This window comes from Pseudophryne corroboree, chromosome 10, assembly GCF_028390025.1.
Source record: "Pseudophryne corroboree isolate aPseCor3 chromosome 10, aPseCor3.hap2, whole genome shotgun sequence".
Taxonomy (NCBI): Eukaryota; Metazoa; Chordata; class Amphibia; order Anura; family Myobatrachidae; genus Pseudophryne; species Pseudophryne corroboree.
Window position 1 is genome coordinate 134,352,204 of NC_086453.1, and position 144,179 is coordinate 134,496,382.

Consider the following 144,179-nt stretch of genomic DNA (forward strand, 5'->3'; position numbering starts at 1 on the left):
CCATCCACACCGTATAACCTGGAATATACTCAACCAGTTTACAGTATGAAACAAAACAGTATCAGCAAACGACTGATCTTAACTGTAACATAACCCTTATGTAAGCAAAAACTATATACAAGTCATGCCGAAAAATGTCCACACTGGGATGGGCGCCCAGCATCCTCTACGGACTAGGAGAAAAAGATTTAGTGGTAGGTTTAAAATCTTATTTTCTCTTACGTCCTAGAGGATGCTAGGGACTCCGTAAGGACCATGGGTATTATACCAAAGCTCCCAAACGGGCGGGAGAGTGCGGATGACTCTGCAGCACCGATTGAGCAAACATGAGGTCCACATCAGCCAGGGTATCAAACTTGTAGAATTTTGCAAAGGTGTTTGAACCCGACCAAGTAGCTGCTCGGCAAAGCTGTAAAGCCGAGATGCCTCGGGCAGCCGCCCAAGAAGAGCCCACCTTCCTAGTGGAATGGGCCCTTACTGAATTTGGTAACGGCAATCCAGCCGTAGAATGAGCCTGCTGAATCGTGTTACAGATCCAGCGAGCAATAGTCAGCTTAGAAGCAGGAGCGCCAACCTTGTTGGCTGCATACAGGACAAACAGTGCTTCTGTTTTCCTAATCCGAGCCGTCCTGGCTACGTAAATTTTTTAAGGCCCTGACTACATCAAGGGACTTGGAATCCTCCAAGTCTCCCGCAGCCACAGGCACCACAATAGGCTGGTTCATATGAAACGATGACACCACCTTAGGCAAAAATTGAGGACGAGTCCTCAACTCAGCTCTATCCACATGGAAGATGAGATAGGGGCTCTTATGAGACAAGGCCGCTAATTCGGACACCCGCCTTGCAGATGCCAAGGCCAACAACATGACCACCTTCCAAGTGAGAAATTTGAATTCAACTGTTTGAAGAGGCTCAAACCAGTGAGATTTTAGGAACTGTAACACCACGTTAAGGTCCCAGGGTGCCACTGGGGGCACAAAAGGAGGCTGGATGTGCAGCACTCCCTTTACAAAAGTCTGGACTTCTGGGAGAGAAGCCAATTCCTTCTGGAAGAATATAGAGAAGGCCGAAATCTGTACCTTAATGGAGCCTAACTTTAGGCCCATATCCACTCCCGTCTATAGAAAGTGGAGAAAACGGCCCAAGTGGAAATCTTCCGTAGGAGCATTCTTGGCTTCACACCAAGATACAAACTTCCTCCAGATACGGTGATAATGTTTCGCCGTCACCTTCTTCCTAGCCTTTATCAGAGTAGGGATGACTTCCTCAGGAATACCTTTCCCAGCTAGGATTCGGTGTTCAACCGCCATGCCGTCAAACGTAACCGCGGTAAGTCTTGGAACATGCAGGGCCCCTGCTGCAACAGGTCCTCCCTGAGAGGAAGAGGCTATGGATCTTCTGTGAGCATCTCCTGAAGATCTGAATCCAGGCCCTTCGAGGCCAATCTGGAACAATGAGTATTGTCTGCACTCTTTTTCGTCTTATGATTCTCAATATTTTTGAGATGAAAGGAAGAGGAGGGAACACAGACCGACTGAAACACCCATGGTGTCACCAGGGCATCCACCGCTACTGCCTGAGGGTCCCTTGACCTGGCACAATACCTCCGAAGTTTCTTGTTGAGACGTGACGCCATCATGTCTATTTGAGGAAGTCCCCAAAGACTTGTTATTTCTGCAAAAACTTCTTGATGAAGTCCCCACTCTCCTGGATGGAGATAGTGTATGCTGAGGAAGTCTGCTTCCCAGTTGTCCACTCCCGGAATGAATACCGCTGACAGAGCGCTTACGTGATTTTCCGCCCAGTGCAGAATCCTGGTGGCTTCCGCCATTGCCACTCTGCTCCTTGTCCTGCCTTGGCGGTTTACATGAGCCACGGCTGTGACGTTGTCTGATTGAATCAGAACCGGTAGATCGCGAAAAAGATTCTCCGCTTGTCGTAGGCCGTTGTATATGGCCCTTAATTCCAGTATGTTGATATGTAGGCAAGCCTCTTGGCTTGACCACGGTCCCTGAAAATTACTTCCTTGTGTGACTGCTCCCCATCCTCGGAGGCTCGCGTCCGTGGTCACCAGAACCTAGTCTTGAATGCCGAACCTGCGACCCTCTGGAAGGTGAGCACTCTGCAGCCACCACAGGAGAGACACCCTGGCCCTGGGGGACAGGGTTATTTTCTGATGTATTTGAAGATGGGACCCGGACCACTTGCCCAAAAGGTCCCACTGAAAAGTCCTCGCATGAAACCTGCCGAAGGGGATGGCCTCGTAGGTCGCCACCATTTTCCCCAGTACTCAAGTGCATTGATGGACTGACACTCTTTTCGGTTTTAACAGGTCTCTAACCATGTTCTGGAGTTCCTGGGCTTTTTCCATCGGGAGAAAAACCCTCTTTTGTTCTGTGCCCAGAATCATGCCTAGGAAAGATAGCCGAGTCGTTCGAACCAACTGTGACTTTGGTAGATTTAGAATCCAGCCATGCTGCTGCAGCACTCAGAGAGAGCGACACGCTTTTCTGCAACTGTTCCTTTGATCTCGCTTTTATCAGGAGATCGTCCAATAATTGTGACTCCTTGCCTGCGCAGGAGCACCATCATTTCCGCCATTACCTTGGTGAAAACCCTCGGGGCCGTGGAAAGCCCAAACGGCAACGTCTGAAACTGGTAATGACAGTCCTGTACAGAGAATCTCAGGTATGCCTGATGAGGAGGATATATGGGGACGTGAAGGTATGCATCCTTTATGTCTAGAAACACCATAAAATCCCCCCCTTCCAGGCTGGAGATAACTGCCCTGAGCGATTCCATCTTGAACTTGAACCTTTTTAAGTACAAGTTCAGGGATTTTAGATTTGGAATGGGTCTGACCGAGCCATCCGGTTTCGGGACCACAAACAGGGTTGAATAGTACTCTTTTCCCTGTTGTATTAGGGGAACCTTGATAATCACTTGCTGTTGACACAGCTTTTGAATTGCAGCTAAAACTATTTTCTTCTCTGGGGTTGAAGCTGGTAAAGCCGATTTGGAGAACCGGCGAGGAGGCACGTCTTCGAATTCTAGCTAGTAGCCTTGGGATACAATTTCCATCGCCCAAGGATCCACGTCCGACTGAACCCAGACGTGGCTGAAGAGTCGAAGACGTGCCCCACCAGTGCGGACTCGCTCAGTGGAGCCCCAGCGTCATGCGGTGGATTTAGTAGAAGCCGGGGAGGACTTCTGCTCCTGGGAACTGGCCGTAGCCGGCATTCTTTTCCCTCTACCCTTACCTCTGGCGAGGAAGGAAGAACCCCAACCTCTTCTGGACTTATGCGACCGAGAGGACTGCATCTGATATTGTGGTGTTTTCTTTTGCTGTGGGGGAACATAAGGCAAAAAGGTAGATGTACCCGCGGTAGCTGTGGAAACCAGGTCCGCGAGACCTTCCCCAAATAAAACCTCACCCTTGTAAGGCAAAACTTCCATATGCCTCTTTGAGTCGGCATCACCCGTCCATTGGCGGGTCCACAGTGCTCACCTAGCAGAAATCGCCATGGCGTTGGCCCTCGAACCTAGCAGCCCAACGTCTCCGAGCGTCTCTCATATATAAGACTGCGTCCTTAATGTGACCTAGGGTCATTAAAATGGTATCCCTATCTAGGGTATCAATGTCAGCTGACAAGGTATCTGTCCAAGCTGCTACTGCGCTGCAAACCCAAGCCGATGCTATTGCCGGTCTGAGCAAAGCGCCCGTATGTGTATAAATTGATTTTAGAGTCATTTCCTGTCTGCGATCAGCAGGATCCTTGAGGGCTGCCGTGTCTGGAGACTGTAGCGCCACCTTCTTGGATAAGCGCGTTAAAGTCTTGTCCACCCTGGGCGAGGATTCCCAACGTACCCTGTCCTGTGCAGGGAAAGGATACACCATAAGAATTCTTTGGGGAATCTGTAGTTTTTTTGTCTGGGGTTTCCCAAGCCTTTTCACATAACGCGTTAAGCTCATGAGATGGGGGAAACGTTACCTCAGGTTTATTTTCCTTAAACATATGTACCCTGGTGTCAGGGACAGAGGGGTCATCTGTGATATGCAAAACATCTTTTTTTGCAATAATCATATAATGAATACTTTTGGCCACCCTTGGGTGTAACCTTGCTTCATCGTAGTCGACACTGGAGTCAGAATCCGTGTCAGTATCCGTGTCTGCTATTTGGGATAGGGGATGTTTTTGAGACCCTGAAGGGCCCTGTGACACCGTCAAAGCCATTGATTGACTCCCTGTAGTATCCCTGGACTCTGCTTTGTCTAATCTCTTATGTATCAAAGTCACATTTGCATTTAACACATTCCACATGTCCAACCAATCAGGTGTCGGCATTGCCGACGGAGACACCACAATCATCTGCTCCACCTCCTCCTTAGATGAGCCTTCCGCTTCAGACATGCCGACACACGCGTACAGACACCCACACACACAGGGATATGTTTATATGGAGACCGTTCCCCAATAAGGCCCTTTGGAGAGACAGATTGAGAGTATGCCAGCACACACCCAGCGCCAACTGACACTGGAAATCAATTCCCAGATAAACAGCGCATATATATATATATATTATATACGCACACACTCACTGCGCCAGGCTTCGGTGGCTCAGCGGCAGCTTCGGTCCCGCTCAATTTTTTTTTTTTTTTTTTAACACTGGCGGGGGATTGTATAATCTACTGCCTCTGCAGCCTATATAACTCTAATAGCCAGTCCTAGAGGTTTATTGCTGCCCAGGGCGCCCCCCGTGCGCCCTGCACCCTTCAGTGCCCGCTGTGTGTGGGAGCAATGGCGCGCAGCGTTACCTCAGAGAAGATCTGAAGTCTTCTGCCGCCTTTGATGTCTTCTTTCTTCTTATACTCACCCGGCTTCTATCTTCCGGCTCTGTGAGAGGACGGCGGCGCGGCTCCGGGACGAACGGCGAGGGTGAGACCTGCGTTCCGACCCTCTGGAGCTAATGGTGTCCAGTAGCCTAAGAAGCAGAGCCTATCATTTAAGTAGGTCTGCTTCTCTCTCCTCAGTCCCACGATGCAGGGAGCCTGTTGCCAGCAGTGCTCCCTGAAAATAAAAAAAATTACAAAATTCTTTTTTCAGAGAAACTCAGGAGAGCTCCCCTGCAATGCACCCAGTCTCCTCTGGGCACAGGATCCAACTGAGGTCTGGAGGAGGGGCATAGAGGGAGGGGCCAGTGCACACCCATCTAAAGTTCTTTATAGTGCCCATGTCTCCTGCGGAGCCCGTCTATAACCCATGGTCCTTACGGAGACCCCAGCATCCTCTACGACGTAAGAGAAAATTGAAAAGAACTTTGAAGAGAGTTCAAGAGGGCGTGAAACCGCTGAGAGGTAAACAGGTGGGGTCCGTGCAGTCCTCTCGGAGGATTCAACCCGGCGGGCTGACACGCCAGCCGCCCCGGGTCGTCGGACACCCCTTGCCCGCTCCGTCCCCCCTGGCGCATTTCCTCCGCAGCAGTGCGGCGCAACCGGCTCCGGGCTGGCTGGGAAGGCCCAGGGGGGGGGGCCTTCCCAGCCAGGCCCCTCCCGGCAAGAGCAGTCGCCTGGGTCCGAGGGAGACGACCGCCGCCGCGCCCTCCCACCGGGGCGGACTGTCCTCAGTGCGTCCCCGACCGCGACGCCAGAGCGGGAGGGCCCACGACCACGGGTCAGCGGCGATGTCGGTGGCCCACCCGACCAGTCTTGAAACAAGACCAAGGAGTCTAACGCGCGCGCGAGTTGGAGGGCTCGCAGCGAAAACCCGCGGCACAATATAGGTGAGGGCCGGGGCGCCCCGGCTGAGGTGGGATCTTGCCGCCGCCGACCGCGCCGGCGGGCAAACCACCAGCACGTCTCGCCCGCTCTGTCGGGGAGGTGGAGCATGAGCGCGCGCAATAGGACCCGAAAGATGATGAACTATGCCTGGGCAGGGCGAAGCCAGAGGAAACTCTGGTGGAGGTCCGCAGCGGTCCTGACGTGCAAATCGGTCATCCGACCTGGGTATAGGGGCGAAAGACTAAACGAACCATCTAGGAGCTGGTTCCCTCCAAAGTTTCCCTCAGGATAGCTGGCGCTATCTTGTAAAATGATCTAGTAAAAGATAATTATCTAAATATAATAATTAGAAATTATCTAGTAAAAGATTCTTGTTAGCGCTACTATCTTTCTGTTGTTTTTTGGATCATATTTTTAATGGCACCTAGCCAGGAAGGCTCTGAACTCTCTCCACCAGCCCCCTCACTAAGTTGTGAAGATAGGCTGCATTGTTCACATGATACAGAATCAGATGATAAGGGAGAGAATCTGGTGTGGCATACACCGCAGTTTGTGTTCACCCATGTTCACAGTAAATCAGTTACATACACATACAACAGTAATACTTAGCAAGACTGCCCCTACAGTAGGTGAGAGAGGAGATAGAGACCAGCACACCCCTGCTACACAGCCCCAGTGAGGCGGTCAGCTTATTATATCACAGTGAAACAACTATGATTTCTGTCCTGTATAGGACACAGATTGTGTACAATAGCAGCTCTCCCCCTTTGCTATACCCTGTACCAGTTTTCCAGAGTGTCTTGTGTGTCAGGAGGAGCTGTGCGAGTCTGCTGCAGTAAGCAAAGGAAGGTGCCAAAAAGCCGCTGGTCCCACGCTGAGGAAGCTCCACCCCCACCCCCCCCCCCTCCCAATGGCGCCAGAGCTATTTTTTTATTAATTACCAATTATTTATGTAGCGCACACATATTCCGCAGTGCTTTAGAGTATATTTGGCAATTCACAACAGTCCCCGCCCCAGTGGAGCTCACAATCTATATCCCCTACCACATGTGCACACACATACATTAACGCTAGGGTTAATTTACTTGGGAACCAATTAACCTACAAGTATATATTTTTTGGATTGTGGGAGGAAAACGGAGTACCTGGAGGAAACCCACGCAAGCACAGGGGCCATAGTGAGGATCAAACCCATAATCCGCTAACCATTACACCATCCGTACAGCCCTTTTTATACTGGCAATGTCTCCTAAAGTGTTTAAAAACATCACACTAGTGCTAGTTTAAGCCACCACTAGCCAGTTCATACAGGGGGTGGCTATAGTGGGTCCCCCCCAGGAGGGTCCCGCGTTCTGCTGCACCATGAACCGGGGGACCTCTCTAGCTGGGCCCAGTTTGTACTCACCTCCGTCATCACCTTCAGGCATCTGTTAGTGGCGTGCTGCAATTGCGACAGCTAAGGCGCAGTACCCTGCGGAACAAACAACCTCTCAGGAAGGTGGTCCTGCAGCGGGGAAACAGCTCTGACACCTTGCAAGGCCGGTGACTCCTCCCCCCCCCCCCCCCTAACTTCCACGGTGCAGGTATGCTGCTGCCCAAACAGCATACCGAAAATAACAGACTTAAAATAAACTGAGGAAAACTCTCTGGAGCTGCAGAGATGTGTATCCTCTCCTGAGGGCACTTTTTTGCCTGTGGGAGGGGGCATAGAGAGGAGTCAGCACACAGAGTGAAGAAATTTAAAGTGCACTGGCTCCTTTGGACACAGTCTATACCCATCATACTAAATCTCCCTAATATCCCTTATGGATGCTAGAGAAATAAGATTTACTTTAGCAGATAAATTAGATATGAGAGAGTGGGGAAGATTTTTTTTTTTTAGTTCCACTCTGTGCAGATGGGACAGGAGACCAAGACACTGTCACTCCACCAAGGGACAATTCTGTACTATCTCTGAGCTGGTGGGCCTTTAGGTGCGAGATCCTATAAATGCACGGGCATCACTTTGCTTTGCCCTGTTGCACAACAGTGCATTTCTATGTACATTTTTTAGTATAGTTTCAAAAATATAACCTGGACTAAAACACAGTCCAAATGTTCCCCCAAGTTCATTAATAATGTAAGGTATAAAGACGACTAGATGGAACAGTGGGGTCTATTCAGAGATGGGTACATTGCATATCGCCGCTATGTCTTTGGGCGCAGCAGTGATGAGGAAATATGCTAATGCAAAAGGAGGAGGAGTCTGAGAAAAAAAAAAAAAAAAACACAACACCTGTCGAGTGCTGCTACCTAAGATGCAGCATAGCATAATCTGCGGGACACAGATACTGAGACTGGTCCTTGCAGCTCTGTATCCAAGGCCAGGAAGTCTGAATTCAAAAGATGTCCTTGTTTCCTGGGAGTGCCAAGCTCAGGGTGTGTGTCACGCTCTCGTTTTCTTAAAAAAAAAAAAACACATCTGGTTTGCGCACATCTCCAAATTAGGGCCATTCTTTTGAAAGGAAAAGTTTTCAGTTTATGGAGGAGCAGTTCTAAAGCAGGAGGAGTTTAGATGTAGTGACTTTTCTACAAAATTTTCCACTTCCCCATACACCTTGGATCACTTCTAGTTTGTGATGGAATCTCCCAAGGGCACAGGCGTTCACATTGAGGTGAACTAGGAAGAAGGTTTTGCTGTACACTTTGGAGGCTACACCTGCCGAGAGCCACCCACTACTGCATGTACAAGGATATATTGATCTCAAAGCCTGCAACATGGTTTCACTGGTCAGGTTTAAACACCAGAAAACCCCATTACAGTACATGCAGTAGTTACCCATTGAGCAACATTTATGCAGGCACTAGGGCGCAGCCAAGTGCTTTCCTTATATTGTATATGAAATGCAGTCTGGACAAGTTTTTCCAATGAATACCTTTAACGCTATTGTGTGCAAATGTTTTCAATTGAATCCTGTGAATTACTGTGAGTGCAGATTCCTGTTAAACTTCAGTATATTGCAAATCCTTGTTATATTATACTAGATAATTCCCTCGCTGTTGTAAATTAGAGAGTAAAAGTCACTTAGTTCTGTGATTATCTAAAACTGTTCTTTTAAATGGGTTAAGGAAATCAGCGATCACTTCTAATATTGGAGCAATATTTATTACAGTACACTGTACCATTTCCTCATTTTCCATTCCTCTACCAGATATTCTCCTAAAAAAAAGCCTGCTAATATATTTTATTTCACAGACTTTAAAAGTCATCAGGTCCTAATCTTAGATTAGCAATATCTGCCTCCTGGTGTAAAATCAGGAGAAGAGGTGGAATATTGTTGTACTTTGAAACTCACAGCAATACCTCATACTTGTGGTTCTGGTTGGCATTACCTTCTCCAATGTTAAAATTTACCTGGCTAACAAGATACAAATAATGTTGTCAGAAATTAGATTAATACTTCAGTAACTAATATTGCCTTAAAAGGTTGCAATTTTTTTTTTTTTTTTTAATCACTCAAAAAAACCACTTATATAGTTATTCAGGCAGGTCTAAACCTTTGACTCTACAAGCAAAGATTCTGCTAATATCACTCCTTTTCCTCCAATGTACTGTAGTAAAATTATATTTATAACATCTTTAAATGAAAAAGCAAAAAAAAAAACCCACAACACTGGTTATGGGAGTCCAATTATGCTATTTTTTTGCCTTGTTACTTAGGGCCGGATTTGATTAGCCACAGTAATTGTCACGCAAGGAAAAGTGCTAGTAGCCTCAGACTTGTATGTCTGTAGCTATTCAATTATAAACGCTTATCCTCACTTAAGTAGCTAAAGCACAAACCCACAGGGCGGTATTCAATTGTTTTGCACGCCCAATGTCTCGTCTAAAGTGACGGGAGGTTGTGGGGCACAATTCAGTAAAACTTAGGGTCAGGGTTTAGCCACGTAATGCAGCTAAACCCAAAGTGCTAGACGCGATTGGGCGCCCAAATGGCACTTTTCACAAACGGGGCACTTATTGCGCATTTCAGCTCGCCACCCCAGGGGGTATGAGCTGAAATTCAGACGACTGCAGCCATCGCCCCCCCCCCAAACTGAGCTACAATTGAATAACTCTGTTTGGTCACCATTTAGAAGCTGACGGCGTGGTAACATTTGAAGTACGCCTATAGATTCCAGGATAAGTGCCCAGAGCTATGGGTATGCGTTCACGCACCCACGTTTAGGATTCAAATTGAGACCCACGTTGAGTGCAGCCTGTGGGCTGCAATTGAATGGCTCCGGCTACTGCATAAGCCTGAGGCTAACTGAATCCAGCCCCTAGTACTAAAAAAACAAAAACAGCAGGCTTAAGGCTTTGTTCTATATTGGTGACAAAACATAAAAATAAAAAATAAATGTTTAACTACTTTAATCCTGCTGGTACATACTACACAAGTTGTTTCACCACGCTTCTGTATATTCTGAACATTTTGTACAAAAAAAAAAAAAAGATTTGTTACACAATACAGAAACTTTTGCCACTACATAAACAGAACATTACAGTGGAGGTGAAAAAAAAAAAAAAAAAAAAGGAAAGGAAATACCTTCAAAGATTTCCGACATAGCACCATAAATATTAACAGAAGAAGGCAGAAAGAATTATGTTCACGTATGGAAGTGCCTATTAAAATCAAAATAATCAATGAAGAAACAGCGGTTTTATCATGAACAAATAGAAAACTTAAAATAGGGGTTGATGTTAGATGAAATTGCACCTGCTTTGAAGACTAAGGCAAACTGGTGTGTAAATCATCCTTGAGAGCAGACGCCAGTAAAAATAAAGAGGGATTGGGGGGCAGTAGCACCTACACAGAAAAGGCTCTGACAAAGCAAAGCTTCTAATCCCCCTGTTTTCTCAAGGTTATGGAATCATTAATATATGTAGTCAGGGAATGATTAGGAGTACGGATTCTTCAGTTGGATTCATCACTTGATGTGGATGCAATGTCTAGATTAATGGATCCATTGGTGACAACAAGACGCAGTCTTTTGGATGGCGTGAAAGGATTGAAAGTCATGTTTGTCTTCTTATCATCGGTCAACAATTCGGACCCCTGTTTGATAAAGATGCTGTCAGGAGTTCCATCTGTGACTTTTGTGCAGGACATATGTGCCCCAGTAACAAGGCTTCCTCGTTTTAGGCGGTTGTTTAAACCAAGTTCTACATATGGCTTGAGGGACAATTTAGGATCTAACTGCATTTCATCGCCGAGGAGCTTCTGTGGAGTAGAGATACAGTTTTGAGGTCTGGGGCTTGCACCTTCCGTTTTGGCTTTCATATGCCTGCTTAAGTCGAGGTTTGTCACCTGTGAGTTTTTAGGAGAGCATCTCTTTCGAACCACTTCGTCTGTACCTTTAAAATGTAGGCGTCTGGATTTTAAGGAGAATGCTTTGTTTGCACAAGACATGGTCATGGTTTCAGAATTCCCATTTTCACTGGTTTGTTCAGTTGGTGCACTGACGGAACTAGTTTTAGCTTTTAATTGATCACATGGGAAGTCAGCAGATGGTTTACAACTGGCTTGACATGTCTTTATGGCCAGAGCCTGGGAAGAGCTTTGTGTGCTTGAGTTTTCAGGTACTGAATCACGCAATTTGCTCAAACTTACAGTGATGTAACGATTTAACCCATGCTGTTTGAATGACATTGGGTCTGGTTTTAATCTGAAAAAGTTTGTATCATTCAGGTTCACAGTGTTTTCAGATACAGCTACAGCTGGCGGAACGTTCTCCACATCTTGATTTTGTGACACCATATCTGAATGTAATCGGTTAGAGTCTAAAAGGGACACTAGAAAATCGGACTGTGGCTCAGACGTAGAGGATTCAGTGCCATCAATGCTTTGCCTGTCTGTTTCTAATTCAGACTCCGAAACAAGAATGGATACAAAACTTTCACACTGTGCACCCACGTTTTTCTCATGCAATGGGACATTTGGTTCTGGTTCAGAGGTAATGACATTGGTACGATCTGCAATAGCACTGTTCGATCTGGGCGAATCACTGTGTGCAGCTAAATGATCCTCATCCACACTATTTTCATTAAAAAGTGCACAATTCAGAGAACAATCTTTGGCTTCTTTTTCCAAAGCAACAGTTTTACCTTGTTGAGATGTTAGAGATGAATTGTGTTCTGTGCAAGAGGGAGTAGCAGTGCCTGTATACAATCTTAGCTTGTCAGGACTCACAATTTGCCGTCTAAGTCTCACTGTAGGTTCTTTGCCCAATTTGCAACACTGGCCTCCCCCTGGTGATCCTGGGACAGAGGAGCCATGCCTACATTTTTGTAAGTTATGCAGGACAATACGCACATCTTTTAGAATGGTCCCATGAGGAAGGGCAAATTTTACAGACATTTGTGACTTGGTGATTTTAGGCGGTCGCACTCCATTAAAACTATAGCGGAAATATGGAGAGGGCGGTGGTGACCTGAGACTTGGCGGAAAAGTGCTATGTTTGCAGCGTCCAGGGCTCTTTTTGGGAGATATTCTTGAATCTTCTAAAAGAAAAAAAAAAAAAAAGATACAAAATAATATGTATATGTAGACACACAAATAAATATTAGGAGGTAGCTTCTCTCAAGTGACAATTATTTTACAAACATTTAATACAAAGTTAAAATAAACAATGGAGACATACAGTACCAACAGAAGTAATGTTAATCATTCATGATCCTGTCATATCAAAATACAGATTGAAGAAGTTATTTTGAGACGGTAAATGCCTCTGTTGGGTAGCAGAAAGTACAACAAAAGGTACATATGGGTTTCTCAGGGCGAGAAATCACAAGTAGTTATAAAATGTTCCCATGGTTCATTGCCCTCCAAGCCGTTCACCGTGAAGGTTCATGTAATTTAAGGGTCCTCAGAATAGGAACACTGGGGCAGATGCAGTGATCGCGCTGATCCAAACAAAAAAAACAAAAAAAGTGGGTCCCAGGGACCCCTCACTTTCAAAAATTGGGGTCCTACCGTTCTTGTTCTGGGTCCCATCGGAATGAAGGTTCTTATTAATCTTAATCTTGTTTGGACACTACAAAAGTGTTGCAAGGTGGGGGGATGGGGTGACAATGCTGCTGGGCAGTGTAGCATGCAGGACACATTGCACCAGAGCTGTAAGTAGACATTTTGGTGCCCTAGGCATAAACTGAATTGGTGTTCCACCTGCTAGATCGCAAAGCATAGGCAGTGCGCGCCGAAGACGCGCTGCAAAATTTAAGGGGCGTGGCTTCATGGGGAAGGGGCGTGACCACATAATCGTGCCAATTCACATTACACCACACAGTAGTGCTGCTTATACACATTGCACCAGGTAGAACCTCCTATGCACACTGCGCCAGGTAGAGCACGTTATACATATTGCACCAGGTAGAGCACATTATACACATTGCACCAGGTAGAACCTCCTATGCACACTGCGCCAGGTAGAGCACGTTATACATATTGCACCAGGTAGAGCACATTATACATATTGCACCAGGTACAGCACGTTATACACTTTGCTCCAGGTACAGCACGTTATACACTTTGCTCCAGGTACAGCTCGCTATACACTTTGCTCCAGGTAGAGGACATTATACACATTGCGCCAGGTAGAACACGTTATACACATTGCACCAGGTAGAGCACTTTATACACATTGCGCCAGTTAGAGCGCATTTTTATACACAATGCACCCGGTAGAGCACGTTATATACATTGCACCAGGTAGAGCACGTTATATACATTGCACCAGGTAGAGCACATATAAACATTGCACCAGGTAAAGCAAATATAAACATTGCGCCAGGCAGAGCACATTATACACATTGCGCCGGGTAGAGCACATTACACACATTGCGCCAGGCAGAGCACGTTATACACAATGCGCCAGGTGGCCACTTAGGCACATTGTAGCCACCATCTCGGACCCCCAGTTGTCGTCCCCAGACACCGTGATCACGGGTGTCAGTGGAGGGGGTGTCAGATGGGTGTGTGTATAATGGGCACTGTGAACACGTTGTGGGGAGTGCGTATGATTGGCACTGTGTGAGTGTGTATAATGGGCACTGTGTGGTTGGTGGGGTGCATGTGATGGCACTGTGTGGCTATGGAGGGTGTGGATATATGGGGGTGGGGTAACTATGCTGGCCAATGTGTGCATTTGTGTTGGTGTATGCTGGGCACTGCCCTCACCACCAGTGTTTGAATCGTTAGCTGTTGCCATCCCAATTGCCCATATGTTTATTACTAACATGAATCCTCCATGCCAGGGGCTGCTTGAAATTCTTCTCTTTAGCTCCTCACTGCTGTGGGCTGGATGTAGTAACCTCTTCTGCAGCATTAACAGGCTCTCTCTGCGGCCACCCATCTCCTCCCCATCCCAGCGCTGCTATTCGCTTCTACCCCTCACCGCCGCAGCCACTCAGGACTCAGCGTTGCGGATGCTGAGCCTTGGAATTCACTGGCGCATATCCCCGCATCCCGAGTGGCCGTGGCGGTGAGGGGGGAGAAGTGAATAGCAGCGCCGGGATGGGGAGGAGACAGGTGGCTGCAGAGAGAGCCTGTTAACGCTGCAGTTCGGTCCGCCTTCTGAGTACGGGTGCCGCAGCTGCATACAGGAGTGAAAGGCACCAACAGCTCCTCCTCCCCGTCTACTAGTCCTCCCGGAAGCCCGGCTATTGGAGGGGTTTGAGAGGGAGACCTCAGTGTATACATGTGATTGGCCGCTGGACCTAAAAGGCACCACAGGATTGGCTGCTGGACCCACAGACATCAAAGAAGCCATAAGATTGGCAGTGGGACCCGGCGGAGAGATCAAAGGAGCTACAGGACTGCCTACAACGGAGCGCATCCCCAGGGACGCACTCATTTTGTAAAAGCGAGTCCCCGATCATCCTTATGGGGTAAAATACGCGCTATAGTGCGTTTTTGCGATCACTGAGATGTATTAAGCCTGGAGAAGTGATAAAGCAGTGATAAGTGCGAGGTGATAACGCACCAGCCACTCAGCTCCAATATGTACATTGACAGTTAGGAGCCAATTGGCTGGTGCGTTATCACCTTCCACTTATCACTGCTTTATCACTTCTCCGGGATTAGTACAGCTGCCCCACTGTGAGGAACACTGTCTAAACCCGCTGGATGACCCATGAATGCAACTTGTTCCATTTTTGGTCAATGCAGTGGCTCCATCATTATACACAAACGTTGCTCATAGTGATCAATAGAGTGCATCTGGTGAGTGCAGTTTAGCGTTGCTGATGACATGTGGTTACATAGCTGCCCATGAGTACAGGCCCTAAGGGCTGCACAGAGTCGTATTTGGCAAAATAAACACAAGGTACCGAGCGTGTCATTCAAGCCTAAAAATAAAAAATTCCTCTACGGATCACTCACCCGTACAATAGATAGATACTGACATTGGGCATGATTAAGCGCTGAAAGAAAACCAGATAGTGGGTGGACTGCACGTACTGCCGTTTGGGGCGATGGGGAGGTGACACCAGGCAGCGTTCCTAATAACGAGGATGTATCTTCCCCATTTTCTGGGAGTGCAGAGGCCGGGGTCTGCATCCAAAGACACAGCTCTTGTGTGTACTGTGCCCATCTCTGAATCAGGCCCATATCATGTGGCTTCTGTGCTGTATATAGCATCTCCAAATGATGTATTATAGTTACTTGTACCCATTACAGATTCACAGCATACATACCCATTTTAAGAGCTGAAATGTTATAAAAACAAATTCAGCATATCAGAGGACAGGGAGTTACTGACTACAGAAGCCTGTTCTACATTAGGCATGGGGAAGTGCTCTTTGCTGTAAGGGCCTTCTTATTACATGAGCTGCTGCTCCCTAATTCAATAACAGAATGCAAACATGGACTAGACACATACGCTACCTGTAGTCATAATTAGTAGAGAACTTTTAGATAAAGGGAAGAGTTCCTATTGCCATTGAGGTCAGGGAAGGACTGACCTCTGCCACATCAGGAATTTTACTTTCTTGTACTCCAGACAGGATTTATAAAATCCTGAGCTGTATGGGGACCAGGCCTTTTCATTTTGGAGGCATTTTGCGCCTGTAGTGATTATTGCAGCAATGTAAACATGCTCACACCTGTGGCTTTATTCAAAGTGTACGTACATCTGTGCACAAATATTAATTGCATGGCAAGTCTTTCTATACATCATCTTCCCTGCTCAGTCTGCACACGTACCGATTGCTATTTGCCGTTTCCGCATGCAGCGGTTGATTTGAATTCAGCCTTGGTTCTCTTCTACCGGGACGCCAGGTCAGCATACCCCTGCAGCATCCGCACTCGCCCGCCAGGACAGTGACATCTGCACCGTGATAGTGCCGGCGGCGGACGCTGAGAAGATTCCCCGGTTTCTCCTGTGCTGCGAGACTGAACCTTCCCGCAGGTCGGGTAATTATTATCAGCAGCATTACCTCTGCACTGGGACGCCAGTAGCATAGAGGACGGGAGCATTAACCAATTTCTAAAGGCTGAAGTAACTATTGCAATCCGTTCAATTGATTCTATTAGACCATATAGGTCTCTGTGGCAATTCACAAGCTACAGTGTTTCAAGTTCTTTTACAAAGTGGCAAAGTAATCTGAATACATATGAATGTGTCTGAGCTTCCATCTATAGATGGGTTTTAATTGTGTATGTTAATAAATTTGTTTATTTTTAATTATATCAGCAAGTTCCACGTGTGTTGATTTTGATTCAAGCAGACACCTGTGTATTTATTTAATTTTTGACATTTTTATCTTTTTATCTTATTACTAATTATACACCAAGCGCAAATACACATTTTGTATATATTTAAGTCTTTCTATACAGACTCTTAAGTCTTCATACACCCAAACACAGGGATGTAGAGAGAATACAACCAAGATATTTATATTATATTAGATTTAACTTTGATTTGACTTGGCCAATCCTAGCAGCTCACACATTACGTATTACACTAAATGCGAGTATTAAATCCCCCTGTAACAGGTGCTTAATAACAATGAAGCAGATGGTCTATAGAAGACAGTTTGACCACAGCATAAGTGTTATAAGCATTCCATGATTTGAGAAACATCTTGCATTCAACAGGTAAAATGTAAACAAGGGATCTTTAAAGAAAAAGCAACTGTATGCTTCCAGTAATGATTTAATAATTACTGTACACTACCCTGCGAGAAAACAACAACTCTGTATTAAAAACAATTGCTAGATCAACACCCCCCCCCCCCCCCCCCCAAAGAAAAAAAAAAAAAAAACAACCTAAGAACAAAACACAAGCAACATCTTCGTAACCTTACTTGAAAGACGCTTCTTTTTCCGGGTAGCACCGTGATGGGTTTGTTTGTGGCTTTGATCCCTCAGCCTTTGCAGACGACCATCTGTCTCTCTGAGCTGGTATTTTTCTAATGAGGTAGATTCTCTCTTGTGTAGCCTGAAAGCTCCCTCCCCTTTTCTAGACAAAGGAGATCAGTAATCATCTTACAAGCAGTAATGTAGACACAAAAAGTCATACATTAAAAGTAAAACTGGTTTTCAGAAATATACCATACTGTAAGTATCATCATAACGCTAGTGCAGGAAATATACATATATTTTACTTGTTTATTTATCTTTTATTATAATAAACAATGCAGAGAAGATAGCTGGAACATTGTTTACTCCAGTGCATAATTGTACTAGATGGATTCCCTCATGGCAAGGTAGCTCTTGGTGGACTCCTAAAGGTCTGACGTATGGCCTTTCCTTGCAATGATGACATCCTCCGACTAGAGTGCTGGCATCTGTTTTAATAATAAAAACACATTAAATTTAGATCGTGAAGGGATGACCCCTGTTGAGGCCGTCTACTTTCAAGCCACCAGAGAGACTGATGCACCTTGAAAGACAGTCGGATCAACTGGCATATCAAGTGATGGTTAAAAGTATAAAAAAGGTATTTAAAAAGGACTCAAAAAGGACAAAACCATCTTGCTGAAGAAAACCCTCATGCAAAGAACAGACATTTGTACGTGAGCCAATCAAGACTTACTAGTCTCTCTAAGGAAGAGTGATAGTTCATGATCCACGCAGGGCATTCTATGGTGTGAGTTGCCTCATGCACATGAGCCTGTAGGGTAGGATCCCATCATCATTAACAGATTATCTGGGTAAAGTATGGTCACTGACCCTAAACCCTAAAAGAGCAGCCATAACAGTAATCATCTTTAGGAATACCCTGTCAAAAGACAAAGCAGGAAATGGAAAATGGTGGGTTTGAACGGCAAATTTGAAAAGCCATAGGTTTCTTACCAGATCAGTACATGCAATAATAGGATTTTAATTGCCTACCGGTAAATCATTTTCTCGTAGTCTGTAGAGGATACTGGGGTCCACATTAGTACCATGGGGTATAGACTGGTTCACTAGGAGCCTTGGGCACTTTAAGAAATTAATAGTGTGCTCTGGATCCTCCCTCTATGCTCCTCCTACCAGACTGTCTAGAAACTGTGCCCGAGGAGATGGACATACCTTGAAAGGATTTAAAGGATAGTGCTGAGATTCAAACCATCACACATAAACAAGAGGAAAGTCATGCTAACCCAACTTGAACAGGAACACCACCTGCTAAACCAATAAACAATACTTTACCAAGTAACGGTGCAGGATATACAAAGCACTGGGGCCCCAGTATCCTCTACGGACTACAAGAAAAGGATTTACCGGTAGGTAATTAAAATCCTATTTTCGCTTACGTCCTAGAGGATTCTGGGGTCCACATTAGTACCATGGGGATGTACCAAAGCTCCCAAACCGGGTGGGAGAGTGCAAAGGTTCCTGCAAAACTGATTGACCAAATTGAAGGTCCTCAGCGGCCAAAGTATCAAATTTGTAAAACTCAGCAAACGTGTTCGAACCCGACCAAGTAGCTGCTCAGCAGAGCTGTAAAGCAGAGACACCCCGGGCAGCCGCCCAGGAAGAACCCACTGACCTAGCAGAGTGGGCCTGTACAGATCTTGGTGCCATCAAACTTGCAGTGGAATAAGCATGCTGGATAGTAAGCCTAATCCAGCAAGAAAGAGACTGCTTTGAAGCAGGACACCCAATTTATTGGGATCATAGAGAACAAACAGTGAGTCCGACTTTCTGTGATGTGCTGTCCGCTTCACATAAATCTTCAAACCCATTACAACATCCAGGGACTTTGAGGTAGAAGAGGTGTCGGTAACTGCCGGAACCACAATAGGTTGGTTGATATGAAACGCAGACACCACCTTTGGAAGAAATTGCTGGCGAATTCTGGGTTCAGCTCTATCCTCATGAAAAGTCAAATAGGGGCTCTTGTGAGAGACAATGCCCCCAGTTCCAACAGCTGCCTGGCTGAAGCCAGGGCCAACAGTGTGACAGTCTTCCACGTAAAACTTTACGTCCACCTTCTGTAAGGGCTCAAACCAATCCGAATAGAGGAACTGCAACACCACGTTGAGATCCCAAGGTGCCGTGGGAGGCACAAAAGCAGGTTTGATGTGCAGAACACCCTTCAAGAACGTCTGAACCTCAGGGAGGGAAGCCAATTGCTTCTGGAAAAAAATGGATAAGGCCGAAATCTGGACTTCATTTATGGTGTCCAGGCGCAGGCCCACATCCACACCAGACAGCAGAAAAAGCAGAGAACATCCCAGTTGAAATTCCACCGCAGGAAATTTCCTGTTCTCACACGAAGAGACGTATTTTTTCCAAATACAGTAGTAATGCTTAGATGTTGCCCCTTTTCTGGCTTGGATCAAAGTCGGAATAACTTTATTCAGGATTCCTTTCTGGGCTAGAATAGGACGCTCAACTTCCATGCCATCAAACGAAGCCGTGGTAAGTCTTAACAGACGAACGGCCCCTGTTGTAGGAGATCCTCTCGAAGAGGCAGAGGCCACGGATCCTCCAGGATCATGTCCAGCAGATCCGTGTACCAAGCCCTTCTTGGCCAGTCTGGAGCAATGAGAATTGCTTGAACCTTTTTCCTATTTCTTTTGAGAATTTTCGGGATCAACGGAAGTGGTGGAAACACGTACACCAACTGGTAGACTCATGCTCTGCGTCACATTGTCCGACTGAACCTGAATAACTCGATCTTGAAGAATAGCTCGATCTTGAAGAAGATGTGATGCCTGTAGAAGGGCGTTGTATAATGCCCTTAATTCCAGAATGTTGATTGGAAGAATGGTTTCCAGACTACCATTTTCCTTGAAACTGTTCCCCTTGGGTGACTGCTCCCCGGAGGCTTGCATCTGAGGTTAGCAGAATCCAATTTTGAATCCCGAACCTTCGGCCCTCGGTCAGGGAGATATCTGAAGCCACCACAGAAGAGAAATCCTGGCTTTTGGTGACAGACGTATCCTCTGGTGCATGTGGAGATGCTATCCGGACCATTTGTCCAACAGATCCAGCTGGAAGGGCCTTGTGTGAAACCTTCCGTATTGTAGCACCTTGTAGGCGGCTACCATCTTCCCCAGAAGGCGAATGCTTGAGATGCACCGAGATACGGGATGGTTTCAAGACATCCCGCACCATCAACTGGATTACCAATGCCTTTTCCAATGGAAGGAATACCTTGTGTACCTCCGTATCAACCCCAGGAACGGAAGCCTCAGTGTTGGTTCCAGGTGAGATTTTGGTAGGTTCAGAAACCACCCGTGATGCAGGAGTAGTCGAGCTGAACGGGCAATTTTGTCCTACAACCTCTCCCTGGATGGTGCCTTGATCAGCAGGTCGTCCAGGTACGGAATTAAATGTTCACTCCCTGTTTGCGGGGGAGAAACATCATCTCTACCATTACCTTGGTGAACACCCTCGGGGCTGTGGAGAGGCCAAATGGCAGGGCCTGGAACTGGTAGTGAAAATCCTGTAATGCAAACCTTAGATACGCCTGATGAGGCGGCCAGATTGGATATCAAGGATGTGTACCTTTATATTCCAGAGACACCAGGAATTTCCCTTCCTCCAGACCAGAGATCACCGCTCTCAGGGACTCCATCTTGAATTTGAACACCCGTAAGTACGGGTTCAACGACTTGAGGTTTAAAATGGGTCTTACCGAACCATCCGGCTTCAGTACCACAAACAGGTTGGAATAATAACCCTTGTTCTGTAGAGGAGGTGGAACTGGAACAATGACCAGAGTCTGTACCAGTTTTTGAATTGCCTCCTGTAAAATCATACCTGCCTCTTGAGTAGCTGGTAAGCCCGATCTGAAGAATCTGTGAGGTGGGAGTTCTTGAAACTCCGTCTGTAACCCTGGGCGATAAGCTCTTTGACCCAGGGGTCCTGGCATGATGTCGCCCATACATGACTAAAATCCTTTAATCGAGCCCCCACCTGCCTGTCTTCCAGGCAGTGTGGTCCACAGTCATGCAGAAGGATTGGAGGGAACAGAACCCGAGTGCTGTTCCTGTGAACCTGCAGTTGCTGGTTTCCTGGGTTTACCTCTATTACCTTTGAAGGTTGTAGAAGAACTTTTGTTCCTATTTTTAAAATGCTGCTGTCCGAAAGGACTGCAGTCGGAGCAGAGTAGGTCTTCCGACACTGCCATGGCCGTGGTGCGTGCATTTAGCAAGTCTCTCTCTTTTATGGCCTCTACCATAAAATTTGCAGTGTCCTGTATATACTGTAGGAGTAAAACAATTTCCCCTCTGGGTAAGGAATCTAATCCCTCAATTAGGTTCCCTGACCATTTTGCAATGGCTCTTGTGATCCACGCACAAGCTATAATTAGGTCTCTTGGCTACTCCCGCAGCGGTGTACAGAGATTTGAGTGTAGTCTCAATCTTGCGGTCAGCCGAGTCTTTTAAGGAGGCTACCCCCGGGACAGGCAAGACTATCTTGTGTGACAACCGAGATACCGATGCATCAACAATCCGTGGGATTTCCTTGTGACAGGGCTGCACCGATCTTGTATAGTGGGCCTTCAGAGACCTAGGTACCGGTAAGGCTGCAGACACATAGGCCTGTTGGATAGTGAGCCTAATCCAACGAGCAATGGACTGCTTTGAAGCAGGGCAACCCTTCTTCTGCGCATCATAGAGCACGAACAAGGAATCAGTCTTTCTGACCCGAGCCGTGCACTTGACATAGATCCTCAAGGCACGCACAGCATCCAATGCCACCAGAGGACCAGAACCAGACGGAATTACAATAGGTTGATTCAGGTAAAACTCTGGCTTCGTTAAAGATCAAATATGGACTTTTACACAACAAGGCCCCCAATTCTGCAACACGTCGAGCAGAAGCCAGGGCCAGTAACATCACAGTCTTCCACGTGAGGTATTTGTCTTCTACCGTCATCAGAGGTTCAAACCAGGAGGACTGTAGAAATTCCAACACCACATTCAGATCCCAGGGTGCCATAGGCGGCACAAAAAAGGAGGTTGTATGTGGAGTACCCCTTGCAAGATGGTCTGAACTTCTTGCAACGCTGACAATTTCTTCTGAAAGAAAACTGAAAGTGCTGAAATCTGGACCTTAATGGAACCCAGACGTAAGCCCTTATCCACACCAGCCTGGAGGAAACGTCCCAAGTGGAACTCCACAGGCGGATACTTGCATTCCTCGCACCAAGAGACATAGCTCCTCCAGATATGATAGTGTTTTGACGTCACAGGTTTCCTGGCCTGAGCCATTGTAGCAATAACTTTTTTGGAAAGGCCTTTATGAGCTAGGATGTTCTGTTCAACCTCCATGCTGTAAAACGAAGTCGCCGTAAGTCCGGGTAGACAAACGCTCCTTGTTGAAGAAGAGGATCGCTTCTGTAGAGGCCAAGGATCTTTGACGGACATGTCCAGTAGACCCGCATACCACGCCCTCCGATGCCAATCTGGGGCAATCAGAATTGCCTGTACTCCCCGATTTCTGATTCGCTGGAGCACCCTTGGAAGCAACGGAACCGGAGGAAACAGCTAGACCATCAGGTAAGGTCAAGGCGACGTCAGTGCATCTACTGCCCTTGCCTGAGGGTCCCTGGTTCGTGAGCAATACCAGGGAAGTTTCTTGTTGAGACGAGAATCCATCATGTCTATTTGTGGGCAACCCCACCGGTTGATGATCTGCTGGACCACCAGATGGTGGAGTCCCACTACCCTGGGTGGAGATAGTGACGACTCAGGAAGTACTCCTCCCAGTTGTCCACACCGGAATGAAGATTGTTGACATGGCTCTTGTATTTCTTTCCGCCCAGAGGAGTACAAATTTGAGGGAAGAAGAAACAGAAAGAATCTGTAATGTTGACGCACTAACTAAAGATAAATTTTTTAAAAAGATAACCTTTATTAGATATTCATTAAAAATGAGAATAATTATGATTGATCCAGACTGCAGTGAAAAGTAGAAGTTAAAAATTGACAAAAACTAACATATATGTGAAATAGAGAAAATAAACAGATGTGAACAAAGATTTAAAAAGCGTGTCCACGTGTGTTTTTTCTTCTATAAGGAATCACCTCAAGATTAATATAGAAGCCTAAATGTTGCCAATAATAAATATGTATTTAGTAATATTTCCAATGGCTCGATCTTGTACCTCACTGAATCTTATATATACCTTTTCTCTCAATAATAATAATTACCTCGTGGGAATAATCCCTATACAAAGGTTGAGAGTATAGGTAAATATAGAACTATTGTTTAAATACTAGATTTTTTTCTAAATCACTCCATAATCCCTATATTCATATTCCTAAATCATATCTTGCCACCACACAAATCTCCATGTGTCAGGAGTATTTCAGAGTTATTTTTAGGATGGGGATGTTGATCCTGAAACAGATATGATATCGAGTCTAGGTTAGCGGATATGTAGAATCGCTTCAAGGAATGTAGCAATTCCAATAATAGTAATTCGCAATCTACATTTAACAGCTTGCAGTTATACTAGTATTTATTTAATCCATATTTGGTATAACTGAAAGTGCAGGAAATCCTACTTTCATTAGGGGTATAGCGACCCCAGTTTTCCCAAAAAGCAGGCTGCCACTAGGCACAGCTTAAACCTTATTTATATAACTCAAATCTGTTTCACTGTACAGTGACTTGACATTTAGCAATGCATCATATTCCTTACTCACACCGCTAAAGGAGATAATCCTTATTTATTTTACAGTGTGGTTTAACTGCCATATAGGGATAATAAGATTTTACTCACCGGTAAATCTATTTCTCGTAGTCCGTAGTGGATGCTGGGAACTCCATAAGGACCATGGGGAATAGCGGCTCCGCAGGAGACTGGGCACAACTAAAGAAAGCTTTAGGACTATCTGGTGTGCACTGGCTCCTCCCACTATGACCCTCCTCCAGACCTCAGTTAGGATACTGTGCCCAGAAGAGCTGACACAATAAGGAAGGATTTTGAATCCCGGGTAAGACTCATACCAGCCACACCAATCATACCGTATAACTCGTGATGCTATACCCAGTTAACAGTATGAATAACAACTGAGCCTCACCAACAGATGGCTCATAACAATAACCCTTTAGCTAAGCAATAACTATATACAAGTTTTGCAGACAATCCGCACTTGGGATGGGCGCCCAGCATCCACTACGGACTACGAGAAATAGATTTACCGGTGAGTAAAATCTTATTTTCTCTGACGTCCTAGTGGATACTGGGAACTCCGTAAGGACCATGGGGATTATACTAAAGCTCCCAAACGGGCGGGAGAGTGCGGATGACTCTGCAGCACCGAATGAGCAAACTCAAGGTCCTCCTTAGCCAGGGTATCAAACTTGTAGAATCTTGCAAAAGTGTTTGAACCCGACCAAGTAGCAGCTCGGCAAAGTTGTAAAGCCGAGACCCCTCGGGCAGCTGCCCAAGAAGAGCCCACTTTCCTCGTGGAATGGGCCTTTACAGATTTAGGATGCGGCAGTCCAGCCGCAGAATGTGCAAGTTGAATCGTGCTACAGATCCAGCGAGCAATAGTCTGCTTAGAAGCAGGAGCACCCAGCTTGTTGGGTGCATACAGGATAAATAGCGAGTCAGTTTTTCTGACTCCAGCCGTCCTGGAAACATATTTTCAGGGCCCTGACTACGTCCAGCAACTTGGAGTCCTCCAAGTCCCGAGTAGCCGCAGGCACCACAATAGGTTGGTTCACATGAAAAGCTGATACCACCTTAGGAAGGAATTGGAAACGCGTCCTCAATTCCGCCCTATCCACATGAAAAATCAGATAAGGGCTTTTGCATGACAAAGCCGCCAATTCTGATACACGCCTGGCCGACGCCAAGGCCAACAGCATGACCACTTTCCACGTGAGGTATTTTAGCTCCACGGTTTTAAGTGGCTCAAACCAATGCGACTTCAGGAAATCCAACACCACGTTGAGATCCCACGGTGCCACTGGAGGCACAAACGAGGGCTGAATATGCAGCACTCCCTTAACAAAAGTCTGAACTTCAGGCAGTGAAGCCAGTTCTTTTTGGAAGAAAATGGACAGAGCCGAAATCTGGACCTTAATGGAACCCAATTTTAGGCCCATAGACACTACTGACTGTAGGAAGTGCAGAAAACGACCCAGTTGAAATTCCTCCGTTGGGGCCTTTCTGGCCTCACACCAAGCAACATATTTTCGCCAAATACGGTGATAATGTGTTACGGTCACATCTTTCCTCGCCTTAATCAGCGTAGGAATGACTTCCTCCGGAATGCCTTTTTCCTTTAGGATCCGGTCAAACGCAGCCGCGGTAAGTCTTGGAACAGACAGGGTCCCTGCTGCAGCAGGTCCTGTCTGAGCGGCAGAGGCCATGGGTCCTCTGAGATCATTTCTTGAAGTTCTGGGTACCAAGATCTTCTTGGCCAATCCGGAACCACGAGTATAGTTCGTACTCCTCTCTTTCTTATTATTCTCAGTACCTTGGGTATGAGAGGCAGAAGAGGGAACACATACACCGACTGGTACACCCACGGTGTTACCAGAGCGTCCACAGCTATCGCCTGAGGGTCCCTTGACCTGGCGCAATATCTTTTTAGCTTTTTGTTGAGGCGGGACGCCATCATGTCCACCTGTGGCCTTTCCCACTGGTGTACAATCATTTGGAAGACTTCTGGATGAAGTCCCCACTCTCCCGGGTGGAGGTCGTGCCTGCTGAGGAAGTCTGCTTCCCAGTTGTCCACTCCCGGAATGAACACTGCTGACAGTGCTAACACGCGATTCTCCGCCCAACGGAGAATCCTTGTGGCTTCTGCCATCGCCATCCTGCTTCTTGTGCCGCCCTGTCGGTTTACATGGGCGACCGCCGTGATGTTGTCTGACTGAATCAGTACCGGCTGGTGTTGAAGCAGGGGCCTTGCCTGACTTAGGGCATGGTAAATGGCCCTTAGTTCCAGAATATTTATGTGTAGGGCAGTCTCCTGACTTGACCATAGTCCTTGGAAATTTCTTCCCTGAGTGACTGCCCCCCAGCCTCGAAGGCTGGCATCCGTGGTCACTAGGACCCAGTCCTGTATGCCGAATCTGCGGCCCTCTAGAAGATGAGCACTCTGCAGCCACCACAGTAGAGACACCCTGGCCCTTGGGGACAAGGTTATCAGCCGATGCATCTGAAGATGCGATCCAGAGCACTTGTCCAGCAGATCCCACTGAAAGATCCTTGCATGGAACCTGCCGAATGGAATTGCTTCGTAAGAAGCTACAATCTTTCCCAGGACTCGCGTGCAGTGATGCACAGACACCTGTTTTGGTTTTAGGAGGTCTCTTACAAGAGATGACAACTCCCTGGCCTTCTCCTCCGGGAGAAACACTTTTTTCTGTTCTGTGTCCAGAACCATCCCCAGGAACAGTAGACGCGTTGTAGGAACCAGCTGCAACTTCGGGATATTCAGGATCCAGCCATGCTGTTGTAGCACTGTCTGAGCTAGTGCTACTCCAATCAACAACTGTTCCCTGGACCTCGCCTTTATAAGGAGATCGTCCAAGTACGGGATAATTATGACTCCCTTTTTTCGAAGGAGTATCATCATTTCTTCCATTACCTTGGTAAATACCCTCGGAGCCGTGGATAGACCAAACGGCAACGTCTGGACTTGGTAATGACAGTCCTGTACCACAAATCTGAGGTACTCCTGGTGAGGAGGGTAAATGGGGACATGCAGGTAAGCATCCTTGATGTCCAGTGATACCATGTAATCCCCCTCGTCCAGGCTCGCAATAACCGCTCTGAGCGATTCCATTTTGAACTTGAACCTTCTTATGTAAGTGTTCAGTGATTTTAGATATAAAATGGGTCTCACCAAACCGTCCGGTTTCGGTACCACAAACAACGTGGAATAATAACCCCTTCCCTGTTGCAGGAGGGGTACCTTGATTATCACCTGCTGAGAGTACAGCTTGTGAATTGCCTCCAGCACTGCCTCCCTGTCTAGGGGAGTTGTTGGCAAAGCTGATTTGAGGAAACGGCGAGGGGGAGACGTCTCGAATTCCAGCTTCTAACCATGAGATACCACTTGTAGAATCCAGGGATCTACCTGTGAGCGAGCCCACTGGTCGCTGAAGTTCCGGAGACGGGCCCCACCGCACCTGGCTCCGCCTGTGGAGCCCCAGCGTCATGCGGTGGACTTAGAGGAAGCGGGAGAGGGCTTTTGCTACTGGGAACTGGCTGTATGGTGCAGCTTTTTCCCCCTGCCTCTGGGCAGAAAGGACGCGCCTTTAACCCGCTTGCCTTTCTGTGGCCGAAAGGACTGTACCTGATAATACGGTGCTTTCTTTGGCTGTGAGGGAACATGGGGTAAAAATGTCGACTTTCCAGCAGTTGCTGTGGAGACAAGGTCCGAGAGACCCTCCCCAAACAATTCCTCACCTTTGTAAAGCAAAACCTCCATGTGCCTTTTAGAATCTGCATCACCTGTCCATTGCCGGGTCCACAATACCCTCCTGGCAGATATGGACATTGCATTTACTCTAGATGCCAGCCGGCAAATATCCCTCTGGGCATCTCTCATATATAAGAGTGCATCCTTAATATGCTCTATGTTTAGCAATATAGTGTCCCTGTCCAGGGTATCAATGTTATCAGACAGGGAATCTGACCACGCGGCTGCAGCACTGCACATCCATGCTGAAGCAATAGCCGGTCGCAGTATAAAACCTGAGTGTATACACAGACTTCAGGATAGCCTCCTGCTTTCTATCTGCAGGCTCCTTTAGGGCGGCCGTATCCGGAGACGGTAGTGCCACCTTTTTTGACAAGCGTGTGAGCGCTTTATCCACCCTAGGGGATGTCTCCCAACGTGACCTATCCTCTGGCGGGAAAGGGTACGCCATTAGTAATCTTTTAGAAATCACCAGTTTCTTATCGGGGGAAGCCCACGCTTCATCACACACTTCATTCAACTCATCAGATGGGGGAAAAACCACTGGTTGCTTTTTCTCCCCAAACATAATACCCTTTTTTGTGGTACCTGGGTAAAGATCAGAAATGTGCAACACATCTTTCATTGCCGTAATCATGTAACGGATGGCCCTATTGGAATGTACCGTGGTCTCATCGTCGTCGACACTGGAGTCAGTATCCGTGTCGACGTCTGTATCTGCCATCTGCGGTAGCGGGCGTTTTAGGGCCCCCGATGGCTTTTGAGACGCCTGGGCAGGCACAGGCTGAGAAGCCGGCTGTCCCACATCTGTCATTGTCGTCAAACCTTTTGTGTAAGGAGTTGACACGGTCACGTACTTCCTTCCACATATCCATCCACTCAGGTGTCGACCCCGCAGGGGGTGACATCACATTTATAGGCACCTGCTCCGCCTCCACATAAGCCTCCTCATCAAACATGTCGACACAGCCGTACCGACACACCGCACACACACAGGGAATGCTCTGACTGAGGACAGGACCCCACAAAGCCCTTTGGGGAGACAGAGAGAGAGTATGCCAGCACACACCAGAGCGCTATATAATGCCGGGATTTACACTACTCACAGTGATTTCCCTTATAGCTGCTTATTACACAGAATTGCGCCTAAATTTAGTGCCCCCCCCTCTCTTTTTTACCCTTATGTAGTCTGAAACTGCAGGGGAGAGCCTGGGAGCGATCCTTCCAGCGGAGCTGTGAGAGGAAATGGCGCCAGTGTGCTGAGGGAGATAGCCCCGCCCCTTTTTCAGCTGACTTCTCCCGCTTTTATTAAATTAATGTGGCAGGGGTATTTTACACATATATAGCCTAGTAAGCTATATTATGTGTGTTTGCCACCTGTAAGGTACTCAAATTGCGGCCCAGGGCGCCCCCCCCCCCCCCCCCCAGCGCCCCGCACCCATAGTGACCGGAGTGTGTGGTGTGCACAGGGAGCAATGGCGCACAGCTGCAGTGCTGTGCGCTACCTTAATGAAGACAGGAGTCTTCAGCCGCCGATTTTGAGGAAGATCTTCTTGCTTCTGGCTCTGCAAGGGGGACGGCGGCGCGGCTCCGGGACTGGACGATCATGGACGGGCCCAGTGTTCGATCCCTCTGGAGCTAATGAAGCCCAAGCTAGCTGCAAGCAGGTAGGTTCGCTTCTCTCCCCTAAGTCCCTCGTAGCAGTGAGTCTGTTGCCAGCAGATCTCACTGAAAATAAAAAACCTAAAATATACTTTTTTCTAGGAGCTCAGGAGAGCCCCTAGTGTGCATCCAGCTCAGCCGGGCAAAAAATTCTAACTGAGGTCTGGAGGAGGGTCATAGTGGGAGGAGCCAGTGCACACCAGGTAGTCCTAAAGCTTTCTTTAGTTGTGCCCAGTCTCCTGCGGAGCCGCTATTCCCCATGGTCCTTACGGAGTTCCCAGCATCCACTAGGACGTCAGAGAAATAGTGATCCTATTTTCTACATGTGTAGTAATTTCTTAATAATCTAGATTCAGTGATTGGTAATACAGAATTATTTGCTTTATGGCAATATATGCCATCCCACTGTTATAAATGAGAGGGGTAAAAATCAGAAGAGTCAAGGTATATATATGGATTAGATGCAAAAGCATATGTATTCCAGTGTGTTTATACATTGAAGTATTATATAATGGCACATGTATTCCAGTGTGTTGGCTTTTGTGGCTGTAAGCACTTCAGCTACCAGCTGACTTATGAATGTTGCCAGAAAATCTGCTACAATGTATTAGATTGAATGTATCAACAAAGTATGCTGCTGCTGGTCAGCTCCCAACTGTTGCCAGTTGTATTTTGTTACAATGTATACTATTTGATGTGCCACTGGAGTGTAAAGCTGCTTAGGTCTCACAGCATGTTCTGGGAGACCTGATATTGTTCCAGTATGTAATAGCTTATGCAGCATATAGCTAGTGCCTATGATAATACTTATAGATGTGATTGTTATATCCAAACGTATTATACCATATACCACATAGTTCTTATCTCTGATGCTTACATATAAATCTAATCTGATTCTTCTGAGTAAGATAGTTAGTATGTGCTGGTGTGAATATCCCATCTTCCCATATAAATGGACACACACAGCACAGAGTATATCTCAACTACCTGCTGACACTAATGATGTGTACTGATCTAACTTGCATCACTACATATCGTCTCCTATATTGTATTGCATAGTGCTGCTGAACCTCTCTCACTAGTGGGGAATGACAATAGGCTTAATACAATATTATATAACATTAAACACGCGCACAAACACGTGGACACGCAGTGCCCGACACGCGTGTTTCACTGCGCTATGGCAGCTTCGTCCAGAGGAGTATATTTTGACACCTCTCGCATGCAGGCTCTGCTTTTTGTCCTTCCTTGTCAAATGATCTACGCCACCGCCGTGGCGTTGTCAGACTGCACCTGGATTGCATGATCCTTGAGCAGAGGAGAGGCTTGTAGCAGAGCATTGTAGATCGCCCGAAGTTCCAGAATGTTGATCAGAAGGAGGCTTTTGTGGGCTGACCACCTGCCCTGGAACTGCACCCCTTGGGTGACAGCTCCCCATCCCCTCAGACTAGCATCAGTCATGAGGAGGGTCCAATCCTGAATCCCGAAACTCCGGCCTTCCAGGAAATTGGAGGACTGTAGTCACCACAGGAGGGAAATCCTGGCCTGAGGTGACAGCTGAATTATCCCGTGCATCTGTAGATGTGAGCCGGACCACTTGCTCAGGAGATCCAACTGAAATGTTCTGGCATGGAACCTCCCATACTGGATCACCTCGTATGAGGCAACCATCTTGCCTAGCAATCTTATACAAAGATGTATGGACACTTGAGTAGGTCAGAGCACCATGCGGATCACCTGAAGTGTTTTCGCCTTGTCCTCTGGTAGAAACACCTTCTGGGCCACAGTATCCAGCAACATCAACAGGAGCCTCTGAGTTGGCTCCAGGTGTGACTTCTGTAAGTTGAGGATCCACCCGTGGTCTGACAGAAGACGGATGGTGCGGTCGATATGGAGCAACAAAAAGCTCCCTGGATCGTGCATCAGCACTAGCAGCTAAACCTGCAACAGCTTGTTGCAGCAGATGAGTTTTCTGCACATTAGCAGTGAGCTGGGATGACATATCTGACATCATGGTCTTAAGAGACCCTAACCAGTGGGGCTCTGGACCCTCTCCCCCAGCCCCTTCACTGAATAGTGAAGATTGTTTCCTGTGATCAATGCGGTCAGTCATTAGATAAGGGAGAGAAACTAGTGTGACACACACTGCACGGCTTGTGTTTACCCATATTTCACAGTAGGTACAATAACATACACACAGACAGTTATAATGCAAGCTTGCCCTACTGTATGCGAGAGGAGACACAGAAGTAGAGGACACCAGCACACCCAGAGCTGCACAGCACCAGTGAAGCCGTCAGCTTTCTATAATACAGTAAACACTAACAATTGTCCTAAATAGGCTCAGGATACTGTACACAAGGGCTCTCCCCCTTTGCTACACCTTGTACCAGATATCCAGCGTGTGAAGATCAGGAAGCGCTGTGTGTGCTGTCTGTTGCTGCAGTAACCAGAAGGCACCAAAACGCCTCATGTGTCGCTCTGAGGTAGCTCCACCCCCTCCAATGGCACCGGAGGTACATACATATTTTATACTAGCAATAGTCTCCTAAGCTTAAAACATCACACAAGTGCTAGTCAAGCCCTGTTGTGCCAGTTCTACACGGGGGATCTTAGATGGACACCCCCCGCCCCCGCGAGAGTCCCGTACGCCGCGCCCGTGGTCAGCCGCACTTTGAACCAGGGTACCCCCCCCTAGCGGGGCCCCCGGTTTGTACTCCCCACCAATGTACCCTTCAGGCAGTGTTAGGGGTGGGTGGTGTGCTGCAGCTGTGACAGCCAAGGCGCAGTGCTCCGCTGAACAACAACCCCTCAGAACGGTGGTCCTGCAGCAGAGAAGCGGCTCTGAACCTCGTAAGGCCGGTGACCGTCCTGTCCCCCCCTCCCAACTCCCACAGTGCAGGTATGCTGTTGCCCAGACAGCATATCGAAAAAAATAAGATTTTACTCACCGGTAAATCTATTTCTCGTAGTCCGTAGTGGATGCTGGGAACTCCGTAAGGACCATGGGGAATAGCGGCTCCGCAGGAGACTGGGCACAACTAAAGAAAGCTTTAGGACTACCTGGTGTGCACTGGCTCCTCCCACTATGACCCTCCTCCAGACCTCAGTTAGGATACTGTGCCCGGAAGAGCTGACACAATAAGGAAGGATTTTGAATCCCGGGTAAGACTCATACCAGCCACACCAATCACACCGTATAACTCGTGATATTATACCCAGTTAACAGTATGAAATATAACGGAGCCTCACCAACAGATGGCTCATAACAATAACCCTTTAGTTAGGCAATAACTATATACAAGTATTGCAGACAATCCGCACTTGGGATGGGCGCCCAGCATCCACTACGGACTACGAGAAATAGATTTACCGGTGAGTAAAATCTTATTTTCTCTGATGTCCTAGTGGATGATGGGAACTCTGTAAGGACCATGGGGATTATACCAAAGCTCCCAAACGGGCGGGAGAGTGCGGATGACTCTGCAGCACCGAATAAGCAAACTCAAGGTCCTCCTCAGCCAGGGTATCAAACTTGTAGATTTTTGCAAAAATGTTTGAACCCGACCAAGTAACAGCTCGGCAAAGTTGTAAAGCCGAGACCCCTCGGGCAGCCGCCCAAGAAGAGCCCACTTTCCTCGTGGAATGGGCTTTTACAGATTTAGGGTGCGGCAGTCCAGCCGCAGAATGTGCAAGTTTAATCGTGCTACAGATCCAGCGAGCAATAGTCTGCTTAGAAGCAGGAGCACCCAGCTTGTTGGGTGCATACAGGATAAATAGCGAGTCAGTTTTCCTTACTCCAGCCGTCCTGGAAACATATTTTCAGGGCCCTGACTACGTCCAGTAACTTGGAGTCCTCCAAGTCCCACGTAGCCGCAGGCACCACAATAGGTTGGTTCACATGAAAAGCTGATACTACCTTAGGAAGGAATTGGGAACGAGTCCTCAATTTCGCCCTATCCATATGAAAATCAGATAAGGGCTTTTGCATGACAAAACCGCCAAAGCCGATACACGCCTGGCCGACGCCAAGGCCAACCGCATGACCACTTTCCACGTGGGGTATCTTAGCTCTACGGATTTAAGTGGCTCAACCCAATGCGACTTCAGGAAATCAAACCACGTTGAGATCCCACGGTGCCACTAGAGGCACAAACGGGGGCTGAATATGCAGCACTCCCTTGACAAAAGTCTGAACTTCAGGCAGTGAAGCCAGTTCTTTTTGGAAGAAAATGTACAGAGCCGAAATCTGGACCTTAACGTAACCCAATTTTAGGCCCGTAGTCACTCCTGACTGTAGGAAGTGCAGAAATCGACCCAGTTGAAATTCCTCCGTTGGGGCCTTCCTGGCCTCACACCAAGCAACATATTTTTGCCATATGCGGTGATAATATTTTGCGATCACATCTTTCCTAGCCTTAATCAGCGTAGGAATGACTTCCTCCGGAATGCCTTTTTCCTTTAGGATCCGGTGTTTAACCGCCATGCCGTCAAACACAGCCGTGGTAAGTCTTGGAACAGGCAGGGCCCCTGCTGCAGCAGGTCCTGTCTGAGCGGCCGAGGCCATGGGTCCTCTGAGATCATTTCTTGAAGTTCTGGGTACCAAGCTCTTCTTGGCCAATCCGGAACCACGAGTATAGTTCTTACTCCTCTCCTTCTTAGTATTCTCCATACCTTGGGTATGAGAGGCAAAGGAAGGAACACATACACCGACTGGTACACCCACGGTGTTACCAGAGCGTCCACAGCTATCGCCTGAGGATCCCTTGACCTGGCGCAATATCTTTTTAGCTTTATGTTGAGGCGGGACGCCATCATGTCCACCTGTGGCCTTTCCCAATGGTGTACAATCATTTTGAAGACTTCTGGATGAAGTCCCCACTCTCCCGGGTGGACGTCGTGCCTGCTGAGAAAGTCTGCTTCCCAGTTGTCCACTCCGGGGATGAACACTGCTGACAGTGCTAACACATGATTTTCCGCCCATCGGAAAATCCTTGTGGCTTCTGCCATCACCATCCTGCTTCTTGTGCCGCCCTGCTGGTTTACATGAGCGACCGCCGTGATGTTGTCTGACTGGATCAGCACCGGCTGGTGTTGAAGCAGGAGTCTAGCCTGACTTAGGGCATTGTGAATTTCCCTTAGTCCCAGAATATTTATGTGTAGGGAAGTCTCCTGACTTGACCATAGTCCTTGGAAGTTTCTTCCCTGTGTGACTGCCCCCCCAGCCTCGAAGGCTGGCATCTGTGGTCACCAGGACCCAGTCCCACTGGAAGATCCTTGCATGGAACCTACCGAATGGAATTTCTTCGTAAGAAGCTACCATCTTTCCCAGGACTCGCGTGCATTAATGCACCGACACCTGTATTTGTATTAGGAGGTCTCTGACTAGAGATGACAACTCCTTGGCCTTCTCCTCCGGGAGAAACCCTTTTTCCTGTTCTGTGTCCAGAACCATACCCAGGAACAGTAGCCGCGTCGTAGGAACCAGCTGCGACTTTGGACTATTCAGAATCCAGCCGTGCTGTTGTAGCACTTCCCGAGATAGTGCTACTCCGACGAACAACTGCTCCCTGGACCCCGCCTTTATAAGGAGATTGTCCAAGTACGGGATAATTATAACTCCCTTTTTTCGAAGGAGTATCATCATTTCGGCCATTACCTTGGTAAATACCCTCGGTGCCGGGGACAGACCAACGGCAACGTCTGGAATTGGTAATGACAGTCCTGTACCACAATTTTGAGGTACTCCTGGTGAGGAGGGTAAATGGGGACATGCAGGTAAGCATCCTTGATGTCCAGTGATACCATGTAATCCCCTTCGTCCAGGCTTGCAATAACCGCCCTGAGCGATTCCATTTTGAACTTGAACTTTCGTATATAAGTGTTCAAGGATTTCAATTTTAGAATGGGTCTCACCGAACCGTCTGGTTTCGGTACCACAAACATTGTGGAATAGTAACCCCGGCCTTGTTGAAGGAGGGGTACCGTGATTATCACCTGCTGGAAGTACAGCTTGTGAATTGCCGCCAGTACTACCTCTCCTCGAGGGCAGTAGGCAAGGCTGATTTGAGGTAACGGCGAGGGGGAGTCGCCCCGAAACTCCAGCTTGTATCCCTGTGATACTACTTGCAGAACCCAGGGAACCACCTGTGAGCGAGCCCACTGGTCGCTGAAGTTCCCGAGACGCGCCCCCACCGCACCTGGCTCCACCTGTGGAGCCCCAGCGTCATGCGGTGGACTCAGAGGAAGCGGGGGAAGATTTTTGATCCTGGGAACTGGCTGTCTGGTGCAGCTTTTTCCTTCTTCCCTTGTCTCTGTGCAGAAAGGAAGCGCCTTTAACCCGCTTGCTTTTCTGAAGCCGAAAGGACTGTACCTTATAATACGGTGCTTTTTTAGGCTGTGAGGAAACTTGAGGTAAATTTTTTCCTTCCCAGCTGTTGCTGTGGATACGAGGTCCCAGAGACCATCCCCAAACAATTCCTCACCCTTATAAGGCAGAATCTCATGTACCTTCTCAAGTCAGCATCGCCTGTCCATTGCCGGGTCCCCAATACCCTCCTGGCAGAATGGACATTGCATTAATTCTGGATGCCAGCCGGCAAATATCCCTCTGTGCATCCCTCATATATAAGACGACATCTTTAATATGCTCTATGGTTAGCAAATAGTATCCCTGTCCTGACAGGGTAATAGACCACGCTGCAGCAGCACTATCCATGCTGAGGCAATTGCAGGTCTCAGTATAGTACCTGAGTGTGTATATACAGACTTCAAGATAGCCTCCTGCTTTTTATCAGCAGGCTCCTTCAAAGTGGCCGTATCCTAAGACGGCAGTGCCACCTTTTTTGACAAACGTGTGAGCGCCTTATCCACCCTAGGGGATATCTCCCAACGTGACCTATCCTCTGGCGGGAAAGGGTACGCCATCAGTAACTTTATAGAAATTACCAGTTTCTTATCGGGGGAACCCACGCTTCTTCACACACTTCATTCACTCATCTGATGGGGGAACAAAACACTGTCTGCTTTTTCTCCCCAAACATAAAACCCATTTTTTTTTTTGTGGTACCTGGGTTAATGTCAGAAATGTGTAACACATTTTTCATTGCCGAGATCATGCAACGGATGTTCCTAGTGGATTGTGTATATGTCTCAACCTCGTCGACACTGGAGTCAGACTCCGTGTCGACATCTGTGTTTTGAGGTAGCGGGCGTTTTTGAGCCCCTGATGGCTTTTGAGACGCCTGGGCAGGCGCGGGCTGAGAAGCCGGCTGTCCCACAGCTGTTACGTCATCCAGCCTTTTATGTAAGGAGTTGACACTGTCGGTTAATACCTTCCACCTATGCATCCACTCTGGTGTCGGCCCCACAGGGGGCGACATCACATTTATCGGCATCTGCTCCGCCTCCACATAAGCCTCCTCATCAACCATGTTGACACAGCCGTACCGACACACCGCACACACACCCGGAATGCTCTGAGGACAGGACCCCACAAAGTCCTTTGGGGAGACAGAGCGAGAGTATGCCAGCACACACCAGAGCGCTATATAATGCAGGGATTCACACTACCCACAGTGATTTTTTCCCTTATAGCTGCTATAATACACTGATTTGCGCCTAAATTTAGTGCCCCCCCTCTCTTTTTAACCCTTTAAGCCTGAAAACTACAGGGGAGAGCCTGGGGAGCTGTCTTCCAGCTGCACTGTTAAGAGAAAATGGCGCCAGTGTGCTGAGGGAGATAGCCCCCGCCCCTTTTTCGGCGGACTTTCTCTCGCTTTTTTATGGATCCTGGCAGGGGTATTTTACACATATACAGCCTCTAGGACTATATATTGTGTTATTTTGCCAGACAAGGTGTTAATATTGCTGCTCAGGGCGCGCCCCCCCCAGCACCCTGCACCCATCAGTGACCGGAGTGTGAGGTGTGCATGAGGAGCAATGGCGCACAGCTGCAGTGCTGTGCGCTACCTTGTTGAAGACCGAAGTCTTCTGCCGCCGATTTCCCGGACCATCTTCTTGCTTCTGGCTCTGTAAGGGGGACGGCGGCGCGGCTCCGGGACCGGACGATCGAGGTCGTGCCCTGTGTTCAATCCCTCTGGAGCTAATGGTGTCCAGTAGCCTAAGAAGCCCAAGCTAGCTGCAAGCAGGTAGGTTTGCTTCTTCTCCCCTTAGTCCCTCGTAGCAGTGAGTCTGTTGCCAGCAGATCTCACTGAAAATAAAAAACCTAAAATAAACTTTCTTTTTCTAGGAGCTCAGGAGAGCCCCTAGTGTGCATCCAGCTCAGCCGGGCACAAGATTCTAACTGAGGTCTGGAGGAGGGTCATAGTGGGAGGAGCCAGTGCACACCAGGTAGTCCTAAAGCTTTCTTTAGTTGTGCCCAGTCTCCTGCGGAGCCGCTATTCCCCATGGTCCTTACGGAGTTCCCAGCATCCACTAGGACGTCAGAGAAAAATAAAAGATTTAAAAGAAATTTGAAGAAAACTCTCTGGAGCTGCAGAGATGTGCATCCTCTCCTGAGGGCACTTTTTTTCTAAAACTGCCTATGGGAGGGGGCATAGAGGGGAGAAGCCAGCACACCCAGTGAAGAAATGTAAAGTGCACTGGCTCCTTTGGACCCAGTCTACACCCATCGTATTAGTTTCCCCCAATACCCCTTATGGATGCTAGAGAAATTGGTCTGATTTCATGACAAACGTAAAATGCCAACCCCTTCTGCTTTATCAAGACTGAAATAACTTCCTTGAAACCATTAAGGACAGACCAGGTACCGACAGGGCTAAATATCTTGTACGGTTTACAAGAAAACAAGCATTTGGGTGGAGAATTATAAAATAAGAATTTACTCACCGGTAATTCTATTTCTCGTAGTCCGTAGTGGATGCTGGGAACTCCGTAAGGACCATGGGGAATAGCGGGCTCCGAAGGAGGCTGGGCACTCTAGAAAGATTTATGACTACCTGGTGTGCACTGGCTTCTCCCCCTATGACCCTCCTCCAAGCCTCAGTTAGGACACTGTGCCCGGACGAGCTGACATAATAAGGAAGGATTTAGAATCCCAGGTAAGACTCTTACCAGCCACACCAATCACACCGTACAACTCGTGATACTATATCCAGTTTTACAGTATGAAAACAACTGAGCCTCTCAACAGATGGCTCAACAATAACCCTTTAGTTAACAATAACTATTTACAAGTATTGCAGACAATCCGCACTTGGGATGGGCGCCCAGCATCCACTACGGACTACGAGAAATAGAATTACCGGTGAGTAAATTCTTATTTTCTCTGACGTCCTAGTGGATGCTGGGAACTCCGTAAGGACCATGGGGATTATACCAAAGCTCCCAAACGGGCGGGAGAGTGCGGATGACTCTGCAGCACCGACTGAGAGAACTCCAGGTCAACCTCAGCCAGGGTATCAAATTTGTAGAATTTTGCAAACGTGTTTGCCCCTGACCAAGTAGCTGCTCGGCAAAGTTGTAAAGCCGAGACCCCTCGGGCAGCCGCCCAAGATGAGCCCACCTTCCTTGTGGAATGGGCATTCACAGATTTTGGCTGTGGCAGGCATGCCACAGAATGTGCAAGCTGAATTGTACTACAAATCCAGCGAGCAATAGACTGCTTAGAAGCAGGAGCACCCAGCTTGTTGGGTGCATACAGGATAAACAGCGAGTCAGATTTTCTGACTCCAGCCGTCCTGGAAACATATTTTCAGGGCCCTGACGACGTCTAGCAACTTGGAGTCCTCCAAATCCTTAGTAGCCGCAGGCACCACAATAGGCTGGTTCAGGTGAAACGCTGACACCACCTTAGGGAGAAATTGGGGACGAGTCCTCAATTCTGCTCTATCCATATGGAAAATCAGATAAGGGCTTTTACATGATAAAGCCGCCAATTCTGACACTCGCCTGGCTGAAGCCAAGGCCAATAACATGACCACTTTCCACGTGAGATATTTCAGATCCACGGTTTTTAGAGGCTCAAACCAATGTGATTTTAAGAAACTCAACATCACGTTGAGATCCCAAGGTGCCACAGGAGGCACAAATGGGGGCTGAATATGCAGCACTCCTTTCACAAATGTCTGAACTTCAGGTACTGAAGCTAGTTCTTTTTGAAAGAAAATCGACAGAGCCGAGATCTGTACTTTAATGGAGCCTAGTTTTAGGCCCATATTCACTCCTGCTTGCAGAAAATGCAGAAATCGACCTAGTTGAAATTCCTCTGTTGGGGCCTTTTTGGCCTCGCACCATGCAATATATTTCCGCCATATGCGGTGATAATGCTTTGCCGTAACATCTTTCCTGGCCTTAATAAGCGTAGGAATGACTTCTTCCGGAATACCCTTTTCCTTCAGGATCCGGTGTTAAACCGCCATGCCGTCAAACGCAGCCGCGGTAAGTCTTGGAACAGACAGGGCCCCTGCTGTAGCAGGTCCTGTCTGAGCGGTAGAGGCCACGGGTCCTCTGAGAGCATCTCTTGAAGTTCCGGGTACCACGCTCGTCTTGGCCAATCCGGAACCACGAGAATGGTGTTTACTCCTCTCTTTCTTATTATTCTCAATACCTTTGGTATGAGAGGCAGAGGAGGGAACACATAAACCGACTGGTACACCCACGGTGTCACTAGAGCGTCCACAGCTACCGCCTGAGGGTCCCTTGACCTGGCGCAATATCTTTTTAACTTTTTGTTGAGGCGGGACGCCATCATGTCCACCTGTGGTTTTTCCCAACGGTTTACCAGCATCTGGAAGACTTCTGGATGAAGTCCCCACTCTCCCGGGTGGAGGTCGTGTCTGCTGAGGAAGTCTGCTTCCCAGTTGTCCACTCCCGGAATGAACACTGCTGACAGTGCTAGTACATGATTCTCCACCCATCGGAGAATTCTTGTGGCTTCTGCCATCGCCATCCTGCTTCTTGTGCCGCCCTGTCGATTTACATGGGCGACTGCCGTAATGTTGTCTGACTGGATCAGCACCGGCTGGTGTAGAAGCAGGGATTTTGCTTGACTTAGGGCATTGTAGATGGCCCTTAGTTCCAGAATATTTATGTGAAGGGAAGTCTCCTGACTCGACCATAGTCCTTGGAAGTTTCTTCCCTGTGTGACTGCCCCCCAGCCTCGAAGGCTGGCATCCGTGGTCACCAGGACCCAGTCCTGTATGCCGAACCTGCGGCCCTCTAGAAGATGGGCACTCTGCAGCCACCACAGTAGAGACACCCTGGTTCTTGGAGACAGGGTTATCAAGCGATGCATCTGAAGATGCGATCCGGACCACTGGTCCAACAGGTCCCACTGAAAGATTCTGGCATGGAACCTGCCGAAGGGAATTGCTTCGTAAGAAGCCACCATCTTTCCCAGGACCCGCGTGCAGCGATGCACTGATACCTGTTTTGGTTTCAGGAGGTCTCTGGCTAGAGATGACAACTCCCTGGCTTTCTCCTCCGGGAGAAACACTTTTTTCTGGACTGTATCCAGAATCATACCCAGGAAGAGTAGCCGTGTCGTCGGAACCAGCTGTGACTTTGGGATATTCAGAATCCAGCCGTGCTGGTGCAGCACCTCCTGAGATAGTGCTACTCCCACCAACAACTGTTCCTTGGACCTCGCTTTTATTAGGAGATCGTCCAAGTACGGGATAATTAAAACTCCCTTTTTTCGAAGGAGTATCATCATTTCCGCCATCACCTTGGTAAATACCCTCGGTGCCGTGGACAGTCCAAACGGCAGCGTCTGGAATTGGTAATGGCAATCCTGTACCACAAATCTGAGGTACTCCTGGTGAGGATGGTAAATGGGGACATGCAAGTAAGCATCCTTGATGTCCAGGGATACCATGTAATCCCCCTCTTCCAGGCTCGCAATAACCGCCCTGAGCGATTCCATCTTGAACTTGAATTTTTTTATGTATGTGTTCAAGGATTTCAAATTTAAAATGGGTCTCACCGAACCGTCCGGTTTCGGTACCACAAATAGTGTGGAATAGTAACCCCGGCCTTGTTGAAGTAGGGGTACCTTGATTATCACCTGCTGGGAATACAGCTTGTGAATTGCCGCTAGCACCGCCTCCCTGTCTGAGGGAGCAATCGGCAAGGCAGATTTTAGGAACCGGTGGGGTGGAGACGCCTCGAATTCCAGTTTGTACCCCTGAGATACTATTTGAAGGATCCAGGGATCCACCTGTGAGCGAGCCCACTGATCGCTGAAATTCTTGAGGCGGCCCCCCACCGTACCAGGCTCCGCCTGTGGAGCCCCACCGTCATGCGGCGGACTTGGCAGAAGAAGCGGGGGAGGACTTTTGCTCCTGGGAACCTGCTGTTTGTTGCAGCCTTTTTCCCCTACCTCTGCCTCTGGATAGAAAAGACCCGCCTTTTCCACGCCTGTTTTTCTGGGTCCGAAAGGACTGAACCTGATAAAACGGCGCCTTCTTAGGCTGTGAGGGGACATGGGGTAAAAATGCTGACTTCCCAGACGTTGCTGTGGAAACTAGGGCCCTCATTCCGAGTGGATCGGTCGCAAGGCGAATTTAGCAGAGTTACACACGCTAAGCCTACGCCTACTGGGAGTGTATCTTAGCATCCTAAAATTGCGACCGATGTATTCGCATTATTGCGATCAAAAACTACTTAGCAGTTTTAGAGTAGCTCCACACTTACTCTGCCTGTGCGATCAGTTCAGTGCTTGTCGTTCCTGGATTGACGTCCGAAACACACCCAGCGTTCGCTCAGACACTCCCCCGTTTCTCCGGCCACTCCTGCGTTTTTTCCGGAAACGGTAGCGTTTTCATCCACACGCCCCTAAAACGCCGTGTTTCCGCCCAGTAACACCCATTTCCTGTCAATCACACTACGATCGCCGGAGCGAAGAAAAAGCCGTGAGTAAAAAAAACTATCTTCATAGCGACTATTGCGCACTAAGCGAAATTTCACTGCGATGCGATGAAAAATAACGAGCGATCAACTCGGAATGAGGGCCTAGGTCCGAGAGACCATCCCCAAATAATTCCTCACCCTTATATGGCAACACTTCCATGTGCCTTTTAGAATCTGCATCTCCTGTCCACTGGCGAGTCCATAAGCCTCTCCTAGCAGAAATGGACAATGCACTAACTTTAGATGCCAGTCGGCAGATTTCCCTCTGTGCATCTCTCATATATAAGACCGAGTCTTTTATATGGTCTATGGTTAACAGGATCGTGTCTCTGTCTAATGTGTCAATATTTTCTGACAGTTTATCTGACCACGCAGCGGCAGCACTGCACATCCAAGCTGACGCAATAGCTTGCCTAAGTATAATGCCTGAGTGTGTATATACAGACTTCAGGATCGCCTCCTGCTTTCTATCAGCAGGTTCCTTGAGGGCGGCCGTATCCGGAGACGGTAGTGCCACCTTTTTAGACAAACGTGTGAGCGCTTTATCCACCCTAGGAGGTGTTTCCCAACGTGACCTATCCTCTGGCGGGAAAGGGAACGCCATTAGTACCTTCTTAGGAATTACCAATTTTTTATCAGGGAAAGCCCACGCTTCTTCACACACTTCATTTAATTCATCTTATGGGGGAAAAACTACGGGTAGTTTTTTCTCCCCAAACATAATACCCTTTTTAGTGGTACCTGTATTTATATCAGAAATGTGTAACACCTCTTTCATTGCCTCAATCATGCAGTGAATGGCCTTAGTGGGCATCAGATTAGACTCATCGTCGTCGACACTGGTGTCAGTATCAGTGTCGACATCTGGGTCTGCGGTCTGAGGTAGCGGGCGTTTTAGAGCCCCTGATGACCTGTGCGACGCCTGGGCAGGCACGAGCTGAGAAGTCGGCTGTCCCACATTTGGCATGTCGTCAAATTTCTTATGTAAGGAGTCTATACGTGCACTCATTTCTTTCCATAAGCTCAACCACTCAGGTGTCTGCCCCGCAGGGGGTGACATCCCTTCTAAAGGCATCTGCTCCGTCTCCACATCATTATCCTCATCAAACATGTCGACACAGCCGAACCGACACACCGCACACACACAAGGAATGCTCCAACAGAGGACAGGACCCACAAAAGCCCTTTGGTGGGACACAGTGAGAGTATGCCAGCACACACCAGAGCGCTATATAATGCAGGGACTAACTGAGTTATGTCCCCTATAGCTGCTTTTTTTATATAATTTATACAGCGCCTAAATTTAGTGCCCCCCCCTCTCTTTTTTTTACCCTTTTCTGTAGTGTAGAATGCAGGGGAGAGCCAGGGAGCTTCCTTCCAGTGGATCTGTGAAGGAGAAATGGCGCCAGTGTGCTGCAGGAGATAGCTCCGCCCCTTTTCCGCGGCCTATTCTCCCGCTTTTATCTGGATTCTGGCAGGGGTATTTTCCACATATATAGCCTCTAGGGCTATATATTGTGGTATTTTTGCCAGCCAAGGTGTTATAATTGCTTCTCAGGGCGCCCCCCCCCAGCGCCCTGCACCCTCAGTGACCGGAGTGTGAAGTGTGTGTGAGGAGCAATGGCGCACAGCTGCAGTGCTGTGCGCTACCTTGGAGAAGACTGATGTCTTCTGCCGCCGATTTTCCGGACCTCTTCTTGCTTCTGGCTCTGTAAGGGGGGCGGCGGCGCGACTCCGGGACCGAACACCAAGGACTGGGCCTGCGGTCGATCCCTCTGGAGCTAATGGTGTCCAGTAGCCTAAGAAGCCCAAGCTGGCTGCAAGCAGGCGAGTTCGCTTCTTCTCACCTTAGTCCCTCGCTGCAGTGAGCCTGTTGCCAGCAGGTCTCACTGAAAATAAAAAACCTAAGTCTATCTTTCTTTCTAAGAGCTCAGGAGAGCCCCTAGTGTGCATCCAACCTCGGCCGGGCACAAAATCTAACTGAGGCTTGGAGGAGGGTCATAGTGGGAGGAGCCAGTGCACACCAGGTAGTCATAAATCTTTCTAGAGTGCCCAGCCTCCTTCGGAGCCCGCTATTCCCCATGGTCCTTACGGAGTTCCCAGCATCCACTAGGACGTCAGAGAAATATAATTAATGTATCCTTGATCATGGATTCCTCACATAGACATCCGAGGTGCGAGGTGGAATAAAATCACCAGTCACAAAAGTAGAATCCACCACAGGTGTTACTGGGTGGCCAGATGCCCCATCATACTGTCTATTTGTCTCATAGGCCCTACACACTGGCCGATCCGCTGCCGAGCTGCCCGACGGCTGATTCGGCCGACAGGCGACCTTGGCCTGCATGTACAGCCGACGGGGGACCAGCGATGAACGAGCGCGGGGCCGCGCATCGTTAATCGCTGGAGCCTCCACATTGCACGATATGAACGTTATCTCGTTCATTAATGAACGAGATCGTTCATATCATGCAGTCATGTCGGCCAGTGTGTAGGGCACATCAGTGTTTAGAAGCTGGTCGCTTAGCTGACCAAGCCACTTTTCCTTTTGATGTCCTCCACGAGGAGAGTAAGGTTGTCCTCTGGAATTTAGATTCCAGACTTTCTAAGAGGGCAAAAAAATTTGAAACTCCTCGGTGTGGAAGCATTAAAGTGCAGCGATTAACTTCTACCAACCCATGCCCCTGCCTAGACAACTTAACTGAGCCAGAGCTGGAAAATATTAGGACAATATTTGAGAAGGGCACAAACACTGCTTCAGAAGCCAGAGAACACTTCATGCTGAGACTACCAAGGCTGAAATCCTAGCCCCAATGAGCCCTGCATCCACAGCCTCAGACTTCAGATCTGTGTTTTAACCATTTGGGAACCCTCCAAAAGTTGCATCATCCACCTCTACACTACCTGATGGGTCTAAGTGAGGCCCTAGCCACAACATACACCGGATGGCTTTGATTTTCCAGTAACTAGAGGCCATAGTAGTCAAAATTCAAATAGTGGTGGTCTTAAAAAAAAAAAAAAAAGTCACACTTGGTGAGCATCAACTATAAGGGGGAATTCATGTTTTACTGTGTCGACACTGGAGAGAGGATGAAGGGACTGCAAACAGTGGGCCTGATTCGGACGCCAATACATTTGCAGCTGCAATTCCGTACACCATTTAAGGTGACAAAACATGCTAATGCTGCCTCTTGGAAATGCATTGAGACCCGGGTGCCATGTTTTCTGTGGTCTTACAGACACTCCCTGTTAACATCCACAAAACGAGCTTCTCCTTTCAATCATTTGCGATTGATTCCTCATTGCGAGCAGTCTCACAAAAGTACCTCGGCGCATGTGCAGTGTGAACGCATTGGCCGATAATCGCTCCACTGTGTTAATATAGGCAGTGTGTCTAAATCTGAATCAGGCTCAGTGTGAGGACTTAAACTACCTTCCAGGTGTGGTCTTAGCACAAGAAGTCTTACAACTGCAGGAAAGGAGGGAAGGTAACCATTTGCTTCTACATCTTAAACAGTAATCTATCCATCACTTCCAAATCCTCGCAGTCCTGGATACTTCGTGCTTGCCAAACAGCCCGCGCTAAATCCTCTATCCATCATTTACTACTGGAATACACAACGTCTGAGAAAATCTCTACGTGCGAATCCTCAGGGAATTCCTGGTAATAACAGTCTGAGGAGGAACCCTCCCAGGACTGAGACACTAAGGATTCTGACGTAGAGCCTATGAATCTCCCCTTACAGTATCTCATGATAACTCACCTCTCACAGGTGCAGCACTCACACATCTCATTCTTCTCTCCAAAAAAACTCTCTCCATAGAAGCAGGTTATTTCTTCTTCTGGTTTAATGTCCCTGAGAACTTTTACACAAGCAGTGTTTCCTTCTGTGGGAACGAACTACAGAAAGAAGATTGTTTAGTCGTACGATAAATTAGAATATATACTAAATAAGAAAAAAAAGAAAAAAGTAATACACAAAGCTGCATCAGTACCTGTAATGACACAGGAGTGGGGGTAAACAGATTACACTCAACGCCAGACACTGAATTCAATGAGTAGAGTATGGTAACTGTATAATGTTATTGCTAATTAAGGGTTCTTATGGTGGGACAAAAGTATTTGATATAACTAGATCAAGTGGGTATGTAGTGTAGAACACAAAAAACATTTTGTTCAGCAAATAATCCATAATCAAAGAAAAGGTGACAAAACAGAGTGAGGCTCATGTTCCCTAAAAACTGTACATAACGATAGCAAAGTGTCTTTCATGACACATGTAACATTGGGGTAAATGTATGAAGCAGTGATAAGAGTGAGAAGTGAGCCAGTGGAGAAGTTGCCCATGGCAACCAATCAGCACTGAAGTAACATTAATAATTTGCATACTATAAAATAATACAGAGCAGCTGATTGGTTGCCAGGGGCAACTTCTCCACTGGCTCACTTGAGTATCCCATATCCAAATATTCCGAAATATGGAATATTCTGAAATACGGACTTTTTTGAGTGAGAGTGAGATAGTGAAACCTTTGTTTTTTGATGGCTCAATGTACACAAACTTTGTTTAATACACAAAGATATTAAAAAATAAGATTTTACTTACCGATAAATCTATTTCTCGTAGTCCGTAGTGGATGCTGGGGACTCCGTCAGGACCATGGGGATTAGCGGCTCCGCAGGAGACAGGGCACAAAAATAAAGCTTTAGGATCAGGTGTTGTGCACTGGCTCCTCCCCCTATGACCCTCCTCCAAGCCTCAGTTAGGATACTGTGCCCGGACGAGCGTACACAATAAGGAAGGATTTTGAATCCCGGGTAAGACTCATACCAGCCACACCAATCACACCGTACAACTTGTGATCTGAACCCAGTTAACAGTATGACAACGTAGGAGCCTCTGAACAGACGGCTCACAACAAGAACAACCCGATTTTTTTGTAACAATAACTATGTACAAGTATTGCAGACAATCCGCACTTGGGATGGGCGCCCAGCATCCACTACGGACTACGAGAAATAGATTTATCGGTAAGTAAAATCTTATTTTCTCTAACGTCCTAGTGGATGCTGGGGACTCCGTCAGGACCATGGGGATTATACCAAAGCTCCCAAACGGGCGGGAGAGTGCGGATGACTCTGCAGCACCGAATGAGAGAACTCCAGGTCCTCTTTAGCCAGGGTATCAAATTTGTAGAATTTTACAAACTTGTTCTCCCCCGACCACGTAGCTGCTCGGCAGAGTTGTAATGCCGAGACCCCTCGGGCAGCCGCCCAGGATGAGCCCACCTTCCTTGTGGAATGGGCCTTGACAGATTTAGGCTGTGGCAGGCCTGCCACAGAATGTGCAAGTTGAATTTTGCTACAAATCCAACGAGCAATCGTCTGCTTAGAAGCAGGAGCACCCAGCTTGTTGGGTGCATACAGTATAAACAGCGAGTCAGATTTTCTGACTCCAGCCGTCCTTGAAATATATATTTTCAATGCCCTGACAACATCCAGCAACTTGGAATCCTCCAAATCGCTAGTAACCGCAGGCACCACAATAGGCTGGTTCAGGTGAAACGCTGACACCACCTTAGGCAGAAAATGAGGACGCGTCCGCAGTTCTGCCCTGTCCGAATGGAAAATCAGATATGGGCTTTTATACGATAAAGCCGCCAATTCTGACACTCTCCTGGCTGAAGCCAGGGCCAGTAGCATGGTTACTTTCCATGTAAGATATTTCAAATCCGCCGATTTGAGTGGCTCAAACCAATGGGATTTGAGAAAATCCAAAACTACATTAAGGTCCCACGGAGCCACTGGGGGCACAACCGGGGGCTGTATATGTAGTACTCCTTTTACAAAAGTCTGGACTTCAGGAACTGAAGCCAATTCTTTCTGGAAGAAAATCGACAGGGCCGAAATTTGAACCTTAATGGACCCCAACTTGAGGCCCATAGACAATCCTGTTTGCAGGAAATGTAGGAATCGACCCAATTGAAATTCCTCCGTGGGGGCCTTCCTGGCCTCACACCACGCAACATTTTCTCCAAATGCGGTGATAATGTTGTGCAGTCACCTCCTTCCTGGCTTTAACTAGTGTAGGAATGACCTCTTCTGGAATGCCTTTTTCCCTTAGAATTCGGCGTTCAACCGCCACGCCGTCAAACGCAGCCGCGGTAAGTCTTGGAATAGACATGGTCCCTGCTGAATCAGGTCCCGTCTTAGAGGTAGAGGCTACGGATTTTCCGTGAGCATCTCCTGAAGTTCCGGGTACCAAGTTCTTCTTGGCCAATCCGGAGCCACGAGTATCGTTCTTACTCCCCTTTGCCGTATAATTCTCAGTACTTTGGGTATGAGAGGCAGAGGAGGAAACACATACACTGACTGGAACACCCACGGTGTTACCAGAGCGTCCACAGCTATTGCCTGAGGGTCTCTTGACCTGGCGCAATACCTGTCCAGTTTTTTGTTGAGGCGAGACGCCATCATATCCACCTTTGGTTTTTCCCAACGGTTCACAATCATGTGGAAGACTTCTGGATGAAGTCGCCACTCTCCCGGGTGTAGATCGTGTCTGCTGAGGAAGTCTGCTTCCCAGTTGTCCACTCCCGGAATGAACACTGCTGACAGTGCTATCACATGATCTTCCGCCCAGCGAAGAATCCTTGCAGCTTCTGCCATTGCTCTCCTGCTTCTTGTGCCGCCCTGTCTGTTTACGTGGGCGACTGCCGTGATGTTGTCCGACTGGATCAACACCGGCTGACCCTGAAGCAGGGGTTTTGCCAGGCTTAGAGCATTGTAAATCGCTCTTAGCTCCAGTATATTTATGTGAAGAGACATCTCCAGGCTTGACCATACTCCCTGGAAGTTTCTTCCCTGTGTGACCGCTCCCCAGCCTCTCAGACTGGCATCCGTGGTCACCAGGACCCAGTCCTGTATGCCGAATCTGCGGCCTTCTAACAGATGAGCACTCTGCAACCACCACAGAAGAGACACCCTTGTCCGTGGCGATAAGGTTATCCGCTGATGCATCTGCAGATGCGATCCGGACCATTTGTCCAGCAGATCCCACTGAAAAGTTTGTGCGTGGAATCTGCCGAATGGGATTGCTTCGTAAGAAGCCACCATCTTTCCCAGGACTCTTGTGCATTGATGCACAGACACTTTTCCTGGTTTTAGGAGGTTCCTGACAAGTTCGGATAACTCCTTGGCTTTCTCCTCCGGAAGAAACACCTTTTTCTGAACCGTGTCCAGAATCATTCCCAGGAACAGCAGACGTGTTGTCGGGGTCAACTGAGATTTTGGAAAATTCAGAATCCACCCGTGTTGTTGCAGTACTACTTTGGTTAGTGCTACTCCGTCCTCCAGCTGTTCTCTGGACCTTGCCCTTATCAGGAGATCGTCCAAGTAAGGGATAATTAATACGCCTCTTCTTCGCAGAAGAATCATCATTTCGGCCATTACCTTGGTAAAGACCCGAGGTGCCGTGGACAATCCAAACGGCAGCGTCTGAAACTGATAATGACAGTTTTGCACCACGAACCTGAGGTACCCTTGATGTGAAGGGCAAATTGTGACATGCAGGTAAGCATCTTTTATGTCCAGGGACAACATAAAGTCCCCTTCTTCCAGATTCGCTATCACTGCTCTGAGTGATTCCATCTTGAACTTTAATTTTTGTATGTACAGGTTCAAAGATTTCAGATTTAGAATAGGTCTTACCGAGCCGTCCGGATTCGGTACCACAAATAGCGTGGAGTAATACCCCTTTTCCTGTTGTAGGAGGGGTACCTTGACTATCACCTGCTGAGAAAACAGCTTGTGAATGGCTTCCAATACCGTCGCCCTGTCTGAGGGAGACGTTGGCAAAGCAGACTTTAGGAACCGGCGAGGGGGGAGACTTCTCGAATTCCAACCTGTAACCCTGAGATACTACCTGCAGGATCCAGGGGTCCACATGTGAGCAAGCCCACTGCGCGCTGAAATTCTTGAGTCGACCCCCCACCGTTCCCGAGTCCGCTTGTAAAGCCCCAGCGTCATGCTGAGGGCTTTGCAGAACCCGCGGAGGGCTTCTGTTCCTGGGAAGGAGCTGCTTGCTGCCCTCTCTTACCCTTTCCTCTGCCTCGGGGCAGATATGACAGTCCTTTTGCCCGCTTCTTATAGGACCGAAAGGACTGCGGCTGAAAAGACGGTGTCTTTTTCTGTTGGGAGGGGGTCTGAGGTAAAAAGGTGGATTTCCCGGCAGTTGCCGTGGCCACCAAATCCGATAGACCGACGCCAAATAATTCCTCCCCTTTATACGGCAATACTTCCATATGCCGTTTGGAATCCGCATCACCTGACCACTGTCGTGTCCACAAACTTCTTCTGGCAGATATGGACATCGCACTTACTCTCGATGCCAGAGTGCAAATATCCCTCTGAGCATCTCGCATATAAAGAAAAGCATCCTTTAATTGCTCTAAAGTCTGTAAAATACTGTCCCTATCCAGGGTATCAATATTTTCAGTCAGGGAATCCGACCAGACCACCCCAGCACTGCACATCCAGGCTGAGGCGATGGCTGGTCGCAGTATAACACCAGTATGTGTGTATATACTTTTTAGGGTAGTTTCCAGCCTCCTATCAGCTGGATCCTTGAGGGCGGCCGTATCAGGAGACGGTAACGCCACTTGTTTTGATAAGCGTGTGAGCGCCTTATCCACCTTAGGGGGTGTTTCCCAGCGCGCCCTAACCTCTGGCGGGAAAGGGTATAATGCCAATAACTTTTTTGAAATTAGCACTTTTCTATCTGGGTTAACCCACGCTTCATCACATACATCATTCAATTCCTCTGATTCAGGAAAAACTACAGGTAGTTTTTTCACCCCCCACATAATACCCCTTTTTGTGGTACTTGTAGTATCAGAGATATGCAAAGCCTCCTTCATTGCCGTGATCATATAACGTGTGGCCCTACTGGAAAATACGTTTGTTTCTTCACCGTCGACACTAGATTCAGTGTCCGTGTCTGGGTCTGTGTCGACCGACTGAGGTAAAGGGCGTTTTACAGCCCCTGACGGTGTCTGAGACGCCTGGGCAGGTACTAACTGGTTTTCCGGCCGTCTCATGTCGTCAACTGATTTTTGTAATGTGCTGACATTATCACGTAATTCCATAAACAAAGCCATCCATTCCGGTGTCGACTCCCTGGGGGGTGACATCACCATTACCGGCAATTGCTCTGCCTCCACACCAACATCGTCCTCATACATGTCGACACACACGTACCGACACACAGCAGACACACAGGGAATGCTCTATTGAAGACAGGACCCCACTAGCCCTTTGGGGAGACAGAGGGAGAGTTTGCCAGCACACACCCAAGCGCTATAATATATATGGGAACAACCCTATATAAGTGTTGTATCCTTATAGCAGCTTAAATATAGTAATATCGCCAAAAAAAGTGCCCCCCCACTCTGTTTTACCCTGTTTCTGTAGTGCAGTGCAGGGGAGAGTCCTGGGAGCCTTCCTCACAGCGGAGCTGAGCAGGAAAATGGCGCTGTGTGCTGAGGAGAATAAGCCCCGCCCCCTATTTCGGCGGGCTCTTCTCCGGAGTTTGTGAGATCTGGCAGGGGTTAAATACATCCATATAGCCTCAAGGGCTATATGTGATGTATTTTTTAGCCATAAAAAGGTATTATACATTGCTGCCCAGGGCGCCCCCCCAGCGCCCTGCACCCTCCGTGACCGCTGTGTGAAGTGTGCTGACAACAATGGCGCACAGCTGCAGTGCTGTGCGCTACCTCAGGAAGACTGAAAAGTCTTCTGCCGCCTGCTTCTGGACCTCTTCCATCTTCGGCATCTGCAAGGGGGGTCGGCGGCGCGGCTCCGGGACCGGACTCCATGGCTGGGCCTGTGTTCGATCCCTCTGGAGCTAATGGTGTCCAGTAGCCTAAGAAGCCAATCCATCCTGCACGCAGGTGAGTTGACTTCTCTCCCCTAAGTCCCTCGATGCAGTGAGCCTGTTGCCAGCAGGACTCACTGAAAATAAAAAACCTAAAAACTTTTTCTAAGCAGCTCTTTAGGAGAGCCACCTAGATTGCACCCTGCTCGGACGGGCACAAAAACCTAACTGAGGCTTGGAGGAGGGTCATAGGGGGAGGAGCCAGTGCACACCACCTGATCCTAAAGCTTTATTTTTGTGCCCTGTCTCCTGCGGAGCCGCTAATCCCCATGGTCCTGACGGAGTCCCCAGCATCCACTAGGACGTTAGAGAAATATTGTATTAAATGACCTTTAGGCTGTGTGTATAAGGTGTATATGAAACATAAATGAATTGTGTGAATGTAGACACTTTGTTTAATGCACAAAGTTATAAAGAATATTGGCTAAAATTACCTTCATGCTGTGTGTGTACAAGGTGTATATGTAACAAATGCATTCTGCGCTTAGATTTAGGTCCCATCACCATGATATCTCATTATGGTATGCAATTATTCCAAAATACGGAAAAATCCGATATCCAAAATACCTCTGGTCCCAAGCATTTTGGATAAGGGATACTCAACCTGTATTCCAATTTCAGATGGAGATATTGTAATGAAGTGTCAGTTTTCCAGAAACAGCTAGCACAGACATACAAATAAGGTGCAGACATTACAGATAACATACAAATATATTTTACACAATTACCACCATATTAAAACATTTATTTCTCTCGGACATCATAAGCCCTTAGGGGCAATGTTAGTATTAAATTTAAAAGGAAAAAAAAAATTGAGACAAAAAGCCATGAATTACTGATGTGCTACATCACTTACCTTACATGCAATAATAACACATGCAAATCATCCTCTGATTTTTTTTACAGTTGCAGAATGGTTAGCATGCTTTACATGCAGTGCAATAATGTATTAATGTTTGATAATCCGGCACAAACATACCTTGCAGTTGGGCCGACAGTCTTAAATCCAAGGAAATAAAGTTAGAAGAGGAGGAGTGGTGGGAGAAAAAAAAAAAAAGGAGAAAGATATTATGTTTCGTATATATAGCGGAGATTGCATTAGTCTAGCATTACAGCTCCCATGAGAAACACCACCATGCATTTCTGCAGGCCACGCACAGTGGCAGCTCTGTTAGAAAAAGCATCTTCCTCCTAACATGGCAACAGCTGAATGTTAAAAGTACAGAAGCCATTCCTAGTAGCACTAAATACAATTGTATGTAATCAGCCAGTTAATTAAATGGGCTTTTCCATATTTCATCCTGGAATTTACAGAAATGTTTTTCCTGTACTATAAACATATTGGGGCTGATAAAGAGTTAGGCATAATTATTCCAGCATTTAATGTAAGCAACAAAATGGGGATACTCGCCTTTACTTGGAGCTGTAAACATCTAAGCTACCAGCCCTATCCTGGCGCACAAGTTCTATCTAAACACAGGCATAAGTATGCGTTTGCACAACTCTACCCACCCTTGGTGGGCTTATTCTACGTGAAAACGCCATGTCAGTGCAGAGTTATGCTCTTCCCCCAGAAATGTGACTAATCAGCATTGCCTGTGGCTTTCTCCGCAGCATAAGCTATACAAAAACAAGCAAGATACATACAAAAACTAACTTGTTTACTACTGTATCAGCCCCACTGTACCCGTTTCAAAGAGTTAGACATATAAGTAAAAATAAGTCACATCTGTCCCTGATGATTTACCATGATTAATAAAAGCAGCAGGCCCCAGCCAAAGCTGTGCACACCTCTTCCGGGTGGAGTACATAACGCTGAAGTCATTCTCACCAAAGCGCAGGAGGGACTCATCAGCTTTGGTTAGCTCAGCTATGCAGCCCACAAGCAGCGCAATTTTGTCATTCCTTACCCTGAAAAATTAAATTACATTTGTGCCCATTAAAAGAGAAACAAAATAGAGAAAAATCAAATCAAATGGAACAAACGCCACTATTGTCCAGACAGCTATAGGAATAAAAATCTGCGCGTATTATTGAAATATTAATTGCATGGATCTCTACATACAAATGCCATAGAAGCTAGTCTTCCCACCAATATTTTCACTGTATCCTGCTGGATAAAGTATGTACACAGCGCATAATGAAATTAAATTATTTTTTTTTAAATGGCTCTTCCATATTGTGCTGTGATGCATTTTGTAAAGTATCTCTACATAAAGAACAAAATCAGATCCTGTGGTTGTATCATTATTAAATGAATGATCATAACCACCTCCCAGATGCGCAATCTAAATGGTTAAACCATACAAATAATCATATACATGAGAAATGGTTTCCCCCTGAATCCAGAACAGGAAACAAGTGTCCCTGAATTTGTTTTCATCATTTGAACAAGGAGGCACATTGGGGGAGGGGACGACATCCATTTTCAAACATTTGAATTCCCCCACTGTGTTCAAAAATCGCAGTACACCCTTCCGTTTCAAAAACTGTGCAGGAAATGGGAAAACAGAACACTCCAAGTTATATAAATACTAAGGTATGGGTGAGGACTATCTTTTAGGGCAGAGGTTCTCAAACTCGGTCCTCGGGGGCCCACACAGTGCATGTTTTGCAGGTCTCCTCACAGAATCGCAAGTGAAATAATTAGCTCCACCTGTGGACCTTTTAAAATGTGTCAGTGAGTAATTAATACACCTGTGCACCTGCTGGGTTACCTGCAAAACATGCACTGTGTAGGCTCCCGAGGACCGAGTTTGAGAACCTCTGTTTTAGGGCATGTATCGAACACGGGCGCCATCTTGAATCTAAGTCAGTTTTCCCATTTCCTGCACAGTTTTTGAAACAAAAGGGTGTACTGCGACTTTTGAATTAGAGAAAATAAAATAATAAAAATTATTATATTATTTCTATTATATTATTTCTATTATATTATTTCTATTATATTATTTCTATTATATTATTTCTATTATATTATTTCTATTATAATATATATATATATATATATATATATATATATATATATATATATATATATATATATATATATATATATATATATATATATATATATATGGGTCGGCACTCACGTTACTGTCCCACAGAAATGCTCCGGTGCCCTCCTTAAGTCAAATAGACTCCAACATAACACCCACGAAGGCGGCACTCGCAAGACTTCCAATATAGGAATAATGAGACGGACAGCATCTGTGATTCAACGTTTCAGTCTAATGGACTTTTTTCAAGAACAAAAAACAACATGTGCAATCTTACCTTAAATAGTGAATACCGTCCATGCCGCCATGCCCGCCTTCCGATCGCCTCGAGTCCCCGTCCGATGATGTCACCGCGCTGGCCACTTCTGCTCACCGTCCGTCGCCTTCAGTCCGGTCACCTGATCTCCTCACTCCTAGTGACCGCTTCCGGCACTGGCTGCATGGAACGCAGCACGTGACCCACCAGCCGGAAGGGAAGAGGAAACAGGGTGGTTACTATGGAGACCTGTAAACGGGAAATAACACATTTCAAATGTAACCAACAAACAGAAAAATGCATAAAAATCATGTGTTAACCAAGTTTGAAACATACAAAAGTGTAAATATAAAAAAAGCGGAGTGTTGTAATTGGTACCTACCAACCGAGCAATGTAAGATACAGCGGGCCAAATATACATCAACGCCCCTGTAATGGTACTATGAAACAAAAAAAAGGGAAAAAATGTAGAAAAACGGCAGCGCACTGCCGGGTGAGGAAATATAATAAACTATGATTAAAAAGGTCATGGAAAACTACACGGACCCTGGTGCTGCTTACTGTTGAATTAATATAATTATGTGCTAGCTGAAGCTAAAAGGAAAAAAATAAAGGAAAAAAATTAAGTAAAAGCTGATGTTAGAGCACTGAGCGTGAGCATAATTAAAGCAGGAAATTGCACTACTGAATGAGAGATTGTCACATGACTTCAATCCAGTACTTCAAAAGCCTAAAGTTATCCAAAACCACACTCTTAAGGTATGATTTCCTATATGTTTACCTGTCTAATGTTTCTAGGAAATCATACCTTAAGAGCGTGGTTTTGGATAACTTTAGACTTTTGAAGTACTGGATTGAAGTCGTGACAATCTCTCATTCCTTTATTTTTTTCCTTTTTAGCTTCAGCTAGCACATAATTATATTAATTCAACAGTAAGCAGCACCAGGGTCCGTGTAGTTTTACTTGACCTTTTTAATCACAGTTTATTATATTTCCTCACCCGGCAGTGCGCTCCGTTTTTCTACCTTTTTCCCTTTTTTTTGTTTCATAGTACCATTACAGGGGCGTTCATGTATATTTGGCCCGCTGTATCTTTCATTGCTCGGTTGGTAGATACCAATTACAACACTCCGCTTTTTTTATATTTACACTTTTGTATGTTTCAAACTTGGTTAACACATGATTTTTATGCATTTTTCTGTTTGTTGGTTACATTTGAAATGTGTTATTTCCCGTTTACAGGTCTTCATAGTAACCACCCGGTTTCCTCTACCCTTCCGGCTGGTGGGTCACGTGCTGCGTTCCATGCAGCCAGCGCCGGAAGCGGTCACTAGGAGTGAGGTGATCAGGTGACCGGACTGAAGGCGACGGTGAGCAGAAGTGGCCAGCGCGGTGACATCATCGGACGGGGACTCGAGGCGATCGGAAGGCGGGCATGGCGGCCTGGACGGTATTCACTATTTAAGGTAAGATTGCACATGTTTTTTGTTCTTGAAAAAAGTCCATTAGACTGAAACGTTGAATCACAGACGCTGTCCGTCTCATTATTCCTATGTTGGAAGTCTTGCGAGTGCCGAGTGCCGCCTTCGTGGGTGAAAATATATATATATATATATATATATATATATATATATATATATATATATATATATATACACACATACATATATATATATATATATATATATATGTATGTGTGTATATATATATATATATGTATGTGTGTATGTGTGTATATATATATATATATATATATATATATATATATACATACATACATACATACATACACACACATATACATACATGCATACATACATATACACACACACACACACACACACACACACACACACATGGGAAGTCCCACACTCTCACCCGACACAGGTAACAGCTGGGGTGCCAAATCAAAGTCTGATCCAATCACGGAGTCAGACTCATAGTACAATACAGTATTTCTCCACATACCAGTGGAAAAAGATAGCACTCTCCAGACTTGCGTGATATGATGTAAGCAATAAAGTCATTTATTCAAAAGCTTGGTTCCATGTAACTTCATGTCACAAAAAGAGTATATACACACAGAAAGGGCTCACCAACGTTTCGGTCCTATGTTCGGACCTTTCTCAAGGTATACGCCAGTCAATACATAATCGAGACATCAGTAGCATCGCAGCAGCATCAAGAAGGAACCAGGACCTGCATAGAGCCTCCCAGGCCCCCTATATATACCTATGTGTTAATGAATGAGTGAATCATGTGTAGCAGCGGCCGCCGCGTCACTTCCGGTGCAACCGGAAGTCGCGTTCCGTCGGGCGCCGCGCTGTATAGAACATACCAATCGGACATCAGTACATAGCACCCGTGTGCAGCCGTGTTGTTAAAACATGCCCCTGGACCCCGCCACGGTCAGCCGCACAATATCCACGGCTGGACCGCTGGTAGCTATGGCAACCCGTGATGCCGCTATGTCACTTCTGGTCGAGACTGGAAGTCAAGCGTTCCACGCTCGTAGCGCTTTGCGTTCCAGGTAGTCACTGTGTATAATGACAGGAGGCGGGGCCTTTGCAGCCATGTATGGGACACAAAAGCAAATAAGTGAATAAAGTATAAAGTATATAAAGGGGTGTTCTGATCGGTATATCGGGGACCTGGGAAACCACACATAGCCAAATACACATTAGTCAAATTAACATACATTATGGTGTGCGCTACGTGCGTCACACCGGTTAGGACAGTAACACTGCTGTATACCAAACATATTTGAAATAAATACATATGGATAGATAGTACCCTGTGCGATCCAACGCTCTAGGGGTATGTATACATGAATGTGCCACAAAGCCTCAGAGAAGAGGGAATGCCCACTTGGATCGGGTCAGGTGTGTGTATATAACAAGGATAAAATCAGCCTGAACCTCCCTCAGGACAGATATTGATGGACCAGCTCAGACATATAACATGGTGGATACTGACAGTATGCCATGGGCAGACGAACCCGCAGAACGATAGTATACTAATGCGAACTCTAGTGTAACCACACGGTCTAGTGTACGCAATTAGAACAGTGCTACCCCTTTATATACTTTATTCACTTATTTGCTTTTGTGCCCCATACATGGCTGCAAAGGCCCCGCCTCCTGTCATTACACACAGTGACTACCTGGAACGCAAAGCGCTACGAGCGTGGAACGCATGACTTCCGGTCTCGACCAAAGGTGACATAGCGGCATCACGGGTTGCCATAGCTACCAGCGGTACAGCCGTGGATATTGTGCGGCTGACCGCGGCGGGGTCCAGGGGCATGTTTTAACAACACGGCTGCACACAGGGGTGCTATGTACTGATGTCCGATTGGTATGTTCTATACAGCGCGGCGCCCGACTGAACGCGACTTCCGGTTGCACCGGAAGTGACGCGGCGGCCGCTGCTACACATGATTCACTCATTCATTAACACATAGGTATATATAGGGGGCCTGGGAGGCTCTATGCAGGTCCTGGTTCCTTCTTGATGCTGCTGCGATGCTACGGATGTCTTGATTATGTATTGACTGGCATATACCTTGAGAAAGGTCCGAACATAGGACCGAAACGTTGGTGAGCCCTTTCTGTGTGTATATACTCTTTTTGTGACATGAAGTTACATGGAACCAAGCTTTTGAATAAATGACTTTATTGCTTACATCATATCACGCAAGTCTGGAGAGTGCTATCTTTTTCCACTGGTATGTGGAGAAATACTGTATTGTACTATGAGTCTGACTCCGTGATTGGATCAGACTTTGATTTGGCACCCCAGCCGTTAACTGTGTCGGGTGAGAGTGTGGGACTTCCCGTGCATATTATTTGGGTATTCTTAGCTTTGCCGAGTGTATCTTTTCCTGCACCCACCACATATGTTTAATTGTGAACCAGGTACTCTGCATGACCTGCACATAGCACGTCTTTCTCATACGTTGCCTGTTTGGTTACATCCGGGTTTTCACATGTGTCTCAGATATTGAGTCATCTTAGTGACCTGTGGCCATTAGTCTATATTGTGTACCTGTAACTACAGTCATACCGCATTGGCGATGCCCAACTCCTTCTGAACTTGGAAGCCAAGCAGTGCGGGCCTGGGTAGTACCGGTAAGGGAGACCTCCGGGAAGATTGGGTACTGTAGTCTAGTCCACGTGAGACGTACATTTTCCTGGGATACACAGACAATAGCCCAGGGCGGCGCAGGTTTTCTGGATGACAATCTTCTGTCACAGGCTGAACACGGTATTGTATCACTAACGGATGACGACGCCGAGAAAGTACTCTTTGATCAGATAGAATTTGATACACTTCCGGCAGAAACAACTACTGATTTATACCACCAACTACTAAGACTCAGCAAGAGGGAAATTGACCTTAACTTACATGGTCAATTCTTATCGGAGTACCATCATAAAAAACAAATCCCTAGAGGGTTTCGGGTCAGCAATATCCCGACTATCGGGAGAAACAACCCCACGTTCTGTAGCCACTGGTGCGGTGTACTCAACAAATGTTCTTTAGATTTAATGTTGCTAGTAATTGAGGAGGTGGGCACTGAACAGACCAAAGTCAAGACCCAGATTGACACTTTCAACAGCACCCACTTATCCACTATCAGTAATGACAAAACCTGTAATCATTTAGAAAAACTAAAAGCCCAAATTGACAATTATAAGGAGCTCACCGCATTCAAGCGGAGCAAATTAGCTACGGTGGTGTCTGATTACCAGAACCACACCATGTATAGGTGGCTACTAGGTGACTTGAGGCCCACTAGACCCCAAAGAGGTTTCCGACAACGTCGCCAAGGTCGGCGACAATACGCCACCTCTGAAACTGGATCATCTGCATCCACTTCGGACACAGAGCAGATTGACACCCGTCGACCTCGTAACACAGCTTTTTTTAGGACAGAGCCTCGACGCAGGTCTACCCCCCAGCGGGGGACGCGCAGACCACACCCAAGGAAGGGGCGACGTGTGGCGAAGGTGCAGGGACAAAAACAAGGTCTAGTCTTCAATTTGACAGATAGACCACTTGATGAGGCCACACTGAGCCTCCTCTCTCGTGGCCTTTCTTTTGTGCCCATGTGTCCACATAAACCCTTCGAGACGGCCATTGACATGTACAAATTTGGGCGCAAACTTCGGCTCCGTGAACACTACGGGGATACCAGCCTTGACAATAGGTCCCCTTTTCGTCCACCATCGACATACGATCCACCCTCCTCCAACCCCAGTATTAAGACATACATCCGATTGGTTGAACAAGATATCAGCTCAGGCACTCCCAGGAAGTCCTATGACAACCTATCCAAACAGGAAAGGCAGGCATTAAGAACACTCAGACGATACCTCTATCGTCATCAGACCAGCAGATAAGGGGGGAGCGATCGTTGTGCAGGAGTGGGGTGACTATAACCGAGAGATCTGCAGACAATTAGCAGATACCTCCACCTACTTATGCTGTGCTACTAACCCCATCCCCAATTTCAAAAACCAAGTAGACCGGCTACTACAACACAGTCTCCAATCCAAGTGGATTGATAAAACACACTTTTAAATTTCTCACAGTCCCCCACCCAGTGTGTCCCATTATATACACTCTACCCAAAGTCCACAAGACACTTTCTCACCCACCAGGTAGGCCAATCATTTCGTCAAGAAATTCATTGTTGCAACCACTGGCAGTATACGTGGATTCATTTTTGCAACCAATAGTACAACAGTCAGATAGCTACATCAGGGACACCATGGACTTTCTCACCAAACTCTCCGATCTACCACAACTAAGTGGAGATGTCAGATTGGCGACCATGGACGTATGCTCACTGTACACCATCATTCCGTACGAAGATGGACTGCAAACACTGAAGGAGGCCCTTATTGCCCACCCTCCGGCTAATCCGCCGATTGACTTTATCATTCAACTAGCTGAAGCAGTTCTGAAGCTTAATCAATTTTCCTACTTGGACAAGTATTACGTACAACAATCCGGGACCGCTATGGGTTCTAATTTGGCGCCGGCCTATGCGAATATTTATATGGCGGCCTACGAGAAGATGCACATCCTACCAACGTATGGGGCCCACGTTTTGATGTACAAACGTTTCATCGATGATATTTTTATTCTCTGGACTGGGATGACTGAGATGTTCAACCAGATGGTCAAGGTGCTAAATGAACTGAAAGCCCGGTGAGATTCACACACCAGATTGATGACCATCACATTAACTTCCTTGACATCACGGTCTCCATAGAAGACCATGTGATCAGCACGACGCTCTACAGGAAGGCCACCGACAGGAACACCCTCCTTCTTCCACCAGCCAACATCCACCAGCACTCAAAGAATCTGCCCATCTCACAATTTTTGAGAGTTATGCGGAACAACTCCAACCCAGTGAACATGGAACAACAGTTGCAGGATATGTCGCTGAGATTCCGTGAACGTGGATACTCGGATGGCTGTATACAACGATGTCTACATAAAGCCCGTGTAAAATTTACAGCACTGGACACCACCAATACGAGTCCCAGCATCGTGTCCTCGAGTCCAAACACCGACAGGATAGACTTCACCACGACGTTTGACAGCCAGTCCGGTAACATTAGTAAAGCCCTCCGCAAGAGGTGGCCCATCATCACAACAGATACCTCACTGAAGGCAAAAAATACACGACCTCCAATGATGGCATACCGAAAAGCACCAAACCTTAAACAACTTCTATTGAGACCGACAGCTACCCCGACCGTCCCTAGCAGGACAACATGGCTGCAAGAGCAGAAACCGGGATGTTTCAAATGCACTGGTTGCACCACGTGCCGGAGCATGCTCACCGGCCCTACCTTTCCCCATCCACACTCTGGACGTCCAATCAAGATCAAATATAAATTACACTGTCTGATGGACCACGTCATTTACATCCTTACATGTCCATGTGGATTATATTATGTCTGGATGACATCAAGGCGGTTCAGTGACAGGATGGCCAATCACAGGACCACCATCCACCAGGCCATTGAATCTAAGAAGGCAGAACAACCGGTACCAAGACATTTTTTGGCACATCAACACCAGGTATCCAATCTCAGGTGTAAGCTGATCGACTGGGTGCCACCACCCGTCCGAGGAGGAGATCGCACCCTGGCATTGAAAAGGAGGGAAAGCTATTGGATCCACCAACTAGACACTATTTCCCCCAGAGGGATGAACGAAAATAATCCTCTCTCGATATTTCTCAGGTAGTCGAGTGGACGTTTCGTCCTAAACCGCATTCTTCCCATTGGCAACCTGACGCAGGCCCACTTGACTGATACCCTAGTTGGTCCGATTTGGGACTTGGTCCGTGTCTGCACTCCCTCTCGTGGACTATGCCGATTCGTTAATATATAATTACTTATAATGAATGTACATATTTTTTGGACTTCTCATAGCACTGTTCTAATTGCGTACACTAGACCGTGTGGTTACACTAGAGTTCGCATTAGTATACTATCGTTCTGCGGGTTCGTCTGCCCATGGCATACTGTCAGTATCCACCATGTTATATGTCTGAGCTGGTCCATCAATATCTGTCCTGAGGGAGGTTCAGGCTGATTTTATCCTTGTTATATACACACACCTGACCCGATCCAAGTGGGCATTCCCTCTTCTCTGAGGCTTTGTAGCACATTCATGTATACATACCCCTAGAGCGTTGGATCGCACAGGGTACTATCTATCCATATGTATTTATTTCAAATATGTTTGGTATACAGCAGTGTTACGGTCCTAACTGCTGTGAGGCGCGTAGCGCACACCATAATGTATGTTAATTTGACTAATGTGTATTTGGCTATGTGTGGTTTCCCAGGTCCCCGATATACCGATCAGAACACCCCTTTATATACTTTATTCACTTATTTGCTTTTGTGCCCCATACATGGCTGCAAAGGCCCCGCCTCATGTCATTACACACAGTGACTACCTGGAACGCAAAGCGCTACGAGCGTGGAACGCATGACTTCCGGTCTCGACTGGAAGTGACATAGCGGCATCACGGGTTGCCATAGCTACCAGCGGTCCAGCCGTGGATATTGTGCGGCTGACCGCGGCGGGGTCCAGGGGCATGTTTTAACAACACGACTGCACACAGGGGTGCTATGTACTGATGTCCGATTGGTATGTTCTATACAGCGCGGCGCCCGACGGAACGCGACTTCCGGTTGCACCGGAAGTGACGCGGCAGCCGCTGCTACACATGATTCACTCATTCATTAACACATAGGTATATATAGGGGGCCTGGGAGGCTCTATGCAGGTCCTGGTTCCTTCCTAATGCTGCTGCGATGCTACTGATGTCTCGATTATGTATTGACTGGCGTATACCTTGAGAAAGGTCCGAACATAGGACCGAAACGTTGGTGAGCCCTTTCTGTGTGCATATACTCTTTTTGTGACATGAAGTTACATGGAACCAAGCTTTTGAATAAATGACTTTATTGCTTACATCATATCACGCAAGTCTGGAGAGTGCTATCTTTTTCCACTGGTATGTGGAGAAATACTGTAATATATATATATATATATATATATATATATATATATATATATATATTTATATATATATTTATATTAAGATTTTACTTACCAGTAAATCTATTTCTCGTAGTCCGTAGTGGATGCTGGGGACTCCGTAAGGACCATGGGGAATAGACGGGATCCGCAGGAGACATGGGCACTTTAAGAAAGAATTTGGATTCTGGTGTGCTCTGGCTACTCCCTCTATGTCCCTCCTCCAGACCTCAGTTAAAGAAACTGTGCCCGGAAGAGCTGACAGTACAAGGAAAGGATTTTGGGAATCCAGGGTAAGACTCATACCAGCCACACCAATCACACCGTATGTATAACTTGTGATAACTTTACCCAGTTAACAGTATGAACAATAACAGAGCATCAGATAAACCCTAATGCAACTATAACATAACCCTTATTTAAGCAATAACTATATACAAGCATTGCAGAAAAAGTCCGCACTTGGGACGGGCGCCCAGCATCCACTACGGACTACAAGAAATAGATTTACCGGTAAGTAAAATCTTATTTTCTCTAACGTCCTAGTGGATGCTGGGGACTCCGTAAGGACCATGGGGATTATACCAATGCCCCCAAACGGGCGGGAGAGTGCGGATGACTCTGCAGCACCGATTGAGCAAACGATAGGTCCTCCTCAGCCAGGGTATCAAACTTGTAGAATTTTGCAAACGTATTTGCACCTGACCAAGTAGCAGCTCGGCATAGCTGTAATGCCGAGACCCCTCGGGCAGCCGCCCAAGAAGAGCCCACCTTCCTAGTGGTATGGGCTTTCACCGATTTTGGCTGCGGAAATCCAGCCACAGAATGAGCCTGCTGAATCGTGTTACAGATCCAGCGAGCAATAGTCTGCTTTGAAGCAGGAGCACCAAGCTTGTTGGATGCATACAGGATAAACAGTGGCTCCGTTTTCCTGACTCTAGCCGTTCTGGCTACATAAACTTTTAAATCCCTGACCACATCTAGTAACTCGGAATCCTCCAAGTCACAAGTAGCCACAGGCACCACAATAGGTTGGTTCATATGAAAGGATGAGACCACTTTTGGCAGAAATTGTGGACGTGTCCTCAATTCCGCTCTATCCATATGGAAAATCAGATATGGGCTTTTACGAGACAAAGCCGCTAATTCTGACACGCGCTTAGCCGAAGCCAAGGCTAATAGCATGACCACCTTCCACGTGAGATATTTCAGCTCCACTGTTTTAAGTGGTTCAAACCAGTGTGATTTCAGGAAACTCAACACCACGTTAAGATCCCAAGGTGCCACTGGAGGCACAAAAGGAGGCTGAATATGCAGCACTCCCTTCACAAACGTTTGAACTTCTGGCAGAGAAGCCAACTCCTTTTGAAAGAAAATGGAAAGGGCCGAAATCTGGACCTTAATTGAGCCTAACTTCAGGCCCAAATCCACTCCTGACTGAAGGAAGTGAAGGAAACGGCCCAGCTGAAACTCCTCTGCAGGAGCATTGCTGGCCTCACACCAAGAAACATATTTTCGCCATATCCGGTGATAATGTTTAGCTGTTGCGTCCTTCCTAGCCTTTATCAGCGTAGGAATGACCTCCTCCGGAATACCTATTTCTGCTAGGATCCGGCGGTCACCCGCCATGCCGTCAAACGCAGCCGCGGTAAGTCTTGGAAGAGACAGGGTCCCTGTTGCAACAGGTCCTGTCTTAGAGGAAGAGGCCACGGATCCTCTGTGAGCAATTCTTGCAGATCTGGTTACCAAGTCCTTCGTGGCCAATCTGGAACAATGAGAATTGTTCTTACTCCTCTTTTTCTTATTATCCTCAGTACCTTGGGTATGAGAGGAAGAGGAGGAAATACATAGACCGACTGGAACACCCACAGTGTCACCAGGGCGTCTACAGCTACCGCCTGAGGGTCCCTTGACCTGGCGCAATAGCTCTGTAGCTTTTTGTTGAGGCGTGACGCCATCATGTCTATCTGTGGTAGTTCCCACCGACTTGTAATCTGTGTGAAGACTTCTTGATGATGTCCCCACTCTCCCGGGTGGAGGTCGTCTGCTTCCCAGTTGTCCACTCCCGGAGTGAACACTGCTGACAGTGCACTTACGTGATTCTCCGCCCAGCGAAGAATCCTGGTGGCTTCCGCCATCGCCACTCTGCTCCTTGTGCCGCCTTGGCAGTTTACACGAGCCACTGCGGTTATGTTGTCTGACTGAATCAGAACCGGTTGGTCGCGAAGTAGGGACTCCGCTTGACGTAGGGCGTTGTATATGGCCCTTAGTTCTAGGATGTTGATGTGAAGGCAAGTCTCCTGACTTGACCACAGGCCTTGGAAATTTCTTCCCTGCGTGACTGCCCCCCACCCCTGGAGGCTTGCATCCGTGGTCACCAGGAACCAGTCCTGAATGCCGAATCTGCGGTATTCCAGAAGGTGAGCACTCTGCAGCCACCACAGGAGAGACACCCTGGCCCTGGGGGATAGGGTGATTAACCGATGCATCTGAAGAGGTGCTCCGGACCACTTGTCCAGGAGATCCCATTGAAAGGTCCTCGCATGGAACCTGCCGAAGGGAATGGCCTCGTATGATGCCACCATCTTTCCCAGGACTCGTGTGCAGTGATGCACCGACACCTTTTTTGGTTTTAATAGGTCTCTGATCAGTGTCACGAGTTCCTGAGCCTTCTCCATCGGGAGATAAACCCTCTTCTGGTCTGTGTCCAGAATCATGCCCAGGAAGGGCAGACGAGTCGTAGGAATCAACTGCGACTTTGGAATATTCAGAATCCAGCCGTGCTGTCCTAACACTTCCAGAGAGCGTGCTACGCTGTTCAGTAACTGCTCTCTTGACCTCGCTTTTATGAGGAGATCGTCCAAGTATGGGATAATTGTGACCCCTTGCTTCCGCAGGAGTACCATCATTTCTGCCATCACCTCGGTAAATATTCTCTGTGCCGTGGAGAGACCCAAACGGCAACGTCTGAAATTGGTAATGACAATCCTGCACCACAAATCTGAGGTACGCCTGATGAGGTGGATAAATGGGGACATGAAGGTATGCATCCTTTATGTCCAGAGCAACCATAAAATCCCCCTCTTCCAGGCTTGCAATGACCGCTCTGAGCGATTCCATTTTGAACTTGAACCTTTTCAGGTATATGTTCAGAGATTTTAAATTTAATATGGGTCTGACTGAACCATCCGGTTTCGGTACCACAAACATGGTCGAATAATAACCCTTCCCTTGTTGAAGGAGGGGAACCTTGACCACCAACCTGCTGAAGATACAATTTGTGAATTGCAGCTAACACTACTTTCCACTCTAATGGGGAAGCTGGCAGGGCCGATTTGAAGTATCGGTGAGGGGGCATCTCTTCGAATTCCAGCTTGTATCCCTGAGACACAATCTCTATTGCCCAGGGATCCACCTGGGAGCGAACCCACTTGTGGCTGAAATTTCGGAGACGCGCCCCCACCGGGTCTAGCTCCGCTTGTGGAGCCCCAGCGTCATGCGGTGGATTTATTGGAAGCCGGGGAGGACTTCTGTTCCTGGGAACTAGCTGTGTTGTGCAGCTTCCTTCCTCTGCCCCTGCCTCTGGCAAGAAAGGACGCACCTCGGACTTTCTTGCCTTTTTGTGATCGAAAGGACTGCATTTGGTAATACGGTGCTTTCTTAGGTTGTGAGGGAATATATGGCAAAAAATTTGACTTTCCAGCAGTAGCTGTGGAGACCAGGTCCGAGAGACCCTCCCCAAACAGTTCCTCACCCTTGTAAGGTAAAACCTCCATGTGCCTTTTTGAGTCGGCATCGCCTGTCCATTGCCGAGTCCACAGGACCCTTCTGGCAGAAATCGACATTGCATTTATTCTAGAGCCCAAAAGGCTAATGTCTCTTTGAGCATCTCTCATATATAGGACAGCGTCTTTTATATGCCCCAGGGTCATTAATATAGTATCCTTGTCTAGGGTATCAAGTTCCTCAGACAAGGTATCCTTCCATGCTGCTACAGCACTACACACCCAGGCCGACGCAATTGCCGGCCTTAGTAAGGTACCTGAATGTGTATAAATGGACTTCAGGGTACCCTCTTGCTTTCTATCCGCAGCATCTTTTAGGGTGGCCATATCCTGTGACGGCAGGGCTACCCTCTTGGATAAGCGTGTTAGAGCTTTGTCCACCCTAGGGGAGGATTCCCAGCGTAACCTGTCTGTTGGCGGGAAAGGATACGCCATAAGCATCCTCTTGGAAATCTGCAGTTTTTTATCTGGAGATTCCCAAGCCTTTTCACATAACTCATTTAGCTCATGTGAAGGGGGAAAGGTCACCTCCTGCCTTTTTTCCCCATACATATGAACCCTCTTGTCAGGGACTGGGGTTTCCTCTGTGATGTGCAACACATCCTTCATTGCTATAATCATATAACGAATGGCTTTAGCCAATTTAGGCTGTAACTTTGCATCATCGTAATCGACACTGGAGTCAGAATCCATGTCGGTATCTGTCTCAACAATTTGGGATAGTGGGCGCTTCTGAGACCCTGACGGCCTCTGCGACATCGGATAAGGCATGGGTTGAGACCCTGACTGTCCTAAGGTTTCAGCTTTATCCAACCTTTTATGCAAGGAATTAACATTATCATTTAAAACCTTCCACATATCCATCCAATCAGGGGTCGGCGCCGTCGGCGGAGACCCCACATTCATTTGCTCCCGCTCTGCTTCCACATAGCCTTCCTCGTCAAACATGTCAACACAAGCATACCGACACACCACAAACACACAGGGGATGCTCTTTTTGAAGACCGTTCCCCCACAAGTCCCTTTGGAGAGACAGAGAGAGAGTATGCCAGCACACACCCCAGCGCTATATGTCCCAGGAATCACACAGTAACTTAGTGTTAACCTAGTAGCTGCTGTATATTATGTTTTATCGACAAATTTATGTGCCCCCCCCCTCTCTTTTTACCCTCTTCTACCGTGAATCTGCAGGGGAGAGCCTGGGGAGCTTCCTCTCAGTGGAGCTGTGGAGAGAAAATGGCGCTGGTGAGTGCTGAGGGAGAAGCCCCGCCCCCTCAGCGGCGGGCTTCTGTCCCGCGGTTCTGTACACTATTATGGCGGGGGCTCATACATATATACAGTGCCCAACTGTATATATGTGTAACTTTTGCCAAGAGGTCATAATTGCTGCCCAGGGCGCCCGCCCCCCCCCCCTGCGCCCCGCACCCTACAGTGGCCGGAGTGTGTGGGTGTAGTGTGGGAGCAATGGCGCACAGCTGCAGTGCTGTGCGCTACCTCAGTGAAGACTGGAGTCTTCTGCCGACGATTTCGAAGTCTTCTTGCTTCTTTCTCCCGGCTTGTCTTCCGGCTCTGCGAGGGGGACGGCGGCGCGGCTCCGGGATCGGACGACAAAGGTTGAGATCCTGTGTACGATCCCTCTGGAGCTAATGGTGTCCAGTAGCCTAAGAAGCAGGACCTATCTTCAGAGAGTAGGGCTGCTTCTCTCCCCTCAGTCCCACAATGCAGGGAGCCTGTTGCCAGCAGATCTCCCTGAAAATAAAAACCTAACAAAATACTTTCTTATAGCAAGCTCAGGAGAGCTCACTAAATAGCACCCAGCTCGTCCAGGCACAGATTCAAACTGAGGTCTGGAGGAGGGACATAGAGGGAGGAGCCAGAGCACACCAGAATCCTAATTCTTTCTTAAAGTGCCCATGTCTCCTGCGGAGCCAGTCTATTCCCCATGGTCCTTATGGAGTCCCCAGCATCCACTAGGACGTTAGAGAAATATATATATATATATATATATATATATATATATATATATATATATATATATAGAGAGATATATATATAGAGATATATATATAGATAGAGATATATATATATATATAGATAGAGATATATATATATATATATATATATATATATATATATAGATAGAGATATATATATATATATATATATAGATAGAGATAGAATATATATATATATATATATATATATATATATAGATAGAGATAGATATATATATATATATATATATATATATATATAGATAGAGATAGATATATATATATATATATATATATATATATATATATATAGATAGATAGAGATATATATATATAGATAGAGATATATAGATAGATATATAGACATACACACACACACATATACAGTTGTGCTCATAAATTTACATACCCTAGCTGAATTTGTGATTGTCTGGCCATTTGTCAGAGAATATGAATGATAACTCACAAACGTTTCTTTCACTCATGGTTAGTGGTTGGGTGATGCCATTTATTGTCAAATAGAATCCACTCTACACCCCGCCAAAATGTAGCCTGCTGCAGATAGAGAGTGCAAAATATAATGTGGGGGCTACCAATAAAGCACTGTATGTCTCACAGGCAGTCTGTAGCGGAACTTAGTCCCAGCACAGAGAGTAGTACCACCATAATAGCATTCTATAATCTGTGACGCATTCGTAACCGTCTGTAGTAATATAAGCTCTACAGGAGAAAAGGTGTTAGATTTGTGCAGCAGACACAGTGGTTTTTGTGGAAGTCTCCGTATTAGGCTAAAATGGAAGTGTCATAGTATAGGAAAGGGGTAGTCAACATGTGTCCCTCCAGCTGTTGTGAAACTACATATCCGAGCATGCCCTGCCACAGTTTTGCTACTAGAGCATTGTTGGATGTGTATCATCACAGCAGCTGGAAGGCCGCATGTTGAATACTCCTGGTATAGGATACTGAGGGTAATTCAATTGTCGTCGCTCCCCCGGGTACCACTAGGGGGGCGCCAAACAGAACAAATCAATTGTTGTTCTATTTGGGCTTCCATTAGCTGCAGGAAAAATGTCTTATCACTGCCTTCTGAGGTGGCGAGAATAAATGTGCAAAAACTGTGTGCTTTGTGGCTTAGGCCTCACACAGGAGTTTTGGTGCACAAACCAGGACTCCAGATGGGATTAGCTGCTATTCACATAAAATCCTGTCTATTTGAGTGCTTAAAAAGAATTGGTGCCCGATCAGATGGGCGCCCAAAATAACATTTAAATCACCCCCCCACCCCTATTCTTTTAAAATTAAATATATTTTAACAAAAGAAATTAAAGATTTGTATATTTTGTGACTATGCCTGCTCTAAACAACCTAAATATAAAACTGCCAATTGTTATCTGTAGAGAGTAACAGCTTCTTCCATACATGCCAAATATCCTCACCCCATTTGTATCTCTACTATTACATTAATATGGGCGTATTCAATTGAACATTGTAAAAAACAAAACAAAAAAAAACAAAAAAAAAAAACATTTTCCCGTGGTGCACAAAATTTCGGTCAGCTGTGGGGGTTTTGGTATACAATTAGACAAGAATTTTAGTAATTTCTATAGGAATCAATGTTTTTGTCTTGCAGCATCAGAACAGGTGCAAATTAGGAAAAATACGTTCTTTGAGGCAAAAATGTTGGGATTTAGTTCAGAACCCCTTGAACACCCCTAATGACTAAATAGGCAATTGGAAGTTTTCAATTAGCTTAATTGGGCCAGTAATCACATTTCATAACGGTGATGTAATTTTGCAGAATAATGGTCTAAAAGACATGGGACAGGTAGTATATATGGCACAGTATGGATTAGACAGGTGTTTAAGATTGTATGTGCTAGTTACAGGTTTTTTTTTTTTATTAAAAAAAAGTACCTTTTTCATTTTACACCAGAATCAACTTGTTTTGCATTTTTATGTAACCCAAACTTATCTACAGTATTTAAACAAATAAAAACAATTTCAGATATAGATATATAGATGGAGCGTGTGTGTACGTGCGTGGTGTAAAATGATGAAAAAAATTGCACAAAACAGTAATTTGAAGCATTTTAAAAATTTTAAATCTGTATCTTTGGTACAGTAAATAAATCTACCCAATATTTATTTGTAATGGGTGGGGGTAAAAGGCCACATTACATTATTTTTTTAAATTTCTCGCTGGGTTTCAAACAGAAAATTATTAAGCCCAAGGAGAGCACAAATTACCTGCGCACAGCCAACAAGCAGCGTGGCCTCACATGGAGGGGGTATGGCCTCATGGCACACCCCCATTTCCATGACTCTGGGGGTGTACCCAGAGAACTCTTGGAGATGCTAGGTTGCCCCCAGACTCTCTCTGCACGGTGAATGCGCATTGAATCTATTTGAGTCTACCACCCCCCCTCCCCATGGGAAACTGCGGCCTGCAGGTGGGTTGACAGCAGAGGCCACGAATAGCGGGACAACAGTGAGACAGCTGTGAGATGTTATAGCTATGCGGCATATTATAAATAGGGGAAACCAAAGTGTAGCTTTATTTTAAATGTAAACCCTTTGCCATTGACAACCCCACATGCCCCCTCAATGCCCCTCAGACCATCCCACATCAACATCCTTCAGATCTGCAACAGCCAAACACAGTTGAGTTTAACGCGGATGTAAAGTGCAGCAGCCGGAAAGAAATAGCGGGAAGGAAGCAAGTTAATTGGAGGCAGGATACCAGAGACACTGAGGGTTTAGAGGGACATCAGCAGATTATAATTTGGTAGTTTAAGGGGGGGACCTTCAGAAAGCGCACACTGTGCTAAAACAACCAGCAGGAACACTACATACTATGGATAGACCGTTCCATCTGGGGAGGACTGGGGGACAGAGGAGCAGAAAGGATTATTCAAGGTCCAGCACCGAGTTGGATGACTGACAAAATAGAAAAAAAATTTTTTTTTTTACCTATGACAATTAATAATCAATAAACACAATTACACTAATAAAAGTAAATCTGTGCACAAAATAAAAAAATGCCTGATTTATAAAAAGAAAAACTTACAAAAAACAAACAAACAACAAAACGCTTTACTGATACAATATAACATCCCACTGACGGAAAAAAGTCCCTAGCCTACTACACCTGTTTCACGACACAGAATATGTAAAGTCAGTGTACGCCGTAGACCCTCAAGCTGGGTTCACTACGATATGCCGGCGGTCGGGCTCCCGGCGCCCAGCATACCGGCGCCGGGAGCCCAACCGCCGGCTTACCGACAGTGTGGCGAGCGCAAATGAGCCCCTTGCGGGCTCTCCGCGCTACGCGCGCCACACTATTTTATTCTCCCTCCAGGGGGGTCGTGAACCCCCCCACGAGGGAGAATAAGTGTTGGTATGCCGGCTGTCGGGATCCCGGCGCCGGTATACTGTGCGCCGGGATCCCGACAGCCGGCATACTGAAGACCACCCCTCAAGCTTGTAACATTTAGCAGAACATTTGACCATTGATCTTTATAACTTTTGTGTTCATTCACATACCAGGGCTTCATAGCAACCACTTTGGCTCCATTGGTTTCCAAGGAGTAACGATTGCAAGGAAGGATCATGAAGCCACTTTCTGGTAGAAAGATTCGCAGGTATCGATTTATCTGAAAGTGAACAAGAAAAGATAGAGAATTATAGGATTTTAATTACCTACTGGTAAACCCTTTCCTCGTAGTCCGTAGGATACTGGGAATCCATTTAGTACCATGGGGTATAGACAGGTGCACTAGGAGCCTTGGGCACTTTAAGAATTTGATAGCATGTGCTGGCTCCTCCCTCTATGCCCCTCCTACCAGACTCAGTCCAGGAAACTGTACCCAAGGAGAAGGACATATTTTGAGAGAAGTATAGATAAGGAAACAGAACAGTGGCGAGATTATAACCAGCACACACAAAACAAGAGGAAAGCCATGCTAACCAAACTTGAACAGGAACTGCAACAGCTGAACCAACAACAAATACTTAACCAAGTAACAGTGCAGGAAAACACGAAGCACCGGGCGGGCGCCCAGTATCCTCTACGGACTGCGTGAAAAAGGATTTACCGGTAGGTAATTAAAATCCTATTTTCTCTTACGTCCTAGAGGACACTGGGAATTCATTTAGTACCATGGGGAAGTACCAAAGCTCCCAAACCAGGTGGGAGAGTGCTGAGGTTCCTGCAGAACTGATTAACCAAACTGAAGGTCCTCAGAGGCCAAAGTATCAAACTTTTAAAACTTAGCAAACTTGTTCGAACCTGACCAAGTAGCTGCTTGGCAGAGCTGTAAAGCCGAGACACCTCCGGTGTAGTCACCCAAGAATAACCCACCGACCTAGTAGAGTGGGCTTGTACAGATTTTGGAACCGGCAATCCTGTCGTGGAATAAGCATGCTGGATAGTCTGTCTGATCCAGCGTGCAATAGACTGCTTTGAAAAAAAAGACGCCCAATTTTATTGGGATCAGCGAGTCGGATTTCCTGTGATGAGCTGTTCTCTTCACATACACCTTCAAAGCCCTTACAACAGCCAAAGACTTTGAAGTAGCAGAGGTGTCCGTCACAGCCTGAACCACAATAGGTTGGTTGATGTGAAAAGCGGACACCACCTTAGGAAAAAATTGCTGACGAGTTCAGAGTTCATCATAATTAAGTAGGGACTCTTGTGAGACAACGCCCCTAGCTCCGACACACGTGTTGCTGAGGCCAAGGCCAACAGTGTGACTGTCTTCCACGTAAGGTACTTTACGTCAACCTCCTGTAATGGTTCAAACCAGTCCGACTGGAGGAACTGCAGCACCAAATTGAGATCCCAGGGTGCCGTGGGAGGCACAAAGGGAGGCTGGATGTGCAGAACCCCTTTCAAGAACTTCTGGACCTCAGGGAGAGAAGCCAATTGTTTCTGAAAGAAAATAGACAAAGCCGAAATCTGGACTTTAATGGAAACTAGGCGTAGGCCCACATCCACTCCCAACTGCAGAAAAAGCAGGAGACGTCCTAGATGAAATTCCACCGCAGAATATTGTCTGCTCTCACACCATGAGACATACTTCTTCCATATACGGTGGTAATGTTTAGACGTTACCCCTTTCCTGGCTTGGATCATAGTCAGGATGACCTAGTCAGCAATCCCTCTCCTGGCTAGAATCAGCCGTTCAACCTCCATGTCGTTAAACGTAGCCGCCGTAAGTCTTGATAGACGAACAGGCCCTGCTGCAAAAGATCCTCGCGAAGAGGCAGAGGCCACAGATATTTGAGGAGCATCTCCAGAAGGTCCGCATACCAGGCCCTTCTTGGCCAGTCCGGAGCAATGAGTATTGCTTGAACCTTCTCCCTTCTTATTCTTTTTAGAATTCTTGGGATCAGAGGAAGTGGAGGGAACACGTACACCATCTGGTATACCTATGGAGTCGTCAGAGCGTCTACTGCCACTGCCTGTGGGTCTCTCAACCTGGAATAATACCGCTTGAGCTTCTTGTAGAGACAAGAGGCTATCATGTCGATTCGTGGATATCCCCACCGGCGTGTCAAGCACCTGAACACTTCCAGGTGAAGGCTCCACTCTCCAGGGCGCAGGTCGTGTCTGTTGAGGAAGTTGTTTCCCAGTTGTCTATGAAGATCACCGACAACACCACAGCGTGTTTTTCCGCCCAGAGGAGAATTCTTGACACCTCTGACATTGCTGCTCTGCTTTTCGTTCCGCCTTGTCGGTTTATGTACTTTACCGCCATTACATTGTCCGACTGGTGAATGACCCGATTCCGAAGTAGAGATGAGGCCTGCAGAAGGGCGTTGTAGATTGCCGTGAGATGGCCAGATCGGAATGTTGAGATACACATCCTTGATATCCAGAGACACTAGGAATTCCCCTTTCTCCAGACCTGAGATCACCGCTCTCAGAGACTCCATCTTGAGTTTGAACACTCGTAAGTACGGATTCAACGACTTGAGTTTCAAAATCGGTCTTACCGAACCGTTCGTTTTCGGTACTACAAACAAGTTGGAATAATGAGGGTAATTCTGAGTTAATCGCAGCAGGAACTTTGTTAGCAGTTTGGCAAAACCATGTGCACTGCAGGGGAGGCAGATATAACGTGTGCAGAAAGAGTTAGATTTGGGTGGGTTATTTTGTTTCTGTGCAGGGTTAATACTGGCTGCTTTATTTTTACACTGCAATTTAGATTGCAGATTGAACACACCACACCCAAATCTAACTCTCTCTGCACATGTTATATCTGCCTCCCCCTGCAGTGCACATGGTTTTGCCCAATTGCTAACAAAGTTCCTGCTGCAATCAACTCGGAATTACCCCCAATATCCCTTGTTGTGCTGATGAGGTGGAACAATGACCCGAGTCTGTACCAGTTTTTGAATGGCGCCCTGTAAGGTTATAGTTGCTTCCTGTGAAACTGGTAAGCCTGATTTGAAGAATTTGTGAGGTGGGAGCAACTGAAACAAGTCTGTAGTCCTGGGAAATAAGATCTATGACCCAGGGATCCTGGCATGATGTGGTCTAGATGTGAGTGAAAAATCTTAGTCTAGCTCCCACCTGCCACTCTTCCAGACATCGCGGTCCACCGTCATGCTAAAGGCTTTGAGGAAGCAGAGCCTGAGCTCTATTCCTGTGAACCGGCAGTTGCTGGTTTTCACGGATTACCTCTAGCGCTTCTGGTGGCTGTAGAAGATCCTCTGGGTTTGCCCTTAAATTTGGCAGTCCGAAAGAACTGTAGATTAGGTCCTGAGTAGGCCTTCCTGGCTGAGGGAGCTGCATAAGGAAGATACGTGGACTTACCCGCAGTAGCTTTAAAGATCCATTTGTCTAGTTCATCTCCAAATAAGGCCTCTCCTGTGAAGGGTAGGCCTTCCACACCTTTCCTGGAGTCCGCGTCACCAGTCCACTGGCGTAGCCATAAGCCTTTGCGTGCTGACACTGCCATAGCAGTGGTCCGTGCATTAAGCAAGCCTATTTCTTTTATGGCTTCAACCATAAAATTTGCAGAGTCCTGTATATGTTGCAGGAGTAAAATAATCTCCCCCTGAGACAAGGTACCTAACCCCTCAATTAGATTACCTGACCATTTTGCGATGGTTTTAGGAATCCGCCCACATGCAATAGTGGGTCTCTGGGCCACCCCAGCAGCTGTATACAAAGATCTGAGTGTATTCTCAATTCTACGATCAGCCGTGTCTTAAGGAGGCTGCACCCGGGACAGGCAATACAATTTTCCGTGACAGCCTGGATACTGATGCATCCACTGTGTGTGGATTTTCCCATTTTTTTCCTATCTTCAGGAGGAAAGGGAAAAGATGATATCAACCTTTTAGGGATTTGAGATTTCATATCAGGATTAACTCACGGTTCCTCAAACAGGGTATTTAGTTACTTTGACACAGGAAAAATGGCTGAGGATTTATTTTTTATATTAAAATAAGATTCCTCAGTCTCCTCTGTTACCTTATCAGTGATATGCAGAACTTCTCTGATAGCTTCTATGAGAGCCTCTATTCCCTGTGACAGAGTAGCCTCCCCCACCTCTGAGTCCCCCTCCCCCTCCACCATGTCTGACCCCTCATCATCAGAGTCAGACTGCAGGATATGGGCCAAAGGATGTTTTTGGGGACACATTTTTTGGGTACAGAGTCTCTGTTCATAAACTCAGTTATCGATTGTCTTAAGTATTGTGTCTCTTTCTCACTGCGGGACAAGTTAGTAGAAATATTGGAAATCATTCCCCTAATGGAATCCAACCAAGCTGGCTCTGCCCTCTAGCCTGGGAGGGTGCACTGCACTGAGTACACTGCAGTGAACCCCCTGGAGAAGAGGAATACTGTGCTTTACATGAAACACACTCTTTGTCTGACATAATGTCACAGTGACAACACACACGGGAACAGGTTAAATGCACAATTAATCCACAGAGAGCCTTCAAGAGAGACACAGAGATATCCTTGAGCCAGCACACAGCGCCCTTATCGCCAATGTCAAGCTTAGCCGGGTCACAGACTAAGTACCCAGACTGGGGACTTAGTACACTAGTAAGCGCTTCCCCCCTGCTATGACCCCCTGGAGCCTCTCCGGAGGAGCATGCGCGTCCCTGTCAGTCAGCGTCTGTGTCCACTGCAGAGGGAAAATGGCGCTGGTGAGCTGCTGGATCCGCTCATAGTGAAGACCTACCCCTTCAATGGCGCACAGTCTTCCCGCTTTTTTTATACTGGCTGAGGTAATTTTAGTGCCTAAAATGGAGTCAGCACCCTTTTAAGCCTGTAATGCCAGTCTGGGTACTGTGTACACATGTAGTGCACTTAGACTCAGTTCGCTCCCTCAGAAGTGGTGCGTCTGCACAGAGTACCGAGCCATAATGACCGGCAACCCGCTAACCGGGACGCCGGCTTAGTACTCACCACTCCTCTATCTTCTGGCTTTGTTAGGGGTGGCGGTGTGCTGCGGGAATGTACGTACGCCGTGGTGGGACTTGCAAATAGTACCTTCAGGAGCTAGTGAAACCTCCCCCATCCACCCCAAGTCCCACGAAGCAGGCAGGCTGGTGCCATCCAGACCTGCCTGAAAATAACAAACATACAGGGGGGCGTGGCCTAGCTACTGAGGAGAGTGGAGGTACATGAGAAAAGCTCCTGCTGCATAAGCAATTAAAATACCTTTTTCCTGTGCTTTCCTGTTCCCAGAGGGTATCTGGAGCCCCTCTACCTCTCTCTGAGCCGATCGGGTGCGTGCTGCGGAATCGGGGAGCAGGCCTGGAGCTCCTGCGGATTGCGGCCCACTCGTTCCTCCCAGCCCGGGGACTCAATTTATATCCACTGCTGACGCCGAGTCCCGGAGAAGTGGATGGACCCTCCGACCGCTGATAGCACCCGCTGGACCCCCTGCTGCCGTGGGCACTGCCTGGGAGCGCTGCTGACACCCCAGCCCTGAGTGCAGACCCAGAGGAGGACAGTTCACGGCCAGCGAGCCCGACGGAGCGGACGCGCGGCGGCCATCTTGCTGGATCCTCTCGAGGCCCCCGGCCGCCTCCTCCGCCGTACGTCTGCCGGAGCCACTGCAGGGCGCCTACAAATCAAGCGGGTGAGTCCTCACGCGGCCCGCTGCCAGTCACGGGACCCGCGCTCCCCACACTTTACCCCCGCGAGTTGCAGCCTAACGGAGCTGGCGGCTGGTAACTCCCGCACCTACCGCGACACGGGCCGGACGTTTGGGAGACCCCCACAACCTAACGGCACGGAGTCACCTGCCCTCCCTACCTCCCCTAGCATTACATTCCGGGTCCTCTGCTCCCACTGGGATCCCGCTGTGCACAATATCAGGCTCTCCTTGCTTAATTGCAACTGAGGCCGGGGGAAAGGAGATCTCCACCACTGAAACACACTCATAACCTCTCCCCTATCCAGCCTGTTGCAAAGGTCCCTATCAACCCCAGATACCTCCCGTTGCTCGGGTTACATCCCCCTGGTTCCTGCGGGCCATCGAAACGAGCCAGGGGCCCGACCCGCATCATACACACCTGGCTGCCTCCCGCACCCACTACGGTGCATGCTCCTCGGGTGCCTGCGCCCACTCGACTGCCCTGGGCCCAGCGGATGGCGACGGAGACAGCTACAGACCCACATCACCGGTGCGAGGATCACCCCTACCCTGCCAGTCCACTGCGGGGGTGACCTGCATGCTATTACCAATCCATTCCTCTCTCGCCGCTCGGTGAGCCACATGGAGCTTATGGCTCCCTAAGCATAACGACCACGAAGTGACGGGGGGCCCTGCCTTCTTTACTGCATTATTCTACTACGTTGATACAAAGCGCTGTATCTAAAATGTCACAAAAGAATCGCAAGAACTCTCAGACACCTAAACCCAGTATCCTGCGAGCTTGGGAGAAGGCTGGATCCTCCACCCGGAACTCGCCGTCAACGGAACATTCCTCTGACCCCACTGACGTTGCCACCTCCAACAGTCCACTATCCACCCAGGACATAGTGGCTATCGTTACAAAAACGATCCAGTCAGAAATGAGATCGGTTTTAACGGAGTTCAGGTCCGAAATAGCCGACTTGGGCTCTCGCACGGATGCACTGGAACGCAAAGTTGATGACGTCTGCCAATTTCAAACGGTAGTTGAACAGGAACTTCTGGATATTCGGGCAGATATGGAAGCGTACAAGGACCACTTAGAAGATATGGACAACCGCAATCGTCGGAACAATATCCGAGTCCGCAACATCCCTGAAAGTGTGCCCTCGAGCTCTCTCCCCGAGTATCTGGAGAACCTTTTATTACAATTGACTCCAGATGTCCCCGAAGCTCTTCTCCAGCTGGATCGAGCCCACAGGGCCCTCCGACCTAGACCGCCCCCGACTCAACCGCCACGCGACGTAATTATTCGCTTCCACTACTACGCCACCAAAGAGCGAATCATGCTGGCGACCAGAGGGCTACCAGTGGTCTCTTATGCCGGATCCCAGTTACAACTGTTCCAGGACTTGGCTCCCTCCACCCTCAAAAAGCGCAGGGATCTCGCTCACGTAACCAAGGTGCTCTGAGCCCATTCCATTAAATACAAGTGGGGCTTCCCTTTCCAACTACAGATTACGCAAAACGGGAAGACCTTCACAGTCAAGACCCCATCGCAAGGAGCTGATTTACTTAAAACTTTTGGCATTTTTGAAGATCTCCCTGAGTCAATTCGAGACCAGGCAGCATCCCCAATTTCAAGCCCAAGGGCCCCTGCCCCGGAATGGTCCTCCATCTGAACGTCCTCAGACACTACGTGACATGACCCTTGTTACGTATGATCTATGTGGTTTCTGAGTACTTTAATATTGCGGTTTACTATATGTTCGCATTTGTTCCTCAGGCTCTCCGCGTGGCCTGGTGGCTGTGCCGCCATGGGCGATGCGGTCCGCTAGGTTACGCGTGAGAATCAAGTAGTTTTTTATTTCTAAAGATTGTGTTTATGTTTGTCTATGACTAACATGGGGTTTATTTGTTACTAACCACAATTTCCTGGTAAGACTGATGCATGTTTAGTGACTGCTCTCTTACATGCTCTTTCTCGTCCCCTCATTCGGTTTCTATCATTCACACTATTCGTATCTCTCAATAATGCAATTCTGTTAGCCTCCCTTACTCCCCCTGTCACTTGGTCGCTTCCATTATACCCTCTCCCTCCCTATGCTTCCATTCACCCTACTTTTTGTTCTATCACAAGTCCACGTCCTCCCCCGAAGGATGCGCCAGGACGGCGTCTATCCTTTTTGTGTCATACCCGGCCCTACTATAGGAAAGGGTTTTTCCCCTCTGTATCCTTATACAGACATCTTTTCCCACCTTCTCTCTCTCTTTCCATCCTTTTCTCCCCTCCAACCCCCTGGTCGGTCTGGTCCCGTCCTGCCCCTCACTTTGCGTCGCTCACATTTCACCCCACCATGACTTTGAAAATTATCTCGGTTAATGCCAACGGCCTTAACTCCCCTACTAAACGAGCCATGGCCATCCAATTCTTCAATAGACAAAAGTCAGATATAGTATTGATCCAAGAGACCCACTTTAAACCCCCGCACCCCTCCATGTCCTGCAAACAATTCCCACACGTCTATTATTCAAATATGCCTGCCAAACCCAGGGGTACCGCTATTATGATCCGTCGAGGCCTCCCTCTAATTGTTCATGATACTGTCTCGGACCCTCAGGGTCGCTACGTCATCCTTTCATGCTCCTATAACCAAGCTCCTCTGATTCTGGCTTCCATTTATGCCCCTAATGCGCAGCAGGGTTCTCTTTTTACAGCCTTTTTTGACAGCCTTTCCCGCCTCCCCACGAGCATGACTATAATTGGTGGAGATTGCAATGTCACCTTGGACCCGTTCCACGACAGGTCTCGCCCCGGCCCTGCGGCTTCTGCCCCCGCCAAACTGGCCAAGCGTCTACAAGCACATTTATCACTGCATAACTTGTATGACGGTTGGAGAACATTGTATCCCTCAGCGAGAGGATTTACTCACTACTCCCCACCTCACGACCTCTATACCCGCATAGACTATGTGTTCATCGACCGGGATACTACCCGCAAACTCCTTAGCGCCCAGACGATCCCCATCTCCTGGTCAGACCACTCAGCTGTTTTGCTTGAGATTTCATCTTCCTCACCCCCCACCACCCGCTTCTGGCGTCTGAATGAATCTCTCCTACTTAAGAAATGCACTATTGCTGACATTGCCACCGCATTAGCTATTTATTATGCTGACAATGCGACCCCAGACATCCCTCCCTCCCTGATATGGGAAGCACACAAGGCCACCATTCGTGGCTACCTTATAAGCCTCTCGGCTGCCCAAAAGAAAATCGAAGCACAACGGATCCAAGTCTTAGAATCAGAACTTGCCGCCCTGACCCTCCTGCATCAACGCCGCCCCAGAAAGAAAACATATTCCAAACTCCTAGCAGTTAAGGGTCAACTGTCCCAGATTCTTTCTAAAAAGGCAGTTAAGGCGCTCTTGTGGGCGCGTCAGAGGTTCTATGAGAAATCAGACAAGGCTGACACTTTGCTAGCCCAGAAACTCAGAGCGAAACGTACTCAAAACCGTATTGTTTCGCTACGCTGTGCGGATGGTTCCACTACATTTGACCCGACACGAATGGCTTCCCAATTTCGGGATTATTACACATCACTGTACAACCTCCCCACCACCTTGGATACCGATTCCTGCCACGTCTCTAAGATTCAAGAATATCTATCCACTTGTAAACTCCCTAAACTTTCCGACGTGGAGACACTCAATGCTCCCATTTCCGCAGAAGAAATCTCAGTGGCAATTCAACAGCTACGTCGCACCGCAGCCCCTGGCCCCGATGGCTTTACAGCTTTGTATTATAAAAAATTTACAACCCCTTTACTCCCCATGCTTCAATCTCTGTTTAACTCAGTCCTGGACGGAGGTTCATTCGATGCAGCCACCACTAGGGCCAACCTCATCCTCATTCCAAAGCCAGATAGAGACCCGCTGGAGATGAAGAACTACCGACCTATTTCGCTCCTAAATGTCGACCTAAAGCTCTTTGCCAAAATTCTGGCAAACAGACTGGCTCCATTTCTGCCCTCATTCATTCACCCCGACCAGGTCGGCTTTATCCCCTCTAGACAAGCCGCAGATAACACCAGGCGTCTCATCGACCTCATCCAGCTGGCACAAGATAAGTCTCTCCCGACCCTAGTCATGGCCCTCGACGCAGAAAAGGCCTTCGATAGGGTAGCCTGGCCATTCCTACAGCAGACACTTCTCAATATGGGCCTGCACGGCGCCTTTTATAAAGGCGTTACATTGCTATATCAGAATCCCTCAGCCTCAATCTTAATTAATGGCCTCTCCTCTGATCCCCTGCCCATACGTAACGGCACCCGACAGGGCTGTCCCCTTTCCCCCCTGCTTTTTGCCCTCATTATGGAACCATTGGCAGCCAAGATCAGGTCGAACCGTAACATATCGGGTATCACATCGGGAACCCAAAATAACAAAATTGCACTATATGCCGATGACGTCATCCTCACCCTGACCGACCCGTCTGCCTCCCTCCCACACGTGATGGAGGAGATAGATACGTACAGTCGGTTGTCAAACTACAACATTAACTCGGACAAAACCGAAATCCTAGCCTTGCATGTCGCAGATCCGGATCTTCGGCTCTTACAGGCTGCCTTCCCATGTACCTGGCAAGCTGATAAACTCAAATACCTGGGCATCTATTTAACTAAGTCCTACTCTGGACTTTATGCTGCCAATTTTCCCAGATTATTATCCTCTATTAAACAGGATATGACCAAGTGGAACAAATATATTCTGTCCTGGTTTGGACGAATGACGGCCGTCAAGATGACACTATTACCCCGTCTGTTATATCTATGGCAAACTCTCCCCGTACACGTTCCCACCTCCATCCTCAAAAATCTCCAAGCAGACCTTACCAGATTCATTTGGGCCGGGCGGAAGCCCAGAGTAAGGATGCGAATTCTTCAAAAACACCGCTTAGAGGGGGGCCTGGGAGTTCCTGACCTCCTTAAATACTATAGAGCCGCCCACTTAACCACGTGTGTCCTTTGGCACGATAACCCTGGACACAGAGTCTGGACACATCTGGAAGCTACCACACTACAGAGATATTCCCCCTATAGCCTGCTCTGGTGTCGACCGAATAGTCGCCCCCCCGCCTCCTCACTGTTGCCCGCAGTGCGCTTTACTCTTTCCATCTGGGATCTTTGCTCACGACTCTATCGATTACGCTCCTCCCATCCTCTGCTTACCCCTCTGTGGAACAATCCCGACTTCCCACCAGGGGAGAATCATCTGGCTTTTGAGTCATGGACCAGTCATAATGTACTCTTCCTTCTGGACATCGCCCCACTACACACGTTCCCCGCATATGCTGATTTGCAATCCCGCTTCTCCCTCCCGCGCTCAACCTTTTACCCATTCCTACAGATACGTCACTTTTTTAACTCTATTCCCAGTTCGCCACCCACGGGAGGTAAGTCGAGCTTTGAATCCCTGTGTCGCACTTGCCGATCAACTAAAGGCTTGCTCTCAGCCATATATCAAATTTTGCTGGCTCACAATTTGCCCCCGAAAGAATCCCATGAAGCGGCTTGGGAGCGGGAAGTAGGTGAAGACCTGACGCCAGATGAGTGGTCTGAGATCAGGCAAGAAATCTCCACGAGCTCCATTTCAGTCCGAATTAAGGAAAACGCCTATAAATTATACTATCGTTGGTACCTGGTGCCATCGCGTCTCCATTCAATCTACCCTTCCTGCTCAGATAGATGTTGGCGTCAATGTGGCCAACGTGGAACCCTGCTGCACATTTGGTAGAACTGCCCGCAGATTAGGGGATACTGGACTAGGGTCCATAGACTTATCTTTAACGTCCTTGGTCTGACGGTCCCGAGGTCACCTCTCTATTCCCTGCTCTCTCGCCCAATCCCTCACACCCCTCGCCACCAACAGAAACTAACTAAACACATTCTAAATACGGCCAAATGCCAAATTGCGGCCAACTGGAAATCCATGTCACCCCCTACAATCCCTGCTACCATAAATGCTATATGGCAAACCTATAGACTAGAACGTATTACTGCGGTTCTCCGTGACACCCCAGACAACTTTACCGCCACGTGGTCACCCTGGACAACATTTTATGGTGCTGAACCCCCGTTGACTACCATATAAGATAATATAAGTCATCATAATACCCGATTCAACCACCTGACGCATTGCACAGGCGGCTGGGACCGGCCGACCCCCCCCCCCCCCCCCCCCGCTCCCTAACTTCCCCCCCCCTTTTTCTTCCGCCCTCTCTTCTATCGCTATGTTTACTTCTTGTTCTTCTTTTATAAGCTATATTGTTTCACTTAGAGATATTCCTTCACCCTTGGCTACGGTACACAACTGATGCGCAACGCCACCTTCTGGTGGTGCTCCATACACAGGCATACATATTTGTTTGACCTACCACACACCAGCTGTCATACCTAAGTTGATATTTTGTTACTGTCTTGTAACTATTGACTGCGTTATGTGCCATTATGTGATACCTGTACTTCATACCTTACGAATATCTTGTTGAAAGTTAAAACTCAATAAAACTTTTTCTCAAAAAAATAAAAATAAATAACAAACATACAAAATAAATGCAGAAAACTCTTCAGGAGCTTCCAGCGACGTGACAGACTCATCTGGGCACATTTTCTAAACAGAGTCTGGTAGGAGGGGCATAGAGGGAGGAGCCAGCACACGCTATCAAATTCTTAAAGTGCCCAAGGCTCCTAGTGGACCAGTCTATACCCCATGGTACTAAATGGATTCCCAGTATCCTCTAGGACATAAGAGAAAATGGTTTATACCCAGTGGAGTAGTCACTAAGTTTGACATACATAAATATTATGGCTACAACCCCACTGATGTATAAAAGGTTATGTTACTTACTTATAAGGTCACATCTTTAACCACTTAACGGACGATTTTTCCCCCAAAAAAACGCTCCGAAATTGTCGGGGGGTTTTGTGTGTGAATTAGGTTAAGAACATGAATTTAACCCTATCCAAAATGACATTAGTAAAAATAAAATATATAAAAAAATAAATAAGATTTTACTTACCGGTAAATCTATTTCTCGTAGTCCGTAGTGGATGCTGGGGACTCCGTAAGGACCATGGGGAATAGACGGGCTCCGCAGGAGACAGGGCACTTTAAGAAAGAATTTGGATACTGGTGTGCTCTGGCTCCTCCCTCTATGTCCCTCCTCCAGACCTCAGTTAAAGAAACTGTGCCCGGAAGAGCTGACAGTACAAGGAAAGGATTTTGGAATCCAGGGCAAAACTCATACCAGTCACACCGTATAACTTGTGATAACTTTACCCAGTTAACAGTATGAACAACAACGGAGCATCAGATCAACCCTGATGCAACCACAATATAACCCTTATTTAAGCAATAACTATATACAAGTATTACAGAAGAAGTCCGCACTTGGGACGGGCGCCCAGCATCCACTACGGACTACAAGAAATAGATTTACCGGTAAGCAAAATCTTATTTTCTCTAACGTCCTAGTGGATGCTGGGGACTCCGTAAGGACCATGGGGATTATACCAAAGCTCCCAAACGGGCGGGAGAGTGCGGATGACTCTGCAGCACCGAATGAGCAAACACAAGGTCCTCCTCAGCCAGGGTATCAAACTTGTAGAACTTTGCAAAGGTGTTTGAACCTGACCAAGTAGCCGCTCGGCAAAGCTGTAATGCCGAGACCCCTCGGGCAGCCGCCCAAGAAGAGCCCACCTTCCTTGTGGAGTGGGCTTTTACTGATTTTGGCTGCGGAAATCCAGCCGCAGAATGAGCCTGCTGAATCGTGTTACAGATTCAGCGAGCAATAGTTTGCTTTGAAGCAGGAGCACCCAGCTTGTTGGATGCATACAGGATAAACAGCGACTCAGTTTTCCTGACTCTAGCCGTTCTGGCTACATAAACCTTCAAAGCCCTGACCACATCTAGTAACTCGGAATCCTCCAAGTCACGAGTAGCCACAGGCACCACAATAGGTTGGTTCATATGAAAAGATGACACCACTTTTGGCAGAAATTGTGGACGGGTCCGCAATTCTGCCCTGTCCATATGGAAAACCAGATAGGGGCTTTTATGTGACAAAGCCGCTAATTCTGACACACGCCTAGCTGAAGCCAAGGCCACCTTCCACGTGAGAAATTTTAACTCCACGGTTTTGAGTGGCTCAAACCAGTGTGACTTCAGGAAACTCAACACCACGTTAAGATCCCAAGGCGCCACTGGAGTCACAAAAGGGGGCTGAACATGCAGCACTCCCTTTACAAACGTCTGAACTTCAGGAAGAGAAGCCAGCTCTTTTTAAAGAAAATGGATAGGGCCGAAATCTGTACCTTAATGGAACCCAATTTCAGGCCCAAAGTCACTCCCGACTGTAGGAAGTGAAGGAAACGGCCCAGCTGGAATTCCTCCGTAGGGGCATTCCTGGCCTCACACCAAGCAACATATTTTCGCCATATACAGTGATAATGTTTAGCCGTCACGTCCTTCCTAGCCTTTATCAGCGTAGGAATAACCTCCTCCGGAATGCCTTTTTCTGCTAGGATCCGGCGATCAACCGCCATGCCGTCAAACACAGCCGCGGTAAGTCTTGGAACAGACAGGGCCCCTGTTGCAACAAGTCCTGTCTTAGAGGCAGAGGCCATGGGTCCTCTTTGAGCATTTCTTGCAGATCTGGATACCAAGTCCCTCTTGGCCAATCCGGAACAATGAGTATTATTCTCACTCCTCTTTCTTATGATTCTCAGCACCTTGGGTATGAGAGGAAGAGGAGGAAATACATAAACGGACTGGAACACCCACAATGTCACTAGTGCGTCTACAGCTATCGCCTGAGGGTCTCTTGACCTGGCGCAATACCTCTGTAGCTTTTTGTTGAGGCGGGATGCCATCATGTCCACCTGTGGCAGTTCCCACCGACTTGCAATCTGCGTGAAGACTTCTTGATGAAGTCCCCACTCCCCCGGGTGGAGGTCGTGCCTGCTCTGGAAGTCTGCTTCCCAGTTGTCCACTCCCGGAATGAACACTGCTGACAGTGCTCTTACGTGATTCTCCGCCCAGCGAAGAATTCTGGTGGCTTCCGCCATCGCCACCCTGCTCCTTGTGCCGCCTTGGCGGTTTACATGAGCCACTGCGGTGATGTTGTCTGACTGAATCAGCACTGATTGGTCGCGAAGCAGGGTCTCCGCTTGACTTAGGGCGTTGTATATGGCCCTTAGTTCCAGGATATTGATGTGAAGGCAAGTCTCCTGACTTGACCACAGACCTTGGAAATTTCTTCCCTGTGTGACTGCCCCCCACCCTCGGAGGCTTGCATCCGTGGTCACCAGGACCCAGTCCTGAATGCCGAATCTGCGGCCCTCGAGAAGGTGAGCACTCTGCAGCCACCACAGGAGAGACACCCTGGCCCTGGGGGATAGGGTGATCAGCCGATGCATCTGTAGATGTGATCCAGACCACTTGTCCAACAGATCCCATTGAAAGGTCCTCGCATGGAACCTGCCAAAGGGAATGGCCTCGTATGATGCCACCATCTTTCCCAGTACTCGCGTGCAGTGATGCACAGACACCTGTTTTGGTTTTAATAGGTCTCTGACCAGTGTCATGAGCTCCTGAGCCTTCTCCATCGGGAGATAAACCCTCTTCTGGTCTGTGTCCAGAATCATGCCGAGTCGTAGGAATCAACTGCGACTTTGGAATATTTAGAATCCAGCCGTGCTGTTGTAACACTTCCCAAGAGCGTGCTACGCTGATCAGCAACTGCTCTCTGGACCTCGCCTTTATGAGGAGATCGTCCAAGTATGGGATAATTGTGACCCCTTGCTTTCGCAGGAGCACCATCATTTCCGCCATTACCTTGGTAAATATTCTCGGTGCCGTGGAGAGACCAAACAGCAATGTCTGGAATTGGTAATGACAATCCTGTACCACAAATCTGAGGTACGCCTGATGAGGTGGATAAATGGGGACATGAAGGTATGCATCCTTTATGTCCAGAGACACCATAAAATCCCCCCCTTCCAGGCTTGACCGCTCTGAGCGATTCCATCTTGAACTTGAACCTTTTCAGGTATATGTTCAGGGATTTTAAATTCAATATGGGTCTGACCGAACCATCCGGTTTCGGAACCACAAACATGGTCGAATAATAACCCTTTCCTTGTTGAAGGAGGGGAACCTTGACCACCACCTGCTGAAGATACAATTTGTAAATTGCAGCTAATACAATTTCCCTCTCTAAGGGGGATGCTGGCAGGGCCGATTTGAGGTATCGGTGAGGGTGCATCTCCTCGAATTCCAGCTTGTATCCCTGAGACACAATCTCTATTACCCAGGGATCCCCCTGGGAGTGAACCCACTTGTGGCTGAAATTTCGGAGACGTGCCCCCACCGGGCCTAGCTCCGCCTGTGGAGCCCCAGCGTCATGCTGTGGATTTAGTAGAAGCCGGGGAGGACTTCTGTTCCTGGGAACTAGCTGTGTTGTGCAGCTTCTTTCCTCTACCCCCGCCTCTGGCAAGAAAGGACGCACCTCGGACTTTCTTGCCTTTTTGTGAACGAAAGGACTGCATTTGGTAATACGGTGCTTTCGAGGGTTGTGAGGGAACATATACGGCAAAAAATTTGACTTTCCAGCAGTAGCCGTGGAGACCAGGTCCGAGAGACCCTCCCCAAACAATTCCTCACCCTTGTAAGGTAAAACCTCCATGTGCCTTTTTGAGTCGGCATCGCCTGTCCATTGCAGAGTCCACAGGACCCTTCTGGCAGAAATCGACATTGCATTTATTCTAGAGCCCAGAAGGCTAATGTCTCTTTGAGCATCTCTCATATATAGGACAGCGTCTTTTATATGCCCCAGGGTCATTAATATAGTATCCTTGTCTAAGGTATCCAGTTCCTCAGATAAGGTATCCGTCCATGCTGCTACAGCACTACACACCCAGGCCGACGCAATTGCCGGCCTTAGTAAGGTACCTGAATGTGTATAAATGGACTTCAGGGTACCCTCTTGCTTTCTATCCGCAGCATCTTTTAGGGTGGCCGTATCCTGTGACGGCAGGGCTACCCTCTTGGATAAGCGTGTTAGAGCTTTATCCACCCTAGGGGAGGATTCCCAGCGTAACCTGTCCTTTGGCGGGAAAGGATATGCCATAAGCATCCGTTTGGAAATCTGCAGTTTCTTATCTGTAGATTCCCAAGCCTTTTCACATAACTCATTTAGCTCATGTGAAGGGAAAAGGTCACCTCCTGCCTTTTTTCCCCATACATATGAACCCTCTTGTCAGGGACTGGGGTTTCCTCTGTGATGTGCAACACCTCCTTCATTGCTATAATCATATAACGTATAGCTTTAGCCAATTTAGGCTGTAACTTTGCATCATCCTAGCCGACACTGGAGTCAGACTCCGTGTCGGTGTCTGTGTCAACAATTTGGGATAGTGAGCGCTTCTGAGACCCTGACGGCCTCTGCGACATAGGATCAGGCATGGGCTGAGACCCTGACTGTCCTAAGGTTTCAACTTTATCCAACCTTTTATTCAAGGAATTAACATTATCATTTAAAACCTTCCACATATCCATCCAATCAGGTGTCGGCGCCGTCGGCGGCGACCCCACATTCATTTGCTCCCGCTCTGCTTCCACATAGCCTTCCTCGTCAAACATGTCGACACAAGCGTACCGACACACCACACACATACAGGGGATGCTCTTTTTGAAGACCGTTCCCCCACAAGGCCCTTTGGAGAGACAGAGAGAGAGTATGCCAGCACACACCCCAGCGCTATATGACCCAGGAATCACACAGTAACTTAGTGTTAACCCAGTAGCTGCTGTATATAAAGCTTTTTTGCGCCTAATTTATGTGCCCCCCCTCTCTTTTTACCCTCTTTCTACCGTGTTTCTGCAGGGGAGAGCCTGGGGAGCTTCCTCTCAGCGTTGCTGTGGAGAGAAAATGGCGCTGGTGAGTGCTGAGGAAGAAGCCCCCTCGGCGGCGGGCTTCTGTCCCGCGTTTGTGTGTAAAATAATGGCGGGGGCTCATGCATATATACAGTGCCCAACTGTAAATATGCTACTTTTTGCCAAGAGGTTTCTAATTGCTGCCCAGGGCGCTCCCCCTGCGCCCTGCACCCTACAGTGACCGGAGTGTGTGGGTTTAATGTGGGAGCAATGGCGCACAGCTGCAGTGCTGTGCGCTACCTCAGTTTGAAGACTGGAGTCTTCTGCCGCCGCTTTTGAAGTCTTCTTGCTTCTGTCACCGGCTTCTGTCTTCCGGCTCTGTGAGGGGGACGGCGGCGCGGCTCCGGGATCGGACGTCAAAGGGTGAGATCCTGTGTACGATCCCTCTGGAGCTAATGGTGTCCAGTAGCCTAAGAAGCAGGACCTATCTTCAGTGAGTAGGGCTGCTTCTCTCCCCTCAGTCCCACGCTGCAGAGAGTCTGTTGCCAGCAGATCTCTCTGAAAATAAAAAAACCTAACAAAATACTTTCTTATAGCAAGCTCAGGAGAGCTCACTAAGTAGCACCCAGCTCGTCCGGGCACAGATTCAAACTGAGGTCTGGAGGAGGGACATAGAGGGAGAAGCCAGAGCACACCAGTATCCAAATTCTTTCTTAAAGTGCCCTGTCTCCTGCGGAGCCAGTCTATTCCCCATGGTCCTTACGGAGTCCCCAGCATCCACTAGGACGTTACAGAAATATATAAATATTTTTATTTTTTTAAATATCTTTCTAAACATCGAAACATTGATCGGGAACATCACAACTTTTATTTTGAAAGCTGGGATAGCCTCCAGGTACACAGGGGGGGCTTTAATTTACACTCCCCAGCGGCTGCTATTGTCTGCAGCTGCTGGAGGGGGGGTCCTGCTGTGCTGACCTATCAGTATGGAAGAGTGCAGGGATGCAGTGGGACCTTCCGGACTCTCTGACAGCAGCAGCGGGGAAAAAGTTTCCCTTCCCTGCCGCTGCTAACACTGTTTATCTGACTGGTCGCCTCCTGTGCGACCAGGTCAGATAAAGCACTTGCAGGCATGGTCGCATCAGATGCGACCATGCCAGGCAAGTGGTTAAAGGTAAACTTTCCCCCACACCAGTGCACCAGAGAAGAGTTCCTACACAGAACCCTGTGGGTATAGTTACTAAAGTAAAGATTTTAAGAAGTTGAGATGTTGCCCATAGCAACCAATTAGATTCTACTCATTTATCTAGCACCTTCTCGAAAATAGCTAGAATCTGATTGGTTGCTACAGGCAACATCATTACTTCTAAAAACTTGCAGTTTAGTAAATATACCCCCTAATGTTCAAGCCTTGCAGCTGGCCTCCTTATCCCCACCTTCCTGTATTTTATCAAACCTGCACCGTCTGAGATTACAGAAAACCATGGTGTGCAACGCTGACAACTCCTGGCTGCAAATCCTTTTAAACAGACCATTTCAGATTAAAATGGATTTCATCTACAAATATGTTTTAACGCACTGGTGCATGACCATAATCTGGTACCCCATTCATGTCAATCCTCCTCCCTTTTTGCCTATTCCCCAGTGAGACAAACAACTTACGTGCGTCTTGAGCATCATCTCCTGTTGCGGTGTGCGGTTTTTGAGGTAATGATTAGCCCCCGTTACGAGCGAACAGAACGCTGTCTCAAAGTCTCTCTTCTTACGGAATGTGTGCAGAGCTTCCCGCAAGTGATGCTGTCTCCTTATAGAAGGCAAAGTACTGCAACACAAAGACTGTTGAGCAGACCTTACATTGACACGTGTTGTTTCATCACATCCTGCTTTATCTATTCTTTTCCCAAGCAGTATTGTTTTTTACCTTGAAAATCATATTTTGTGTAGTCCCTTTATATACCCGTATAAATATTTTTCAAGTGCTGGAGCAAATTCCTGGCTTATGGCACAGGTAACATTTCCTTCCCTTACACCATCTGGAACAAACTTCCTGTCTATTTATGTCTCCAACAGCCATAAAATAAAATGAGAAACAACTTAATAAATTAGGGTGTAAGAATCTCATTTACATAAGCACGTTACTAAGGTGGCTTAGTTTATAGTGTCTTATATCTAGGGAGACAGCAATAAGCTGTGACATGTGTGTCCTAGGAATTAACGCAGTGGTTCTCAAACTGTGTGCCATGGCACCCTGGGGTGCCTCAGGACACTCACGGGGGTGCCCTGGGTTGGTGGTCCATGACCAATTAAAATTATGTATGGTCAAAGTAATAGGCAAAACCAGCGCTAGTGGCGGTCAATCATAAAATATGTGGACAAACAGAAGCAAATCTTGTCCCTCACCAAACAATTAAACCTAAGGATGACACAAACACAATTTACTTAATTTAATATTTCTTTCTAAATCTCATTTAAGAAACTTTTGGCCCAAGGTTGCTGTGAAAAAAATTCTGATAGCCTAGGGTACCGTGATTCAAAACAGTTTGAGAACCACTGAATTAACCACTTTGCTTCAAACATTTAAAATGAGTTACACCCTGCAGAAATAAAATGTTTCATCAGCAAGCACTTATCAGTTTTGTGTGAAGCAGGTTCTAAGATAACCTAACAAAGAGCCCATAGCAATTTGAATAATAGTGTTTAGGTGCTGTTACTTGAAACCAGATTTGCGGCCCATAAGGTAAAGGATACTTCCCATAGGAATCTGCCCCTTGTTTCCAACATAGAAAGCCATAGAATGTACGAGTTAAAGCAGAGCTATCCAGATATTTAGCAAACACAAAGATCTGAAGGTTTTATTATCATAAAAAGATCCTTACATAACATTAGTGGGTGAAGCTGGATTTACAGAAAAAGACCACAGGCTGCAAGCTACAGTATATCGCAGGTCAGACCCACACTCTGTCCCTCGTGTCCTGTTGTGGCTTAAAATGCTAACTGAAGTACAGGGCATGCACATCAAAACAGTTAGCCGCTGCACGATGATAGGGCATTCTTACAAAGGAATCCCTGGCATGTAGGCCTAGGTAGACCTGAAGGAGACGGTTGCCCCATTCTCCCATACAATACTGAAAAGATGCCTTTAAAAAAACAAAAAAAAAACAACAACACATTACCCAACCACCTGTACCAGTACAGTGGGACCCCATATAGTGGGACTGTTCTATCACTATATCCAGAACATAAATAAGCATCATGACCCAGAGGCTGGCAGACAGCACACTATGCTCATTTTCAAGGACTAACTTACAGATTTGCAAACATGCACCATTGTGAAATAATGTAAGTGTCTGTGGTGGGGGAGATGTACTAAATGTGCATATACACTGGCCATTTTTGCCCAGGGTGTATGCAGTGCGATGATGTGAACATCGCTGGGCAGAAAATCGCACAGTGCATATACACACTGAGCGATTTTCACCCGGCCCAAGGGGGTGAACCACTTTCCACAGTAGGTGACTGTGAAAAATGGTTCACTTGGCCGGTACAACAGGCAGACGGACGGCAGCGACCAGCAATAATGCGGTGTGCATCAGCGCCCACCACGCAGACATACACACTATGCAATTTTGAGCTCAAAAATTGACGTGTGCATGCACCTCTAGCTTTTGAGAGAAAAAAGTACCAGCCAATCTGCTCCAAGCTGCCATATTACAGCCTGCTGTGTTTGAAAGAGGTTAGTTAGGCGCTCATTGGTAGTTTCACTCTCTCCAAGGCTTAGTACATCTGCCCTTGTATCAGAATTGAAACATTACCACTGAGTGAGATGGGGATAAACACCCAGCTACTGTCACACACACCCAGCTCACACCCAGCTACGGTCACACACACCCAGCTCACACCCAGCTACGGTCACACACACCCAGCTCACACCCAGCTACGGTCACACACACACACAGCTCACACCCAGCTACGGTCACACACACACACAGCTCACACCCAGCTACGGTCACACACACACACACCTCACACCCAGCTACGGTCACACACACACACACAGCTCACACCCAGCTACGGTCACACACACACACAGCTCACACCCAGCTACGGTCACACACACACACAGCTCACACCCAGCTACGGTCACACACAGCTCACACCCAGCTACGGTCACACACAGCTCACACCCAGCTACGGTCACACACAGCTCACACCCAGCTACGGTCACACACACAGCTCACACCCAGCTACTGTCACACACACAGCTCACACCCAGCTACTGTCACACACACAGCTCACACCCAGCTACTGTCACACACACAGCTCACACCCAGCTACTGTCACACACACAGCTCACACCCAGCTACTGTCACACACACAGCTCACACCCAGCTACTGTCACACACACAGCTCACACCCAGCTACTGTCACACACACAGCTCACACCCAGCTACTGTCACACACACAGCTCACACCCAGCTACTGTCACACACACAGCTCACACCCAGCTACTGTCACACACACAGCTCACACCCAGCTACTGTCACACACACAGCTCACACCCAGCTACTGTCACACACACAGCTCACACCCAGCTACTGTCACACACACAGCTCACACCCAGCTACTGTCACACACACAGCACACACCCAGCTACTGTCACACACACAGCACACACCCAGCTACTGTCACACACACACACAGCACACACCCAGCTACTGTCACACACACAGCTCACACCCAGCTACTGTCACACACACAGCTCACACCCAGCTACTGTCACACACACAGCTCACACCCAGCTACTGTCACACACACAGCTCACACCCAGCTACTGTCACACACACAGCTCACACCCAGCTACTGTCACACACACAGCTCACACCCAGCTACTGTCACACACCCAGCTACTGTCACACACACACACACACCTACTGTCTCACACACACACACACACACCTACTGTCTCACACACACACACAGCTACTGTCACACACACACACACAGCACACACCCAGCTACTGTCACACACACACACCCAGCTACTGTCACACACACACCCAGCTACTGTCACACACACACACCCAGCTACTGTCACACACACACACCCAGCTAGTCACACACACACACCCAGCTACTGTCACACACACACACCCAGCTACTGTCACACACACACACAGCTACTGTCACACACACACACAGCTACTGTCACACACACACACCTACTGTCACACACACACACCTACTGTCACACACACACACCTACTGTCACACACACACACCTACTGTCACACACACACACACACCTACTGTCACACACACACACACCCAGCTACTGTCACACACACACACCCAGCTACTGTCACACACACACACCCAGCTACTGTCACACACACACACACCCAGCTACTGTCACACACACACACACCCAGCTACTGTCACACACACACACCCAGCTACTGTCACACACACACACACCCAGCTACTGTGTCACACACACACACACCCAGCTACTGTGTCACACACACACCCAGCTACTGTGTCACACACACACACACCCAGCTACTGTCACACACACACACCCAGCTACTGTCACACACACACACACACCCAGCTACTGTCACACACACACACACCCAGCTACTGTCACACACACACACCCAGCTACTGTCACACACACACACCCAGCTACTGTCACACACACACACAGCTACTGTCACACACACACACACACACACACACAGCTACTGTCACACACACACACACAGCTACTGTCACACACACACAGCTACTGTCACACACACACACACACCCAGCTACTGTCACACACACACACACACACACACACCCAGCTACTGTCACACACACACACACACACACACAGCTACTGTCTCACACACACACACACAGCTACTGTCACACACACACCACACACACAGCTACTGTCACACACACACAGCTACTGTCACACACACACAGCTACTGTCACACACACACACACACACAGCACACACCCAGCTACTGTCACACACACAGCTCACACCCAGCTACTGTCACGCACACAGCTCACACCCAGCTACTGTCACGCACACAGCTCACACCCAGCTACTGTCACGCACACAGCTCACACCCAGCTACTGTCACACACACAGCTCACGCCCAGCTACTGTCACACACACAGCTCACACCCAGCTACTGTCACACACACAGCTCACACCCAGCTACTGTCACACACACAGCTCACACCCAGCTACTGTAACATACACAGCACACACCCAGCTACTGTCACACACAGCTCACACCCAGCTACTGTCACACACAGCTCACACCCAGCTACTGTAACACACACAGCTCACCTGACGCTCATCTTGTGCGTTCTAAACCCCAGGTACGGATCAAGCACCAAGCTAGTGGCCAAATCATCATTATCGCAGAGCTCCCTTGCTGTCACCCGGTTAGACCCCATGGCAGTGCTCTCCCCCACGCTGCTGTATATCTCGAGCGGCCTGCGGCCAAGAGTCGCGCTGCACTGACGTTACATATAGAAACGTCGGCGCAGCGCGACCTACTGGCGCGTCAGAGTGCCGGGCGGTGCCAGGCTGGGGCGGGGGCGTCAGAGCTGGTCCCTCCCCTGGTATAAAAAGAAGGGCGCGGCTGCCCACTGCCGGCGGGAACAGAACACGCACTGTCCTCGCTAATCAGTGAGAGGGTGTGGCCTGCTGCGGCTGCGTGTTGTATACACACTGGCGGCGCTGCTGTATAGCTAGCCAGCATGCCATGCGGCCGCGGGGCAGTGTCTGGGCTGGCTATCCATGCAGCCAGCATGTGGAGCAGTATCTGTATGGGCAGGCTATCCCTGCAGCCAGCATGTGGGGCTGCAGTATTTCTATGGGAAGGCTATCCCTGCAGGCTGCAGCCAGCATGTGGGGCAGTATCTCTATGGGAAGGCTATCCCTGCAGGCTGCAGCCAGCATGTGGGGCAGTATCTGGGCTGGCTATCACAAGCCAGCAATACACTCTCCAACTGTACCGTTTTAGCCAGTACAGTACTGTGGTTTTAATTGGCTGTACCTTGTGCCTTTGTACTGGGTCAGGTGTAGTGATTGATGGACGGATTCTATGGCCGGGCTGCAGGATGGGGATGGACAGTATAAGCCCGAGCTTCCGATGCCAAATCCAGCGATTCGATGGCAGTAGCCATCACATCGCAATCCTCCAATGGTAATACATAACCTCCAACATTTTGCAGTTAAAAATCTGTACAGGGGATGTGGCCATTTGTAGAGGGGGCGCAACTATAGATAAAGGCGACGTGGTCATGGGTAAAAGGGGGCGTGAGACGTGTCTGATGACTATGGTACTGGCGGCTGTTCCTGGGGGCTGCTGGTGCTGCCAGGGAAGGGTGGAGAGAGCCGCCTGACACTGTACAGCCCTCGGATACATATCTGGTACAATCTGTACACCACTGTTTTAGCTGGTACAGACCTTAAAAAAATGGTACCGCACTGGCTAAAATGGTAGAGTTGGAGGGTGTGGGTAATACCATTGCGATGCTTAGACTTTGTGCATGCACAGAAGCAATCATAGATTCGCACATGCGCACTAGCTGAGCTACGGACACCACTTTCGGGTGCTCGCAGCTGAAAAAAGAATTTTCAGCCATCGGAAATCTGCATCCGATTGCTGGCAACCACCAGGTTTCCCTAATTTGATAGGAAAAGTATTTCCATCAATTTTAAAACATTGATGGTTGCTAACCATCTGATTCTGATGTCCAGCCCTACTGTGGGGACACAGACACTCGCAGCGCTGCTCAGTGACAGGTGTCTCCGTGGTTCTCTGAAGTTAACCTGCTAGTGCCCAGGAACAGCTTTAAACAATTAGTGCTGGGGAACTGAAGCAGCACTGACTCGTCTTGCACCCCTTTTCCCCGTGGCCACACTCCCTTACCCTCAAGTGTACCAGTTTTTAACAAGGAAAATGGAGGGTATGCAGTATGTGGGGTAGTATCTGAGCTGGCTATATGTCCAGCCAGCAACTGGGGCAGTATAGGCATGGTCATCAGTAGAGTAACCTCATTGGTTTAAAACCATACACAGGGAAACCATCAATGGTTTCACCCACCAATAGTCAACTGTGCTCTATGACTTAAGCCGAGTACACACCGGAAAGTTATATCTGCAGATTGGCCAATTGGCACCAGCTGGTAGGGGCTCCCAATGTAAAGGTCTCCCGCTGTCTGGTGCATCTACTGATCGCTCATGCTAGCTGGGGCCTCCTGCTGATGCTTCCATTAGGTCACTGCTCACTGTGGCCGGGGCTGCCAATGCCACAGCACCAATGGCGACATCTGCTGCCTCTCACCCTAACTTCACTCCTGCTGTCTCTCACCAGCTGTCATCTTCTGTGTCCTGCTGTCTCTTGCCCTCTAGATAGCTGTCACTCTCTGTGTTCTGCTGTCTGTCACCCTCACTTTGGTCTTGCTGTCTCTCACCCTCCCTGGCTGTCACTCTCTTTGTTCTCCTGTATCTCGCTCTCTAGATAGCTGTTACTGTCCGTGTTCTGCTGTCTATCACCCTCACTTTGGTCTTGCTGTCTCTCACCCTCATTGGTTGTCACTCTCTATGTTCTGCTGTATCTCGCTCACTAAAAAGCTGTTACTCTCTGTGTCCTGCTGTATCACCCTCTCATTGGCTGTCACTCTGTGTCCTGCTGTCTCTCACCCCTTACTGTGTCCTGTTTCTGGCACATGTTTCTCCTGCTGCATGATGTCACTACTGAGAGAGGGGAGTGCTGTAATTGAGTCACTTTTTGAAGACCCCATTGTGTTGCTGCGGGTGAGGAGAGTGGCTGCTATGTCCTTCTCATATAGGTGCCCATTTATTAATGAGTTTTATCTTACGCAACAAGTTTTAATACTCATTGGGGGATATTCAAATGTTTGAAAAGTCAGTTGGGTGTCTAATAGACAGGAAAAAACAGAAACCCAACCAACTTCTCAAACATTTGAATTTCTCTTACGTCCTAAAGGATGCTGGGAACTCCATAAGGACCATGGGGTATGCACTGCAGGGGAGCTCTACTGAGTTTCTCTGAAAAGACTTTTGTTAGGATTTTTATTTTCAGGGAGCACTGCTGGCAACAGGCTCCCTGCATCGTGGGACTGAGGGGAGAGAAGCAGACTTACTTAACTGATAGGCTCTGCTTTTTGGTCTACTGAACACCATTAGTTCCAGAGGGTCGGAACACAGGTGTCGTCCTCACTGTTCGTCCCGGAGCCGCGCCGCCGTCCTGCTCACAGAGCCGGAAGATAGAAGCCGGGTGAGTATAAGAAGAAAGAAGACTTCACAGGTGGCAGAAGACTTTAGATCTTCACTGAGGTACCGCGCAGCGGTCGCGCCATTGCTCCCACACTCACACACACACACACAGAAGGCACTGTAAGGGTGCAGGGCGCAGGGGGGGCGCCCTGGGCAGCAATAATAACCTCAAGGGACACTGGCTAGCATGTTAGATACTGCGGAGGCAATATCTTAGAAAACCCCCGCCAGTATAAAGAATTTGAGCGGGACCGAAGCCCGCCGTCGAGGGGGCGGCAATTGATCCTCCAGCACTAACCAGCGCCATTTTCTCCACAGCACGCTGCAGAGAAACTGCTCCCCGGACTCTCCCCTGCTGACCAGGTACAGAGGGCAAAAACGAGGGGGGGCACATTTAATTGGCGCAGTAAGTGTATTATTTATCTATAAAAGCGCTGTACAGACTGGGATTTTGTTCCAGTGTCCAGTGGCGCTGGGTGTGTGCTGGCATACTCTCTCTCTGTCTCTCCAAAGGGCCTTATTGGGGGGTTGTCCCCAGATTGGTATATCCCAGTGTGTGTGGGGGAGTCGGTACGTGTGTGTCGGCATGTCTAGGGAGGAGGCAGAGCAGATGATTGTGGTGTCTCCGTTGGCACCGCCGACACCTGATTGGTTGGATATGTGGAATGTTTTAAATGCAAATGTGACTTAATTACATAAAAGATTGGACAAAACAGAGTCCAGGGAAATAGCAGGGAGTCAATCCATGGCTTTGACTGTGGCACAAGGCCCTTCGGCGTCTCATAAACGTCCCCTTTCCCAGGTAGCAGACATTGATACCGACACAGATTCTGACTCCAGTGTCGACTATGATGATGCGAGGTTACACCCACGGGTGGCCAAGAGTATCCATTACATGGTTATTGCAATAAAGGATGTTTTACATATCACAGAAGACCCCTCTGTCTCTGACACGAGGGTCTGCATGTTTAAGGAAAAGAAACCTGAGGTAACGTTTCCCCCATCTCACGAGCTGAACGCCTTATTTGAAAAAGCTTGGGAAACTCTAGACAAGAAACTGCAGATTCCAAAGAGAATTATTATGGCGTATCCTTTCCCCTCACAGGACAGGTTACAGTGGGAATCCTCACCCACGGTGGACAAGGCTTTGACTCGCTCGTCCAAAAAGGTGGCGCTACCGTCTCCGGACACGGCAGCCCTCAAGGATCCTGCTGATCGCAGACAGGAGACTACCTTAAAATCGATCTATACACATACGGGTGCTTTGCTCAGACCGGCAGTAGCGTCGGCATAGGTGGGTAGCGCAATTGCAGCATGGGCAGATAACTTGTCATCTGACATTGACACCCTAGATAAGGATAGCATTTTATTGACCTTGGGTCACATTAAAGACGCAGCGTTGTATATGAGAGAGGCTGCGGAAGACATTGGGCTGTTGGGTTCAAGACCCATTGCCATGGCAATTTCTGCTAGACGGTCCCTGTGGACCCGCCAATGGACGGGTGATGCTGAATCAAAGAGACATATGGAAACTTTACCTTACAAGGGTGAAGTTTTATTTGGGGAGGGCCTCGCGGACCTGGTTTCCACAGCTACCGCGGGTAAGTCTTCTTTTTTGCCTTATGTTCCCCCACAGCAAAAGAAAACACCTCAATATCAGATGCAGTCCTTTCGGTCGCATAAGTCCAGAAGGGGTCGGGGCTCTTCCTTCCTCGCCAGAGTTAAGGGTAGAGGGAAAAGAACACCTGCTACGGCTAGTTCCCAGGAACAAAAGTCCTCCCCGGCTTCTAGAAAATCCACCGCATGACGCTGGGGCTCCACTGAGGGAGTCCGCGCCGGTGGGAACACATCTTCGACTCTTCAACCAGGTCTGGGTTCAGTCAGATTTGGATCCTTGGGCGATCGAAATTGTATCCCAAGGATACAAACTGGAATTCGAAGAAGTGCCTCCTTGCCGATTTTTCAAATCGGCTTTGCCAGCTTCTCCCCCAGAGAGGGAAATAGTTTCAGCTGCCATACAAAAGCTGTGTCAACAGCGAGTGATTATCAAGGTTCCCCTTATGCAACAGGGGCAAGGGTACTATTCAACCCTATTTGTGGTCCCGAAGCCGGATGGCTCGGTCAGACCCATTCTGAATCTAAAATCCCTGAACCTGTATTTGAAAAAGTTAAAATTCAAGATGGAATCTCTCCGGGCAGTGATCTCCAGCCTGGAAGGGGGGGGATTTTATGATATCACTAGACATAAAGGATGCATACCTTCATGTCCCCATTTATCCCCCTCATCGGGCGTACCTGAGATTCGCTGTACAGGACTGTCATTACCAGTTTCAGATGTTGCCGTTTGGGCTTTCCCTGGCCCAGAGGATTTTCACCAAGGTAATGGCGGAAATTATGGTGCTCTTGCGCAGGCAAGGAGTCACAATTATCCCATACTTGGACAATCTCCTGATAAAAGCGAGATCGAGAGATCAATTGCTGAAAAGCGTGTCGCTCTCCCTGAGAGTGCTGCAGCAACACGGCTGGATCCTAAATCTACCAAAGTCGCAGTTGATTCCAACGACTCGGCTATCATTTTTAGGCATGATTCTGGACACGGAAAAAAAGAGGGTTTTTCTCCCAACGGAAAAAGCCCAGGAACTCCAGAACATGGTCAGAGACCTGCTAAAACCAAAAAGAGTGTCAGTTCATCAATGCACTCGAGTACTGGGAAAAATGGTGGCAGCCTACGAGGCCATCCCCTTCGGCAGGTTCCATGCGAGGACGTTTCAGTGGGACCTTCTGGACAAGTGGTCGGGGTCCCATCTACAAATACATCAGAAAATAAGCCTGTCCTCTAGGGCCAGGGTGTCTCTCCTGTGGTGGCTTCAGAGTGCTCACCTTCTAGAGGGTCGCAGGTTCGGCATTCAAGACTGGGTTCTAGTGACCACGGACGCGAGCCTCCGAGGATGAGGAGCAGTCACACAAGGAAGAAATTTTCAGGGACTATGGTCAAGCCAGGAGGCTTGTCTACACATCAACGTGCTGGAATTAAGGGCCATATACAACGGCCTACGACAAGCGGAGAATCTTCTTCGCGACCTACCGGTTCTGATTCAATCAGACAACGTCACAGCCGTGGCTCATGTAAACCGCTAGGGCGTAACAAGGAGCAGAGTGGCAATGGCGGAAGCCACCAGGATTCTTCGCTGGGCGGAAAATCACGTAAGCGCTCTGTCAGCAGTCTTCATTCCGGGAGTGGACAACTGGGAAGCAGACTTCCTCAGCAGACACGATCTCCATCCGGGAGAGTGGGGTCTTCATCAAGAAGTTTTTGCAGAGATAACAAGTCGTTGGGGACTTCCTCAAATAGACATGATGGCATCACGCCTCAACAAGAAGCTTCGGATGTATTGTTCCAGGTCAAGGGATCCTCAGGCAGTAGCGGTGGATGCCCTGGTGACACCCTGGGTGTTTCAGTCGGTCTATGTGTTCCCTCCTTTGCCGCTCATCTCAAAAATATTGAGTATCATAAGACGAAAAAGAGTACAGACAATACTCATTGTTCCGGATTGGCCTCGAAGGGCCTGGTATTCAGATCTTCAGGAAATGCTCACAGAAGATCTGTGGCCTCTTCCTCCCAGGGAGGACCTGTTGCAGCAGGGGCCCTGCGTGTTCCAAGACTTACCGCGGTAACGTTTGACGGCATGGTGGTTGAACACCAAATCCTAGCTAGGAAAGGTATTCTGGGGGAAGTCATCCCTACTCTGATAAAAGCTAGGAAGGAGGTGACGGTGAAACATTATCACCATATCTGGAGGAAATATGTATCTTGGTGTGAAGCCAAGAATGCTCCTACGGAAGTTTTTCACCTGGGCCGTTTTCTCCACTTTCTACAGACAGGAGTGGATATGGGCCCAAAGTTAGGCTCCATTAAGGTGCAGATTTCGGCCCTATCAATATTCTTTCAGAAGGAATTGGCTTCTCTCCCAGAAGTCCAGACTTTTGTAAAGGGAGTGCTGCACATCCAGCCTCCTTTTGTGCCCCCAGTGGCACCATGGGACCTTAACGTGGTTTTACAGTTCCTTAAATCACACTGGTTTGAACCTCTTCAAACGGTTGATTTAAAATTTCTCACTTGGAAAGTGGTCATGTTGCTGGCCTTGGCATCTGCACGGCGGCTTTCCGAATTGGCGGCTTTGTCTCACAAGAGCCCCTATTTTATTTTCCATGTGGATCGTGCGGAGTTGAGAGCTCGTCCTCAATTTCTACCTAAGGTGGTTTCGTCGTTTCATATGAACCAACCTATTGTGGTGCCTGTGGCTACGAGTGACTTGGAGGATTCCAAGTCCCTTGATGTAGTCAGGGCCTTAAAAATTTATGTAGCCAGGACGGCTCGAGTTCGGAAAACTGATACACTGTTTGTCCTGTATGCGGCCAACAAAGTTAGCGCTCCTGCTTCTAAGCAGACTATTGCTCGCTGGATCTGTTACACGATTCAGCAGGTTCATTCTACAGCTGGATTGCCGTTACCTAATTCGATAAAGGCCCATTCCACTAGGAAGGTGTGCTCTTCTTGGGCGGCTGTCCGAGGCGTCACAGCTTTGCCGAGCAGCTACTTGGTCGGGTTCAAACACTTTTCAAAATTCTACGAGTTTGATACCCTGGCTGAGGAGGACCTCATGTTTGCTCAATCGGTGCTGCAGAGTCATCCGCACTCTCCCGCCCGGTCTAGAGCTTTGGTATAATCCCCATGGTCCTTACGGAGTCCCCAGCATCCTCTAGGACGTAAGAGAAAATAAGATTTTAAACCTACCGGTAAATGTTTTTGTCCTAGTCCGTAGAGGATGCTGGGCGCCCGTCCCAGTGCGGACTAATTTCTGCAAGGCTTGTATATAGTTGTTGCTTACATAAGGGTTATGTTACAGTTTAGATCAGTCTTTGGCTGATGCTGTTTTGTTCATACTGTTAACTGGTTTCGTATTTTCCATGTTGTACGGCGTGGATGGTGTGGGCTGGTATGTATCTTGCCCTTAGGTTAACAAAAATCCTTTCCTCGTACTGTCCGTCTCCTCTGGGCACAGTTCTTTAACTGAGGTCTGGAGGAGGGGCATAGAGGAAGGAGCCAGTGCACACCCATCTAAATTCTTTAGAGTGCCCATGTCTCCTGCGGAGCCCGTCTATACCCCATGGTCCTTACAGAGTCCCCAGCATCCTCTACGGACTAGGAGAAAAAGATTTACCAGTAGGTTTAAAATCTTATTATCCCCCATTGTGTATAATAAATGGTGCCCCAGCCAATCAGCTCCTAAAGCTGGGTACTAGACGATTATTTTAACAATTTGCCGGATTCAGACGGATTAGAACAACAAATTGTCCATTATGTATACACTATCTGTGTGTTCCTGAGGCTGTTAGCAGCGTCTTCTGGTCGACCCTAAAGTAGGGCCGACAGAAGACATCGCTAACGGGAGCCATGCTGCTGAATGCAGCATGTCCGCCCCTGTCACTGTATATGGAACTGAACACAGTCATACCAGGACACCAGCTTGCTGCTCCAACTCACCAGTGTGTGCAGCTGAAGTCCCACACCGACGCCCCCATGAGGACTTCTGAACCTGTGAGATGTAATGCAGTCCAAAATTGCCAGAGGTGTGGGTTACCGCCCCCGAAAAAAACCCAAAAAAAACATGTCAGTCTAAATGATCAGATTATCAAAAATTTCGGGGGGGAAAAAAGGGGATACTATTGGACAATATTCCACTATGTGCCCCAAATGCTCTAAGCATCACATGCCCCCAGCAGCGTGTTCCACTACATGCCCCCCTGTGTGTCCCCATACATTGCACTATATCACTGCACTACATTCCCATATCCACTGCACTACATCCCCTACACGCTGAACTACATCACTACACTACAGCATGTCCTCTCAATGGTTGGTGCATGGCAGAGAACCAGGCTCTATACCCAGCATTAACTGAAACGTAAAAAAAAACATTGGTTCTCTGCCATCGATGGCAAAACTCTCTGACATCGGACATTGGCCCTCATTCCGAGTTGTTCGCTCGCTAGCTGCTTTTAGCAGCATTGCACACGCTAGGCCGCCGCCCTCTGGGAGTGTATCTTCACTTAGCAGAATTGCGAATGAAAGAGTAGCAGAATTGCGAATAAATAATTCTTAGCAGTTTCTGAGTAGCTCGAGACTTACTCCTACACTGCGATCAGCTCAGCCCGTTTCGTTCCTGGTTTGACGTCACAAACACGCCCTGCGTTCGGCCAGCCACTCCCCCGTTTCTCCAGACACTCCTGCGTTTTATCCTGGCACGCCTGCGTTTTTCCGCACACTCCCAGAAAACGGTCAGTTTCCACCCAGAAACACCCACTTCCTGTCAATCACACTCCGATCACTTCAACGATGAAAATTCTTCGTTCGGACGTGAGTAAATCTACTAAGTTTTGTGCTAAATACTTAGCGCATGCGCACTGCGTACCATGCGCATGCACTTGCCTTAATCGCTCCGTTGCGAAAATTGGCAACGAGCGAACAACTCGGAATGACCCCCATTATCCATTTATGGTTTGTAATAATCGATGACCATCCATAGGGCAGTATCTGGGTTAGCTATCAGTCCAGCTAACAAGTGGGGGTAGCAACTGGGGCTCGCTGTGTCCAAAAGCAAGTGTGGCAGTATCTCGGTCCAGAAAGCAATTGGGCATCATCATCATCATCAAAATTGTTTGATCTAGAGTCCTCCAACATTCTAGATTTAAAACCAACAATGCATACATTTTCAAGACTGAGTACAAAGAATCTTTTCCAAATTTAGCAAAACTAGCTTATTGACTGACTATACCTGTAAAACAACTGAATGCAAAAGGATTTTCTTCGCTAAAACAAAGTAAAACCTGTTTCATTAAAACTAGAGATGTGCGGTGGACACTTTTCGGGTTTTGTGTTTTGGATCTGGATCTCTGATCGTGTTTTGGATATGGATTGGTTTTGCCAAAACCACCCTTTCGGGTTTTGTATTTGGTTTTGGATCTGGATGATTTTTGAAAAAACATAAAAACAGCTAAAATCACAGAATTTGGGGGTAATTTTGATCCTACTGTATTATTAACCTCAATAACATTTATTTACACTCATTTCCAGTCTATTCTGAACACCTCACACATCACAATATTGATTTTAGGCCAAAAGGTTGCACAGAGGTCTCTGGATGACTAAGCTAAGCGACACAAGTGGGTGGCACAAACACGTGGCCCATCTAGGAGTGGCACCTCAGTGGCAGACAGGATGGCAGTTTTAAAAACTAGGCCCCAAATAGCACATTATGCAAAGAAAAAAAAGAGCTGCAAGATTAAATTGTCCTTGGGCCCTCCCACCTACCCTTATTTTGTATAAACAGGAAATGTACACTTTAACAAACCAATCATTTCAGCGACAGGGTCTGCAACACGACTGTGGCTGAAATGATTGGTTTGTTTGGGCACCTACAAAAAAATAAGACATTAATCCCCCCACCAAAAAAAGAAGCAATCTATCCTTGCACAAATTGGCTCTACAGAGGCAAGATGTCGTCTTCATCCTATGATTGCTCACCCATTTCAGTGTATACATCCTCATCCTCACAGAGTATTAATTCGTCCCCACTGGAATCCACCATCACAGGTCCCTGTGTACTTTCTGGAGGCAATTGCTGGTAAAGGTCTTCCTGGAGGAATTTATAATTAATTTCGATACACATCATCTTCTCCACATTTTGTGTAAGTAACCTCCTATGCTGATCGCTTACAAGGTTACCGGCTGCACTAAACACTCTTTCGGAGTACACACTGGAGGGGGGGGGGGGGGGCAACTTAGGTAAAATAAAGCCAGTTTGTGCAAGGACATCCAAATTGCCTCTTTTTCCTGCCAGTAGACATATGGACTGTCTGACATGCCTACTTGGATGCTGTCACCCATACAATCCTCCACCATTCTTTCAATGGTGTCAGCATCATATTATGCAGTGACAGTAGACAAGTCAGTAATTGTTGGCAGCTCCTTTAGTCTGGACCAGATCTCAACACTTGCTCCAGACTGCCTTGCATCACCGCCAGCAGGTGGGCTAGGAAAATTTATCCTTTTCCTCACAGCCCCAGTTGCTGAAGAAAATTAAGGAGGCGCTGTTGATGGGTCACATTTTTCTTGAGTTGACAATTTTCTCACCAGCAGGTCTTTGAACCTCTGCAGACTTGTGTCTGCTGGAAAGAGAGATTCAACATAGGCTTTAAACTTAGGATCGAGCACAGTGGCCAAAATGTAATGCTCTGATTTCAACAGATTGACCACCCTTGAATTATGTCAAAGTGAATGAAGGGCTCCATCCACAACTCTCGCATACTTAGCGGAATCGCTCCATCTTAGCTCCTCCTTCAATTTCTCCAGCTGCTTTTGCAAAAGCCTGATGAGGGGAATGACCTGACTCAAGCTGGCAGTGTCTGAACTGACTTCACGTGTGGCAAGTTCGAAGGGTTGGGGAATCTTGCACAAGACGGAAATCGTTCTGCGCTTGAGTCAGGTGCATTCCCCCTCCTTTGCCTATATCATAGGTGGATGTATAGGCTTTAATGGCCTTTTGCTGCTCCTCCATCCTCTGAAGCATATAAAGTGTTGAATTCCACCTCGTTACCACCTCTTGTTTCAGGTGATGGCAGGGCAGGTTCAGGAGTGTTTGCTGGCGCTCCAGTCTTCAGCACGAAAGTGGCCCTGCATGCCCCTGTCATTTTAAAAAAGTTCTGCAACACCAAATTAGTTGTATGTGCAAAACATAGGACGTGCTGGAATTTGCCCAGATGTAATGCACGCACAATATTGGTGTCAGATATCACAAAACCCCAGGTGAGTCTTAGTGGGGTAAGCCATTGTGCGATGTCCCTCAGTTTCCGTAAGAGGTTGTCAGCGGTGTGCCGCTTACGGAAACCGGTGATACACAACGTAGCCTGCCTAGGAATGAGTTGGCATTTGTGAGATGCTGCTACTGGTGCCTCTGCTGTTTTTGCTGCGGTAGGCAATACATCTACCCAGTGGGCTGTCACAGTCATATAGTCCTTAGTTTGCCCTGCTCCACTTGTCCGCATGTCCCTGGTTAAGTGGACAGTGGGTACAACTGCTTTTTTCTGGATGCTGAGGATACTTTTCTTAATGTCCCTGTACAGTCCGGGAATCGCTTGCCTAATGAAGTGGAATCTAGATGGGATTTGGTACCAGGGACACAGTACGAATCCCACTGCACTAATGGCGGATACCGGACACACGTCTAACACCAGCATAGTTGTTACGACCTCAGTAATCCGATTTGCAACAGGGTGACTGCTGTCATATTTCATCTTCCTCGCAAAGGACTGTTAGTCAATTGCTTAGTTGAAGTAGTACAAGTGGTCTTCCGATTTCCTTTCTGGGATGATGTTCGACTCCCAGCAGCAACAACAACAACAGCAGCAGTAGGCACGCCTCTCAAGGATCGTCAGGAGGAATCCCAGTTAGAAGAGGACTCGTCAGTCATGCCAGTGACATGGCCTACAGGACTACTTACGTTCCTGACTGAGGAGGAAATTGACATTGAGGGTGTTGGTGGTGTGGCTTGCAGGTGCTTGGGTACAACAGGAAGAAGGAATTTAGGTGTCAGTGGATTGCTTACGCTCTTACCCAAAGTTTCTGAACTTGACAATGACTTCTGATGAATGCGCTGTTGGTGACGTATAAGGGAGGATGTTCCTAGGTGGTTAACGTCCTTACCCCTATTTATTATGGATTTACAAAGGCAACACACGGCTTGACACTTGTCCGGATTTGTGGAGAAATAATTCCACACGGAAGAGGGGGCTTTTTTGGTATTTTGCCAAGACATGACATTGGGCTTCCTCATCCCATGGACAACTGTCTCCACTGGTGCCTTATTCAAACAGACCACATCACTATCAGAATCCTCATCGTTAACTTCCTCCTCAGCGCCAGCTACACCAATATCCTCCTTATCCTGGTGTACGTCTACAATGACATTCTCAATATCAGCAACTGAATTGGCGGGGCTCCTTCCAGCACTTGCATGGGGTGTACAAATGGTGGTAGGAGCCTCCTCTTTCCATACAGTCTCCATACAGCATACAGAACAGTACCCCTTTATTTTCATAGCACCCCTGTATTCTTACAGCATACAGGACCAGTGTACTTTTATTTTAACAACAGCACCCCTGTATTTTTACAGCATACAGGACCAGTGTGCTTTTATTTTAATAACAGCACCCCTGAATTGTTACACCATACAGGACCAGTGTAATATTATTTTAACAGCAGCACCACTGTATTTTTACAGCATACGTGACCAGTGTACTTTTTTTTAACAGCAGCACCACTGTATTTTTACAGCATACGTGACCAGTGTACTTTTTTTAACAACAGCACCCCTGAATTTTTACAGCATACAGGACTAGTGTGCTTTTATTTTAACAACACCCCTGAATTTTTACGGCATACGGGGCCAGTGTAACATTATTTTAACAGCAGCACCCCTGTATTTTTACAGCATACAGGACCAGTGTACTTTTATTTTAACATCAGCACCCATGAATTGTTACAGTATACAGGGCCAGTGTAATATTACTTTCACAACACCCCTGTATTTTTAAAGCATACAGGGCCAGTGTGATAACAACAGCACCCCTGTATTTTTACAGCATACAGGGCCAATGTGATATTTTTTCTAACAGCAGCACCCCTGTATTTTTACAGCATACAGGGCCAGTGTAATATTATTTTAACAACAACACCCCTGTATTTTTACAGCATATAGGACCAGTGTTCTTTTATTTTAACAACAGCTCCCCTGAATTTTGACAGCATACAGGGCCAGTGTAATATTATTTTAACAGCAGCACCCCAGGCCCAGTGTACTTTTATTTTAACAACAGCACCCCTTAATTTTTACAGCATACAGGGCCAGTGTAATATTATTTCTCTTACGTTCTAGAGGATACTGGGGTCCACATTAGTACCATGGGTGTAGACGGGTCCACTAGAAGCCTTGGGCACTTTAAGAAATTAATAGGGTGCGCTGGCTCCTCCCTGTATGCCCCTCCTACCAGACACAGTTTAGAAAATGTGCCCAGAGGAGCCGGTCATGCTTAGGAAAGCTCCTGAAGAGTTTTCTGTGTTTATTTTTTCTGTTTGTTATTTTCAGGCAGGACTGGTTAGCACCAGCCAGCCTGCTTTGTGGGACTTAGGGGGGGAACGGCCCAACCTCCTACCTACAGGGTTAATGATCTCATTCCCCGCTGACAGGACACTGAGCTGTGGGAGCCATTCGCAAGCCCCTCCATGGTGAGCATACACTCCCGCAGCACGCCGTCACCCCTAACAGAGCCAGAGGTGAGAAGATTGGTGAGTAGGAAACCGGTGTCCTGGTTAGCGGGTTGCCGGCGACATGAGGGTAGGAGCGCATCGCTGACAGGCATGCTGCATCTCCAGGCTTCAGAGACATGCAGGCTGTTATATGTTTTCCACTGTGAGGGGCAATACAGTTTACAGGGGTTCTAACCCACTGTAAAGCAAAAATATAACCTCAGCCAGTATAAAAAACAGGAAAGACCACATGCCATTAAGGGGGCGGGGCTTCACTATGAGCAGATTTAGCGGCTCACCAGCCATTTTCCCTCTGCAGCTCTCACTGAACAGACTGGCAGAGACGCACAGCTACTCCACAAGTACTCCAGATTACCTCAGCGGTACCAGGGGGTCATAACAGGGGGGGGAGCAGCATAAGTATACTGATACCCTATTAGGAGTATTTAGTCTGCGACCCAGCTAAGCTTAGCTTTAGCAAGAAGGGTGCAGTGTGGCTGGCTCCATCATACTCTGTATCCCTAGAAGGGCTCTGTGTGGCTTAACTGAGCTTAACTTTTCTCCTGTGTGTGTATACTTTCACATTACAATGGCAGGCAAGGAGTGTGTTTCATGCACTACAGAGTGTTTTTCTTCCCCAGGGGGATCACTACAATGTACTCAGGATAGTACACATTCTCAGGCTAGTGGATCCGAACCAGCATGGTTGGATTCTCTAAAAGGGATGATCTCAAATATTTCTGCAAAATTGTCCCATCATGAGAAAGAAAATAGGTCAGGTCCCATACCTGCATCTCAGACCTCTAACATTTGTCCACAAAAGCGTACACTGGCCCAAATATTGCAGGCTGACACATGATGATGTGTCAAACCCAGAGGAGGGTGAGGTGGACTTAGGTGGGGGGGGGGGGAATGCAGCCCTCTTACAGGAATACAGGCCCTGATAGAAGCTATTAGGAAGGTTCTGCACATCAAAGATGACACAGTGACAGGAGAGGATGAGGAATCTTATTTTAATGTACAAAAGAAATCCTCTGCTACTTTCCCTGCATCTCAGGAATTAAATTCCCTATTTGAAGGAATTTGGGTTAATCCTGACAACAAGTTAACAATCCCTAAAAGTTTAATTACATCCTTCCCTTTTCCTCAGGATGATAGGAAAAAATGGGAAAACCCACCGATTGTTGATGCATCGGTATCTAGATTGTCTCGCAAGATAGTCTTGTCTGTCCCGGGGCAGCCTCCTTAAAAGACCACAAGATTGAGACCACGCTCAAATCTCTGTACACAGCTGCGGGAGTAGCCCAGAGATCTACTATAGCTTGGATCACATGTGCCATTGCAAAATGGTCAGGTAACCTACTTGACGGATTAGATTCCTTACCCAAGGGGGAGATTGCTTTACTCCTACACTATATACATGACTCTGCAAGTTTTATGGTAGAGGCCATAAAAGAGATAGGCTTGCTAAATGCACGCGCCATGGCAGTGTCAGCACGCAGAGGCCTATGGCTACGTCAGTGGATTGCAGATGCGGATTCCAGAAAAGGAGTGGAAAGCGTATCACAGGTGAGGCCCTGGTTGGAGATGAGCTGGATACGTGGATTTCCAAAGCTACGGCGGGTAAGTCTACATACCTTCCTTCCGCAGTTCCTCCACCTAGGAAGACCTACTCGGCTCCGACCCTGCAGTCCTTTCGGACAGCAAAATGTAAAAATAAGACCAGAGGATCTTCTACAGCCTTCAAAGGTTACAGAGGTAAACCCAAAAAAACAGCAACTGCAGGTTCACGGGAACAGCACTCAGGTTCTGCTTCCTCTAAGCCTTCAGTTATGACGGTGGACCGCACTGCCGGAAGACAGGCAGGTAGGAGCCTGGTTAAGAGATTTCAGTCACATACAGTATGGGCGACATCATGGCAGGATCCCTGGGTCATAGAGCTTATCACCCAGGGTTACAGACTGGAGTTTCAGGAACTCCCACCTCACAGATTCTTCAAATCAGGCTTACCAGCTTCTCAGGAGGCAAGTATAATTTTACTAGGATGCAATTCAAAAACTGGTACAGACTCAGGTCATTGTTCCAGTTCCACCTCGGCTGCAGAACAAAGGTTATTATTCCAACCTGTTTGTGGTATCGAAGCTGGATGGTTCGGTGAGACCTATTTTAAACCTCAAGTCATTGAACCCGTATTTACGGGTGTTCAAATTCAAGATGGATTCTCTGAGAGAGGTGATCTCAGATATGGAGGAAGGGGAATTCTTGCTGTCTCTGGATATCAAGGATATGTACCTTCATATTCCCATCTGACCACCTCATCAGGTTTATCTAAGGTTTGCATTACAGGACTGTCACTACCAGTTCCAGGCCCTGCCATTTGGCCTCTCCACAGCACCGAAGGTGTTCACCAAGGTAATGGTAGAGATGATGTTTCTCCTCCGCAAACAGGGAATGAACATAATTCCGTACCTGGACGACCTGCTGATCAAGGCACCATCCAGGGAGAGGTTGTTGGACAACATTGCCCTCTCAACTCGACTACTCTGGTATCACGGGTGGATTCTGAAACTACCAATATCTCACCTAGAACCAACGCGGAGGCTTCCATTCCTAGGGGATGATACTGGATACGGAGGCACAGAAGGTATTCCTTCCATTGAAAAAGGCATTGTTAATCCAGTCGATGGTGCGGGATGTCTTGAAACCAGCCCAGATATCGGTGCATCTCTGCATTCACCTTCTGGGGAAGCTGGTAGCCGTTTACGAGGCGCTGCAGTATGGAAGGTTTCACACAAGTCCGTTCCAGCTGGATCTGTTGGACAAATGGTCCGGATCACATCTCCACATGCGCCAGAGGATACGTCCATTGCCATAAGCCAGGATTTCTCTTCTATGGTGGCATCAGACTTCTCATCTGACCGAGGGCTCAAGGTTCGGGATTCAAAATTGGGTTCTGCTAACCACAGACGCAAGCCTAAGAGGTTGGGGAGCCGTCACCCAAGGAAAACAGTTCCAAGGACCATTCCAGTAAACCATTCTTCCAATCAACATTCTGGAACTAAGGGCCATATACAATGCCCTTCTACAGGCATCACATCTTCAAGATCGAGCCATTCAAGTTCAATCGGACAATGTGACGGCAGTAACGTACATAAACAGACAAGGTGGAACTAAGAGCAGAGCAGCAATGTCAGAGGTGACAAGAACTCTCCTCTGGGCAGAAAGACACGCAGTGGCGTTGTCGACAATCTTCATTCCGGGAGTAGACAACTGTAAAGCAGACTTCCTCAGCAGACACGACTCCACCCAGGAGAGTGGGGCCTCCACCCGGGGGTGTTCGGGTGCTTGACACATCGGTGGGGCATTCCACAAATTGACTTGATAGCCTCTCATCTAAACAAGAAGTTCCAGCGGTATTGTTCCAGGTCGAGGGACCCACAGGCAGTGGCGGTGGACGCTCTGGAATCCCAATGGGTCTACCAGATAGTGTATGTGTTTCCGTCACTTTTATTGATTCCAAAGATTCTCAAAAGAATAAAAAGGGGAAAAGGTTTAAGCAATTCTCATTGCTCAGGACTGACCAAGGAGGGCTTGGTACGCGGATCTACTGGACGTGCTACTGGAGGATCCGTGGCCTCTACCTCTTCGAGAGAATCTCCTGCAACAGGGGCCGTTCGTCTATCAAAACTTGCCACGGCTACGTTTGATGGCATGGAAGTTGAACGTCAAATTCTAGCCCGTAAAACAATCCCGGAAAAGGTTATTTCAACTTTGATCCAAGCCAGAAAAGGGGTATCATCTAAGCATTATCACCGTATTTGGAAAAAATATATGTCTTGGTGTGAGAACAGGAGATTTCCTGCGGTGGAATTTCAACTGGGTCGTTTTCTGCTTTTTCTGCAGTAACGTGTGGATGTGGGCCTACGCCTGAGCTCCATAAAAGTCCAGATTTAGGCTTTATCCATTTTCTTACAGAAACAATTGGCTTCCCTTCCAGAGGTTCAGACATTCTTGAAGGGTGTTCTAGACATCCAACCGCCTTTTGTGCATCCCACGGCACCTTGGGATCTCAACGTGGTGTTGCAGTTCCTCCAATCAGAATGGTTTGAGCCCTTACAGGAGGTAGACGTAAAGTTTCTTACGTGGAAGACCGTCACACTGTTGGCCCTGGCTTCAGCCAGGCGGTTGTCGGAACTGGGGACATTGTCTCACAAGAGCCCCTATTTGATCTTTCATGAGGATATAGCTGAACTCAGAACTCGTCAGCAATTTCTTCCAAAGGTGGTGTCTGTGTTTCACATCAACCAACCTATTGTGTTGTTACCGACACCTCTGCTACTTCAAAGTCCTTGAAAGTTGTGAGGGCTTTATAGATCTATGTGAAGCAGACAGCTCATCACAGAAAATCTGATTCACTGTTTGTACTCTATGATTCCAATAAAATTGGGTGTCCTGCTTCAAAGCAGTCTATTGCTCGCTGGATCAGGTTTGCTGGTTCCAAGATCTGTACAGGCCCACTCTACTAGGGCGGTGGGTTCGTCCTCGGCGGCTGCCCGGGTTGTCTCGGCTTTACAACTCTGCCGAGCTGCTACTTGGTCAGGTTCGAACGCGTTTGCTAAGTTCTACAAGTTTGATACTTTGGCCTCTGAGGACCTTCAGTTTGGTAAATCCATTCTGCAGGAACCTCAGCACTCTCCCACCCGGTTTGGGAGCTTTGGTACATCTCCATGGTACTAATGGACGTCAGTATCCTCTAGGACGTAAGAGAAAATAGGATTTTAATTACCTACCGGTAAATCCTTTTCTCGTAGTCCGTAGAGGATACTGGGCACCTGCCCAGTGCTTCGTGTATTCCTGTACTGTTACTTGGTTAAGTATTTGTTGTTGCTTCAGCTGTTGCTGTTCCTGTTCAAGTTTGGTTAGCATGGCTTTCCTCTTGTTTTGTGTGTGCTGGTTCGAATCTCACCACTTCTGTTAAATCCTTCTCTCAAGGTATGTCCGTCTCCTCGGGCACAGTTTCTAGACTGAGTCTGGTAGGAGGGGCATAGAGTGAGGAGCCAGCGCACACTATTGATTTCTTACAGTGCCCAATGCTCCTAGTGGACCCGTCTATACTCATGGTACTAATGTGGACCCCAGTATCCTCTACGGACTACGAGAAAAGGATTTACCAGTAGGTAATTAAAATCCTATTTTTAACAGCAACGCCCCTGTATTTTTACAGCATACAGGGCCAATGTGCTTTAATTTTAACAACAGCACCCCTGAATTTTTACAGCATATAGGGCCAGTGTAATATTATTTTACCAGCAGAACCCCTGTATTTTTACAGCATACAGGGCCAGTGTGCTTTTATTTTAACAATAGCACCCCTGTATTCTTACAACATACAGGACCAATGTACTTTTATTTTAACAACAGCACCCCTGAATTTTTACAGCATACAGGGCCAGTGCAATATTATTTTTACAGCAGCAACCCTTTATTTTGACTCAAGTACCTGATGTAGTAACACAGTAATACCCCTTTCACACCACACAAATAAACCCGGTATCGAACCGGCATATTGCCGGGTCGACACGGGTCAGTGTGCGGTGTGAAAGCACCATGTCGGATTTCCCGGGTCAGCTGACCTGGTAATTCAACCCAGGTTATAAGCAGTGTTATTCCCGTGTTGAATACTGGGTCAGTGGCTGCATAAACGGATTCCCGAGTCGATGCGACCCGGGACCCGTTTACTTGATAGGAAGAGGTGGCGCAGAGATGAGCTCATCTCCCAGCGCCGCCTCCCGCTGCTATGGCAACCAACCCAGCATATTGCCAGGTCTGGAAGCCAGCGAAAGGAGTAGGACATGTTTCCAATTCCCGTGTGGGATCCGGCATTGGAGATGTGAAAGGGGTATAACAGAGGGCCTAATTCAGGGTTGATTGCAGCAGCAAATTTGCTAGCAGTTGGACAAAACCAGGGGGGTAATTCTGAGTTGATCGCAGCAGCAAGTTTGTTAGCAATTGGGCAAATCCATGTGCACTGCATGGGGGGCAGATATAACATTTGCAGAGAGAGTTAGATTTTGGTGGGTTATTTTGTTTCTGTGCAGGGTAAATACTGGCTGCTTTATTTTTACACTGCAATTTAGATTTCAGTTTGAATACACCCCACCCAAATCTAACTCTCTCTGCACATGTTATATCTGCCCCTCCTGTAGTGCACATGGGCCCTCATTCCGAGTTGTTCGCTCGCAAGGCGATTTTAGCAGAGTTACACACGCTAAGCCGCCGCCTACTGGGAGTGAATCTTAGCTTCTTAAAATTGCGAACGATGTATTCGCAATATTGCGATTACAAACTACTTAGCAGTTTCAGAGTAGCTTCAGACTTACTCGGCATCTGCGATCAGTTCAGTGCTTGTCGTTCCTGGTTTGACGTCACAAACACACCCAGCGTTCGCCCAGACACTCCCCCGTTTCTCCAGCCACTCCCGCGTTTTTTCCGGAAACGGTAGCGTTTTTATCCACACGCCCATAAAACGCTGTGTTTCCGCCCAGTAACACCCATTTCCTGTCAATCACATCACAATCGCCGGAGCGAAGAAAAAGCCGTGAGTAAAAAAACTATCTTCATAGCAAAATTACTTGGCGCAGTCGCAGTGCGAACATTGCGCATGCGTACTAAGCAGAAAAACGCTGCGATGCGAAGAAAATTACCGAACGAACGACTCGGAATGAGGGCCATGGTTTTGCCCAGCTGCTAACAAAATTGCTGCTGCGATCAACTCAGAATTAGGCCCCATGTGCACTGCAGGGGAGGCAGATATAAGTTAACATGTCCAGAGAGAGTTAGATTTGGGTGGGGTTTGTTCAAACTGAAATCTAAATTGCAGTGTAAAAATAAAGCAGCCAGTATTTACCCTGCACAGAAACAAAATGACCAACCTAAATCTTACTCTCTCTGCAAATGTTATATCTGCCACACCTGCAGTGCACATGGGGGGTCATTCCGACCCGATCACTCACTGCACTTTATCGGGTCAGATCTGCGCATGTGCCAATGCATGCTGGCCGGCCGAAGGCCGTTGTTTCCTAGCGATCGCCTCTGCCTGATTGGCAGGCAGAGGCGGTCGCTGGGTGGGAGGGGGCTGGATGGCGGCATTAAGCCGCTGTTTAGGGGGCACAGTCTGGCCAACGCAGGCGTGGCCGGACCATTGGGGGGGCGGGCCGTGGCGGCTGCGTGACATCACACACAGCCGCTGCGACCGCGGGCAGTAAGGAGGTTCTCCCGGCCAGCCGCAGGAGCTGCGCTGGCCAGGAGTTACTCCTCAAATGCAAAAGCATTGCCACTGTGCGATGCTTTTACATTTCTGTGGGTGGGCCAGCACTGACATGCGGGGTGGACTAGCCCTGTGTTGGGCGTCCCCCCGCATGTCTGAGTGCCTGATTGTAGCTATGCTAAATTTAGCACAGCTACAATCAACTCGGAATGACCCCCATGGTTTTGCCCAACTGCTAACAAATTTGCTGCTGTGATCAACTGAATTACCCCCAGAGTCGGTGAGGACCATCAAGTTCAACCTCAATTATATTGCATTCCCTATTCTATTTAGGTTAAAGGCTATTTCCTCGTATATCTTTTTCCGTTAGAAATTGGTCTGACCTATTTTTAAATGCATTGACTGAGTCCGCCATTACAACCTTCTCTGGCAGTGTATTCCATATTTGTATAGTCTTTACAGTGAAGAATCCCTTCCTGCGCTGAGTATGAAATTTCCTCTCCTCAAGCCTTAGAGGGTGTCTGCACATTTTGTGTAGAGGTCTCTTTGTAAACAACTCACATGATAGCTCTGCATATTGGGGGTAATTTAGACCTGATCACTCGCTAGCGTTTTTGCAGCGCTGCGTTCAGGTCAGAACTGCACATGCGTATGCACCGCAATGTGCAGGTGCGTCGCACAGGTACAAAGTAAATCGCCACTCTGCGATGGGTTTGTGTGAAGAATCCATTCGCATGGGTGATCGCAAGGAGATTGACAGGAAGAAGCCGTTTGTGGGTGGCAACTGACCGTTTTCAGGGAGAGGTTGGAAAAATGCAGGCGTGTCCATGCGTTTGCAGGGAGGGTTCCTGATATAAATTCCGGTCCTGGACAGGCTGAAGTGTTCGCAGCGCCTGAGAAAGTCTGAGTAAGTGCACAAGATCTGTTTGTACAGCTCTGCTACACATGCGATCGCACACTTGCAAAGCAAAAATACACTCCCCTGTGGGCGGTGACTATCTATTCGCAGCAGTGCAAAAAAAACCTAGTGAGCGATCAGGTCTGAATTAGGCTCATTGCCCCTTAATAAATTTGTAAATATTAATCATATCTCCTCTTAATCGCCTCATTTCTATTGTAAACATATCTAACCTAGAAAGCCTCTCCTCATAGTCCAGTGTCTTCAACCCCTTAATCAATTTGGTAGCTCGCCTCTGAATCTTTTCAAGTTCTAATATGTCTCTTTTATAGTATGGTGCCCAGAACTGTACACAATACTCAATGATTTGTACAATGGCAGGATTACGTTCTCATCCCTTGTCTCAATTTCCCCTTTTAATGCATGTTAACACCTTATTTGCCTTTGCTAGGGAAGGGCATTAAGACTGCACACATATAGCTACCAGTAATGTGAGGTGCTACCTACTGAGACTTGTAGTTCTACAGAGAAAAGGGGGGGTGCACTCTAGCATTACTGATATCATACATTTTAGCATATAATATATAGTGGAGTTTGGTTATGTATTGATCAATACATGTAGCTGCAGCCCCACGGCAAGGGACTCCACTCTGCTGCAGTACCTAATACTGTAGGGGTTCAAAACTAGGGCACGTGACCCCCCCAAACCACCACAGCCAAGCGACCCCAGGGCATCACAGGGAATGATTATGTGTAGTGAGAAGGATTAAGGAATAGGTGAGAAAAGAGCCACGCGTCGCCGCCATTTTCACTCATGCATTGTCGAGATAGAGGACGTGGCTACGTTCTTTGCCCGAATAGCCCAATATCAGCAAATCTCAGCTCAATATCTGTGCTCAGTATCAGTGCTGCATTGTGGAGACCAGTATATGGTATTACAGTACAGTAGTCCAGTGCTGTTCTCGCTGCCCAGTGTCACTCAGTTCTATTATCCTGAACAGTGCACAGTGTATCTGTGCTCATTATATTATCATTGCTGCATTGTGGTGACCACTGACCAGTATATGGTAGTATAGTACAGTAGTTCAGTGCTGTTCTCGCTGCCCAGTGTCACTCAGTTCTATTATCCTGAACAGTGCACAGTGTATCTGTGCTCATTATTATCATTGCTGCATTCTGTTGACCACTGACCAGTATATGATAGTACAGTACAGTAGTCCAGTGCTGTTATTTCTGCCCAGTGTCACTCAGATCTATTATCCTGAACAGTGCACAGTGTATCTGTGCTCATTATTATCATTGCTGCATTCTGTTGACCACTGACCAGTATATGGTAGTACAGTACAGTAGTCCAGTACTGTTCTCGCTGTCCAGTGTCACTCAGTTCTATTATCCTGAACAGTGCACAGTGTATCTGTGCTCATTATATTATCATTGCTGCATTGTGGTGACCACTGACCAGTATATGGTAGTACAGTACAGTAGTTCAGTGCTGTTCTCGCTGCCCAGTGTCACTCAGTTCTATTATCCTGAACAGTGCACAGTGTATCTGTGCTCATTATATTATTATTGCTGCATTGTGGTGACCACTGACCAGTATATGGTAGTACAGTACAGTAGTACAGTGCTGTTCTCGCTGCCCAGTGTCACTCAGTTCTATTATCCTGAACAGTGCACAGTGTATCTGTGCTCATTATTATCAGTGCTGCATTGTGGTGACTAAAAGTCCAGTGTCTTGTGCTGCATCTTGCTGCTATAGGGTGCTGTGGTAGTGTCCTGTCACTGTGCATAGGTCATCATCATTCCAGTCACAGTGGTATCTGGTATCTATCTAGTGGTATCTAATTCCAGACATTACTGCCATCTAATTCCAGATATATTACTGGCATATAATTCCACACATTAAAAAATGGAGAACAAAAATGTGGAGGGTAAAATAGGGAAAGATCAAGATCCACTTCCACCTAGTGCTGAAGCTGCTGCCACTAGTCATGGCAGAGACGATGAAATGCCGTCAACGTCGTCTGCCAAGGCCGATGCCCAATGTCATAGTAGAGAGCATGTAAAATCCAAAAAACAAAAGCTCAGTAAAATTACCCAAAAATCTAAATTATAAGCATCTGAGGAGAAGTGTAAACTTGCCAATATGCCATTTACGACACGGAGTGGCAAGGAACGGCTAAGGCCCTCTCCTATGTTCCTCATGACTAGTGGGTCAGCTTCACATGAGGATGGAAGCACTTATCCTCCTGCTAGAAAAATGAAAATAGTTAATCTGGCAAAAGCACAGCAAAGAACTGTGCGTTCTTCTAAATCACAAATCCTCAAGGAGAGTCCAATTGTGTCGGTTGCGATTCCTGACCTTCCCAACACTGGATGGGAAGAGGTGGCTCCTTCCACCATTTGCACGCCCCCTGCAAGTGTTGGAAGGAGCACCCACAGTCCACCCACAGAGCACCCACAGTCTGATATTCAAATTGAAGATGTCACTGTTGAAGTACACCAGGATGAGGATATGGGTGTTGCTGGCGCTGAGGAGGAAATTGACCAGGAGGATTCTGATGGAGAGGTGGTTTGTTTAAGTCAGGCACCCGGGGAGACACCTGTTGTCCGTGGGATGAATAAGGCCATTGACATGCCTGGTCAAAATACAAAAAAAAAAAATCACCTCTTCGGTGTGGAATTATTTCAACAGAAATGCGGACAACTGGTGTCAAGCTGTGTGTTGCCTTTGTCAAGCTGTAATAAGTAGGGGTAAGGATGTTAACCACCTAGGAAATTCCTCCCTTATACGTCACCTGGAGTGCATTCATCAGAAGTCATTGACAAGTTCAAAAACTTTGGGTGACAGCGGAAGCAGTCCACTGACAGTGACAACTAAATCCCTTCTTCCTCTTGTACCCAAGCTCCTGCAAACCACACCACCAACTCCCTCAGTGTCAATTTCCTCCTTAGACAGGAACGCCAATAGTCCTGCAGGCCATGTCACTGGCAAGTCTGACGAGTCCTCTCCTAACTGGGATTCCTCCGATGGATCCTTGAGTGTAACGCCTACTGCTGCTGGTGCTGCTATCGTTGCTGCCGGGAGTCGATCGTCATCCCAGAGGGGAAGTCGGAAGACCACTTGTACTTCTTCCAGTAAGCAATTGACTGTCCAACAGTCCTTTGCGAGGAAGATGAAATATCACAGCAGTCATCCAGTTGCAAAGCAGATAACTCAGGCCTTGACAACTATGTTGGTGTTAGACGTGCATCCGGTATCCGCCGTTAGTTCACAGGGACTTAGAGAATTGCTTGAGGTAGTGTGTCCCTGGTACCAAATACCATCTAGGTTCCACTTCTATAGGCAGGCGATACCGAGTATGTACACAGACGTCAGAAAAAGAGTCCCCAGTGTCCTAAAAAATGCAGTTGTACCCAATGTCCACTTAACCACGGACATGTGGACAAGTGGAGCAGGGCAGACTAAGGACTATATGACTGTGACAGCCCACTGGGTAGATGTATTGCCGCCCGCAGCAACAACAGCAGCGGCGGCACCAGTAGCAGCATCTCGCAAATGCCAACTCATTCCTAGGCAGGCTACGCTTTGTATCACCGCTTTCCATAAGAGGCACACAGCTGACAACCTCTTACGGAAACTGAGGAACATCATCGCAGATTGGCTTGCCCCAATTGGACTCTCCTGGGGATTTGTGACATCGGACAACGCCACCAATATTGTGCGTGCATTACATGTGGGCAAAATCCAGCACATCCCATGTTTTGCACATACAATGAATTCGGTGGTGCAGAATTTTTTTTAAAATGACAGGGGTGTGCAAGAGATGCCGTGGGTGGCCCAAAGAATTGCCGGCCACTTTCGGCATTCAGCCACCGCGTGCCGAAGACTGGAGCACCAGCAAAAACTCCTGAACATGCCCTGCCATCAGCTGAAGCAAGAGGTGGTAACGAGGTGGAATTCAACCCTCTATATGCTTCAGAGGATGGAGGAGCAGCAAAAGGCGATTCAAGCCTATACATTTGCCTACGATATAGGCAAAGGAGGGGGAATACACCTGACTCAAGCGCAGTGGAGAATGATTTCAACGTTGTGCAAGGTTCTGCAACCCTTTGAACTTGCCACACATGAAGTCAGTTCAGACACTGTCAGCCTGAGTCAGGTCATTCCCCACATCAGGCTTTTGCAGAAGCAGCTGGAGGGATTGAAGGAGGAGCTAAAACGGAGCGATTCCGCTAGGCATGTGGGTCTTGTGGATGGAGCCCTTCACTTAACCAGGATTCACGGGTGGTCAATCTGTTAAAATCAGAGCACTACATTTTGGCCACCGTGCTCGATCCCAGGTTTAAAGCCTACGTTGTATCTCTCTTTCCAGCAGACACAAGTCTGCAGATGTTCAAAGACCTGCTGGTGAGACAATTGTCAAGTCAAGCGGAACGTGACCCGCCCACAGTTCCTCCTTCATTTTCTCCCGCCACTGGAGCTGCCAGTAATAGGATAAAATTTCCAAAACCACCCGCTGGCGGTGATGCAGGGCAGTCAGGAGCGATAGCTGACATCTGGTCCAGACTGAAGGACCTGCCAACGATTACTGACATGTCATCTACTGTCGCTGCATAGGATTCTGTCACCATTGAAAGAATGGTGGAGGATTATATGAGTGACAGCGTCCAAGTAGGCATGTCAGACAGTCTGTACGTATACTGGCAGGAAAAAGAGGCAATTTGGAGGCCCTTGCACAAACTGGCTTTATTTTATCTAAGTTGCCCCCCCCCCCCCCCCCCCAGTGTGTACTCCGAAAGAGTGTTTAGTGCAGCCGGTAACCTTGTCAGTGATTGGCGTACGAGGTTACTTCCACAAAATGTGGAGAAGATGATGTTCATCAAAATTAATTATAATCAATTCCTCCGTGGAGACATTTACCAGCAATTGCCTCCAGAATGTACACAGGGACCTGTGATGGTGGATTCCAGTGGGGACGAATTAATACTCTGTGAGGAGGGGGATGTACACTGTGAAAGGGGTGAGGAATCGGACGATGAGGAGGAGGTGGACATCTTGCCTCTGTAGAGCCAGTTTGTGTAAGGAGAGATTGATTGCTTCTTTTTTGGTGGGGGCCCAAACCAACCAGTCATTTCAGCCATAGTCGTGTGGCAGACCCTGTCGCTGAAATGATGGGTTTGTTAAAGTGTTTAACAGTGTCCTGTTTATACAACATAAGGGTGGGTGGGAGGGCCCAAAGACAATTCCATCTTGCACCTCTTTTTTTTTATTATTTATCTTTGCATCATGTGATGTTTGGGGCCAATTTTTTTAAGTGCCATCCTGTCTGACACCGCAGTGCCACTCCTAGATGGGCCAGGTGTTTGTGCCGGCCACTTGTGTCGCTTAGCTTAGTCATCCAGCGACCTCGGTGCAACTTTTAGGACTAAAAATAATATTGTGAGGTGTTCAGAATAGACTGGAATTGAGTGGAAATGATAGTTATTGAGGTTAATAATACTATGGGATTAATATTACCCCCAAATTCTATGATTTAAGCTGTTTTTGAGGGTTTTTTGAAAAAAAAAAACACACCCGAATCCAAAACACACCCGATTCCGACAAAAATTTTTAAGGGAGGTTTTGCCAAAACGCGTCCAAATCCAAAACACGGCCGCGGAGCCGAATCCAAAACCAAAACACAAAACCCGAAAAATGTCCGGTGCACTTCTCTAGAATTAATATAAGTGAAAATGTTGTGATATGTATAATAAACAAACAGTGAAAGTGCCACGTTAATGCTGCAGCATCCGATTTATCAAGTGTGAATCCATCTGATGTGATATATCTGAAAGGACATTTTTAACATATGATTTACACATCAGATTTATCTGGTGGGATGGGCTAAATAAGCATATGTATCCAACAGCCATTTTTAACTTTGGGCACACTCTGCTTTGTGATTTAGTGAGGCTAGTTTTACACGTACTGAGTGTTCCACATTGCAACCATGCATTGCTTTGTTTGGCTTGTCTAAGCAAAGTGCTATATCCTATTCTGTGATTGATCCCTATCGCTATAACCTCCTGGTAGCCTATGGCTTTCTGAAGGGGAGACGTGACAGGGCTCAGAAAAGGAGGAGGGTAATGTCCTGCTGGACAAAGGACTGGCTGAAGAAGAGGGATACTCTCTCTCACATGTCTCTCCTGACTGAAATTAAGGAGAACAACCCAGAGGACTATCATAACTACTTCAGGGCCATCTTTTCGTATGGGCTCAATGGGCTCTTGCCCAAGGGCCCCAGGGGTAAAAGGGCCCTAGGCTGATAGCTTAGGGTCCCCTCTTTCCAGGCGTACCCGATTTTTGAAAATTGGCCCTGGGGAACCAAAGATATCCGACTTCAAAGTAGTGGTCCCTATGCAAGCCTGTTAATTTTTCTTCCCAGCCAGATATCTCGGGTTCTGTCTGACTTAGAGTTTTTCTGAGGGTATATTTCAAAAGCTGAGACTCTCCCCTTTTGGAAAGTACTAGTAGCTTGTCTCTAGTATGCCCAGAACCAGATATATCAGCCTTCTAGCAGCTGGTCCCTGCTCCAGCTCCACACGCCTAATATTCAGTTTTATATTTTCATTGTTGGATTACTCTGGCTACTGAACTCTGATCCCCAAGTCCCCAGAATCTTCTGAAAGGTGGGACTATCTTGTTTTTTTTATCCAATTAAAACTAAGAAATCTGTTTCCAGGAACTGGAGATATCTGCAGTCAAGCAAGTTGCCCTCCCACCAGAAAATGTTGAATATTAAGCCCACTCCACTATCGACCCTCCCCTATGTATTTAAACACCCCATACCACCCTGGAAGTCATGTTCCGTGGCCCCTTCATTCAGCCCAATGTCACCTTCTACAGTTTAGTGTTATCCCTCGCGCTCCATCTGTGCAGTAAAGGAATAATTAGCAGAAATTATTGCTCCAGGTCTTACATGTTGAGTGTCACAACTGAGGGCCTGAGCTGACGGGAGGCAGCCTCAGTTGTAGGGGCTGTGATGTAACGGAACCTGGGAGGTTGTATCAGACCCCTAGACATGTAAGTAACATGTAGAATAACTGCCCGAAGGCGTGACCACGACAACCAGGATAAAAGTCAATGATGTTTATTATGACAAACTCCGTAACACAGCAGCAGTAAAAGGAAACATAAAAGTCAACAGAGGATAAATACAATTCCTGGGTACTACAGGGTGGCAAGGGCCACAGGCACTGGTAGTGTGAGACAGTTCTTATAATCTTCTAGTTGGAAAGTCCTTACCAGGCCTGACTGTAGCAATGGAGAGAACCCAGGATCGTACCAGCTGATGTTCCAGGAAAGGCTGGGCTGCTGAAGGTAAAACGGCTGCTGTGGATACTGGCTGGAACCAGACTGTTGTTGGTACGGAGTGGATACTGGCTGGAACCAGTTAAATAATAAACGAACTTGAGAGCGATGAAATAATAATGAAGTTTGGAGTTTGAGAGCGGTGAAATAATAATACCGGTGGAGAGTGGTAAACTGCAGAAAGGACACCGGCCCTTTAAGAGAAGCTGTACACTGCTGGAAGCTGGGCTGGAAGCAGGTGATTGTTGTAGCTGGAAACAGGTGAGTCCAGAATGGATCGGAGAGTCAGGCTACACCGCAGATGGAATGCTGGTGCGGGTCTCTATAGCAGAAGTCTGGAGACAGGAGCTGGAACCTGGAAGACAACCACAGGAGAGAGACAAACTGGAACTAGGTTAGACAACCAAAGCACTGACACCTTCCTTGCTCAGGCACAGCTTACTTATACCTGCAGCAAGGAAGGGGTTGGCTAGGCAATTATGCAAATCAACAATACAGACAGCAGATTGGTGGAAATGATCAGATGACAAAATCCAAGATGGCTGCGCCCATGCAGACACTTGGAGGGAAGTTTGGTTTGTAATCCATGTGAGAATTGAAACAGTAATGGCGACGCCGGCCACAGGAGACAGGAGACGCCAGACTGACAAGCGCACATTTAACCACGCGGGCACAGCGGAGGCCGCGGCTGATGAAATCACCACTCTGACATTCTGCATGTGGAAACTCAGGAACAGCGGGATCCGGTCCTGGAACGCTGAGCCAGCCTCAGGAGGCACCTGAAGGGTAAGTAATGGCGTCCAGATACCCGGATCGTGACAGCACCCCCCCCCTGTAGGAGTGGCCCCAGGACACTTCTTAGGCTTTAAAGGAAACTTTGCGTGGAAATTTCGGACCAAGGCAGGAGCATGGACGTCTGAGGCATTGGTCCAAGAGCGTTCTTCAGGACCATAGCCCTTCCAGTCAATGAGGTATTGTAACTGACCGTAACGGAAACGTGAGTCCAAAATCTTGGCCACCTCGTACTCGACTCCCCGTTGAGTCTGAACTTTGGGAGCTGGAGGAAGTGCGGAATGAAACCGATTCAGGATCAGCGGTTTCAACAAAGAAACATGAAATGTCCTGGGTATTTTCAAGAAGGATGGTAACTGTAACCTGTAGGCAACAGGATTGATGACTTGTTCAATCTTGAAGGGTCCGATGTAGCGAGGTGCAAATTTCATGCTGGGAACTCTCAACCTCAAATTCTTCGTGGACAGCCACACACGATCACCCACCTTGAGAGCAGGAACCGCTCTACGCTTCCTATCGGCAAACTTCTTATACCTGAATGAGGCTTTAAGCAGGGCTGCGCGGACGTTCCTCCAGTTATTTGAAAACTGACGCAAGGTGACATCCACTGCTGGAACAGAAGTTGCGGGAAGCGGTTGGAATCCTGGGACTTTAGGGTGGAATCCATAATTAATGAAGAATGGTGTAGAAGAAGATGAGGAATGGTATTGATTGTTGTGGCTGAACTCGGCCCAAGGAAGGAGTTGAACCCAGTCATCTTGAGAGGAAGACACATATATACGGAGGAAGGCCTCCAAGTCCTGATTCACCCTCTCGGTTTGACCATTGGTCTGAGGATGGTAAGCCGTGGAAAACTTTAACTTGACTTGGAGGGCTTGACACAAACTTCGCCAAAATTTGGCTACAAATTGTACTCCACGATCCGAGATGATCTCTTCAGGAAGACCGTGAAGTCGGAAGATCTCTTGTATAAACACTTGAGCCAACTTGGAAGCTGACGGAAGACCGGTGAGAGGGATGAAATGTGCCATCTTGGTGAACCGGTCAACTACCACCCAGATGGTATTAAACTTGTTGCAGATAGGTAGATCGGAAACAAAGTCCATCGACAAATGGGTCCATGGTCGACGGGGAACAGATAATGGAACCAGTTGCCCCGCAGGCGACTGGCGGGAGACTTTGTGTTGGGCACACTTTGGGCAGGAGGCAATAAATTCCATAACGTCCTTCTTCAGAGTTGGCCACCAGTAGGACCTAGAAATAAATTCAAGGGTTTTCTGAATGCCTGTATGTCCAGCAAAACGGGAATCATGGGCCCAATGCATGAGCTTCTTCCTTAGAACTGGCTTAACAAAACTTTTCCCTGGTGGAGGCGTAGAGTCCATCCCTACCGTGGAGAATGCCAACGGATTAATAATAGGATGCTTGTCTGCAGACTCGGACTCATTTTCTTGCTCCCATGAGCGGGAAAGGGCATCGGCCTTACGATTCTGAGAACCCGGACAGAACTGGAGTTTAAAGTCAAACCTAGAGAAGAAAAGTGCCCATCTGGCCTGACGAGGATTCAGACATTGTGCGCCTTTGAGATATAAAAGATTTTTGTGGTCGGTAAGTATGGTGATTGAGTGGGAAGCTCCCTCCAACAGGTATCTCCACTCCTCCAGAGCGAGCTTGATGGCTAGCAACTCCTGATCGCCAATGGCATAGTTGCGCTCAGCTGGGGAGAACTTCCGGGAGAAGAAACTGCAAGGATGTAGATGTCCATCTTTGGCCCTCTGGGATAACACTGCTCCTACTCCAACGGAGGAGGCATCTACCTCTAAGATAAAAGGAGAGTCGGTGTCGGGCTGTTTCAGAACTGGTGCAGAGATGAACCGTTGCTTCAGAAGGTGAAAGGCCTGTGTAGCTTCCTCGGACCACTTGGACGGATTAGCACCTTTCTTGGTTAATGCAGTGATAGGCGCCACAATGGTGGAAAAGTCTCGTATAAATTTTCTATAATAATTGGCGAACCCTAAGAACCTCTGGACCCCTTTGAGGCTTAAGGGTATAGGCCAATTCTGGATAGCTTGGAGTTTCTCAGGATCCATCTCTAGTCCGGAACCGGACACAATGTAACCTAGAAACGGAATGGTTTTAACTTCAAACACACACTTCTCCAATTTACAATAGAGGTGATTGACACGGAGACGGGAAAGAACCTCTTTTACCCAGAAACGATGATCTTCGAGATTATTAGCAAAGATGAGGATGTCGTCTAGATAAACCACGACATGGCGGTACAAGATGTCCCTGAAAATCTCATTCACGAAGTGCTGGAAGACTGCTGGAGCGTTGCTCAATCCGAAGGGCATGACGAGGTACTCATAATGTCCGTCACGGGTGTTAAAGGCGGTCTTCCACTCGTCACCCTCACGGATTCGGATGAGATTGTAGGCACCCCTCAAGTCCAGCTTTGTGAAAATGGTTGCACCACTAACTCTATCAAAGAGCTCGGTAATCAGGGGTAAAGGGTATCGGTTCTTGACGGTAATGTCGTTCAGACCTCTGTAGTCGATGCACGGACGCAGACCACCGTCTTTCTTCTTAACGAAGAAGAAGCCTGCGCCGGCTGGAGAAGAAGATGGTCGGATGAAACCCTTCGCCAGGTTCTCTTTGATGTACTCTTCCATGGAGTGTGTCTCAGGCAGAGACAACGGATAAGTTCGGCCTCGCGGTGGAACCTTCCCTGGAATGAGGTCGATTGGGCAGTCCCATTCTCTATGAGGAGGAAGGATATCAGCAGAGGCTTTACTGAACACGTCCGTGAAGTCTTGATATGGAGGAGGCGGAACATCAGATGACCTGGGGAAGGAAGAACAAACAGGAAGAACTTTGGCTAAACAAGTCTCAGCACAGGAGGGACCCCATGCCAATATTTGCGTAGTCGTCCAGTCAATTGATGGGTTGTGGAGACGGAGCCATGGAAGGCCTAAAACCACTGGATGTGTGGCTCTTGGAATCACTAAAAAAGAAATATACTCAGAATGAAGAACTCCCACTCTCAGACGAACTGGATGAGTCCTTAAGGAAATGACTGCGTCAAAAATCTTGCTGCCATCCACGGCAGTCAAAGAGATGGACGAGGACAGTCTCTCGGTGGGTAGGGACCACCGTTTAACATAAGCTTCGGTTATGAAATTCCCAGCTGCTCCGGAATCAAGGAGGGCAATGACGTTCCTGTAACGTTGAGCAATTTGGAGCGACACTGGGAGGTTACAGTCATGAGGAGATGGAGAGGAGATCATTACTCCTAGCCGGCCCTCTCCTTGGCGAGCTAGGATCTGGAGTTTCCCGGACGTTTGGGACAGGCATTGATAGTGTGCGACGGAGCTGCACAGTAGAGACAGAGAGACTCAGAGAGACGTCTTCGGCGCTCAGCGGGAGATAGACGGGAACGACTAATTTGCATAGGCTCATCCTTGGATGGAGATGGTTGACAAGGAGGAGGAGCAGAAGATTTAGGAGTAGATGATCTTCCTCGCTCGGTTGCTCTCTCTCTGAAACGTAGATCAACCTTCGTGCAAAGAGAAATTAGCTCATCCAACTTAGAGGGCAAGTCTCTGGTAGCTAACTCATCCTTGATGCGTTCTGATAAGCCTTGCCAGAATGCAGCATACAGGGCCTCGTCGTTCCATGCCAGTTCGGATGCCAGGATTTAAACTGTATAAGATACTGTCCCACAGTACGTGTTCCCTGGCGTAAACGGAGAATCTCAGATGAAGCAGATGTTATCCGGCCTGGCTCGTCGAAGATGCGCCTGAATGTAGCTACAAAGTCAGTATAGGAGGATAGCAGGGGATCAGACTTCTCCCATAAAGGTGATGCCCAGTCAAGGGCTGAGCCACTGAGAAGGGAGATGATATAGGCAATTTTGGTACGGTCACTGAAGAAATTGCCAGGTAGAAGCTCAAAGTGGATTTCACATTGATTGAGAAATCCCCTGCAGAACCTTGGAGATCCATCAAATTTTGCTGGCGTTGGAAGATGAAGATGTGGACTGGAAATGGGTAAGGTGGGTGGGGTTACAGCTGGTGTCACTGTAGTGGACGCACCGGACGTGCCAGGTCCACGGAGGGTCGTTTGAATCCCATCCAGCCGTGTAGAGAGATCCTGGAGACAGCGGATGATGTGGCCCTGTGCAGCCTCCTGATGTTCAAGTCGGGCTGCCAGTTCTTGCATCGGCCTGGTCGCTTGATCCTGGTCTCCGGCTGGATTCATTAGGTCAGTGCTTACTGTCACAACTGAGGGCCTGAGCTGACGGGAGGCAGCCTCAGTTGTAGGGGCTGTGATGTAACGGAACCTGGGAGGTTGTATCAGACCCCTAGACATGTAAGTAACATGTAGAATAACTGCCCGAAGGCGTGACCACGACAACCAGGATAAAAGTCAATGATGTTTATTATGACAAACTCCGTAACACAGCAGCAGTAAAAGGAAACATAAAAGTCAACAGAGGATAAATACAATTCCTGGGTACTACAGGGTGGCAAGGGCCACAGGCACTGGTAGTGTGAGACAGTTCTTATAATCTTCTAGTTGGAAAGTCCTTACCAGGCCTGACTGTAGCAATGGAGAGAACCCAGGATCGTACCAGCTGATGTTCCAGGAAAGGCTGGGCTGCTGAAGGTAAAACGGCTGCTGTGGATACTGGCTGGAACCAGACTGTTGTTGGTACGGAGTGGATACTGGCTGGAACCAGTTAAATAATAAACGAACTTGAGAGCGATGAAATAATAATGAAGTTTGGAGTTTGAGAGCGGTGAAATAATAATACCGGTGGAGAGTGGTAAACTGCAGAAAAGGACACCGGCCCTTTAAGAGAAGCTGTACACTGCTGGAAGCTGGGCTGGAAGCAGGTGATTGTTTGAGAGCGGTGAAATAATAATACCGGTGGAGAGTGGTAAACTGCAGAAAGGACACCGGCCCTTTAAGAGAAGCTGTACACTGCTGGAAGCTGGGCTGGAAGCAGGTGATTGTTGTAGCTGGAAACAGGTGAGTCCAGAATGGATCGGAAAGTCAGGCTACACCGCAGATGGAATGCTGGTGCGGGTCTCTATAGCAGAAGTCTGGAGACAGGAGCTGGAACCTGGAAGACAACCACAGGAGAGAGACAAACTGGAACTAGGTTAGACAACCAAAGCACTGACGCCTTCCTTGCTCAGGCACAGCTTACTTATACCTGCAGCAAGGAAGGGGTTGGCTAGGCAATTATGCAAATCAACAATACAGACAGCAGATTGGTGGAAATGATCAGATGACAAAATCCAAGATGGCTGCGCCCATGCAGACACTTGGAGGGAAGTTTGGTTTGTAATCCATGTGAGAATTGAAACAGGAAAAAAGGGGGGGGACCTGGATTGCACGTCCTATTACTGAAGATATCAAGAGGTGCTATCATGCTGAGGCTTCTAATACTATGTTGGGGGAAGAGAGATGCAGATGCACACTCTTTGCACTAAGAACACTGATAATAAAAATAATTTCAATAAACCCTCACAATTAACATGGGGTATAATTGAAGTTCTTAGCACACATTTGCGCAAATATGTGGGCCCATGTACCGCGGCCAGGTGACTTCATCACATGGGTCCCTAACATCCCTAATATTATCACATTCTATAAATTTATACAGGACTTACCTCTAAATAGGGCCTTATCAATGTGTGATCTGAAATGCAGGAACCCAGCTAATTAAAACACCTGAGGGTGAATGGGAGGAGTGCCAATCCAGAGGAAGGAAGCCTTGCCTTCCAGTGTACAATATATACACAAATATAGTGGAAAAAAGGGGGGGGACCTGGATTGCACGTCCTATTACTGAAGATATCAAGAGGTGCTATCATGCTGAGGCTTCTAATACTATGTTGGGGGAAGAGAGATGCAGATGCACACTCTTTGCACTAAGAACACTGATAATAAAAATAATTTCAATAAACCCTCACAATTAACATGGGGTATAATTGAAGTTCTTAGCACACATTTGCGCAAATATGTGGGCCCATGTACCGCGGCCAGGTGACTTCATCACATGGGTCCCTAACATCCCTAATATTATCACATTCTATAAATTTATACAGGACTTACCTCTAAATAGGGCCTTATCAATGTGTGATCTGAAATGCAGGAACCCAGCTAATTAAAACACCTGAGGGTGAATGGGAGGAGTGCCAATCCAGAGGAAGGAAGCCTTGCCTTCCAGTGTACAATATATACACAAATATAGTGGAAAAAAGGGGGGGACCTGGATTGCACGTCCTATTACTGAAGATATCAAGAGGTGCTATCATGCTGAGGCTTCTAATACTATGTTGGGGGAAGAGAGATGCAGATGCACACTCTTTGCACTAAGAACACTGATAATAAAAATAATTTCAATAAACCCTCACAATTAACATGGGGTATAATTGAAGTTCTTAGCACACATTTGCGCAAATATGTGGGCCCATGTACCGCGGCCAGGTGACTTCATCACATGGGTCCCTAACATCCCTAATATTATCACATTCTATAAATTTATACAGGACTTACCTCTAAATAGGGCCTTATCAATGTGTGATCTGAAATGCAGGAACCCAGCTAATTAAAACACCTGAGGGTGAATGGGAGGAGTGCCAATCCAGAGGAAGGAAGCCTTGCCTTCCAGTGTACAATATATACACAAATATAGTGGAAAAAAGGGGGGGACCTGGATTGCACGTCCTATTACTGAAGATATCAAGAGGTGCTATCATGCTGAGGCTTCTAATACTATGTTGGGGGAAGAGAGATGCAGATGCACACTCTTTGCACTAAGAACACTGATAATAAAAATAATTTCAATAAACCCTCACAATTAACATGGGGTATAATTGAAGTTCTTAGCACACATTTGCGCAAATATGTGGGCCCATGTACCGCGGCCAGGTGACTTCATCACATGGGTCCCTAACATCCCTAATATTATCACATTCTATAAATTTATACAGGACTTACCTCTAAATAGGGCCTTATCAATGTGTGATCTGAAATGCAGGAACCCAGCTAATTAAAACACCTGAGGGTGAATGGGAGGAGTGCCAATCCAGAGGAAGGAAGCCTTGCCTTCCAGTGTACAATATATACACAAATATAGTGGAAAAAAGGGGGGGACCTGGATTGCACGTCCTATTACTGAAGATATCAAGAGGTGCTATCATGCTGAGGCTTCTAATACTATGTTGGGGGAAGAGAGATGCAGATGCACACTCTTTGCACTAAGAACACTGATAATAAAAATAATTTCAATAAACCCTCACAATTAACATGGGGTATAATTGAAGTTCTTAGCACACATTTGCGCAAATATGTGGGCCCATGTACCGCGGCCAGGTGACTTCATCACATGGGTCCCTAACATCCCTAATATTATCACATTCTATAAATTTATACAGGACTTACCTCTAAATAGGGCCTTATCAATGTGTGATCTGAAATGCAGGAACCCAGCTAATTAAAACACCTGAGGGTGAATGGGAGGAGTGCCAATCCAGAGGAAGGAAGCCTTGCCTTCCAGTGTACAATATATACACAAATATAGTGGAAAAAAGGGGGGGACCTGGATTGCACGTCCTATTACTGAAGATATCAAGAGGTGCTATCATGCTGAGGCTTCTAATACTATGTTGGGGGAAGAGAGATGCAGATGCACACTCTTTGCACTAAGAACACTGATAATAAAAATAATTTCAATAAACCCTCACAATTAACATGGGGTATAATTGAAGTTCTTAGCACACATTTGCGCAAATATGTGGGCCCATGTACCGCGGCCAGGTGACTTCATCACATGGGTCCCTAACATCCCTAATATTATCACATTCTATAAATTTATACAGGACTTACCTCTAAATAGGGCCTTATCAATGTGTGATCTGAAATGCAGGAACCCAGCTAATTAAAACACCTGAGGGTGAATGGGAGGAGTGCCAATCCAGAGGAAGGAAGCCTTGCCTTCCAGTGTACAATATATACACAAATATAGTGGAAAAAAGGGGGGGACCTGGATTGCACGTCCTATTACTGAAGATATCAAGAGGTGCTATCATGCTGAGGCTTCTAATACTATGTTGGGGGAAGAGAGATGCAGATGCACACTCTTTGCACTAAGAACACTGATAATAAAAATAATTTCAATAAACCCTCACAATTAACATGGGGTATAATTGAAGTTCTTAGCACACATTTGCGCAAATATGTGGGCCCATGTACCGCGGCCAGGTGACTTCATCACATGGGTCCCTAACATCCCTAATATTATCACATTCTATAAATTTATACAGGACTTACCTCTAAATAGGGCCTTATCAATGTGTGATCTGAAATGCAGGAACCCAGCTAATTAAAACACCTGAGGGTGAATGGGAGGAGTGCCAATCCAGAGGAAGGAAGCCTTGCCTTCCAGTGTACAATATATACACAAATATAGTGGAAAAAAGGGGGGGACCTGGATTGCACGTCCTATTACTGAAGATATCAAGAGGTGCTATCATGCTGAGGCTTCTAATACTATGTTGGGGGAAGAGAGATGCAGATGCACACTCTTTGCACTAAGAACACTGATAATAAAAATAATTTCAATAAACCCTCACAATTAACATGGGGTATAATTGAAGTTCTTAGCACACATTTGCGCAAATATGTGGGCCCATGTACCGCGGCCAGGTGACTTCATCACATGGGTCCCTAACATCCCTAATATTATCACATTCTATAAATTTATACAGGACTTACCTCTAAATAGGGCCTTATCAATGTGTGATCTGAAATGCAGGAACCCAGCTAATTAAAACACCTGAGGGTGAATGGGAGGAGTGCCAATCCAGAGGAAGGAAGCCTTGCCTTCCAGTGTACAATATATACACAAATATAGTGGAAAAAAGGGGGGGACCTGGATTGCACGTCCTATTACTGAAGATATCAAGAGGTGCTATCATGCTGAGGCTTCTAATACTATGTTGGGGGAAGAGAGATGCAGATGCACACTCTTTGCACTAAGAACACTGATAATAAAAATAATTTCAATAAACCCTCACAATTAACATGGGGTATAATTGAAGTTCTTAGCACACATTTGCGCAAATATGTGGGCCCATGTACCGCGGCCAGGTGACTTCATCACATGGGTCCCTAACATCCCTAATATTATCACATTCTATAAATTTATACAGGACTTACCTCTAAATAGGGCCTTATCAATGTGTGATCTGAAATGCAGGAACCCAGCTAATTAAAACACCTGAGGGTGAATGGGAGGAGTGCCAATCCAGAGGAAGGAAGCCTTGCCTTCCAGTGTACAATATATACACAAATATAGTGGAAAAAAGGGGGGGACCTGGATTGCACGTCCTATTACTGAAGATATCAAGAGGTGCTATCATGCTGAGGCTTCTAATACTATGTTGGGGGAAGAGAGATGCAGATGCACACTCTTTGCACTAAGAACACTGATAATAAAAATAATTTCAATAAACCCTCACAATTAACATGGGGTATAATTGAAGTTCTTAGCACACATTTGCGCAAATATGTGGGCCCATGTACCGCGGCCAGGTGACTTCATCACATGGGTCCCTAACATCCCTAATATTATCACATTCTATAAATTTATACAGGACTTACCTCTAAATAGGGCCTTATCAATGTGTGATCTGAAATGCAGGAACCCAGCTAATTAAAACACCTGAGGGTGAATGGGAGGAGTGCCAATCCAGAGGAAGGAAGCCTTGCCTTCCAGTGTACAATATATACACAAATATAGTGGAAAAAAGGGGGGGACCTGGATTGCACGTCCTATTACTGAAGATATCAAGAGGTGCTATCATGCTGAGGCTTCTAATACTATGTTGGGGGAAGAGAGATGCAGATGCACACTCTTTGCACTAAGAACACTGATAATAAAAATAATTTCAATAAACCCTCACAATTAACATGGGGTATAATTGAAGTTCTTAGCACACATTTGCGCAAATATGTGGGCCCATGTACCGCGGCCAGGTGACTTCATCACATGGGTCCCTAACATCCCTAATATTATCACATTCTATAAATTTATACAGGACTTACCTCTAAATAGGGCCTTATCAATGTGTGATCCGAAATGCAGGAACCCAGCTAATTAAAACACCTGAGGGTGAATGGGAGGAGTGCCAATCCAGAGGAAGGAAGCCTTGCCTTCCAGTGTACAATATATACACAAATATAGTGGAAAAAAGGGGGGGACCTGGATTGCACGTCCTATTACTGAAGATATCAAGAGGTGCTATCATGCTGAGGCTTCTAATACTAGGTTGGGGGAAGAGAAATGCAGATGCACACTCTTTGCACTAAGAACACTGATAATAAAAATAATTTCAATAAACCCTCACAATTAACATGGGGTATAATTGAAGTTCTTAGCACACATTTGCGCAAATATGTGGGCCATGTACCGCGGCCAGGTGACTTCATCACATGGGTCCCTAACATCCCTAATATTATCACATTCTATAAATTTATACAGGACTTACCTCTAAATAGGGCCTTATCAATGTGTGATCCGAAATGCAGGAACCCAGCTAATTAAAACACCTGAGGGTGAATGGGAGGAGTGCCAATCCAGAGGAAGGAAGCCTTGCCTTCCAGTGTACAATATATACACAAATATAGTGGAAAAAAGGGGGGGACCTGGATTGCACGTCCTATTACTGAAGATATCAAGAGGTGCTATCATGCTGAGGCTTCTAATACTATGTTGGGGGAAGAGAGATGCAGATGCACACTCTTTGCACTAAGAACACTGATAATAAAAATAATTTCAATAAACCCTCACAATTAACATGGGGTATAATTGAAGTTCTTAGCACACATTTGCGCAAATATGTGGGCCCATGTACCGCGGCCAGGTGACTTCATCACATGGGTCCCTAACATCCCTAATATTATCACATTCTATAAATTTATACAGGACTTACCTCTAAATAGGGCCTTATCAATGTGTGATCTGAAATGCAGGAACCCAGCTAATTAAAACACCTGAGGGTGAATGGGAGGAGTGCCAATCCAGAGGAAGGAAGCCTTGCCTTCCAGTGTACAATATATACACAAATATAGTGGAAAAAAGGGGGGGGGCCTGGATTGCACGTCCTATTACTGAAGATATCAAGAGGTGCTATCATGCTGAGGCTTCTAATACTATGTTGGGGGAAGAGAGATGCAGATGCACACTCTTTGCACTAAGAACACTGATAATAAAAATAATTTCAATAAACCCTCACAATTAACATGGGGTATAATTGAAGTTCTTAGCACACATTTGCGCAAATATGTGGGCCCATGTACCGCGGCCAGGTGACTTCATCACATGGGTCCCTAACATCCCTAATATTATCACATTCTATAAATTTATACAGGACTTACCTCTAAATAGGGCCTTATCAATGTGTGATCTGAAATGCAGGAACCCAGCTAATTAAAACACCTGAGGGTGAATGGGAGGAGTGCCAATCCAGAGGAAGGAAGCCTTGCCTTCCAGTGTACAATATATACACAAATATAGTGGAAAAAAGGGGGGGACCTGGATTGCACGTCCTATTACTGAAGATATCAAGAGGTGCTATCATGCTGAGGCTTCTAATACTATGTTGGGGGAAGAGAGATGCAGATGCACACTCTTTGCACTAAGAACACTGATAATAAAAATAATTTCAATAAACCCTCACAATTAACATGGGGTATAATTGAAGTTCTTAGCACACATTTGCGCAAATATGTGGGCCCATGTACCGCGGCCAGGTGACTTCATCACATGGGTCCCTAACATCCCTAATATTATCACATTCTATAAATTTATACAGGACTTACCTCTAAATAGGGCCTTATCAATGTGTGATCTGAAATGCAGGAACCCAGCTAATTAAAACACCTGAGGGTGAATGGGAGGAGTGCCAATCCAGAGGAAGGAAGCCTTGCCTTCCAGTGTACAATATATACACAAATATAGTGGAAAAAAGGGGGGGACCTGGATTGCACGTCCTATTACTGAAGATATCAAGAGGTGCTATCATGCTGAGGCTTCTAATACTATGTTGGGGGAAGAGAGATGCAGATGCACACTCTTTGCACTAAGAACACTGATAATAAAAATAATTTCAATAAACCCTCACAATTAACATGGGGTATAATTGAAGTTCTTAGCACACATTTGCGCAAATATGTGGGCCCATGTACCGCGGCCAGGTGACTTCATCACATGGGTCCCTAACATCCCTAATATTATCACATTCTATAAATTTATACAGGACTTACCTCTAAATAGGGCCTTATCAATGTGTGATCTGAAATGCAGGAACCCAGCTAATTAAAACACCTGAGGGTGAATGGGAGGAGTGCTGAAGTCACCTGGCCGCGGTACATGGGCCCACATATTTGCGCAAATGTGTGCTAAGAACTTCAATTATACCCCATGTTAATTGTGAGGGTTTATTGAAATTATTTTTATTATCAGTGTTCTTAGTGCAAAGAGTGTGCATCTGCATCTCTCTTCCCCCAACATAGTATTAGAAGCCTCAGCATGATAGCACCTCTTGATATCTTCAGTAATAGGACGTGCAATCCAGGTCCCCCCCTTTTTTCCGCTATATTTGTGTATATATTGTACACTGGAAGGCAAGGCTTCCTTCCTCTGGATTGGCACTCCTCCCATTCACCCTCATATGTTTTAATTAGCTGGGTTCCTGCATTTCAGATCACACATTGATAAGGCCCTATTTAGAGGTAAGTCCTGTATAAATTTATAGAATGTGATAATATTAGGGATGTTAGGGACCCATGTGATGAAGTCACCTGGCCGCGGTACATGGGCCCACATATTTGCGCAAATGTGTGCTAAGAACTTCAATTATACCCCATGTTAATTGTGAGGGTTTATTGAAATTATTTTTATTATCAGTGTTCTTAGTGCAAAGAGTGTGCATCTGCATCTCTCTTCCCCCAACATAGTATTAGAAGCCTCAGCATGATAGCACCTCTTGATATCTTCAGTAATAGGACGTGCAATCCAGGTCCCCCCCTTTTTTCCACTATATTTGTGTATATATTGTACACTGGAAGGCAAGGCTTCCTTCCTCTGGATTGGCACTCCTCCCATTCACCCTCAGGTGTTTTAATTAGCTGGGTTCCTGCATTTCAGATCACACATTGATAAGGCCCTATTTAGAGGTAAGTCCTGTATAAATTTATAGAATGTGATAATATTAGGGATGTTAGGGACCCATGTGATGAAGTCACCTGGCCGCGGTACATGGGCCCACATATTTGCGCAAATGTGTGCTAAGAACTTCAATTATACCCCATGTTAATTGTGAGGGTTTATTGAAATAATTTTTATTATCAGTGTTCTTAGTGCAAAGAGTGTGCATCTGCATCTCTCTTCCCCCAACATAGTATTAGAAGCCTCAGCATGATAGCACCTCTTGATATCTTCAGTAATAGGACGTGCAATCCAGGTCCCCCCCTTTTTTCCACTATATTTGTGTATATATTGTACACTGGAAGGCAAGGCTTCCTTCCTCTGGATTGGCACTCCTCCCATTCACCCTCAGGTGTTTTAATTAGCTGGGTTCCTGCATTTCAGATCACACATTGATAAGGCCCTATTTAGAGGTAAGTCCTGTATAAATTTATAGAATGTGATAATATTAGGGATGTTAGGGACCCATGTGATGAAGTCACCTGGCCGCGGTACATGGGCCCACATATTTGCGCAAATGTGTGCTAAGAACTTCAATTATACCCCATGTTAATTGTGAGGGTTTATTGAAATTATTTTTATTATCAGTGTTCTTAGTGCAAAGAGTGTGCATCTGCATCTCTCTTCCCCCAACATAGTATTAGAAGCCTCAGCATGATAGCACCTCTTGATATCTTCAGTAATAGGACGTGCAATCCAGGTCCCCCCCTTTTTTCCACTATATTTGTGTATATATTGTACACTGGAAGGCAAGGCTTCCTTCCTCTGGATTGGCACTCCTCCCATTCACCCTCAGGTGTTTTAATTAGCTGGGTTCCTGCATTTCAGATCACACATTGATAAGGCCCTATTTAGAGGTAAGTCCTGTATAAATTTATAGAATGTGATAATATTAGGGATGTTAGGGACCCATGTGATGAAGTCACCTGGCCGCGGTACATGGGCCCACATATTTGCGCAAATGTGTGCTAAGAACTTCAATTATACCCCATGTTAATTGTGAGGGTTTATTGAAATTATTTTTATTATCAGTGTTCTTAGTGCAAAGAGTGTGCATCTGCATCTCTCTTCCCCCAACATAGTATTAGAAGCCTCAGCATGATAGCACCTCTTGATATCTTCAGTAATAGGACGTGCAATCCAGGTCCCCCCCTTTTTTCCACTATATTTGTGTATATATTGTACACTGGAAGGCAAGGCTTCCTTCCTCTGGATTGGCACTCCTCCCATTCACCCTCAGGTGTTTTAATTAGCTGGGTTCCTGCATTTCAGATCACACATTGATAAGGCCCTATTTAGAGGTAAGTCCTGTATAAATTTATAGAATGTGATAATATTAGGGATGTTAGGGACCCATGTGATGAAGTCACCTGGCCGCGGTACATGGGCCCACATATTTGCGCAAATGTGTGCTAAGAACTTCAATTATACCCCATGTTAATTGTGAGGGTTTATTGAAATTATTTTTATTATCAGTGTTCTTAGTGCAAAGAGTGTGCATCTGCATCTCTCTTCCCCCAACAGAGAATTGAAACAGTAATGGCGACGCCGGCCACAGGAGACAGGAGACGCCAGACTGACAAGCGCACATTTAACCACGCGGGCACAGCGGAGGCCGCGGCTGATGAAATCACCACTCTGACATTCTGCATGTGGAAACTCAGGAACAGCGGGATCCGGTCCTGGAACGCTGAGCCAGCCTCAGGAGGCACCTGAAGGGTAAGTAATGGCGTCCAGATACCCGGATCGTGACATTGAGCAGAAGACAGAACACCCCTTCCACCCATGGGACATCAAAGCTGCCACTGATAGCACCCCCCACCCCTGCCGCTGATGAGTGGGTAGGGGCCCCAGTGGATTGCTGTGCCCAGGGGCCTTCACTGCTGTTAAGACCACTCTGAACTACTTGTGTATGGATGATGATACATTCCAGGAGTTACTGGCCCTGAAGATTCCCTATATTCACAGGCAGGATACCAAGATGCGAAGGGCCATATCGCCTGAGAGACTGATGGCTACCTTGAGGTATCTGGCTGCCGGCTGTTCACTGGAAGATCTAAAGTTTGGGACCCTCATGTCTGCTCAAACTTTGGGGCGGATCATTCCAGACACAAGGCCATCATGAAGGCATACCTTCCAACTGTCCCACTTTCAGCGGGACAGTCCCGCTATTCGGACCCTGTCCCGCTGTCCCACCTGCGGGCAGCAGTGTCCCGCGGGTGGGGGGCAGTTGGGAGAGCCTTCGATCATCCGCTGCTCTGCTCAGCAAAGCAGCCGGTGATCACTGAATACATGCTGTGCGCACGGCATGTATTCACTGCTAGGAGTGGAGCGGTGGGCATGCACCCAAAAGGCAGGAAAACCGGTCCATTTGGCGAGGTCATGTCCACTCGATCAAGGCCACGCCCATCGCGATCAAGGCCACGACCCCTTTTCGGTCGGCATGCAGGAGTCCCAATTTCCTCCAGGCTAAAGTTGGGAGGTGTGGTTAAGGTGCTGAAGAACCAGTATTTAAAGGTAAAAGAACAACACGACACTTGTTTACTTGGGTAGTAAAAACTTTTATCGTAGGATAAAACAATTAAATATCTGTTATTAAGCCAAAACCGAAAAAGTACAGTACAAATGCCAACATGGCTTATTTTCAGTGTAGCCAACATGGCTTAAGTAGTAAAAAATTTTGCTAAAGTAGCATACAATTTTAAGTTAAAAAATGCAGTTTTTTTGCCAACATGGCATATATTTTCAGTGAAGCCAACATGGCTTTCAACAAGCCTTTCATACACCCTGAAAAACAGTATAAAATACTAAGGGGTATATGCAATTCCAGGCGAATTGCGGCAATTTTTTGCCCGTTTTTAAATTCGACACAATTCGACCGTCGAATTCCGGCCGGCGGGTGCCGTAATTCGACATATTCAATAAAAAACGGATTCGACAGTCCTGCTATCGAAAAACGGACCAATTGACGGATTTTGAATCGACTTTTCAGATGGTACAAAAAACGGTAAAAAAACAGAAAGAAAAATTGCGTGGGGTCCCCCCTCCTAAGCATAACCAGCCTCGGGCTCTTTGAGCCGGTCCTTGTTGCCAAAATACGGGAAAAAAACTGACAGGGGATCCACCGTAATTTAAAAAA

The 144,179-nt window shown here is 47.2% G+C and overlaps 1 protein-coding gene across 3 annotated transcripts; it reads right to left on the reverse strand.

Annotated features, from left to right (window-relative positions):
* Window positions 1–10,317: 10,317 nt before the first annotated feature.
* On the reverse strand, window positions 10,318–98,032 carry KMT5C (lysine methyltransferase 5C). 3 transcript variants are annotated; one of them, XM_063942806.1, is made up of 8 exons: window positions 97,831–98,032; window positions 92,425–92,584; window positions 73,267–73,376; window positions 53,859–54,022; window positions 53,091–53,110; window positions 45,938–46,074; window positions 17,109–17,263; window positions 10,318–12,305 (listed from the first exon to the last, which is right to left on the reverse strand). In XM_063942806.1, the coding sequence occupies exons 2-8, from the start codon at window positions 92,440–92,442 to the stop codon at window positions 10,720–10,722; spliced, it is 2,190 nt and encodes a 729-aa protein (XP_063798876.1). In that variant the 5' UTR covers window positions 92,443–92,584; window positions 97,831–98,032; the 3' UTR covers window positions 10,318–10,719. The 3 variants fall into 3 exon arrangements, with proteins under 3 accessions (XP_063798876.1, XP_063798874.1, XP_063798875.1); XM_063942804.1 differs by lacking the exon at window positions 97,831–98,032 and adding an exon at window positions 97,116–97,383; XM_063942805.1 differs by lacking the exon at window positions 97,831–98,032 and adding an exon at window positions 97,116–97,204 and having other exon boundaries at window positions 92,425–92,598.
* Between the last annotated feature and the right edge of the window lie 46,147 nt (window positions 98,033–144,179).

Bases quoted from the DNA above. Each gene is read 5' to 3' on its own strand.
- KMT5C (XM_063942804.1), bottom strand. From the start codon at position 97,225: ATGGGGTCTAACCGGGTGACAGCAAGGGAGCTCTGCGATAATGATGAT. The intron at 73,377-92,424 runs GTAAGTTGTTTG...GTTCACTTTCAG, and splicing joins AGATGATGCTCAAGACGCAC to ATAAATCGATACCTGCGAAT. The intron at 17,264-45,937 runs GTGAGTTATCAT...TCCTTTGTCTAG, and splicing joins GAGTGCTGCACCTGTGAGAG to AAAAGGGGAGGGAGCTTTCA.